At 45.7% G+C, this 144,179-nt stretch overlaps 2 protein-coding genes across 2 annotated transcripts; one reads left to right on the plus strand and one right to left on the minus strand.

Moving 5' to 3' along the window:
- Window positions 1-804: 804 nt before the first annotated feature.
- Window positions 805-47,393, minus strand: RAD17 (RAD17 checkpoint clamp loader component). Its single transcript, XM_073679351.1, has 17 exons — window positions 47,256-47,393; window positions 40,317-40,420; window positions 38,549-38,794; window positions 35,528-35,602; window positions 23,540-23,696; window positions 20,802-20,938; window positions 19,508-19,560; window positions 19,293-19,418; window positions 15,721-15,790; window positions 14,941-15,052; window positions 13,196-13,390; window positions 12,186-12,274; window positions 11,518-11,664; window positions 4,514-4,660; window positions 3,060-3,180; window positions 2,806-2,863; window positions 805-1,404 (listed from the first exon to the last, which is right to left on the minus strand). The coding sequence occupies exons 2-17, from the start codon at window positions 40,356-40,358 to the stop codon at window positions 1,143-1,145; spliced, it is 2,037 nt and encodes a 678-aa protein (XP_073535452.1). The 5' UTR covers window positions 40,359-40,420; window positions 47,256-47,393; the 3' UTR covers window positions 805-1,142.
- Window positions 47,394-47,521: 128 nt separating this feature from the next.
- AK6 (adenylate kinase 6) lies at window positions 47,522-71,862 on the plus strand. The gene is made up of 5 exons (XM_073679364.1): window positions 47,522-47,664; window positions 50,996-51,088; window positions 56,385-56,443; window positions 69,077-69,222; window positions 70,679-71,862. The coding sequence occupies exons 1-5, from the start codon at window positions 47,571-47,573 to the stop codon at window positions 70,866-70,868; spliced, it is 582 nt and encodes a 193-aa protein (XP_073535465.1). The 5' UTR covers window positions 47,522-47,570; the 3' UTR covers window positions 70,869-71,862.
- The last annotated feature ends 72,317 nt before the right edge of the window (window positions 71,863-144,179 follow it).

Raw genomic sequence — 144,179 nt, forward strand, 5'->3', positions numbered from 1 at the left:
CTACTGGAGCCTCCATGCCACTCATGGCTGCTGAAAAGGAGCGCCGTCGACTGGAGCAATAATACAGCAGCAGTTGGATGGATAACTAAGGCAAAGCTCCATTCTCTCTTCTGGCCTTTTATCAGGAAGTGCTCCCTGCAGCCCGCCTCCCAGCTTGAACCCGGAAGTCCGGGTGAGTCACCTGACTGGAGTACTAGTCATTGGGGCCGCCCCCTAACGTGCGCATGCCCAGGGACGACGCCGCGCGTGACGTCGCGGGTCCGCCCCCGGAAGTCCGGTGCACTCGTCATCTGACCTGCCTCCTCCGGCTGGCCAGGCGTGTGCACAGCCCCGGAGACCGGGTGGACGCCCACCACAGCATGGCGCCGCCCGCCGGGTAACTTCACCAAGAGGGACCGACAGCCGCAACCCTGGTGTCTGGAGTCACGGGGCCCGATTCGGCCTACCCTGCGCCCGCACCCAGCAGGTACATTCAAAGGGGAGAAAAAAAAACAAAATCTTCTGGAACCACCGTTCCTGAGGACAGAGAATCAACTGACGTGGGGAGAGGAACCGCCCCTTTTAAGCCTGACGGTTCCCTGTCCTTGGAGGGCGGATCCCTCTCTCGTTGGGTGCTGTCATGGACCACTAATAAAAAGAAGTCTTGTGCACATACACTTCAGTATCTGCATGTGGTCAAGCTGCTGGTATCTAGAAAGGCCAGGCTGCTTAATACTTGTACAGATCCACTTCTCTCTCCACTACTTCACAGTTCAATTCTACATATTTTAATATTTTCTCTTTGGTAAAATTAAATTGAAATAATTTAAAAATGAAAATCAAAAACATTTTATTTACATGAATAGTTTAGCACAGAACTTTACATAAACTACAGTTCACATTCTAGGTATGCTGGCACAAAGGAAACCCGAACCGAGGTTTGTAATGTCACAGCAGAGGCTCAAATAGGAGAAGGTACAATGGAAACGTGACAAGTTTATTCTCTTTTGTAATAGCTTCTGTTTGAGAGAACTATAAAATAAATGCATAGACTATTGGGAAGATTATTTACAAAGCAAATTTGCATGAACATAAATTTTTAAATAAGTCCAGATAGAATACACTAGATAGCAGCCAAATGTAAACCCTATACATGGCGTGTATCAGTCACTGTCAAACTCCTCTATCCTCATCTCTTCATCTTCCATAATGGCCTGAGCAGTCATAGGTTGAGGTTGACTATTTGGAAGATCAGTTTCTCCTCCTTGACTGGAAGACAGTACTGAACTACCTGACCTTTCCTGAGTCTTGGGTCTGATTTCACTTCCCCTTTCTTTTGTAGCTTGTCCATTAGGGGGGTCTTCATCACAGCTATCACCATCTGGTACTCCGGAATCCTTGTCAGTCAGTGCTTCAAGCCTCATCCTAGACCAAAATTATACACAAGTCATGACTGGGATAATATAAAACTTAATATTTACAGATAGCACTGCTACAGAGACATTTAAAGGGTTATTCCCAAAATCACAATGTGGTTGTATAATAATGTACACATATTTTATTAATTTGTGCCAATATAACTCTTTTTTTGCACATATCAGCCCCAGAATGATGCCCCTCCTTGTTCTATTTACCCTCCAGTTACTAAAGGAACCTTCCTGTAGTAATTCCAATGCTCCTTGTTGATCATGTGCAGTGCAGTCTCTATCAGCTGGCCTCCAGCATGGCTCTGCCTCTATCTGACAGAGTGTAATCTACCTTAAGAATACACTTTGCCTCTGTGCACAGCCTACTTCTGTATAGTACCCTGCATGGCCGATTTCATCTTTTGCTAACCACATCAGTATTGCCATCAGCGTGGTTTTATATCATTGTTAGTTGGTTTCTAGCAGAGCTCAACTCTCCTGCACTCCTCCACATCAGGGCTTGTAATAACTACTAGGCAGTGCAGAGCTGTGTTTGTTAACTGCTGCTGACAGATCATTGATGTGAAATTGCAAATGCTGCTATGTTCTTGTAAATGGAAGACGATAATCCTCTGCCATATGCATCAACAGAGCTTTATTTGCAGCTTCACATTACTGATCCTCCTACTTATTATTGGAGGTGTAAGGGAACATAGCTGTCATTCAGGCCAACAAACTCATATCATCTCATTTATTGCAACACTTTTGATAAAACTTGGGACAACCTGATGCACAAATACTCTACACAGCATTCTCTGAAGTCTCTCATGCCCTGTGCCAGGTATGACACAAACTTCACTTTTACTGTGTTTATTTGAGAGTAAGGTCAGATATGGCATTCACAGCAGCCAACATCAATTTAAGCTTACTTCTGGCTTAAAACCCAGCACCTACAAGGGGTTGTTGTTTACTTCCATCTTCACCTGAAAGCTTCTCTTCAAATATAAAAAGTACATTGTTCGTGGCCTAAGTAGCTTAATGGTTAAGAGTTATGATAAAAATCAACCCAATTAAAACTGGGGCCGGGGAGGGACACTGAGCGATAAATAGCAGTAACCCTCTTCACATTTCCGGAAACAATGAGCTTGGCCACATTCACCTGCTTGTGATTTTTGGTGTGGATTCGGCATTGAAAATCTGTTACTACTCATATTACAACATGTGGTTCGGGGTGGTGAGGGGGGGGGGTTTCAAAACAGTCTCAGAAACAATGATTGATATCTGAATCTACTCGATTTATTGAATTACGGAAACTCGGCTTAAGAAAAACTTAAACCAACACTGCCTAATGCCAAAGACAACACACTGGCAGATATTGCACATCAGAAATGCTAATTCAGCATGACAAGCTCTGTGATACCTTCTAAAATTTGTCTTCAATGGAAGCCTGCCAACATCCTGGATATATGCAATTTGTGCTGCAGAAAGAAAAGAAATTACCTACATCAATACCCCAAAATGTAGCCAGGATCACCATTTGCAAGTGTTGATTGACAGGTAACAACAACTTTTAATGCAGAGTATTAATAACCACAAACAAAACGGGGATATGTGTTGAGGACAGGGATGTATAACAGGAAGAGGCAATGGTCGTGGAATAACCTTGTAGTTTACCTTGGTTTCTTAGAGGGTTTGTGAGCTTTGCCAGGTATGGCACCACCTGGGTCTGAAGGCACATTGGTGAGGAACAGAAACTTGAGAAAAGTTCTCTTGCTGCAAGTGTATTTTCCTGATACTGGAAGTGAAATTAAATAGTAAAATGAAGAGAAAGGAATGTGGAGATCCAAGAGATACAGTTTGGTTGAAAGAACAAGTAAAAATATGCTTATACAATAAGTATCAAATTACCCAGAACAGAAATACAACATAGTTGGAAGACAATACTCAAGTTGTTAAACCAGTTTTTAGAAACTGCCTTACTACCTTTATAAAGAATCTTTACTTTCAAGTGTATTTTCAGAATAAGCTGTACATTTACATGAAAAATAATACTATATCTGGCCATTGTAAGTTTTGTATCCTGCATTTTCACCAGTTTTCACCTTTGCAGGTTCTCTCTCTAGTTTACAAGTAACTCTGAGTTGGGGGTAGATTCACTGATATGACTTCTTCTATACACAGCACAGCAAGGAAGACTTTCTGCTCTTCATTCCTTTTTAGCACACACAGATTACACAGCAGTACTGAACAGCTCTATTCTTATTTTTTTTTTAATTTCGCAGGAAAAATTGTAGTTTTCACTAGTATCATTTTTGGGCACATTCAACGTATTATTCACTTTTTATGCAATCATTTTTTTGGCAAGGATGAATAAAATACAATAAATCTGGATGGTTGATATAATTACGATGATAAAGAATTTATATATTTATTTTTATATTTTACTAATTATGTTTGCAAGGGGTTGAAGTTATGTTTTATATAGAAACCATTTTTTATTATTAAGAATGGGATTGACTTTTTTCCCCCCACAATTAGACTTTGATCGCATAGATAATACACTGTACAAATTAAGTTGTATGGTGTGTTATCTAACATGCCAGTGTTGAACTGACAGGTAGCCCATCACATCTCACCCCCATTGGGATCTGATAGTCTGCTGTATGTAGTAGACAGAGGCCATTGCTATTCCTCCAGCTACCATTGCAACCCCTAGGCACCCCCACAATCGCACTATGGGGGTGCCGATGAATTAATAAAGAGAGCGATCTGTCACCGTCAAAGTCTTTTCTTGTGCAGACAGTATGAACACTGCATGTAAAGAGTTAAACAGGGAGGATAGCACATAGATGTGATCTTGGTTGCTGCAGTAGGAACCCAGCTGTATGCAACAGCTGACTCCCGCTGCGAACGACACATGCACAGCCCCTGTGCCTGTTCCATCCCCGTGCCATACATGTATGGCATGGTGCGGCAAGTAACACTTCACCATGACTTATATGTACGGCAAAGTGTGCAAAGAGGTTAAATATGTATGTATGTATGTATGTATGTATGTATGTATGTATGTATGTATGTATGTATGTATGTATGTATGTATGTATGTATAAGAATAAAACACGTTGAACCTTTTTATTTACGAGAAGCCATTGTGGCTTATGTAGAGGTCGGAATCCAACTCCTGATTGACAACTTGCAAAAGCCCTGGAACTGTTGGCATGTATTATACCTCTGCTCGCCACTGAAGAGCCATAAACATTCAGCGTAGATCGAAACTGGAGGGAATAAAAAGATGGAAACAAACATATAAAGATATAACTCACATACAAGATATATGATGAGATATGCGTGACAATTGCAATCCTGAACAAGGACAAAGATATGGAGGTACCTGACAAATTACTACATTTTTTAATCCAACAGCATTATGATGGTATAAAACAAGTCTAGTAGTTATTGGGCGCTTACCACATAGAGAGCCATTCTCACCTGCGTGGTATCTGGTTTTGTAGCTCTGATACACTTACTTCTGTAGCGCTGACGTCCCTGCCCTCTGCTAGGCAGGGACGCTGCTCCCCTCACCGCTCTGCTCCGTGCCCGGCGTCCTCTCCCCGCTCTGCTGTCAGCGCGCGCTCCTTCCCGGCGTCCTCCTCCCGCTCTGCTCTCAGCGCGCACTCCTTCCCGGCCCCTGTGCTTAGGGCGCGCGCGCTCCCCTCCTCTTAAAGGGGCCGCGCGCGCCGTCCTAAGGAGTCCTCGGCCAATGGCCGGAGGACTTCATCATATATAAGGCACCTCCTCCAAAATGGAGGTGCCCGAGCAATGTTGTTTGCACCTGTGTCTCACCTGTGCTTCAGCCCTCAGGTCCCGCTGCCAGTTACCTGCCAGTTTCCTGCCAGTTACCTGCCTGATTCCTGCCTGAATACTTGTTACCTGTCTGCCAGTCTGAGGTCCGACGGTCTGCCTTACTACTCCTGTCAGTCTGTCTAAAGGACCAGCCTGCCCGCTCACCTGGGAGCGCACATCAGCTACCTGCCTGCTTTCCTGAGGTCCGACGGTCTGCCTTACAACTCCGGTCAGTCTGTCTATGGACCAGCTTGCCCGCTCACCTGGGAGCGCTTCTCCGTTACCTGCCTGCTTGCCTACCTGGAGGCTCCGCCGTCACGTGCTGTGACCACCAGCTATTCCAGACTCTTGCCCGCTCACCTGGGAGCGCTTCTCCGTTACCTGCCTGCTTGCCTGCCCAGAGGCTCCGTTGTCACGTGTTGTGACCATCAGCTACTTCAGACTCTTGTCCGCTCACCTGGGAGCGCTTCTCCATTACCTGCCTGCTTGCCAGCCCGGAGGTTCCGCCGTCACGTGCCGTGACCACCTGCTATTCCAGAGACTCTCGCTTGCTCACCTGGGAGCACACATCTACCATCTGCCTGCTAGCCTACCCGGAGGCTCTGCCATCACAGGTCGTACCTACCCTTTACCCAGAGACTGCCCTGATCACTTGCCGTATCTCCCTGTCCGTTCATCCAGAGACTGCCACCCGCTCCCTTACAAGGGCCGCCCCCTTGTATAGTAGCTCAGAGGTTCCGCCTCCCAGACCCGTTACAGTTTGCTCGGGCCATGGAACCCGGTGGCACCCAAGCTCCCTCGCTCTCGGACCTCTGTCTTGAACTGTCCCGTCAGAGGTCCCAACAGGAGGCCATCCTGGGTCACCTGCGGAATGTTAATACTCGCCTGAACACTCTGCCTGATCCACCAACAACCTCCGCCAGTGCCATATCTTGCAATCCGGCAGCTCCGCTGCCCACTAATACCATGGTATCCTACCCCGGACCCCGGCTTTCTGCACCTCCTCGCTTAGGAGGCGACTCCGTCCAGGCTCGGGGCTTCTTAAATCAGTGCACCCTGCATTTTGAACTTTTGTCCTACCAGTTTAACTCCGACCGGGCCAAAATTGCCTTCATCATGTCCCATCTCACCGGGGAGGCCCTGGCCTGGCTAAATCCTCTATGGGAGAGAGGAGACCCCCTGGTGTCCAACTTGCCTGCTTTTCTCACGGCTTTCCGGAAAGTCTTCGACGAACCCGGACGGAAGACCTCATCTGCATCATCGTTGCTACGCCTCCGTCAGGGGAGTCTCACCGTGGGCCAATATGCCATACGGTTCCGTACCCTTGCCTCGGAGCTGACCTGGGATAACGACGCTCTGGTTTCCGTCTTCTGGGAGGGTCTGTCCGGCCGTATTAAAGATGAACTTGCCGGTCGGGACACTCCTACCACTCTCGATGACTTAATAACTCTTGCCACCCGGATTGACCTACGGTTCCAGGAGCGTGCCAGAGAGGTCACCCGTGAGAGGAGGTTACCACGTCTAGCTCCTACTTTTCAGAAACCCGTCACTCCTTCTGTCTCTAACCAGGTACACCCTCCTGAGCCTATGCAGGTCGACCAGACCAAGATGGTCAAGACCCGTCAGGACTTACGCCGTGCCGAGGGGACCTGCTTCTACTGTGGCAGTAAGGAGCACCAGATCCGTGCCTGCCCGGAAAGGTCGGGAAACGCCTGTGTCTAGGTTCGCTCAGAGAGGTCCACCTAGACAAGAATAAATCCTCTCCATCCCTGCTGTTGTCAGTTTCAATCGTCTACGGGGAGAACCGTTATTTCGAACTAGCCCAACTGGACTCTGGAGCAGCCGGGAATCTTATTTCACAGTCCCTGGTAGAGAAATACCGCATCCCCACCAAACCTCTGGCTGTACCCTTGTCTGTGGCTACCGTGGATGGGGGGCTCTTACCACGCCCCATCCAACTCATCACCGAATCCATTACTCTGCAGGTGGGAATGCTGCATTCTGAGAGTATCTCCTTTCATGTTCTGCCTGGACTCTCTCACGCCCTCTTGCTAGGTCTGCCTTGGCTCCAGAGACATGCACCCGTGCTTGACTGGCAAACCGGAGAAGTCCTTCGCTGGGGACAAGACTGTCATAAGACCTGCCTGGTTCCCGTCCATCCCGTCCGTCCCTCTCCTACCCCAGCTAATCTACCTGGACTTCCAATTCCTTATTGGTCTTAAGCTGATGTCTTTAATAAAAAGGAGGCAGAGACATTACCCCCTCATAGACCATACGACTGTCCCATCGACCTGTTACCCGGTACTACTCCTCCCCGTGGGCGTATTTATCCTTTATCCGCTGCTGAGACCCGGTCGATGTCCGAATATATTGAGGAGAATCTGGCCAGGGGATTCATCCGGAAATCTACCTCCCCGGCGGGAGCAGGCTTCTTTTTCGTTAAAAAGAAGGACGGCTCTCTCCGTCCCTGTATAGACTATAGAGGCCTAAACCAGATCACGGTGAAGAATAAGTACCCCCTCCCGCTCATTCCAGAATTATTTGATCGTCTGAGGGGGGCTAGAATCTTCACCAAACTAGACCTCCGTGGGGCGTACAACCTGGTTCGTATCCGTCAAGGGGATGAATGGAAGACGGCATTCAACACCCGGGACGGCCACTATGAATACCTGGTAATGCCCTTTGGTCTCTGTAACGCTCCTGCCGTTTTTCAAGAGTTGGTCAATGACATCTTCCGGGACCTTCTCTACTCCTGCGTAGTGGTGTACCTGGACGACATCTTGGTCTTCTCTCCGGATCTCCAGACTCACCGGAGGGACGTTCGTCAGGTCCTGCTCAGGCTCAGGCAGAATTACCTCTTCACTAAATACGAGAAGTGCCTCTTTGAGCAGACCTCGCTTCCGTTTTTGGGCTACATTATTTCTCAGACCGGCCTACGAATGGATCCAGAGAAACTATCTGCCATCGAGAAATGGCCTCGACCGGAGGGGCTGAAGGCCATTCAGCGGTTCCTGGGCTTCGCCAACTACTACCGCCTCTTCATACCACACTTCTCTTCCCGGACTGCCCCAATTTCCGCGCTCACCCGTAAGGGTACTAATCCCAAAGAGTGGCCGCCCGAAGCAGAAGAAGCCTTTCTTTCCTTAAAACAGGCCTTCTCTGCATCGCCCGGACGGCAACAAGCAGTTCTTCCTGGAAGTGGACGCCTCCTCCTCTGGAGCTGGAGCGGTACTTACTCAAAAATCTTCTTCCGGGAGGATGGTAACTTGCGGCTTCTTCTCTAAACTCTTCTCCTCCTCAGAGCGCAATTATTCCATAGGAGATCGAGAGTTATTGGCCATCAAACTGGCATTGGAGGAGTGGCGTTACCTGCTTGAGGGGGCTCTTCACCCGGTAATAATTTACACTGACCACAAGAACTTGGCTTATCTCCAGCATGCCCAGAGACTTAACCCGCGCCAAGCCCGGTGGTCCTTGTTTTTTGCTCGTTTTGATTTTGTCCTTCATTTTCGCCCGGCTGACAAAAACGTCAAGGCGGACGCCTTGTCTCGATCCTTTCTGGTATCTGATCTCGAGGAAGATCCGAAACACATCATCGATCCCGCCAGAGTAATGCAGGTGGCTCCCGTGAGTCTAAATCTTCTTCCTCCCGGAAAGACGTTCGTATCAGTACCTGATCGGGAGAAGATCCTTCACTGGGGTCACTCGTCTAAACTGGCTGGCCACGCTGGTCAGAAGAAGACCCTCCAGCTTATTTCCCGGCACTACTGGTGGCCTACCCTGCACAAGGATGTAATAGACTTTGTTTCTGCCTGTGTGTCCTGCGCCCGCAACAAGGTTCCGAGACATCTGCCAGCCGGTCGCCTCCTTCCGCTCCCAGTACCTGCTGCCCCCTGGCAGCATATTGCAATGGACTTCATAACTGACCTCCCACTCTCTGCCGGTTGTACGGTCATTTGGGTGGTCGCTGACCGCTTCTCCAAGATGGCTCATTTCGTTCCCCTGCCAGGCCTCCCGTCTGCACCCGAGCTAGCTAGAGACTTTATTCGTCACATCTTCCGTTTTCATGGCCTGCCCCTCCACATCGTGTCGGATCGTGGGGTACAGTTCACCTCACGCTTCTGGAGAGCCACTTGTAAACTACTAGACGTCTCCCTGGACTTCTCTTCCGCTTACCACCCACAGTCCAATGGTCAAGTGGAGCGGATCAATCAGAACCTGACCAGTTACCTCCGGCACTTCGTTAATGCCCACCATTCTGACTGGGTGGATCTCCTACCATGGGCCGAGTTCTCTTACAATAATCACGAGAGCGAATCCTCCTCCAAATCCCCGTTTTTTGTAGTCTTTGGTCAGCATCCTCGGATTCCTTTTCCTGTCTCCACCTCGGTGGACAACCCGGCTGCGGAATCTCTCGTTAGCAAATTTTCCTCCATTTGGGAGAGTACCCGATCCGCACTCCTTCAGTCTTCCGAGCGTATGAAAAGACACGCTGACAAAAAACGTCTGGACCCTCCTCAATTCCGTCCTGGGGATAAAGTCTGGCTCTCGTCCAAATATGTCCGGCTCAAGATCCCTTCCTATAAGTTAGGGCCTCGGTTCATCGGCCCACTGGAGGTCATCAGTCAGATCAACCCGGTGGCCTATAAATTGAAACTCCCGGCCAACTTACGGATCCCTAACTCCTTCCATGTAGCTCTCCTCAAACCTGTGGTACTTAACTCTTTTTCCAAGTCTACAGGTACGCCTCCTGCTCCGGTTTCTGCTGAGGACGAGTTTGAGGTAGAGAACATTCTTGCCACCAAAAGGGTAAGAGGAAAGACCTTTTTTCTGGTAGATTGGAAGGGGTTTGGTCCTGAGGAGAGAACGTGGGAGCCCCGGGAGAACATCCATGCCCCTCTCATCCTAGCTAAATTTCTGTCTGGCCTAAAAAAGGGGGGGCCTAAAGGGGGGGGTACTGTAGCGCTGGCGTCCCTGCCCTCTGCTAGGCAGGGACGCTGCTCCCCTCACCGCTCTGCTCCGTGCCCGGCGTCCTCTCCCCGCTCTGCTGTCAGCGCGCGCTCCTTCCCGGCGTCCTCCTCCCGCTCTGCTCTCAGCGCGCGCTCCTTCCCGGCCCCTGTGCTTAGGGCGCGCGCGCTCCCCTCCTCTTAAAGGGGCCGCGCGCGCCGTCCTAAGGAGTCCCCGGCCAATGGCCGGAGGACTTCATCATATAGAGGGCACCTCCTCCAAAATGGAGGTGCCCGAGCAATGTTGTTTGCACCTGTGTCTCACCTGTGCTTCAGCCCTCAGGTCCCGCTGCCAGTTACCTGCCAGTTTCCTGCCAGTTACCTGCCTGATTCCTGCCTGAATACTTGTTACCTGTCTGCCAGTCTGAGGTCCGACGGTCTGCCTTACTACTCCTGTCAGTCTGTCTAAAGGACCAGCCTGCCCGCTCACCTGGGAGCGCACATCAGCTACCTGCCTGCTTTCCTGAGGTCCGACGGTCTGCCTTACAACTCCGGTCAGTCTGTCTATGGACCAGCTTGCCCGCTCACCTGGGAGCGCTTCTCCGTTACCTGCCTGCTTGCCTACCTGGAGGCTCCGCCGTCACGTGCTGTGACCACCAGCTATTCCAGACTCTTGCCCGCTCACCTGGGAGCGCTTCTCCGTTACCTGCCTGCTTGCCTGCCCGGAGGCTCCGTTGTCACGTGCTGTGACCATCAGCTACTTCAGACTCTTGTCCGCTCACCTGGGAGCGCTTCTCCATTACCTGCCTGCTTGCCAGCCAGGAGGTTCCGCCGTCACGTGCCGTGACCACCTGCTATTCCAGAGACTCTCGCTTGCTCACCTGGGAGCACACATCTACCATCTGCCTGCTAGCCTACCCGGAGGCTCTGCCATCACAGGTCGTACCTACCCTTTACCCAGAGACTGCCCTGATCACTTGCCGTATCTCCCTGTCCGTTCATCCAGAGACTGCCACCCGCTCCCTTACAAGGGCCGCCCCCTTGTATAGTAGCTCAGAGGTTCCGCCTCCCAGACCCGTTACAACTTCAATAGTGTTAATCTGCAAAGCCGGACACAGAGCGCAGGCAAGTATCACAATTGCAAAATCAGACACAGCCCACCCATGTCATTCAAAAGACCCCAGACCACGCCAACATCATGTGCTATTTTGGACTTTCTTATACGGCGAACCTGGTAGTATCCCAGCAAAGATCACTATGGATGTCCCTAAATATGAACAATACGTGTTCAACCAGACAGAACATATGTTATTAGCACAGGTGATGACTGTAACACTCCTTACATTCCAGTCACCAGTGAGACCATCAGCAGCACTGAGATACTCGCTGGCTCGTACAACATCATCAATATCCGAGAAGAAATCTAAGTAGTTTTGGTGAAGGTATAAGTTAAATAATTCACTTCGCATATGTGACTTCTCTACAACGGCCTGTAGGGAAGAAACAAGAAAAACATTAAAGAACTAATAACAAAAACACTAAAAACTAGACTGTCAGCAAGAAAAGAGTAACAGACTTGTGTGATTCAGGGTCCAGGGATGGAGAATGGACAAGGCAAATCACAAAATATTCACCTGCATCTTCATCCTTGTGACCCAGTCCTAAATGGCCCCTCTAAACTGTACCGAAAATCTACCTGCTCTTCACAATACTCCCTAAGTTATTGCAGAAGTCCTTTCAGACAATGCATTTTTATGGTGGTATAACTCATGTAGGTAACAACTGGCCATTGGTAGAATCAGCTCTGACCAGAGTAATGACGATCCATGTACACCACAATGTGGGATGTGTTGGGTTAAGTGAGGAATAGGAAATTAAAGCAAAGTTCTGCTAATCCCCTCTGTAAAACATGAACCATCTTTACCTTTAAACAGAACACAGTCCATAACCATTTTAGTTTACAAAGAGTCATACATAATAGCATCCATACTGATAAAAAAAAATGTCTCACCTCTGGAAGAACCAGCAGCAGGTCTCTGTCATGTTGTGATAAATGTGCAGGCAATTTATAGCAGTCCAAGTCAGATTCTGGAGCCTCCCCTGGAAATACATGTGATAGAGTATATCACCAAATAAAGTCTCCATTCCTAATTCTCTAGTGCTGTGTACAGTTCATGGACTGGGACCATTTATACACGCATGTACTGATGTTACAAACATCATGGTAATGTGTCTATGCAGATGATTTTCCTCCTATATGAAGATATTGCAGCCAAACTATAGAGCTTGTAATGTCCGCTGGGCAAAGGTCTAAAATCCTGACGAGGCCCTCAAGCACATGGGTCCTTTTACAGGACGGATTTTTTTTTTGACTGTCACAAGCACAAATAATGATTGCAAGTAGGGGAAATCGCACATTCGACTATTCGTTGGTTTGTTCTCACTGTTATAATCGGCAGCATATGTGCTTCTGACCAGTGATAACTTTGAGTAGTCAGATGAAAATCAAGCATTTGCTCACTTGTCAGCTGATTGATGGGTTCATTTATATTGGGCAATGATTAAAAAGAACAAACTTTTGTTCTCCTGATCATTGGCCCTTTAAAACAAAGCCTTCAGTCCATAAGGTTACTGAATTTATTACAATATCAGTAAATTAACAATAAAACAACAAAAATAATCTTAATTCGCATGTCACACAATGGACTCACATCTCAGTCCTGGCTTATGTTATTGATATTGCTTATCTATATATCTATCTATCAAACAAAAGAATAGCAGCACAGTCTTCAGTCAGTGGTGAAATCCCTTCCATGAACACAGTTAAGAAGGAGCTCTGGCTATACATAAAAAGATAAGGAAAATAGAGGCAGCGCTCAAGGGGCCCTAGTGAAGAAAACGTGGAGTGTCATTCACCCACCTAGGTGCAAATACAAAATATACACATGAAAAACTAACAAAGTATATTAATTGCAGCATTAGGGAAAGATTTAACAGTAAAATGCCTTGAATAATTCTTACTTTTACAGTGAAGTATTTTCCCCAATGCTCGGAACAAGAAAAGAGAAGCATCTTTGCCTCCGATGGCTTGAATTTCATCAGCTTTGTCTCCAACATTAGACCATTTTTTTTTATTCTGTGATTTGGATGATGTTTTTGACATCTTTGAGGGTTTTCCTTTCTTCTTAGACCAGAATTCACTTGTCAAGGAAGAATCTGTAATCAATGGAGAAATAGGAATAGTAGTTTCAGGCTACGATTACTGGTAACAGGCTTACTCCTGTGTGAGACATGTAATGACAATCTACTCTCCTCACTGATCTCACTGCAGAGCTGTGTGTGATTATAAAATGCAGTCAGTATAGCAGAGCCGAGTGTCATTACCAACACTTCTTCAGCTTTTTTCTCATGACAGCAATTGTGTGAGAGTGGCAGTACAACAGAACAGAGCATTGTTTCATAAACACTTCTAGCAGCTCTTCTCTCAGTGGTGTTAGCTCTGATGTACTGCCCCTCCCCTCACACTGGCTGCTCTGAGAAGAAAGTTGAAGAAGCGTTTGTAATTACACTTACCTCTGCTCTACTCCCAGCACTTTGTAATCACACAGCTCTACAGTGAAATCAATGAGGCGAGAAGGCTGTCTGTCATGACACAGGAGCAAGCCTGTTCGGGGTAACCCTTGACTCTGATCTCTCCTTCAAACCTCATATCCAAGCCCTTTCCACTTCCTGCCGACTCAAACTCAAAAATATCTCCCGGATCCGCACATTCCTCATCCATGAATCTTTAAAAACTCTAGTGCACGCCCTCATCATCTCCCGCCTTGACTACTGCAACCTAATGCTCTGTGGCCTCCCTTCCAATACTCGCACACCCCTCCAATCTATCCTAAACTCTGCTGCCCGACTAATCCACCGGTCCCCTCGCTATGGCCTCTTCTCTCTGTCAATCCCTTCACTGGCATGCAAAGCCATCCACAACCTGTCTCCTCCATATATCTGTGACCTAGTCTCCCGATACTTACCTGCACACAACCTACGATCCTCACAAGATCGCCTTCTCTACTCCCCTCTTATCTCCTCCTCCCACAATCGCATACAAGATTTCTCCCGTGCTTCCCCCCTACTCTTGAATTCTCTACCCCAATATATCAGACTCTCGCCTACCGTGGAAACCTTCAAAAGGAACCTGAAGACCCACCTCTTCCGACAAGCCTACAGACTGCAGTAACCCTCGCTCCACGACCAGCTCTACCCTCACCTACTGTATCCTCACCCATCCCTTGTAGACTGTGAGCCCTCGCAGGCAGGGTCCTCTCTCCTCCTGTACCAGTCGCTGACTCGTTTTTGTTCAAATTATTGTACTTGTTATTTGCCATGTATACCCCTTTTAAACATGTAAAGCGCCATGGAATTAATGGCGCTATAGTAATAAATAATAATATAAATAATAATAATATTGTGGGGGTGTGTTCTCCGCCCCTCCCGCATGACACCTCCTGCTTATGATTGGTCAATTTCATGCAAGGGAAGTAGTACAAGTTCCAATAGTAAGGTGTTAATTTCACATCCACGTCATGGATTAGTTGGTCTTATCATAAGTTATAACCAAAACTTTACAAGGTAATATCTCTGCAACAGAGAGGAGAAATTATAAAACAAAAATTACATTTTATTCAGCTCTGCAGCCACTATTCCAAGATGTTTCCAGTTTAACATGCTCAAACTGGTGAAAGGTCCTCTTTAAGTCACAAGTTCAGTCTTACCTTTAAGTGCTGAGAACTGAAGACTATTAATAGCGCTTCTAATATCCCCCGAACATCCAGAGCACAAGAGCTCCAGAGCTTCCTTATCAGGAATAATGAATTTTCCTCCGCTCTGAAACAGAGGACAGCACGGTGCACATCACAATGCAGCTTTGTAGCGCATATACTTCGAGATCCATGATATTATGAAGCTCCATAAAGACCATTTTATTTAAGATCACACATTTACTAAGAGAAATTTCAAGGATAACAATGTAATATGTTCAATGTAGAGAAAAAAAATCTGTTTTGTTTCCCTCTTCTAAACTGCTGCCACCGCTTTGTTAGCACTCTAAAGAGCTTAATTTCATCCCTGTAGCTGGGAAAAGTCTTTTTGTCTAGCAACATATGCAAATCGGCTTGAGTAGTCCAGTGGGCGGGTCTGGCCCATACTTCACGCCTTTTAAGAGCCAATCAGGCTCCTTTACAACTAATTGATATATAAAGCGGAAGCAGCAAACCGTGGTTGTTGTGTGCGTGCTTTCAGGATTTCAATGAATGTTCAATTAAGCATAGCATTTCACAGGACATTTGTAGGATTATTGTTGTATAGCGAAAGGATTAATTTCCTGTTTCTACTGCTGCAAGAGTTACACGAGATATCAATCTATCCATGCTATCTGTTATGATTTTTAACTATTGCTGATATATTGCTCGTTTATACGTACCTTTTAAAAATTCAATAAAGGTGTGAAATATAAATGGTTTATGAGAAGGTGTCTAAACCATGCACATACTGACCGTAGTAGCTTCAGTAGCTGCAATCCGGCTCAGCACTTTCATCATGCTGGTGGGGGCAACAGGATTGAAGCTGCAAGAGAACAGGAGTACTTAGTACACATGTATTTTATAATAAATTGTATGATTGGTTTTCAGTGAAACCTCTTGGTGACAGAAAATTATCCGATTATTTGGGTGGCTTACTCATAGCAGAGGGCTGGTATACATAATATATAGTGGAACTGAAAATCTGTCACAAAAAAATCTAGTCTGGATAAGGCCCCTTTCAAATTGCATTATTCCCCACTCTCCGTGGTGGGCCTGTCGGTGCTTAAACCCCCCACCCCACCTCCACCCCCATGCGCAAAATGGAATTCTTGCGTATACGCCGACGGGGCTATTGGCTATAAAGGTGTAGACAGGGTCAATGTGTGCTGTGTCGTGCATCATTTTCGGGCATATATACGCCTACTGGAGGCGAACACTCAGACGTACACTGTGTACACTGAGTGTCACCTCCAGTAGGTGTATACACCCAAAAATTATGCAAAACAGAGCTCACTTTCTGACTCCGACAGCACCTTTGTAGTCAAAGGCCCCGTCGGCGCATCCAGTTTTGTGGTGGGATTCAGAAGTAAGCCCCACTGAGATTACGGCGCATGAGGAAGAATGCAATGTGAAAGAGCCCAAGTGGAAAAAAAGACATACATGAGCTTCTCACAAAATTAGAATACAGTATAATCAAATAGTTAATTTATTTCAGTTCTTCAATACAAAAAGTGAAACTCATTATATAGTCATTACAAACAGAGTGATCTATTTCAAGTGTTTATTTCTGTTAATGCTGATGATTATGGCTTACAGCCAATGAAAACACAAAAGTCATTATCTCAGTAAATTAGAATACTTTATAACAACAGCTTGAAAAATGATTTTAAAATCCGAAGTGTTGTCCTACTGAAATGTCTGTTCAGTAAATGCTCTCAATACTTGGTCTGGGGTCCTTCTGCATTAATTACTGCATCAATGCGGTGTGGCATGGGGGTGATCAGCCTGTGGCGCTGCGGAGGTGTTATGGAAGCCCAGGTTGCTTTGATAGCAGCCTTCAGCTCATCTGCATTGTTGGGTCTGGTGTCTCATCTTCCTCTTGAGAATACCCTATAGATTCTCTATGGGGTTAAGGTCAGGCGAGTTTGCTGGCCAATCAAGCACAGTGATACTGTTGTTTATAAACCAGGAATTGGTACTTTTGGCAGTGTGGACAGGTGCAAAGTCCTTCTGGAGAATGAAATTTCCATCTCCAAAAATCTTGTCGACAGAGGGCAGCATGAAGAGGTCTAAAATTTCCTGGTAGATGGCTGATCTGACTTTGGTCTTGATAAAACACAGTGGACCTACACCCGCAGATGACATGGCTCCCCAAACCATTACTGATTGTGGAAACTTCACACTAGACCTCAAGCAGCTTGGATTGTGGCCTCTCCACTCTTCCTCCAGACTCTGGGACCTCGATTTCCAAATGAAATGCAAAATTTACTTTCATCTGAAAACAACACCTTGGACCACTGAGCAACAGTCCAAGACTTTTTCTCCTTGGCCCAGCTATGACGCTTCTGGCTTTGTCTATTGGTCATGAGTGGCTTGACACAAGGAATGTGACACTTGTAGCCCATGTCCTGGATACGTCTGTGTGTGGTGGCTCTTGAAGCAATGTCTCCAGCAGTAATTCACTCATTGTGAATCTCACCCAAATGTTAACAATCCTTTCAAGGCTGCGGTTATCCCGGTTGCTTGTGCACCTTTTTCTACCACACTTTTTCCTTCCACTCAACTTTCCATTAATATGCTTGGATACAGCACTCTGAACAGCCAGCTTCTTTAGCAATGACCTTTTGTGGCTTACCCTCCTTGTGGAGTGGGTCAATGACCACCTTCTGGACATCTGTCAAGTCTGCATTCTTCCCCATGATTGTGGAGCCTACTGAAACAGACTAAGGACCTTTGTAAACGCTTCAAAAGCCTTTGCAGGTGTTTTTTTGTTAATTATTCTAATTAACTGAGATAATGACTTTTGTGTTTTCATTGGCTGTAAGCCATAATCATCAACATTAACAGAAATAAACACTTGAAATAGATCACTCTGTTTGTAAAGACTTTATATACGAGTTTCACTTTTTGTATTGAAGAACTGAAATAAATTAACTTTTTGATGATATTCTAATTTTGTGAAAAGCACCTGTAGGTCTATCCAGTTCAATCTTGATCAATTAAAAATTATTGCTACACTATTAATAATGCCACTAGTTTTAGAAAAGCATCCAGCCCTTTTACAAAAGCTGATATATCGTCCACCATGTTGTGATCGGGCATTCCACAGTCTGACTGCTCCAACTGTAAAGAATCCTTTCCTATTTAGCTGGCGGAATCACCTTTCCTCTACATGTAGTGAATGTTCCCTGGTCTTTTGTAAGGTCCTTGGAAGGAATAAATCATGTGCCTGTCCTTTGTATTAACCACACATATATTTATACATATAAATGGGGTCACCGCTGAGGAATCTTTTTTTCTAAGCTGAATAAGCCCAACTTTTCCAACCAATCGTTTTCCAATCTAGTTGTCCGCTTTGGAACTGACTAACTGCCCAATATCTATTTTAAAATGTGGAGCCTAAAACTGTATCCCATATTCTAGATATGACCTCACAAGTGATTTATAAAAGGGGTGATCATACATTTGTATCACAGGATTTTCTCTTTTTACGCACCCTAAAATCTAGTTTGCTTTTTCAGCTGCTGCCTGACATTGAGTGCTGCTTAGCTTACCAGAAACCTGAATACCCAACATCCTTTTGTTCTGTAATCCAGAGTATATTTCCACTGAATGTATATGCAGCAACAGGATTACCCCAGTCTAGGTGCATTATTCTACATTTATCAACATTAAACCTCATCTGTCATGTGTTTGCCCACGCAGGCATCTTATCTAGATCGTTCTGTAATATTCTATAATCTAGCTCAGTTTTTATCATTCTACATATTGTGTCATTAGCAAATTTAACATTTTATTCTCCATCCCATCCACAATGTCATTAATAAAAAGAATTGGTCATAACACAGATCCTTGTGCCCCCACTGCTAACTAGACAATTTAGAGAACGTATCACTTACAATGACTTTTTTACTGTCCCTTAACAATTTTTTTTTTACTTCTCTGCATATAGTACTCCCTAGTCCTCGCTTCTGACATAAGAGCAGCAGTAAAAGATATCAGACTGACCAGTTGTATCTGACTGCCGCTGATTGGCTGCAGCGGTCACAGCGCATACAGTGGCATGTAAACGTTTCGGCACCCCTGGTATAAATTACTGTTACCGTGCCACTGTTATACATGCCACTGTAGTGTCACATGAGCTCTGAGATATAGTGCCAACATCTCTGGAATGGCACTGGTCCAGGAAATATGTGATTTTTTGGGTTTCTGGGGCCACTTTAGCATTTAAGAAGGGGTTGTCCAGTAGCGGATACACCCCCTTAAAATATGGCAATATTTTGGATTGTGATAAATTGACAGGTCAGAATAAAGAAGGCCTTCACCTTATATTGCAAACACACAAGTCATCCTGGATTTCTTTTGGGAACAGTCTTCTTTGATGGCTGTCACCACTCAGACTGTCTGATATTATGAACACTAGGGGGCAGCGACCAGTCTTTACAAATTTCCTGTAGTGGAATGAGAAAAAAAATGAGTATAACTCAGCAAGGTACATGAACATACAGCAAAAGAGCACACAGTTTATATTCTAACTTACCTGAGAATATCATGTAGACTTGCAGGGTCCCTATAAAATTGGTTGGGCATATCCTGAAACAAAGTGAAAAAAATAAAATGCATTGATATTTGCCTAATTGTATATAATGAATATACATTTGGTGAGTATTACCACTAGAGGACATATATTCACTAATGGACACCATTAACAGAGCATGAGGATTTGTACTTCCATTGCTGGTTTACTTTGGAGTAAAAAAAAAAAAAAAAAAAATGAAAATAAAATAGATGAAATAAGTTTCAATGTACAATTTCAAAATCTTCACTCCCCACTAGTGATGAGCGAGTGTGCTCGTTTAACCCCTTTACCGAGCACGCTCGGGTGCTTCCCGAGTATCTTCGGTGTGCTTGTAGATGTTTCAGTCCCTGCTTCTGCATGATTTACAGCTGTAAGACATCCTAAACACATTCCGGGATTGCCTGTTTGTTAGGGAATCCTCACATGTGTAAAGGCTGTGTCAGCCATAAATCATGCAGAAGAAAGGACTGAAACATAATATACGAGCACGCCGAAGATGCTCGGGAAGCACTCGAGCGTGCTCGGTGAAAGGGTTAAACGAGTATGTTCGCTCATCACTACTCACCACCTAAAATGCAATTTACAAATTGCTCCTGGATTAAGACTTTTCACATGTGGCTGCCAGGAATGCATGCTGGATGTGAGGTTTGCCTTTGTTAGATCTTGTGTAATGGCACAGCTTCATTCCTGTACAGATTTCCTTTTGCACAGGCCTTGAGGGATCTCACCTCTCCAGTTCTGCTTGACACTAATGTCAAAGTGCATGAAACTCCCCTTTCTCTACATAGATACTCATCTTGTGTATTCACAGAAATATTCCCTGCTCACGGACATGTGAATTTCTTGCAATATACAGCCTCCTTGTCCTCCCAAATGCTATCCTTAGCACAGAGAAGGGATAAGGAGAGCAAACAAAGTAGACTTAACCCAGGAGCAGAAAATACGCCACCATCAGATATGTGAAGGAGTCAATTCTGTAGCAGCAAAATGGTCGTAAACTTTAATAAAAACTATTTAAAAAGTTTCTTAATCTTGCAATTATGAATCAAATGGACAATAATAAAATTTACCGAAATTGAGTCCATACCCTTTAAGTTTCTCCAGTATGGTGTTATTTTACTTTTATTTCTAACCTGTATGCAAAGTTTGATTACGTCACTCGCAATTAACAATTTGTAGACAAATTTATTTCCCTTCTATACGTAGGCAAACTTTGGTGATGAGCAGTTTATTTCAACTTTATTTTAGGACTTACATCAACGATGATGAGTTTTCTGTCAGTACAGGGCAACTCTCCCATCATCTGAAGTTTGTTATATTTGTTAGCCCTTAAAAGAAAATCCTGAAAAAGAGCGGACTGTGACTGACTGGTGAACATCTGAAATCCCATATCTAGAGGAGAAAATGGAAACAGACAAACATTTATGTTACAAGCCATACAGGAAATTTGATTAAGGACTATGCAAAAGGAACCTATGGAGGTAAAGGATCTTTAGTAAGTTGGACACAAAATCCTTATTGATGAACAGCATCTGAACATCATAGTATAATAATTTTTTATATCAACCCCATAATTAGAACCCCTAAAAATAGAAAATGATAACTGAAATGTACTGTTAACACTGATGCACTGCTGAACTGGCTGTCAATCTAAGTGATGGAGCATGGTTACAGCCACTGCCCTCAGTATAGTAAGTGATGACTGTAGTCACGCCTACATGACTGAAAGCCGGCGGCTGCTCCCTGGAGAAAAAAAGTTAATTTTCTCCAGGGTTCCGCACTGAGCACTTCGGCACCCGGGAAAAAATGAACTTTTCAGGTGCACATTAAATATATCCACAGGTGCGTATCTTATTAACTCAGATGTTGTCAAAAAAACTATCAGAAGCTTCCAAACACATGACATCATCATATGGGCAGTCCAGAATTGTTTAAAGGCATAGTAATCTTAGTGTATGTAAACTTTTGACTTTGCAATAAGTAATAAAAATGCCTTAAAACATTCTCTCTCTCTCATTATTCTGGGATTTGGCAAATATTAAAAATTATGGTAATCCTAATTGACCTAAAACGGGAAAGGTTTATTCTGATTTCGTGTCAGATATTGAGAAAAACATGGAGATGTGTCTTTTTATATCGTGTATGTAAACTTCTGATTTCAATTGTGTATATACAAATGTCTAAAGTCCATAACTCTAAACAGGCAAGAGAGCAGCTTCCATAAATGTACAGGAAACAGAATACAATAATCTGCAATCAGAAATACAGATTATAAAAAAAAAAATCACAATCTGGCTTCAATTAGTTTAAAAAAATGTATGTGACACATTCCCTTCAAGAAAAATAAATAAAAATATTCCTAAAAAAAAGTATTGGATATTTTAAGAAATGTTTACTAGGTTAGAGTAGAGTAGGGCCCGGCCAAAAGAGTCTCCTTGTAATGGTGGCAGGCTTAAAACAAAATCTTTTGGCCAAAACAAAAGCTGCTGGCTATGTACGTGATATGGTTCGATGGGAACTGTTAATGTGTGACTGGGGAGGACGGGGTACAGAGGTAGAGTTTTTCCAGTGGGCGGCGGGACTGTGGAAAGTTTGAGGGGTGAAGGCGGAGCTGGGGTGGAGCCTCGGCGGAGTCTCAAGGGTTTGCCAGTGTTGGGGCCCCCCGTGTATTCCTGGTCACTGCCCTGTTCACTACTACTGGAGCTCAGCAGCTCTCAGTGCTCATCACTTGATGAACTGAGCCATATACATATGGAAGCTACTGTGTTGAGTACCGTGGTGGATTAGCTGCAGCGCTACAGAATGGCAAATTTATTTGAATGGAATTGAATTCTATTTTACTTTTACAAAAATCCATTTTCTTCAAATACAGATTTTTTGTAATTCGTTCCACGTGAATTCAGCAAACTTGCGTCCAGCTGAGGCTGCCATTTTATTGAACCTTAAAGGGTCATCAAAAAGGCCATTTTACTGTTTGGAGGGCTATGTGGGTGACATTATACTGTATATAAGCAATTATACAGTGAGAATGTTTTTGCAGGGACCATAATACTGTATAGAGGGCTGTGTGGGGGTCACTATGCTGTTTGGAGGGCTAGTGGGCGCCATTATATAGTGTGGATGGTTATGTTTGGGCCATCATACTGAGTGGATGAGCGTGGAGGCCACTATACTGTATGGAGGGCTGTCTGGCGATCACAGTTGGGGCATCATACTGTGTTGGGGTCACCATACTTTGCCAGGGGAGGGTTACAGTAGGGTCATCATACAGTGTGTGTGGAGGGCAATGTGGAAGAATTCACTGTGGAGGCATCATACTGTGTTTCAGGGGGGCACTATAGTTGGAATCATACTATGGGGCAATGAAAGGGCAATCTAGGGGTTTCAATAGGAGGAAGATCACTTTGTAAGGGCTGAAAAGTTGTAAGATATGTTCTTCTGTGACCCCACAGAACATTACGTTTTTTTGGGGGGGACAATTATAACTTTGGCTATGGGGCCCCATGATTTCGGTGTACGCCCCGGCGGACACTCAGACAGCGCACACTAGGTCTGGGTGTCCGCCTCCATTAGGCGTATTTGCCCGAAAATTATGCAACATTATAATCTACGGCTCCATTGGGGCACAAGCCTGAATCCCATTTTGCAGTGGGGTTCGAACGTAAGCCCCGACGGGGCCCCCGAGCGTGTGACAAAATTCAATGTCAAAGCACCCTAATGTGAGACCTAGTGGCCAGTAAGAAAACTGCATAATGTTTTTAATCCAAACCCTGATATGAAAAAATAAACTTAAAAAAAAAAAACTCAACTAGCTATAAGCAGCCTGGCCATGTAACCAATGCGGTGTATAACTAAACCTGGCACAACACTGATTTCGACAGTTTTCACACTATCAGACCCATTTTTCCCTCTATGTGGAGCTGTGATGGCAATATTACAAAAAAATTAATTTCGTATAGTTTTTTTTCTTCTTTTAAATATATCTTTAATTACCTCGGTCAAAAATGACTGGTGGCTCATCCTGTTTAAATTCTTGCATTAAAGGGTTGATCCACTCCTGGACTTGGATGCTCATCTCTTTGGCAAGCACTAGGATGGTTGCAGTCTTTCCGCAACCAGGAGGGCCAGTCAGCAACAAAATAGACCCACCCTGTGAAAACATGCAGACATGTTAGCGATAAAGAAAAGGTGATGAATACACTGGGTACGGAAAGTATTCAGACGCCTTTAAATTTTTCACTCTTTGTTTCATTGCAGCCATTTGGTAAATTCTAAAAAGTTCATTTTTTTTCTCATTAAAGTAGACTGTGAAACCCATCTTGAATGAAAAAAAACAGACATGTAGAAATTTTTGCAAATTTATTAAAAAAAGAAAAACTGAAATATCACATGGTCATAAGTATTCAGACCCTTTGCTCAGACACTCATATTTAAGTCACATGCTGTCCATTTCCTTGTGATCCTCCTTGAGATGGTTCTACTCCTTCATTGGAGTCCAGCTGTGTTTAATTAAACTAATAGGACTTGATTTGGAAAGGCACACACCTGTCTATATAAGACCTCACAGCTCACAGTGCATGTCAGACCAAATGAGAATCATGAGCTCAAAAGGAACTGCCCAAGGAGCTCAGAGACAGAATTGTGGTAAGGCACAGATCTGGTCAAGGTTACAAAAGAATTTCTGTATTACACAAGGTTCTTAAGAGCACAGTGGCCTCCATAATCCTTAAATGGAAGAAGTTTGGGACCACCAGAAGTCTTCCTAGACCTGGCCATCCAGCCAAACTGACCAATCGTGGGAGAAGAGCCTTGGTGAGAGAGGTAAAGAAGAACCCCAAGATCACTGTGGCAGAGCTCCAGAGACAGTTTCTCCCATCTCTAGGGAGATGGGAGAAAGTTCCACAAAGTCAACTACAGTATCACTGCAGCCCTCCACCAGTCGGGCCTTTATGGCAGAGTGGCCCAACAGAAGCCTCTCCTCAGTGCAAGACATATGAAAGACTGCAGAGAGTTTGCTCAAAAACACATGAAGAACTCCCAGACTATGAGAAATAAGATTATCTGGTCTGATGAGACGAAGATAGAACTTTCTGGTAATAATTCTAAGCGGTATGTGTGGAGAAAACCAGGCACTGCTCATCACCTGCCTAATACAATCCCAACAGTGAAACATGGTGGTGGCAGCATCATGCTATGGGGGTGTTTTTCAGCTGCAGGGACAGGACGACTGATTGCAATTGAAGGAAACATGAATGTGGCCAAGTACAGAGATATCCTGGATGAAAACCTCTTCCAGAGTGCTCTGGACCTCAGGACTTGGCCGAAGGTTCACCTTCCAACAAGGCAATGACCCTAAGCACACAGCTAAAATAACAAAGGAGTGGCTTCAGAACAACTCTGTGACCATTCTTGACTGGCCAAGCCAGAGCCCTGACCTAAACCCAATTGAGCATCTCTGGAGAGACCTGAAAATGGCTGTCCACCAACGTTCACCATCCAACCTGACAGAACTGGAAAGGATCTGCAAGGAACAATGGCAGAGGATCCCCAAATCCAGATGTGAAAAACTTGTTGCATCATTCCCAAGAAGACTCATGGCTGTACTAGCTCAAAAGGGTGCTGCTACTCAATACTGAGCAAAGGGTCTGAATACTTATGACCATGTGATATTTCAGTTTTTCTTTTTTAATAAATTTGCAAACATTTCTACATTTCTGGGTTTTTTCAGTCAAGGTGGGGTGCAGAGTGCACTTTAATGTGAAATAAAAATTAACTTTTAAGAATTTACCAAATGGCTGCAATGAAACAAAGTGTGAAAAATTTAAAGGGGTCTGAATACTTTCCGTACCCACTGTATCTGACCTCTGGGGGCTCCAATGATCCCTAGAATGGGGGTCCTGAGCAGTTGTGCTGTGAGGAGGAATTCAAATGGAGGGGCATGACAAATGCTTAACTCCTGCTCCATCCACAGCCCTCCTCAAAGTAGACCCCCATTCTAATGATCTGTAGTGTTGAGCCACCCCCGTAGTGTTCGAGTTCGGTTCGGTTCGTCGAACACCCGTGTGTTCGCCGAACTGTTCGTCGAACTGTTCGTCGAACACCTTCGAACACCGTTAAAACCAATGGCAGGCAAACAAAAACACATAGAAACACATAGAAAACACCTTCAAAAGGTGTCCAAAAGCTGACAAACTGCTCAGAAGACACAACTAACACATGGAAAAGTGACAAGTACATATAGTCATGCGAAAAGAAAAGAGGTGGAGGAGTAAAAGGAGGGGGAGACACAGATATAGGCATGTCATGCCCTTCTAAAATCCAAAAAGTGAGAAGCCGAGACGGCCAGTCCGCTCCTGCCCGTGCCACCTCCGTGTCGCCGGGTTTGTGCCAGAGCCGCGGTGAACCCTGACGGCCAGCCCCCCTCTCCCAATACTGGTGCCTGTCCGCTGGTGGGTCGAGAGAGCCCCCCTGTGGTGGAGGCAGCTCTAAGCTTTTTAATTTAAATTGTCCCTCTAATTTGAATGAATACACTTTAAATCCATTTACAAGGATCTATTGGAGGGCAAGTCTCATGCCAGCAGCCGCGTAATTCCAGCTCCAGTAGCGTCCACTAAAGCTGCTGCAGTTAAAAAGCTTTTATAAGGATCGAGCTCGGCTGTCCACCGCAAGGCATCCTAGTGCCAGTCCCAGCCCCTATGCCTTGGGGTGCCTCCTGATGCTCTTCACTGAGTATCCCGTGGTCCCGAAGCATTTCCTTTGAAAAAATTAAGTGTCCAAACTACAGGTGGTGTAGCTTGCTTAACAGCCGGGATAATCCGCTGACTAGCAGACACTGCTACTAGGCACAAAGTATTTCCTGGGCTAGATGCAGTTAAAAATTTGTAAGTAGATACTCTCGTTGGATGCTGAGAAAGCATTCCATAGAGTCTCCTGGCACGCCATATATGATTATCTTAAAAAGCTTGGGGTAGGGGTCTAGGGGACCCTTTTATAGCCAAAATCACGGCCCTGTATCACAATACGTCACCTAGGCTGAAGATAAATGGAACTGTAGCACCGAGGGCTCGGTTGCTACAGACGTATTGCACCTCACCCAGAGGTGTGATATCTCACTCTCAGATAAGGATGGAGTGTGGATCAGGACCCGACACCTGCATGCATTACACCACATTGCCGTGGGGCAGGGCGACCAATATGCCCCTGAGATGGGCACGACAGTCCCTGTCCCTGGCTGGAGTGGGGGGAGGGAACACTGAGGAAGGGGAACCCTGCAGTGCAGGAGCAGGGAGGAAGCAGTTCCTGGGTGCATTGAGAAGGGAGTATAAAAGGTGGGCACCATCTTAGTTCAGTGCAGAGAAGTCTGAGCAGAAGTGGCAGGGAGCAGGGGCTCTGCATGAGCTCTGCTCCGGAGGCGGGCCTAGTAACAGAGGCCCAGGCCTGCAAGAGGGAGAAGGAAGGAAGAGGAGCGGAGAAGGCTCCAGGAACGAGGAATGAAGGGATCCCAGGGGTGCGGACGGGCGAGTCGCCACCGCACGCCCGAATCCACCTGCGTGGAGGGGTCAGGCCAAAGGGGGAGACTGGTCCCCGAACTAGTGGAGGCAGGAAACGACCCTCAGCTAGAAACCGGAGGCTCTGACATTTTATGTGGCGCAGCCCCTTGCTCCACCCGCTAGGAAGGCACCACATAGGGTCAGGGAAACTGGCGCCAAGTTTACCAAGAGGAGGCCCGAGGCAGCCGGACAGAAGTGTTGGTAAGAAAGGCCAGACAAAGGACACACAAAGGGGGTCCTGTGAAGCACTCCAAAGTTATCTGGGAGTTGTCTGAGCCCCTCACCTGGTGAGCACAGTACGACGTGGGCAGCCGTTACCTGCAGACGTGGTCTGGATAATAAGAACTGTGAGTAAAGGCCCTGAACTGCATCACTGACTCCGTGTCGTTACTGCTGCTGCCCTGCACCATCACCCCCATCCTCCGCATACACTGCCCTGAGGCTATACTCCTCCCGTGGGGAGTTATGCTACGCTCTGCTGCACCCACAACACCAGCCTTAGCGGTCTGCCCTGTAGCGGCGGTTCACTCTGACCGCAATCCACGGGTGGCGTAGTCGGACATTTAAACATCAAAACCACATAAATAGTTCCGCCACTGGTTTGACCGCCCTGAGCCACGGAACCGGATCGCCGCCACGAAGACTACAACCACCAGCATCCACCAAAAAGGGTCCGGCTCCAGGTGTCCCAAGGCCCAGGGGGTGCGTCAGAACATTTTCATCACCTTTCACAATCACCAATGGGACAAGGCAGGGATGTCCTCTGTCCCCTCTCTTATACATCCTAGTGACGGAGCACCTGCTCTCATCAATTCGCCATAACCCCAATATTAGGTGGATTGAGGTGGGAGGCACCGAGTACAAGTGCTCTCTATTTGCTGATGATGTCCTAGTATATATCACTCAATCACATATATCCATCCCTGCTGTTATGGAGGAAATAGATCACTTTGTTACATGGTAAAATTTTAAAATCAATGCAGCGAAGTCTGAGGCCCTCGATGTCTCCCTCCCTAAATCCATATAGGATTCCATCCAGTCCAACTTTCCCTTTGCCTGGCCCTCACAGGGTATCAAATACTTAGGAATTCCTATTCATAGAGACCTCTCCCATCTATGTTATCTTAATTTTGGGCCCTTTATTGAACAATTCCATACAGACCACGGTTGGCAAGTTAGAACTGTAAGATTCACTACGTGAACCACTGGTGTTTTGTGGAAAAGCACATGTACACCGCGTTCCAAATTATTATGCAAAAAGTGTTTAGGAGTGATAAGGGAAGAATTTGTTTGTTTGTCAGTTAAACTCATTGATGGTGGTGTGTGTCAGGGCTCTTTATATCACTGTAAGCAATTGCAGACACCTGTGCTAATTAGTTTGGCAGGTGTGTCCAATGAAAGGCAAGACTACTTAAGAAGGCTCTCTCACATTATTAAGCAGCCTACATTTTCTGCCAAAATGGGAAAGAAAAAGGATGTGTCGGCTGCTGAGAAGCAACAAATTGTGGAGTGTTTAGGTCAAGGCATGACTACAATCAACATTGTGCGATGATCAGGATGAAGTGTCTTGGCAATCAAGAAGTATGTAGCTGATTCACAGTACACACGTGTGCGTGCTGATAAGGGCAAATTGAGGACTCTTTCCTACAGGCAATTACGTCAGGTTGAAAGAGCAGCGGCAAAAAAGCCTTGTCATAGCAGCAGACAAGTTTTTGAAGCTGCTTGTGCCTCCAACGTCCCCCGAACAACAAGATGCAGGGTCCTTCAGAGGTTTGCAGCTGTGCATACGCCATCCTGTCGACCTCCTCTATCCACTTCACACAAGCAGAAACGGCTCCAGTGGGCCAAACATTACATGAAGACTGATTTCAAAACTGTTTTGTTCACGGATGAGTGCCGTGCAGCGCTCGATGGTCCAGATGAATGGAGTGGAGGATGGCTGGTTGATGGACACCCCACGCAAACACGGCTACAGCGCCAACAAGGAGGAGGTGGAGTAATGTTTTGGGCTGGAATCATGGGGAGAGAGATTGTCGGCCCCTTTAGGATCCCTGAAGGCGCTAAAGATGAACTCCATAATGTATGTGGATTTTCTCAAACAGCACTTCCTGCCATGGTTCAAGAAGAAGAACCGTGTATTTCACAGCAAGATCATTTTTCTGCATGATAATGCACCATCTCATGCTGCACATAAAACATCTGCATCTCTGGCTGATATGGGCATAAAAGGGGACAAACTTATGGTGTGACCCCCATGCTCCCCTGACCTCTACCCCATTCAGAACCTTTGGAGCATCATTAAAAGGAGTGTCTATGATGGCGGGAGGCAGTTCACATCTAAGCAACAGCTCTGGGAGGGTATTCTGTCCTCATGCAAAACAATTGAAGCAGAAACCATCCAAAACCTGACAAATTCAATGGACGAGAGAGTTCAGAAGCTCCTTTCGAACAAGGGGTCCTATGTGAAAATGTAACATCACCTAGAATAAAGTTTTGAGTTGAAAACTGTTTGATTTCAGTTTCTAACAACCTGCTAATGCTTATAATTTCAAAAATGACCATTTTTTTGGTCTTTATTAAAATGAAAAGGTTGATCGAAAAGTTTGGGGGATCTAAGAGTGTGGCAGCCCAGTAGTCATGATTACTTCGAATTCTGACAATATGAGGGTCATGCTGCAGGTAGTGCAGCAAGAAGGCACTTATGTGTCTTGCGCATCTCGGAGCCCCAAAATTATTTTCCGGGCTAGATGCAGCTAAAAATTATTTTTAATTTTAAATCTGGTGAAGCTTATTATAGATGGCCTAATAGGATCAGTGCTGCACAATGTTACAAAGCCCAAATTATTTTCCAGTCAAGATACAGATAAACATGATTAGTAATTTGAAAGCTTAAAACGGTTGGTAGGGTGATTTTAACCAATTATCAAGCTTTTACTCTCCCCAGGATGACACAGGGGTAGAAAAGTCGTTTCGGATCCATGATTTGTTCATCTTTATGAACGTGAGTCTGTCTACATTATCAGTGGAGAGCCGCGTGCGCTTATCTGTCAGCACACCACCAGCAGCGCTGAACACACGTTCAGACAGAACGCTGGCTGCGGGGCATGACAAGATCTCCAAGGCGTAAGTGGCTAGCTCCGGCCATTTATCCAGATTGGAAGCACAAAAAGAGCAAGGGTCCAGTGACACAGTCATGGCTTCAATGTTTACTTGGAGATACTCCTGTACCATCGTCTCTAGGCGTTGACTATGTGTCAGACTTCTTGTCTCCTGTGGCCTTGCAAAGGATGGGCTAAAAAAGTGGTGAAATGATTCCGCAAAATTGATGTTACCAGCAGATACTGTGGTTCTGTTACGGTTTGAGTGCTGAACACTTGACGGTCCCACGGTTGGCAAGTTGGAACTGTGAGATTCACTACGTGCACCACTGGTATTTTGTGGAAAAGCACATGTAAGATTCTGCAACAGTCTCTGCTGATACTCCTGCATGCGTGCATCCCTTTCTATGGCAGGAATAATTTCTGCAAATTTACTTTTTTACCGGGGATCTAACAGTGTGGCAACCCAGTAGTCAGGATTATTTCTAATTCTCACAATTCGAGGGTCATGTTGCAGGTAGTGCAGCAAGAAGGCACTCATGTGTGTTGCGCATCCAGGAGCACCAAGTCCCTGTTGTGTTGGTGGCGAGGTAACAATCATGCTTCCTTCCTCTGTCCTCTCCCCCCAACCTCGCACAACAGAAATGTGATCAAGGTCTCCCTCATCTGATGAGTCTTCCATCAGTTCGTCCTCCACTTCTTCCTGGGCTCCTGCACCTTCCTCACTAGTTTGGCTGCTACCATGCGCCCTGGTAAAATCATCTCCCCCACCCTCACATGCCTGCCGCCTTGGTGCTGCCGACCGTCTGGACCTTGCAGATGTTAGCCCTTCCGCATACAACTCCTCCTCCTCTACTTCCTCCACCTCATCTTGTGCCACCACCTGACTCCGAATTCTGTTTAACATGTGCTCCAGCATGTAAATCACCGGAATAGTCATGCGGATAATGGCATCGTCAGCACTAAACATCTTCGTCGCCATTTCAAAACTGTGCAGAAGGGTGCATAGGTCCCTGATCTGAGACCAGTCCTCCAGCGTGATTTGCCCCACCTCTGAATCTCGTTGGCCCAGGCTATACGTCAGAACGTATTGCACCAGGGCTTGTCGGTGCTGCCACAGTCGCTGCAACATGTGCAGAGTTGAATTCCACCGGGTAGGCACATCGCATTTTAGCCGGTGAAGTGGCAGGCCCAACGACTTCTGTAGAGATGTAAGTCGCTGAGCTGCGGGATGCGAACGGCGGAAGTGAGCACACAGCGACCGTGCCCTCTGCAGAAGGCCATCTAGTCTGGGATAGTGGGCTAAAAATTGCTGGACAACCAGGTTCAACACGTGAGCCATACAAGGCACGTGTGTGACATTGCCCCGGCGAAGGGCCGCACCCAGGTTTGCAGCATTGTCGCACACGGCCTTCCCTGGTTTCAGGTCCAGTGGAGACAACCATTCATGAAATTGGTTCTCCAGAGCTGACCACAACTCCTCAGCTGTGTGACTCACATTTCCCAGACATTTCAATGTAAAAACCGCCTGATGACGTTGAGCCCTACTGCCAGCATAGTAAGGAGGTGTGCAGGATCCCTTCTGCGCAGTTAGAAAGCTTGTGGCATGACCAGACAGGCTTTGGGTGCAGGTGGAAGACCGAGAGGAGGTTGAGGAGGCAGAAGCAGTGGAGGAACTTTGACATAAAGAGGATTGACGCACAACTCGTGGGGACGGCAAGACTTGGACAGCAGCCCCTTGTCCTGCTGTCACCATAGTTACCCAGTGCCCAGTCAGCGACATGTAACGCCCCTGTCCATGCCTACTCGTCCAAGTGTCTGTGGTGAAATGCACCCTGTCACACACAGAGTTTCTCAAAGAAGCGGTGATGTTGTGTGCGACATGCTGGTGGAGCGCAGGCACACCTTTCTTTGAGAAGTAGTGCCGACTGGGCATCTGGTACTGGGGCACTGCGACGGACATAAGGTCTCGAAAATCCTCTGTGTCCACCAGGCGGAAAGGCAGCATTTCTGTAGCCAAGAGCTTGCAGATGGTGAAATTCAACCTCTTAGCTTTCTCATGGCTAGGAGGAAATGGTCTTTTACTTGTCCACATCTGAGGGACCGAGGGCTGGCTATTGTGCTTAGACGGGGTTGATAAGGGTGTCCCCGGCAAACTGCCGGTCTGTGAGGAAGATGCAGGCGTACATGTTAGGTTGCCTTGATCCAAAGGTGGTGCTATCGATGTCGGACAGCGCTCAAGACCAGCTGGTGTTACCACCTCCAAAGAAAATGATGACCTGCCAATCACGCTGGCTGTTGCGGGTAAAGAGGTGGCAGGTCTGCGCCCCAAAACAGGTGTGACTGCTGTCCCCCCAGTCACAGAGGATGAAGAGGCCGCGGATGCACAAGATATGGCAGACGGTGGTTGGCCCGGCCGGCTAGGCCGCATTGTAGCACACTGAGCTTCCCACTGCAACTTATGCTTCATGTCCATGTGCCGGTTCATGCATGAAGTACTCAAACTATGTATTTTTTGGCCTCTACTTAGCTTTTGCTGACAAATGTTACAGATAACACGAGTTGGGTCATCTTTATCGATCTGAAAAAATGCCCAGGCTATGCAAGGCTTAGCACCCATGCGACCTGAAGAGCCACCACGACTTGTGGTGAGAGGCAGAGTTGTGTTTGAGGATGCAGTTGTTGACGTGCTTCCAGTACTACGTCTCTGTCCAGGAAGGCGCAACCTGACCTCGTCGTCACTAGCATCTTCCTCCACCTCCTCTGCTGACCTCATCTCTTGGCTGACTGTGGGTTGACAGTAAGTGGGATCTCCGACCTCATCATCATCACCCTGTGCGTTATCACACCCGTCGTCCTCAGAGCCAACCTGTTCCTGCCCTGACAAAAAACTAAAGTTGTCGCTCCAATCAGGTATTTGAGTCTCATCATCGTCTTCCTGATTGTCTCCACCAACAGGAGTTACAGTTTGGGAATGAGGGTCTACATTATGGTCAGAACCTTCTGCGTCTGGTCCTGGATCCGACTCCTAAAGATTCTGGGCATCAGTGCAGATCATTTCCTCGTCTGGATTCACAGAAGCGCTGGAGTCGACCTCTGATTCCCAGGCTATAGTATGAGTAAACAGCTCTGCAGACTCAACCATCTGTTCTACCTCATACTCAGACGGGCAGCTGGAGATTTGGGAGCTGTGAGGAAGCAAGTGCGATTTGGGTGACACCTTTGAGGACTGGAGTATTTGTGATGTTGAAGTTGATGTGGAGGAGAGCCCACTTAAAGGAGCACTTGATATCCGTTGAAGCACCTGCTGTTTTTGTGCCTCATCTGGAATTTGTAGCGATTGGCGTGGCCGTAAGAAAGGGATCTTATCACATTGTCCGCTAAAAGAAGTAGACATTTTAGTTTGGCTGGAAGATGGTCTTTCTTCTGCACCTACCCCACGGACACAACCTTTTTTCCCCTTCCCAACACGCCTATTCCCCTTTCCACCAGCAGCAGGCCTTTTTCCACTCATTTTGGTGGTTAACTAATTCACAACTCTGGAGTTGTTTGCACAAAAAAACAATGGATGGTAACCGAGCAGAGCTGAGTGGCCAAACTGTGGTATTAGGCCAAAACTATTGGCTGGGTTAGATGCAGAAAAAAATATTTTTAATTTGCAACCTGATGGAGGTCAGTATAGATGGACTAATAGACCAAGTCCCACACACCGCTAGAAGCCCAAATATTTTTTCAGAGCTAGATGCAGAAAATTTTTTTATTCAATTTGCAACCTGATGGAGGTCAGTATAGATGGACTAATAGACCAAGTCCCACACACTGCTAGAAGCCCAAATATTTTTTCAGAGCTAGATGCAGAAAATTTTTTTATTCAATTTGCAACCTGATGGAGGTCAGTATAGATGGACTAATAGACCAAGTCCCACACACTGCTAGAAGCCCAAATATTTTTTCAGAGCTAGATGCAGAAAAAAATTATTTTTAATTTGCAACCTGATGGAGGTCAGTATAGATGGACTAATAGAACAAGTCCCACACGCTGCTAGAAGCCCAAATATTTTTTCAGAGATAAATGAAGAAAAAAATTATTTTTAATTTGCAACCTGATGGAGGTCAGTATAGATGGACTAATAGACCAAGTCCCACACACTGCTAGAAGCCCAAATATTTTTTCAGAGCTAGATGCAGAAAAAAATTATATTCAATTTGCAACCTGATGGAGGTCAGTATAGATGGACTAATAGAATGATGCTATGCCCAAAAGATTTTACTTCACTAGGTGCAGTAAAAAAATTGGTATTCTATACACAGGTGGTATATCTTGCAACACAGATAGGCTACTCCACTGACTAACACACTCTGCAATAGGCCAAAAAGGATTAGCTTTGCTAGATTCAGCCAAATGCTGTGAAAAAAACTTGCACAGCACTGGCACAGACCTGCCTGGCAAGAACTGATAGGAACTCATGTAACCTAGTCCTGAAAAGGACTCCAATTACAATTAGTCTTTACTCCCACAATCTATCTACTTAAGAGCACAGACCTGCTTGATAAAAGTCGTAGGAAATGCTGTAACCTAGTCCTTAAAAGGACTGCAATCACAACTATTCCCTACTCCCAAGCTATCTGTATATTTGTGCGAAAATTGGCTTGAAATTAACAAGGTATAGCGCACACAGCAACAGCGGTGCCGTCTAACACGCAGCTGCAGCAGTGAGAAAATGGTGGCGACGGGGAAAATGGCTTGGTCTTATAGGGCAAGGACATGTGACATACACTGCCAATCACACATGCCCTTGCTTGTGTGAAAAAAAGCACTTTGCTCCGTGTGTGCGCTGCTGATAGGCTGACAGACTGCACCTCCCCACTGCAAATGCGGGAAAGAGAAAAAAAAATGGAGATCTTCATTGTTCCTGCAGAGATCCATCCCCTGCCCCTCCCCCCGCCCCGCTGTACACTCAAACTGCGTATTAACATTAATTTTCATCATTACTGAGAAAAAATCCAGTTATGATTTTGGTGCACGAACAGTTATCGAACATAACCTCGAACAGCCGAATTTTTCTCAAATTGTTCGTGTTCGCCGACCGGCTCGAACACCGCCCAAAACAGCTCGAATTTGAGATTGGCGAACAGTTCGAGTAGAACAACGCTCATCTCTAATGATCTGCCATCAGTCATTTATTTCCCCCCTTTTAAACAAGTAATGAATGTCAACTATGGAAAACCAGTTCACGTTAATACAGTTTGGACAAAATGTATGGTTTAAGGAATGAGGATAAGCATAAAGAAAGATTTTTCATCACAAAACAATGTAAAATAAGCAGACTAACTTGTTTTTTGTCAGCGTTCGCTCTTAGCCAAGTTTCAACTTCCTCCACTTTCTTCTTATGTACAGCAAGCTCTGTCTGCAAAAAGTGCAGAGTGCTTTCGTGAAAAACACAGATGTTGCCCATATAATTTAAGAATAGCAGTACTTATTGGGAACATTCTTGAGCATGAAAGGGATTTTCGCCTTTTCGTATGCCTTATTAACCCCTTCACCACCTTGGGTTTACCAGGTTGTTTTTTTGCTCCCCTTCTTCACAGAGCCATAACTTTTTTATTTTTCCGTCAGTACGGCCATGTGAGGGCTTGTTTTTTGAGGGATGAGTTGTACTTTTGAACAACAGCATTGATTTTACCATATAGTGTACTGGAAAACAGGAAAAAAAAATCCAAGTGTGGTGAATTTGCAAAAAAAGTGCTATTCCACTTTTCCAATTCCAATTTTTTTTTACCATGTTCACTATATGCTAAAAGTGACCTGCAGTAATGATTCTCCAGGTCATTACGAGTTTGCAGATATCAAACATGTATAGGTTCTTTTTTATTCAAGTGATGAAAAAAAATTCCAAAGTTTATTAAAAAAAATGGCGCCATTTTCAGGATTTGGGGCCAGCTAAGGGCTTATTTTTTGCAGGCCGAGCGGACGTTTTTATTGATACCTTTTTGGGATAGATATGATGTTTTCATCGCCTGTTATTGCAATATTGCGGTGACAAAAAAAAAATGTAATTCTGGGGTTTTAATTTTTTTCTCGTTACGCCGTTTACCGATCGAATTCTTTTTATATATTGATAGATCGGGCGATTCTGAACACGGATATACAAAATGCGTATTTTGGATTTTTTTAAATTGTTTTATTATGAATGGGGCGAAAGGGGGGTGATTTGAACTTTATTTGTTTTATTTTAATATTTTTAAAAACTTTTTTTTTTTTTTTTACTTTTCATTGAATTCAATAGTCTCCATGGGAGACTAGAAGCTGCGATCATCCGATCGCTTGTGTTACACATAGCAAGGCTTCAGGGCTACAGGGTAGCGCTCTTAGCAGTTTGGCAATGACAACCGCAGGGGTCTCCTGCAGACCCCGGGGTTGTCATGCCAACCCATCGGCGGCCTGCGATCAGGTGACAGGCTCGCCGATGGGCGGGTCTTATGACACGCTTCCGGCACAATTATGTTAAATGCCGCTGTCAGAGATTGACAGCGGCATTTAACATGTTAACAGCCACGAGTGTATCGCAATTCTACCCGTGGCTGTTAAGGGCACATGACAGCTGATTAAATCAGCTGTCGTGTGCCTGAAAAGGTGCGGGCTCAACAATGGAGGTTAAAGGGACTCTGTCAGTCGTTTTTTGCTATGTCATCTGAGAGCAGCATGATGTAGGGACTGAGGCCCTGATCACAGTAATCTGCAACTTATAAAGGCCCCGTCACACATAGCGACGCTACAGCGATCCTGACAACGATACGACCTGTCAGGGATCGTTGCTGCGTCGCTATGTGATCGCTGGTGAGCTGTCAAACAGGCAGGCTCACCAGCGATCAGGGGAGCAGCGACATCGTGGAAAGAATCTTTCCACAATGTCCTGCTCCTGGTTACCAGCCTGCTGAAGCAGGAGCAGGCTGGTAACCATGATAAACAGCGCGTTACTAGGGGCACACGCGCACCTAGTAACCCGTTGTTTATCATGGTTACCACTCTGCTACGGTGAGCGGGAGGTTACCGCTCACCGTAGCAGAGTGGTAACCATGATAAACAGCGGGTTACTAGGTGCGCGTGTGCCCCTAGTAACGCACTGTTTATCATGGTTACCAGCCTGATCGCTGGTCCTGCTGGTCACACACAGCGATGTGTGCTGACCAGCGGGAGGGCAAAGACCAAAAAATTGTCCAGGACATTTTGCAGCGATCAGCGACCTCACAGCAGGGGCCTGATCGCTGCAAAGTGTCACACATAGCGACATCGCTGGTGAGGTCGCTGTTGCGTCACCAAAACCGTGACTCAGCAGCGATCTCGCTATGTGAGACGGGGGCTTTAGGCTGTTTTGCTGATTCAATAAAATCAGTGCTTTAATCAGCAGGAGATTATCACTATAGGACTAGGTGTCTTCTGCCTCCTAGTCAACTGCTCTGTTTTCTGCAGCCCCACCACTGATTGGCAGATCTCTGTGTACACTGGCAGCTTTCTGTTACTATACAATCAGTGGTGTGGGCAGAGTTATAAAGAGCTCAGCATTCGGAGCACGGCTAGATCTGCAGCAGAAAAAACAGGTACTGTATCAAAAAGAAAGCAAGCAGACCAGCAAGTGACACATCAGACTGCTCTTAGATTACATATTAAAAACCTGCTGACGGATTCCCTTTAAAGGTATACACATTGGAGTAGTGGGCTCCATTTGGACCCTCCTGTTAGACTACCGAGCCCTTATAATAACAGCCCATCCATGCATTATATGGCCAGCCATTATTCAAAAAAGCTGCCACTTAATATTAAATAGTGGCCACTGCAAGGAAAATGTTAGGCCAGACATTGAGAAAACAAGTGATCATAAGCAGTTAAAGGGTTATTCCCATCTCCGTCTTTCATGGCTGGTATGGGAACAATTGGTCCTAGGTGTTGGCCACCAACAGCAGGGTTATGGACACACCATAATGTAAGCTACGCTTGTACAGCAGCCCATGAGTTATGCCAACAGTTCACATTGCTATGTTATATCCATAAGCCCCACCTCGGCCATGAAAGACTGAGATGGGAATAACACATTAATGAGAGAGTCCTTAAAACCGCATCAGATGTTATTTAAAATAGCTTGTTTTTATGAGGACAAACCTGTAGTCAATTTTCAGGATTCGGTCAGAACCCTATAATACACATGATTTCCTATTCATTATCAAGCACAGAAATATTATGGGTTAAAACTGGAATTAAAAAGTGAGATCTTTCCAAATAAAAAAAAAGTCACTGCTTGGGATGAGCTCTAAGAAAAACATTACAAAACGGTCTTCATCTTTTCCGAGTGACCTACCTGAACACTGGGCCGGTACTTATCAATCCACGGGTCATTCTGAGACTGGCCTGACGTCGCTGCGACTCCATCTTTACCATGACTGGCAGAGAACGGATTTGCTCTTTTTTTGTTGTGAGATTTGTTCTCTAACGTGGACTCATCATTCTTGCTAACACCTCGCTTAGAGGTCACAAAAACTTGTGAGGTGACTTTATCTGAGCTGCCAAAGAAATCTTCAAAGGACGGTTCTACCCAGTCAGTGATCTGGAAACAAGTCACATCAGAAATGGACGCATGTAATATTACATCATTATATTGTAGTGCTGTCATTTATAGAGATAATTCTACTAAAGGACGGAAGCGCTAAGAAAAATATACCTGGAATATTTCAGGAGGATTCAATCATGTAAATTGCATTCAGCACCTTCGATCACCAGAGACGCACTCAACTGTTTCATTCGTTGTACAGTTTTATCAGATTGTGAGTGGATTTTAAAAAGTGTATGGTATTTCTGTGCAAATCTGAAAATATCAGATATTTCCTCCACTTCACATTGATGACAACACTCCTCTGGTGAGATGATAAGCATCTAACATCCGACGTAACAAATACACGAGTCTCTCCAAAGCCAACTGCGAATATCAGCAGGAAACAGATCAGTATTGCACCGTATAGAACCCAAAATGTTAGGTAGCAAATCTGTCCAATCATACTAATTCTGGGGCTGCTTGGGTTACCAGAGAAGTGGCGTTAGAGGTGAATAGACTTAGGCTACGTGCACACAACGTCTTTTAAACTTTTGCAAACCTGCAAAGTTTTTCAAGCAGAAGCAGCAGGCAACTCTGCCATATTTTTTTTTTTTTGAATAGCCTTTTCTGACATTTTTCGGACGTTTCCTTAAAGAAGTTGTCCACTACTTTGACAACCTCTTGTGATACCCCACGCTTGGCCCTGATAAAATAAAAGAGATTATACTCACCTCCCATGCTGGCGCCGTTCCCGTGGTGTCAGCACTCGCAGTCCCGGGGCTCTTGTGCTGTTTTTGTGATGCGTGACCCCGGCACCCTATCAGCGCTGGCATCACTGGCCCCGTCTCCTATCAAATTGAACATGAAGAGGACGTGACAGCAGCCGCCGCCTGGACTTCCTCTTGATGTTCGATTTGTCCGAAGGCAGACAGTGACACCAGCGCTGATTAGGTGCCAGGGTCACGTGTGACAACAACTGCACGAGAGCCCCGGGACACCGCTACAACGGCGCCAGAACGAGAGGTGAGTATAAGCTTATTTATTTTATCGAAGTCAAAGTTTTGATCAAAAAAGGGTTGTCCTAGTAGTGGGCAACCCAGTTAACCTTTTTTTTTGGTAGTTTTGGCAGCTGGCAGTTAGAAAGCACTAGCGTTTTTGAGCAAAAAACGCCTGGGTGTTTCAAGCTTTCCTATTAACAAGTATAGGGCATAGAATGGTCTGCTCACTTTTAACCAGGTGGTGGTTTTAAAAAACCTGAAGTAGTTAAAAGACATTCAAAAGCCTGAACTTACGCACAGCGGTTCGTTTTTTCACAAAAAAAAATGCATATGGTCATTCTTTTGAGCATTTTATGATAGATGTTTCAGGTGAAATCCGCCTGATGTGCACATACAGAGATTTATGACGGTAACCCCATCTACCTAAGGAGAGGTGAACAGAGCCAATCACAACCGGAGAGAAGTTCAAGGCGCTTGTAAGATACAGAATTTAAATGCAATCTAAAAATTCATATAACATTAGTAAGCAGACGCATTACCTTAGCAGAAGTGACTTTTCTTCTGTAAGATGTCTTTGACATTATAAAGTTGTAAAATTCCCATCAGCTCAGCAATGCATGATATGTGGGGACCAGGTCTTGCACTAAAAAAAAGGAAATTAGAAATTCATGTATAAATATGTTATGCAAAAATAAAAACTATGACATTCATGGGATATATCAGTATAAACAAGTTATCGCCGATGCACTGTATACCTAATAACTGTACGAACGGTGCAACTTAAGTCCATGGGCAAAATCAGATGATTGTGGCGGCATATTATGCATACTCAAGTCTACGACACTAAAGATAGAGCACTATACTGTGCTTGACTCTGTTCAGTGTCAGTTGTGACTGGATTGCATAACCTTGAATATGTTCACGGTCATAGATGTGAATGGATCGGCGGGAAATATGAGTAACTCTCTACTCCACTCATTCCCATTTTGCTGCAGTCTTGCAGCCAGGAGAAAATCAGGGGACAAATGCTCTTTATTATGGCAATTGGGAGGAGTCCAAACACGTGGTCTAGTGATAAGTGATAATGTGTTTAGCCTGGAATATCTCTTATATTTTACAAGAAAGCAAAAACTAAGCTTACAAGAACAGTAACAATGAACACCCTAAATTTAAAAAAATACAAACATTCTTAGAAATTTGTACGGCTTGGAAGTACTATATTGTAAGGTGGTGTGCACACAGTGCGTTTTTTTATGCGTTTTGGATGCGGCAATTCCGTGCAGAATTGGCCTCAAAAACGCATTGCAATCCTTATCCCATGATTTCTAACGAAATTTAGGCAGATCTGTGCACATGATCAGGATTTTTCCCGACTGAATTTCATGCACGTAAAAAGAAGCAGCATGTACATTCTTTTTGCGTTTTTCCTATACAATGCATTGGAAAAAACGCATGGCAAATCCGCAGGCAAAAACGCATGAAAATGCATCGAAAACGTGCAGAATTTCCGCAGTGTTTTTGCTGCCAAGAGGTGCAGAACCTTGCAGAAACGCTGCAGAAATTTCTGCAAGCAATTCCTGATCGTTCGCACATAACCTAAATCTGAACAAGGGGAGACAGACATACAGGTGCATCTCAGTAAATTAGAATATCATCAAAAAGTTAATTTATTTCAGTTCTTCAATACAAAAAGTGAAACTCATTATATAGAGTCATTACAAACAGAGTGATCTATTTCAAGTGTTTATTTCTGTTAATGTTGATAATTATGGTTTACAGCCAATGAAAACACAAAAGTCATTATCTCAGTGAATTAAAATAATTAACAAAAAACACCTGCAAAGACTTCTTAAGTGTTTAAAAAGGTCCCTTAGTCTGTGTCAGTAGGCTCCACAATCATGGGGAAGACTGCTGACTTGACAGATGTCCAGAAGGCAGTCACTGACACACTCCACAAGGTCCCAGAGTTCCAGTTTTCATTTGGAAATCAAGGTCCCAGAGTCTGGAGGAAGAGAGGAGAGGCCACAATCCAAGCTGCTTGAGGTCTAGTGTGAAGTTTCCACAATCAGTGATGGTTTGGGGAGCCATGTCATCTGCTGGTGTAGGTTCACTGTTTTATCAAGACCAAAGTCAGATCAGCCATCTACCAGGAAATTTTAGACCTCTTCATGCTTCCCTCTGTCGACAAGCTTTTTGGAGATGGAAATGTAATTCTCCAGCAGGACTTGGCACCTGTCCACACTGCCAAAAGTACCAATACCTGGTTTAAAAACAACAGTATCACTGTGCTTGATTGGCCAGCAAACTTGCCTGACCTTAACCCCATAGAGAATCTATGGGGTATTGTCAAGAGGAAGATGAGCAACACGAGACCCAACAATGCAGATGAGCTGAAGGCTGCTATCAAAGCAACCTGGGCTTCCATAAGGCTGCGTGCCCACTATGCGTTTTTCAAGCGTTTATGCTGTGGAATTTCCGCAGTGAAATCGCTTAAAGGCTTGGTAATACGTGCTCCATGGTTCCCAATGATAATCCGCATGTGCTGTGGATCCGCTGCTGCGGATTATCATTGCGGAAAAATCCGCAGCATGTCCATTAATTTTGTGGACACGCAGCGTAATTGCCGCCATTGACTTGCATTGAATCGCTTAATATCCGCATGACTACATGTGCACATGCGGATATTAAGCGATTCAATGTGCGGATGGTACCTGGGTCTGGAGAAGAGGAGACTCTCCTCCAGACCCGGGTACCATAGTACCTATAGTTAAAAAAGAATTGAAAATAAAAAAATATACATTATACTCACCTTCCGATGTCCCCCGGTCTCCTCTGTGGTGCGTCCTGGCTCCCCGGTGGCTCGCGATGGTGTAAAAGGACTTTCCATGACGTCATTTAGTCATGTGACAGGTCACGCGACAGCTGACGTCAGCGGTCGCGTGACCTGTCACATAACTAAATGACGTCATGGAAGGTCCTTTTACACCACAGCGAGCCGTACAAGAGACCGGACGCACCGGAGAGAAGACCACGGGCCATCAGAAGGTAAGTATAATGTTTGTTTTTTTACCATTTTTATTCTTTTTTTAACTATTAACTTGGTCACACTATATAAATCCATGCCGGTTGCATGGATTTATATAGTGTGACCAAGTTGTCAAGCACTTTCCAAGTGATGCTAAAAATAGCTTGGAAAAGCGCTTGATAACCCGCATGCAAAAACGCTTGACAAACGCTTGTACCTGGCAGGAAAAACGCATGTGAAATCCGCATGTGATTTTCCTGCCAGGGAGATGCAGAAAAAAATATGCAGCATTCCTTCATCATGGGCACTTAGCCTAACACCTCAGCAGTGCCGCAGGCTGATCGCCTCCATGCCACGCCGCATTGATGCAGTAATTGATGCAAAAGGAGCCCCGACCAAGTATGGAGTGCATTTATTGAACATACATTTCAGTAGGCCAACATTTTGGATTTTAAAAACATTTTTCAAGCTGTTATAAAGTATTCTAGTTTACTGACATAATGACTTTTGTGTTTTCATTGGCTGTAAGCCATAATCATCAACATTAACAGAAATAAACACTTGAAATAGATCACTCTGTTTGTAATGACTTAATAGGAGTTTCACTTTCTGTATTGAAGTGCAATAAATTAACTTTTTGATGATATTCTAATTTAATGAGATGCACCTGTAAATCTGCTTGACGCTGCCCTGTGTGAACCTATTTTCCCAGCTGAGACACTGACTGTTGGTTTGTTAAAACTTTTTGACAGTGAGGGTGATTAATGAGGAGTTCTCCTTCAACTGAAGTCTTCAAACAGAGGCTGGTCAGACATCTGTCTGAGATAGTTTAGAGAATCCTGTATTGAGAAGGTAGTTGGACATGATGATCCTGTAGGTTCCTTCCAACTCTAACATTCTATGTTTCTAGGATAATCAGTATCTGATCAGTGGAAATCCAACTGCTGGGAACTCACAAGGAAGAGGCTTCAACAGTTTTTCCAAAGCACAGTATAGCTGCCTCCTGATGCTGTGCAGAGAATGAGGCCACGTTGTATTTTCTATACATCACCCGATTGTGAGCAGGAACCAAATCCACTTTACCAAAAGCTGTTCTGAAAGCAGCGGTGCCTTATTCTGGGGATTGTTGATGGTTCCAGAAGTCAGAACCTCTTACTGGTCAGATAGAGATTTTATATGCAATCTGTCAGCAAAAACTTAGGGTCCGTTTACAAGAACTGACCTGCGTCACAATACAATCGCCATTTAGTCAACCTTTACTGATTGATGGTCATTTAATAGCCGGTTTGCACAGGCAGACTGAAGTAAATGATGTGCAATTAGCAATCTGTGATAAGTCGTTCAGTGCACGTGAGCTGCCATGATTCTCGGCCGGGCGAGTCCAGATTACACAGGTGGATGCATCGCCGAGAAAGATGATCTTTTGCGCTGGGCAAAAGATAGTTTCATCTGACGAACAAGCATTCATTAGGTGATCGCAGCCTGTTATTAAGGAAATAATATAATAAAAAAAGCGCTTTTATGAACGTTACTTCACGAATATCTGTCAGTGTAAATGCAGCTTTAGGCTGAATTGAGACAAAAAAAGATTCTGCACCTAAAATCTGCTGCTAATTTCACTACGATACTTGTGAACTGAGTTTTAAAACCTCACATTGACACATAGTGGAAATATTCATTCCAAAAGAAAGAGAAGGTGGCAGATTATCATTGTGGATTTCACTCCTTTCATGTAGAATTCATGGAAAATCCGCAGCACAATCCACATGAGAAGTTTGCTATAGAATTGTAGACTTGTGTCAGAAAAATTCTACCACTTCTGGACTTCACCTCAGACATCCATGTTAATTCTCATCCATAAAAAAACGGACTGATTTCCACCAGTGTTTTGGATCAGATTTTCATTAGAGGTTGTAAAAAAGAAAAAAAAAACAAAAAAAACAGATGAAGATTTCTCAAGCCTCTCCTATGAAACAGTCAACGAAAAGCAGACAGCACTAGTCTGGTCACCAGCCAGGATGGCATCCACGCTCTGTGTGAGACCTGCATTTTATAGTTTGATCTGTGACTCCGATCAAAATCGGACAGGTGCTAATTTTTTCTTGTTGCAGACACTCTGTTTGCAAAAATCCACGGACGTGTGATGATGTGAACAGTTCTACAGATTAGAAAAACACAGATAGAACACGTATGTGAAAAACAGACGTCTGAATGAGGCCTTAGATTATTTTTGCACATCTTGGCTTTCTGCAGATGTCCACAGCAGGATGAGCCCCTTTGTCAGTTTTTGTTACGTGGCAGACTTTTTTTTTTTGTGCCACTGTTCACCGCAAAAATTTTCCATGAAACTATCCGTTCCATCCGCCATGTGTGACCGGGCTTTATAACGGCCCTAGACGTCTGTTGACCGATTCCTCTGGTTTCTGCGGCCTCCACGGACAATGTTTGGCTACAGATACGGCAGGTTTCCTCCATAGTCTGCGGAGATTCCATTGTAGCCCATCAGATAGATGATTTCTTCAAGATCAGCAGCACCAGACGTGAATCCTTGATGCTCGCCTCCGCCATGACAATAAGACATGTTCCATGATGCTGAAGTTGGTTTCTTATGCAGCAACTTTTTTTTCCCCCCTCTTTTTTACAGGTTAAACAATGAAAATAAAAAAATCCCAATAATAAAATACAATGCAGCGAGGTTCCCTGATGTGAATACACTTAAAAACAGCTACAAAAATGATAAAACTGGCACAAAAATGGGCATGGAAGGGCATTAAATTACTTTGGGCCACTGAGCTCACACCACCATTACATAGGTAGTGATTAGTGTTAAGCGAGTATGTTCTGTTAACCCTTTCGCAGAGTATGCTCGGGCCGAGCTCCGAGTATTTACAGCTGCTCGGTGATATGTTTGAATCACTCCCGTGTGCATGATTTGCAACTATTTGACAGTTTTATTACATGTGAGGAATGCTTATTTCTTACACCTTCCTCACATGTAATAAAGCTGTCAAACTGTTGCAAATCATGCACACGGGAGCAATTCAAACATATCACCGAGCAGCTGTAAATACTCGGAGCTCTGCCGAGCATACTCGGAACAGAACATACTCGCTCAACACTAGTAGTGATGCCCCATATCAAATTCCAATTACTCCATCCTGGCCCAAATGTGTTCTGGGTAGCAGACCTGGCATAAAAGTGAGAAAATAGCCAATTTTCACAGATTTAAATAAGTAACTGGTGTTTTTTAAAGTGTTAAATGACCTTGGGCCGCTGGTCTTATAACACCAGCACAAAACAGGAAGATCCACATCAATATCAGTTTTCTTTCAGGCTGGCTGTAGTGGTTACTGATCAAAAAAAGCTGGCATCAAAGTTGGCAAATTGCAACTTTGTACTGATGTGAATAAATTATTTGTTTTAAGAGTTAAAGGGGTTGTTCCGTCTTAAGCTAAAAGTCTGCAGTCTCTCTGTGACTGCAGACTTGTGAATCCTTACATTGCACGCACTGCTCATTGTGAGGATTCTCCAGTGCAGACGCCAGGAGCAGCGGGCGTGTAACCGCAAGTATGTGATCTGCATATTTTAAGCCACATTCTGACTAGACGTGTCTGGCCTCGTTCAATTCACTTGCATTGAGTCCTCACAATGAGCAGTGCGTTCGATGTAAGGATTCACAAGTCTGCAGTCACATACATAGAAAGACTGCAGACTTTTAGCTTAAGACGGAACAACCCCTTTAACTCGTAAAACAAATAAGTGACGTGAAACCCCATCCACAATCCATCAATCGGGGAGAGCGCGGCATTGGGTCCCGCCTGCATGAATCCAGAACTTGACTTGACCTCAGCGGATGCCAGAGGAGGCTGCAACCGGAGGTCACATGATGCCTGTGAGCGATAGCGCCGCACATAGGCAACAGTATGTATATACAAAAACACTTGTTTACAAGGGTTAAAGCGACAGGGCAGTATAGTATGCAGTGGACAACCTCTTTAACCCTTTCAATAACGCCCTTCTGTGCCCACTTTGATGCTTATTTTTGTGGCAGTTCTATTATTTTTGTAGCTGTTTTTAACTGTATTCACATCAGGGATATCTCTGCATTGTATTCTATTATTGTGATTTTTTACTTTTGTTTTTAAATCTGTAAAAAAACTGCTGAATAAAAAAGCAGCTCCAGCATCGTCCATGCTCCTAACATGTAATGTCTGCAAGCGGGGCAGCGGTGATGGGGTCACCTCAGGTGTAATCAGTCCCACCAATAACCAGACAGCGCTCTTCTTCTTAGCTCAGTGCATGTGTATGAGGGAGTGATGGGACTTGTAGTTCCACAGGTGTACACCAATATAACTGTTGAGCAGGCAGTGTATATAGGCGTAATGTCACCTCCTCCTCCTCCTCCTCCTCCAGCCCCGGCTGGTACACTGCAGACACAACTCCCGGTACTCACCTCTGAACACAACAACGCCGCCTCCTGCTCAGTGCAGTAGCGGTAAACCGTCAGTAACTGCTCACACCGCGAGCGCCCAACATCAACGTCACCGGCGCAGACAGAGCGCAGCTGATGGTGGTGAAGCCAGCGGCGCCATATTTGATGTGGGCATAAATTTGCATAAATAATTCCTCTGTATAATCCTTATCGTAAATATTGTGATGTGGTAATTATGACGCTAGTGTGTTACTAATATCTTTTTAAGTGTACAGTAATGATATACAGGCTGATGATGCTGGCCTCAGCTGTGACGTCTGTCGCCCCGCCTCCCGTATGTGTGAAGATACAGCGTGCGTTACCGGTGCTACACGTGACCGAGCGAGATCATCGTGTGTGACCATGAGGCGTCCCAATATCCTGCTGACGGGTGAGTGCTGCTGCCAAGAGAGCAGAGTGCACCCATATACTGCCCAGTACCCAACCTACTGCTGCCAGGAGAGCAGAGTGCACCCATATACTGCCCAGTACCCAACCTACTGCTGCCAGGAGAGCAGAGTGCACCCATATACTGCCCAGTACCCAACCTACTGCTGCCAGGAGAGGAGAGCGCACTCATATACTGCCCAGTACCCAACCTACTGCTGCCAGGAGAGCAGAGTGCACCCATATACTGCCCAGTACCCAACCTACTGCTGCCAGGAGAGGAGAGCGCACCCATATACTGCCCAGTACCCAACCTACTGCTGCCAGGAGAGCAGAGTGCACCCATATACTGCCCAGTACCCAACCTACTACTGCCAGGAGAGCAGAGTGCACCCATATACTGCCCAGTACCCAACCTACTGCTGCCAGGAGAGCAGAGTGCACTCATATACTGCCCAGTACCCAACCTACTGCTGCCAGGAGAGCAGAGTGCACCCATATACTGCCCAGTACCCAACCTACTGCTGCCAGGAGAGGAGAGCGCACCCATATACTGCTCAGTACCCAACCTACTGCTGCCAGGAGAGGAGAGCGCACCCATATACTGCCCAGTACCCAACCTACTGCTGCCAGGAGAGCAGAGTGCACCCATATACTGCCCAGTACCCAACCTACTGCCGCCAGGAGAGCAGAGTGCACCCATATACTGCCCAGTACCCAACCTACTGCTGCCAGGAGAGGAGAGCGCACCCATATACTGCCCAGTACCCAACCTACTGCTGCCAGGAGAGGAGAGCGCACCCATATACTGCCCAGTACCCAACCTACTGCTGCCAGGAGAGCAGAGTGCACCCATATACTGCCCAGTACCCAACCTACTGCTGCCAGGAGAGCAGAGTGCACCCATATACTGCCCAGTACCCAACCTACTGCTGCCAGGAGAGCAGAGTGCACCCATATACTGCCCAGTACCCAACCTACTGCTGCCAGGAGAGCAGAGCGCACCCATATACTGCCCAGTACCCAACCTACTGCTGCCAGGAGAGCAGAGTGCACTCATATACTGCCCAGTACCCCAACCTGCTGCTGCCAGGAGACCAGAGTGCACCTATATACTGCCCAGTCCCCAACCTACTGCTGCCAGGAGAGCAGAGTGCACCCATATACTGCCCAGTACCAAACCTACTGCTGCGAGGAGAGCAGAGTGCACCCATATACTGCCCAGTACCCAACCTACTGCTGCCAGGAGAGGAGAGCGCACCCATATACTGCCCAGTACCCAACCTACTGCTGCCAAGAGAGCAGAGTGCACCCATATACTGCTGCCAAGAGAGCAGAGTGCACCCATATACTGCCCAGTACCCAACCTACTGCTGCCAGGAGAGCAGAGTGCACCCATATACTGCCCAGTACCCAACCTACTGCTGCCAGGAGAGGAGAGCGCACCCATATACTGCCCAGTACCCAACCTACTGCTGCCAGGAGAGCAGAGTGCACCCATATACTGCCCAGTACCCAACCTACTGCTGCCAGGAGAGCAGAGTGCACCCATATACTGCCCAGTACCCAACCTACTGCTGCCAAGAGAGCAGAGCGCACCCATATACTGCCCAGTACCCAACCTACTGCTGCCAGGAGAGCAGAGTGCACCCATATACTACCCAGTACCCAACCTACTGCTGCCAGGAGAGCAGAGTGCACCCATATACTGCCCAGTACCCAACCTACTACTGCCAGGAGAGCAGAGTGCACCCATATACTGCCCAGGGCCCAACCTACTGCTGCCAGGAGAGCAGAGTGCACCCATATACTGCCCAGTACCCAACCTACTGCTGCCAGGAGAGCAGAGTGCACCCATATACTGCCCAGTACCCAACCTACTGCTGCCAGGAGAGCAGAGTGCACCCATATACTGCCCAGTACCCAACCTACTGCTGCCAGGAGAGCAGAGTGCACCCATATACTGCCCAGTACCCAACCTACTGCTGCCAGGAGAGCAGAGTGCACCCATATACTGCCCAGTACCCAACCTACTGCTGCCAGGAGAGCAGAGTGCACTCATATACTGCCCAGTACCCAACCTACTGCTGCCAGGAGAGCAGAGTGCACTCATATACTGCCCAGTACCCAACCTACTGCTGCCAGGAGAGCAGAGTGCACTCATATACTGCCCAGTACCCAACCTACTGCTGCCAGGAGAGCAGAGTGCACTCATATACTGCCCAGTACCCAACCTACTGCTGCCAGGAGAGCAGAGTGCACTCATATACTGCCCAGTACCCAACCTACTGCTGCCAGGAGAGCAGAGTGCACTCATATACTGCCCAGTACCCAACCTACTGCTGCCAGGAGGGCAGAGTGCACCCATATACTGCCCAGTACCCAACCTACTGCTGCCAGGAGAGCAGAGTGCACCCATATACTGCCCAGTACCCAACCTACTGCTGCCAGGAGAGCAGAGTGCACTCATATACTGCCCAGTACCCAACCTACTGCTGCCAGGAGAGCAGAGTGCACTCATATACTGCCCAGTACCCAACCTTCTGCTGCGAGGAGAGCAGAGAGCACCCATATACTGCCCAGTACTGAACACTCAAAAGAATGATCATAAGTATTTCTATGTAAAAATGACTTGCTGTTTGCATATCCAGGCTTTTGAATGTCTTTCAATCGCTTCACATTTCCAAAGATGCCAAACAGTTAAAAGAAGTGACATGTCGATTCTTCTGCCGTTTTCTGCTCGGAAGGTGCTCTATGCTTTAAAATACAAGTCAATGGGAATGCTCAAAACATGGGCCCGGAAGACGACCAGATGTATTTTGGAGCATTTTGTCATCATTTTTGCGTAAAGCAATAAATTGATAGCAATTTCTTCATTATTTAATGGAGTGAAAGAAAAAAACCGACTGGAAAACAACAGTGAATAAAATGTTAAAAAACCATGGGAAATCCCCCAACTGCCAAAACCTTTGGGAAAACGGTCGGGAAATGACCGAAAAAAACGACCTAAAAGGCCAAAGGAAAAAAAATATGCCACTTTCCTGAGACGTCTTCTTTAAAATGTTTGGTGGGTTCGTGTCAGTTTAAAAGGTTTCTTGTGCACTTACCATAAAACACTATTCACACTGCAGTCAGAGGCTTCCAGCAGATTTCATGCCCTACATGACATGCATACCTTTTCACATAAAGTGAATATTTGCTATGGATTTTAATGTGGAAAGTTCTCTAAATCTCATCCATTCTCCTGAGACGGCCTTATTATGATGAATAGAACTGTTTTTCAGCTATAATAAAATTCTCACAATGTGAACGTATCCTAACTGTTTTCATTTCAGGTACACCAGGTGTTGGTAAGACCACTCTGGGCAGAGAGCTGGCAGAGCGAACTGGTCTGGAATATGTCAACATTGGAGATTTGGCAAAAGATGGTAAGTTTTATTGTATAGAGGTGGGATTGCAATAATTGATGAAGAGTGTATGGACTTCTAGAGAAAGCCTGTAAGCCTTTCTTCCCCACACACAGTGATCGGCAGCTGTATGAGTTTACAACCAGCTGTCCACTATAAGGCCGGTTTCACACGTCCGTATATTTCTGGTACGATATCTGTGTCCATGTGTGTCACACATGTGGCAACCGTGTGCCACATCAGGATTACACATACCGGCGCTTGTAAATTAGTGTACAGTTAGCACTGTTCCCAAGCGCCGGGGATGAAAGCTGCACTCATCATGCTTCCCTGCCGGCGCTGCGATAAGCACCAGCAGGGACAATGATGAGGGTAGCGGTGTCTGCTCCCGCAGTGTCCACCTGTGAAAATAAGAATAAAATAAAAAATCCTTATGCTATTCATGGGTCCGTGTGATCCGTGCTGTCTTCCAAAAACTGACATGTCAGCGTGTGGAGCACACGGACACATGGTCCATGAAAACACACTGAAATGTACACAGACCCATTCATTTGAATGGGTCTGCATGTGTCATTGTCTCCGGTAGGTTTGTAGACTGTCACTACATGTGCCGGACACACTGACGTGTGAAAGAGCCCTAAGTGTAGGTTTTCACAACAGTATAAAAAAACAAAACCTCAGTTTCATTCAGAAAAGTGGGATGATTTTTTTTTTTTTTGTCACCAATTTTCAATCCGTTTTTTACAGCAGTGGCTTTTAATAATTTACAGGACCATTTACAGTTTCCTATGTTACAGCATTGCAGTGTGTCCATAAATATTGGATGCAATACTGTCAGATTTTTTTTTTTTTTAAACATTTTGGTGGAAGGAAGAAGCAGGACTCAGACTTTCTCCAAGAGTCCTAGCAGCATTAAATAGTTTTGTACATAAAAATAATAAACAAAAAAGACAAACCTCTGAGCTCAGTGCCCAATTAGCCCTATCCTGTGCCATCCTCAGATCTGATAAGAGGACACTTGATGGTCATAGTTAAACGGGCATTTACACTGCAGGATAATCGTGAACAAATGTTGTTAAAAACCCTCTTTTCACGATTATCTTGCCGTGTAAACAAGCTGCCGATCACCCGATGAACGAGCATTTTGAAATGATCTTTTGTGCATCATAAAAGATCATCGTTCTTGGCGATAAGTCGTCCCCTGTAAACCTGACTCGCACTTCGTAGATCTGTGGCAGCCCACATGCATTAAGCGATCTATAGATCGTTCACTGCGCATTGATTCCGTTGGTCTACCTTTGTAAACAGGCATTTAAAGGACCACTAACCAATAATATTTTATCGATCTGAAGTCGTATCTTGCCGCAGGGTGGCCCAGGTAAATGAAATCTACGTTTTGGTGACATCGATAATGATCTGGTTAGTCAAATGCATTTTTACTAGTGATGAGTGAGCACTAAAATGCTCGGGTGCTCGAAGCTCGGGTTGAGCACATTGGAATACTCGGGTGCTCGACCCGAGCAACGAGCCCAATGTAAGTCTATGGGAAACTCGAGCATTTTTCTGGTGGTCCCACCCCCCCCCCCGGCGGGCTGCAGAAGGTCAAAAATTGCCCAAATCGATGGGAACGGTGCTCAATTAAACATCAGGCAGGCAGAATATATAGGCAGACAGGCAGGGTATATAGGAGGGTGCATGAAAAACATAGCAGGGCACTTGGAACACACTAGTGCCCTCCGATTTTCATGCACCCGTCTCTTTAAAAAAGCCGGCCGGCAATTCATCAGCAGCATACACTGGTACCAGACAATTTAGAACAGAAAGAATAGAGCATCACACATAGATTAGATAGATAGAAACATATCAGTCACATATATAATAAGTACAGTGATAGTGTTGATTACTGTACTTGTCATTTAGTGTTAAAATAAAGGATTTATTAAAAAAAAAACTTAGGCGTTGGGTTCCCCGTAATTTTAGTCTCTAGCGGAGGTTAAGCAGACGGCTGGGGCAGATGTTTGAAGCCTGGGAAGGGGGTAATACCCACGGAGCTTCCCAGGCTACTAATATCAGCCCCCTGCTGAATACCTAGCCTTTACCAGCTATTAAAATGCAGGACCCCAAAAAAATATGACGTCTGGTCCCCCCTATTTTAATAGCTAGCAAAGGCTAGGCAGACAGCTGGGGGCTGATATTAATAGCCCAGGAAGGGTGCTATGAATATTGGCCCCCTCCCAGGCTAGAAATACCAGCCGTCAGCCGCCACAGAAATGGCGCATCCATAGGATGCGCCAATTCTGGCACTTAGCCTCGCTCTTCCCACTGCCCTGTAGCAGTGGCAGTGGGGTAATAGGGCTGGGGTTGATGTCAGCTTATAATGCCAGCTGACATCAAGCCCAGGTTAGTAATGGAGAGGCGCCTATAAGACACCCCCATTACTAACCCCATAGTCAAAGTTAAAAAAAAAACACAAACACCCAGAATAAAGTCCTTTTAATCGAAATAAACACACAATTCTTTAATGTTCTAAATTAAACCATACTTACCATCACGCCCATTCCAGCTGAAGCCAACGATCTCCTGCAATAAAAATAAAATAATAAACCAACCTCATCCTTACCTTTCCATGGTTCCCAGGACGACTCCAGCTCTGCTACATTCACATGACAGGCTGGATCGTAGCCGAAAGCTGCCATCCAGCTTGCCATGCCGCAGACACTGAGAAGCGCAGGCATGCTTGCGCTTCTCAGTGTCTGGCTGTGACGGCATCCAGATGAGCCGAGTTCATGTCCAATGAACTCAGCTCACCTCATGCACGTCACTGACAGCGTGGGAAAATTCTCCTGCGCTTGCAGTGAGCGCAGGAGAATTCTCACGCTCGCCGCATGAGATTTTTCCCACGCTGTCAGTGACGTGCATGAGTTGAGCTGAGTTCATTGGACATGAACTCGGCTCATCTGGATCCCGTCACAGCGAGACACTGAGGAGCGCAAGCATGCCTGTGCTTCTCAGTGTGTGCGGCATGGCAAGCTGGATGGCAGCTTTCGGCTGCGATCCAGCCTGTCATGTGAATGCAGCAGAGCTGAAGCTGTCCTGGGAACCATGGAAAGGTAAGGATGAGGTTGGTTTATTTTATTTTTATTGCAGGAGATCGTTGGCTTCAGCTGGAATGGGCGTGACGGTAAGTATGGTTTAATTTAGAACATTAAAGAATTGTGTGTTTATTTCAATTAAAGGACTTTATTCTGGGTGTTTGTGGGTATTTTTTAACTTTGACTATGGGGTTAGTAATGGGGGTGTCTTATAGACGCCTCTCCATTACTAACCTGGGCTTGATGTCAGCTGGCATTATAAGCTGACATCAACCCCAGCCCTATTACCCCACTGCCACCGCTACAGGGCAGTGGGAAGAGCGAGGCTAAGTGCCAGAATTGTCGCATCCTGTGGATGCGCCATTTCTGGGGCTACTGACGGCTGGTGTTTCTAGCCTGGGAGGGGGCCAATATTCATGGCACACTTCCTGGGCTATTAATATCAGCCCCCAGCTGTCTGCCTAGCCTTTGCTAGCTATCAAAATAGGGGGGACCCCACCTCATATTTTTTTTGGGGGGTCCCCCATTTTAATAGCTGGTAAAGGCTAGGTATTCAGCAGGGGGCTGATATTAGCCTGGGAAGCTCCGTGGGTATTACCCCCTTCTCAGGCTTCAAACATCTGCTTAACCTCCAATAGAGACTAAAATTGCGGGGAGCCCTACGCCAGTTTTTTTTTTTTTTTAATAAATCCTTTATTTTAACAGTACAGTAACCAACACTGTCACTGTACTTCTTATATATGTGACTGACATGTTTCTATCTAATCTATGTGTGATGCTCTATTCTTTCTGTTCTAAATTGTCGGGTACCGGTGTATGCCGTTGCTGAATTGCCGGCTTTTCATGTTTCACTGTGAGCACTGTTCCCATCGATTTGGGCAATCACTGTAATGCCACAACCACCATGACTGTGGCATTACAGTGAGTGGCAGACAATCCCTGCATGATTGGTGCTCTAAATAGTGCCAAACATGCAGGACGGGGACCCGAGTACCGAGCAGTGGCGAGCATGCTCGCTCATCACTAATTTTTACTCTTTTAAATCCGTCATTTTTGGTATTTTATGAATGAAGATCTATTATCCGATAGAAGTTGCTGTCTATTTGGTTTATTGTGCACTGTGTGTATATCAGAAGATAAAGGGTGAGGGGCTTTTCAGTCTCATTAGGAGTCCAGTGTCCTCCTTCCATGAATGGTGTTGGATAAAAAGCTGCCGAGAATCGTAATTACGAGACGGCTCCACCAAAAACTGAAAAAGCCGGGTGAGGATGAGAAAATGCTAACATACTAGTAAATTCCAGTCTTTTGTGTCTGTGTATAATTAGTCAGGGGCTGGGTGTTATCCTTTTAATTATACAGTTTATCTCAGCACTTTTACACTGTAGAGTTATAATAAGTAAATAAATTCACCAATCAGCCATTACATTAAAACTACTGGCAGGTGATGGGAAAAACATCGTTCTTTTTGTACAATGGCTGTTATCAATGTGCTTGATAAAGTCAGCAGCAAATGACCAAGTCCGTGTAATTTCCCAGTTAGACAGGCCGATAAAGGGGTTTTCCCACAAACAAAGTACATTTTAATCAATAGATCTTTGAATAATAATAACTTCCACAATTGGATGTGTTTAAATAAAATGTTCCTGTGCTGAGATCTTATACATGTTCCCCTGCTGTGTACTGTGTAATGGCTGTGTCTGACCGTACAGGAACATGGTCTGATCATACCACATCTCCTGGGCAGAGGAGGAAGCATAAGAGGATCTGGCGGCGTCATATAAAAGTCAGAACTGAGCCGAACAGCATGGCTGTGTGAATAGGATATGAGCTGCAGTACCCAGGAATTAATGAACACGACATGGTTATCCGCAGTGCTTTTCATATCCTAAATAATGGAAATTTTGCAAAGCAAACTATTAATCTAATTAAAAAAAACAGTGATAGATAAGATTATTTACTAGTGTCTGAAAGTTAGGGTAAGCTATATGATAAATCCGGAACATATTGTTAGAAATGTTATATACTTTTCTTTTTCTTATGCTATTTCTTAGCTGGTTTACTTTTATATCAATATTTTACATCAGAATAATAAAGCACGCCATTAATAATAATCGACTGCATTTTATGGCACTTCCAGCCACGATCCCAAGTCTAAAAGTGTCATGTACATCACTACTTCAGTGCGTTTTACTTAGTAAATTTCACTTATTTTGTCTTTTTTGTAGGCAACTTGTATGAAGGGTTCGATGAAGAGTATGAGTGTCCTGTTCTTGATGAAGACAGAGTAAGTTGTACTATTTTTTTCTTGTACAGAATGAAGTTCATTTGTATATGTGAAAAAAAACTTGTTTTGTTTTAGCCATAGACCTGGTCTAAATTGTTGGTCCCCTTAAGTTCATGTAAGAAAATCCCACAATGGTCACTGAAATAACTTGAAACTAGCAAAAGTGATTTTCAATTTAAATTTACTGAATATCAACTAATGAAAATCAGACATTGCTTCTGAATTGTGGTTTAACAGAGAAAAGAAACCTAATAAAAAAGGCAAACCTCGAAAAGATTGAAAATAATTTGACCATTGGGACATGTTAAACTAAGGCGTGTCCTGTAATTAGCATCACAGGTGTCTACAAACTTGTAACACAAACAGTCTGCATATTTTAAGGGTGAAAAGTAGTCATAGTGCTGTGTGATGAACCTGTAGCCGCCATCTTGGTAATGATAAATCATATCCAGGGATGGCCACACTTCAGCAGCCCCCACCCTTGGGACCTTCTGTTAAAACGTCAACTAGATAGTTTCCCCCCATCCAGGCTCCTGTAAGATAAGAAGCCTACTTAACACTTGAATGCTAGGAGCTTCAAAGACTTCGAGAGGAAACACAGCCAGCAGGGGGGGGTGCTTCGTCTATCTGTACCTGACCATTTGTCCCATAGGACTAGTTTCTTTGTCTGTCACAAGCATGGAGGCATAAGATATAGAAACATGAATAGTACACGCATGTTGCGTGGGATGGGCCAATAAAAAAATATCACGGCGTCCCGGAGCCATTGCGCACACAAGCCTCCGCGGTAGACGTTTGTACGTGCTCTGGAAGCCAAGATATAGCGCGGAGCCATTCCTGAGGACCGTATGGTATCATAATTGATATCAAAAGGTCGGTTACGGCGGCCCGAATCCATGGGAACCCCTGGGGGTATCATGAGACCATCCCAGAAGAAGTTATTGGGTTCCATAGAATTTGGGCTTCTGATCGAAGTTAGACCTGAGGGTGGAGACTGAGCCAGCTGACCTCACCAGCAGTGGGCGGGACGGGGCAGGTAAGATAGCAGGACAGACAAGAGACAAGTCAGTCTTGACCCAAGAGTGGGGTGCTGAACATCTGAGCACCAGCTGAGGCCACCAAGGGGAGGAGCAGTTTGACCATGCGGTGGTAGGCCTCAGCCTGTAACAAAGAACCGTGCCTGCGACCGCAGAATCCTCTCCCTGCGTCACAAGAAAATCAAGAAACCGGTAACTGATATGCTGTGGTGATTCTGTGTGTTGTATTCCATTGTTGTATAGTTTAGCCTGACCTTATACCTGTGTATATTTAGTTGTATATCGTGTATCTAGTGTATTATTATAATCAATTACCTCAAGTAATTGTGGGCCTGCCTTTTATTCTGCATAACGAACGCACGTCCGTGTGAGCTCGGCTCAAGCCAAAAACGCTACCCAGGGTTGGTTCCTGACCCGATATAGGCCCATTCACGGACTGGGCGTATATCTAAAATAGGGACTGGTGGCAGCATACCAACTGGGGATTGGGGAAGGCTGGTAGTGACGGTCGGAGGTTCAGATATATATATTCCTGGCGCGGCCAAGGAAGATATATATACCGCCCTCACTACAGAGGGCCCCGATACCCAGTAGGTTACAGGACAGTCTCTCTGGCGACCGCTTATCCTAGGTGCAGTTCCTTGACTGACCTGAGGCTAAGAGGGCGCTAGCGAGTTGTGCTGTGTAGTGACGTTGAAGGGATAACACACTACCGTGTTCCCTGCGCTGGTTGCAGCTACCTGGCACTACTTTCTCTAGGTGCAGTACCTTGACTGACCTGAGAGGTAAGGGGGCGCCAGAGAGCTGCACCCACCGGCCGGCTTTCCTCACATTGGTGGCAGCGGTGGGATTGCAGAATAATAGTGTTGTGGGACCCCTACTCCCAGGCACTAAAGACTGCCAGTGGTAACTTCCACTGCTGGAGTCTTAAGGTCAGCCCAACGTTAGACGGTCAGGCTAAAAGTATAACAAGGTGTGTGCAAACTCAGGGTTGCAGCGGTGTCGGTTACCAAGATGGCAGACGGCACCAGGAGCAAGACCCTGCAGGAGGCTAATGCTACGGTCCGGGTGGCAGGAGGGGAGGACATTGTTACTCATGGCGAGGAGGAGTCCAGCCCGGGCACCTCAGGGAGCCAGTCCCCAGTATACGGTCCCGCAGTGGGCTGCCCACCACCTACCCAGCCCAGCCTGTCCAGATCACAAGCCCTTTTACAAGCGGCTATGGCAAGTCTCCAGTCTCATGGCGATGCCGTCTACAAAACCCTCCTGGCAGCATCAGAGAAGGCAGCGGAGGAGGAGCGCGAAGCTGCGGAGCGCCGGGAGGCTGCGGAGCGTGCAGAGCGGGCTGCAGAGCGCCGGGAGGCTGCGGAGCGTGCAGAGCGGGCTGCAGAGCGCCGGGAGGCTGCGGAGCGTGCAGAGCGGGCTGCAGAGCGCCGGGAGGCTGCAGAGCGTGCAGAGCGGGCTGCAGAGCGCCGGGAGGCTGCAGAGCGTGCAGAGCGGGCTGCAGAGCGCCGGGAGGCTGCGGAGCGTGCAGAGCGGGCTGCGGAGCGCCAGCACCAACTGGACCTGGCCCAGCGGGGGCTTCCGCTAGAGCAACCAACCCATCAGGAGACCAAGTCGTCCAAAGTCCGAGCTGAGGACTTCCCTCTACTGGAGAAGGATGGGGACCTGGACTCCTTTCTGGTGGCATTTGAACGGACCTGTCTTCAGCACCATCTGGCCCGGGATCAGTGGGCCAGATACCTGACCCCCCGTTTGAGGGGTAAGTCCCTGGATGCCTTGGGGGACTTACCTGCCGGGGAGGTACAGAACTACGACTGCATCAAGCGGGCCCTGATCCGGCAGTACAACCTCACTCCCGAGTCGTACCGCCAGAAGTTCCGGAGCCTGCTGCGTGGCCCCAAGGACACCTGGACCGATCATATGCGGGCGCTGTTGAGAGCCGCAGAGCACTGGACCTCGGGTCTAGCGCTTACTACCCGCCAGGAGGTCCAGGAACTGTTCGTCACGGAGCAGTTCTTGTGGAACTGCCCAGAGGACCTCCGACAGTTCCTCCGTGACCGAAAACCAACAGGGGCTTCTGCTACAGCCGCCCTGGCAGACGAGTATGCCAATAACAGGGCGCCTGAGCTGAAGAAGTCTGCCAGCAGCACCTGGAGAGGGGGTAAGCCCAGTCATGCCCCTGTTTCCCCGGCCCCTAGAACACAAGGGGTGTATCCCCCTGTTGCCCTCTCCAGGCAAGGACCAGACGTAAGACGTTGTCATCTATGCAACAAACCAGGACACTTTAGGGCTGAGTGTCCCCAGCGCCAAAAGACCCCATCCCAGTCCCAGAGAGCGCCCAATGTTTTGTGTGTGGGAGGGGGTGGTGGTGGGTCCCTGGACAACATCCAACCCGTCACCATAGGCCGTTCTGCGGTCATGGGACTGCGGGACACGGGCGCTGAACGAACACTGGTACGGCCTGAGGTGGTGTCCCCCCAGGACTTGGTACCAGGAAAGACTCTTTCCGTCTCCGGGGTTGGAGGCGTGGAGCCGGCACTTCCCGTTGCCATGGTGTATTTGGACTGGGGTGCCGGAAGGGGGATGCGGGAGGTGGGAGTAACGCCAAATATTCCCGCAAATGTTTTATTAGGGACCGACTTGGGGCGTCTAGTATCGCAGTATGTACCCTCTGAACCCCCAAGTTCGGCCCCCCAAGAGTGTATTGATTTGTCTGCTGCTAATGCCAACCATGTTGTATGTAGTGTGTGTCCTGCTGAGGAGGAGGGAGTGAAACCTGAGGGTAACACCTGCACAGACACAACACAAACAGGGTTAGTGAAAGCAGGTGGGGAGTGTGGGGATGCCCGCAGAGGTGCTCAGCCGGCGTGCCGTGACCTCTTGTCCTCCGGTGAGGGAGGGGGCGGGCAGGATTCTGTAGAGGGAAGCTCAGGGATGGAGAGGGGGGCAGCTACCGGCAGTGTAGGGCTCCCAGGGGTATCCAGGCTGCTGAGTATAGGCCCACTGCAGGGGGAGGAACAGGCCATGGGAGGTGGGGGTGTCCCAAGAGAGGAGCCGCCAGGTAAGACCCCAGGGCAGGAGTTCCCCACATCCGAGATGTCCAAAGGCCTAGGAAGCCTGCCTGATCGGGCGGCTTGGTCAGAAACAGAGGGGAAGCAGGCACTACCCACGGTCACAGCGGTCATAGCCGCTGTCACCAGGAGTGGGAGCGCCGGAGCCCAAGGAGCCTTGCAGAGGTCCGACGGCTTCCCCACTTCTGACCAAGTGTCTGCCGGGTCAGACAGCGGCCAGGTGACATGCCCGGAGGGGCTGACGGAGGATGTGGCAGTTTCGTCGATTCTGGCCACATCAAGTCAGGAATTTCAGGCTGCGTTGGAAGCAGACGACAGCCTGAAAGCTCTCAAGGAACAGGCGGCACAGCCTCCCATGGAGTCAGACTGCGAGCGTGTGGTCTGGGACCAGGGACGGCTGTACCGGGTAACGGTCCAGCAGGGTTCACCGGAGGCGTGGCCCAGGGACCGACAGTTAGTGGTACCCTATCCGTTCAGGGCGGAATTGTTGCGGATCGCACACGAGATTCCGATGGCCGGACACCTAGGGATCGCTAAAACCAAGGCCAGGATAGCTCAGCATTTCTACTGGCCTGGGATGGGAGCCGCGGTGGGTGCCTACTGCCGTTCGTGTGACACCTGTCAGAGGGTGGGGAAGGCGGGGCCGCGCCCCAAAGCCCCACTGGTAACTCTGCCAATCATCGAAGAGCCTTTCTCGAGGGTCGCTGTGGATCTTATTGGACCTCTGTCCACTCCCAGCCACTCCGGGAAATGCTTCATACTCACGGTAGTGGACTATGCCACCCGGTACCCGGAAGCGGTAGCTTTGTCGTCCATTCGGGCCGACAAGGTGGCTACCGCCTTACTGGAGATCTTCTCCAGAGTGGGTTTCCCCCAAGAAATGCTCACCGACCGAGGGACCCAGTTCATGTCGCGGCTGATGGAGTCCCTCTGTAAGCAAATGCAGGTGCAACATCTGGTGGCCAGCCCGTATCACCCACAGACTAATGGCCTGTGTGAGCGGTTCAATGGCACCTTAAAGCAGATGCTTAAGATGTTGGTCGACTCCCACGGGAGAGACTGGGAGCGTTACCTCCCACACCTCCTATTTGCTTACCGGGAGGTTCCGCAGGCCTCAACGGGGTTCTCCCCCTTTGAGCTCCTGTACGGGCGACGGGTACGGGGCCCCCTGGCTCTGGTGAAGGAAGCATGGGAAGGGGATTTGGCCACCCCCGAGGTGTCGGTCATCGAGTATGTCGTGCGCCACCGGGACAGGATGATGGCCTTGGCAAAGCTGGTGCAGGACAATATGGCCCAGGCCCAGGCCGACCAGAAGCGGTGGTACGACCAGAATGCTTGTGAGAGGACCTACCAGGTGGGTCAAAAGGTGTGGGTACTGGTCCCCGTACCACAGAACAAGCTTCAGGCAGCCTGGGAAGGTCCCTACTTCGTGCACCAGAAACTCAATGCCGTCACCTATCTGGTCACCCTGGATCACGCCCGTGGAAGGAGGAAGGCCTTCCACGTGAACATGATGAAGGCTCATCATGAGCGGGAAGCGACTGCCCACCCAGTGTGCAACCTTCCCGAGGAAGGAGAGGTAGAAACCCTCCTGGATCTGCTCACCCAAGCCAAGGCGGGTGGGTCCATCGAGGATGTGGGGGTTGGCCACCAGCTCACGGAGGACCAACGGTCCCAGCTGGGGACCACCCTGCACCCCTTCCGGGGGCTGTTCAGCAGCCTGCCCGGAAGGACTGAGATGGCTGTCCACGACGTGGACACTGGCGATCACCCGCCGATCCGGCGTTCAGCATATCGGGTCTCTTTCGAGGTGCAGGGAAACATGCGCCAAGAGATAGACGAGATGCTGAAGCTGGGGGTGATCCAGGCATCCAGCAGCGCGTGGGCCTCGCCTGTAGTCCTCGTACCAAAGAAGGACCGAACTACACGGTTCTGCGTGGACTACCGGGGGCTCAACGCTGTAACGGCCACCGATGCGTTCCCCATACCACGCATCGATGACCTGCTCGATCGGATGGCCGGGGCTAAGTACCTGACCATCATGGATCTGAGCCGGGGGTACTGGCAGATTCCTCTGACCCCCGCGGCAAGGGAACGCTCTGCCTTTATCACCCCTTTTGGACTGTACGAGTCCACAGTGATGCCATTCGGCATGAAGAATGCCCCTGCCACTTTTCAGCGGATGGTCAATACGCTGCTTGAGGGACTTGAAGGGTACGCGGCTGCGTACTTGGACGATATTGCAGTCTTCAGTCCCACTTGGGAGGATCACCTAGAGCACCTGCGGCAGGTGCTCGGTCGGATCCACCGGGCAGGCTTGACCATCAAGCCGGAAAAGTGCCAGCTGGGCATGAGTGAGGTCCTCTACCTGGGTCACCGGGTAGGCGGGGGGGTTCTGAAGCCAGAACCGGGGAAAGTGGATGCCATCGCATCCTGGCCCACTCCTAGGACCAAAAAGCAGGTGATGTCCTTCTTGGGGACCGCCGGGTACTATAGGAGGTTCGTCCCACACTATAGCACCCTGGCCAAGCCCCTGACGGACCTCACCAAGAAGAAGCTGCCCGTCGCAGTCGACTGGACAGTCGCCTGCGAGACAGCTTTCGGGGCACTCAAGGCCGCCCTAAGTAGCTCCCCTGTACTGCAAGCTGCCGACTTCGACCGGCCGTTTGTGGTACAGACCGACGCCAGTGACTTTGGCCTCGGTGCTGTGCTAAGTCAGGTCAACACGACAGGCCAGGAACATCCTGTCTTGTACCTGAGCAGGAAGCTACTGCCCCGGGAGGTGGCTTACTCCACGGTGGAAAAAGAATGCCTGGCAATTGTATGGGCCCTGCAGCGTCTGCAGCCCTACTTGTACGGGAGCCATTTCACCGTGGAGACGGACCACAACCCCCTCAGCTGGTTACACACGGTCTCTGGGTCGAATGGCAGGTTGCTACGCTGGAGCCTCGCTCTCCAGCAGTACCACTTCTCCATTCGCCACAGAAGAGGCCGTGACCACGGTAACGCTGACGGGTTATCCCGGCAAGGGGAGGGTGCAGAAGGACGCACGGGGGAACACAGGAATGTGCTACCCCCTCGCGCCCTCGTATAGGGGGAGGTGTGATGAACCTGTAGCCGCCATCTTGGTAATGATAAATCATATCCAGGGATGGCCACACTTCAGCAGCCCCCACCCTTGGGACCTTCTGTTAAAACGTCAACTAGATAGTTTCCCCCCATCCAGGCTCCTGTAAGATAAGAAGCCTACTTAACACTTGAATGCTAGGAGCTTCAAAGACTTCGAGAGGAAACACAGCCAGCAGGGGGGGGTGCTTCGTCTATCTGTACCTGACCATTTGTCCCATAGGACTAGTTTCTTTGTCTGTCACAAGCATGGAGGCATAAGATATAGAAACATGAATAGTACACGCATGTTGCGTGGGATGGGCCAATAAAAAAATATCACGGCGTCCCGGAGCCATTGCGCACACAAGCCTCCGCGGTAGACGTTTGTACGTGCTCTGGAAGCCAAGATATAGCGCGGAGCCATTCCTGAGGACCGTATGGTATCATAATTGATATCAAAAGGTCGGTTACGGCGGCCCGAATCCATGGGAACCCCTGGGGGTATCATGAGACCATCCCAGAAGAAGTTATTGGGTTCCATAGAATTTGGGCTTCTGATCGAAGTTAGACCTGAGGGTGGAGACTGAGCCAGCTGACCTCACCAGCAGTGGGCGGGACGGGGCAGGTAAGATAGCAGGACAGACAAGAGACAAGTCAGTCTTGACCCAAGAGTGGGGTGCTGAACATCTGAGCACCAGCTGAGGCCACCAAGGGGAGGAGCAGTTTGACCATGCGGTGGTAGGCCTCAGCCTGTAACAAAGAACCGTGCCTGCGACCGCAGAATCCTCTCCCTGCGTCACAAGAAAATCAAGAAACCGGTAACTGATATGCTGTGGTGATTCTGTGTGTTGTATTCCATTGTTGTATAGTTTAGCCTGACCTTATACCTGTGTATATTTAGTTGTATATCGTGTATCTAGTGTATTATTATAATCAATTACCTCAAGTAATTGTGGGCCTGCCTTTTATTCTGCATAACGAACGCACGTCCGTGTGAGCTCGGCTCAAGCCAAAAACGCTACCCAGGGTTGGTTCCTGACCCGATATAGGCCCATTCACGGACTGGGCGTATATCTAAAATAGGGACTGGTGGCAGCATACCAACTGGGGATTGGGGAAGGCTGGTAGTGACGGTCGGAGGTTCAGATATATATATTCCTGGCGCGGCCAAGGAAGATATATATACCGCCCTCTCTACAGAGGGCCCCGATACCCAGTAGGTTACAGGACAGTCTCCCTGGCGACCGCTTATCCTAGGTGCAGTTCCTTGACTGACCTGAGGCTAAGAGGGCGCTAGCGAGTTGTGCTGTGTAGTGACGTTACGGTTTAGTGACGTTGAAGGGATAACACACTACCGTGTTCCCTGCGCTGGTTGCAGCTTCCTGGCACTACTTTCTCTAGGTGCAGTACCTTGACTGACCTGAGAGGTAAGGGGGCGCCAGAGAGCTGCACCCACCGGCCGGCTTTCATCACATGCTGTTTGGTGTCATGGTGCGCATCACACTGAACATGGACCGAAAAAAGCGAAGAAAAGAGTTGGCATAGAAGGTTAGAAAGAAAATTCTAGACGAACATTTACAGGCCATAAGACAATCCCCAAACAGCTTTATGTACCTGTTACTACAGTTGCATGTATTATTTAGACGTGTAAGGTCTATGGGACAGTAGGCAACCTCCCTAGGCATGGCCACAAGATGAAAATTGATGACAAATTAAAGCTAGAGAATACGAATGGTAACTAAAGAGATTAGAGGTGAACTCCAAGATGCATAGTGTCAGATCACACCATCCATTGCTGTCTTGGCCAAACTGGATTCCCTAGCGTTTCACAAGCGTTTACGCTGCGGAAATTCCGCAGCATAAACGCTTGAAAAACACTACGTGGGCACGCAGCCTAACAGGAGCTCTGTGGAACGCTCACGCCGTCTGCAACAAACTTTCCTACATCCATGACCTTTCATTACTAACAAACTTTTCTTCCTCGCCATCAGCGGCAAACATGGTGGAGGCGTAGGTTTTCTCCTGTCAGATACCTGCACCTTCACCCAAATCCCAGTACTGCCCTCCGTCAATCTCCCCTCTTTTGAGGTGCACTGTGTGCGCATATACTCCCCCTCCAACTGGCTGTCATTTACCGACCCCCAGGGCCAGCCACCACTTTCTTCGACCACTTCACCACCTGGCTGCCTCACTTCCTTTCCACTGACATTCCCACTATTATCATGGGTGACTTCAACATCCCCATTGACACATCCCCTCCATCTGTCTCTAAGCTTCTATCCCTCACTTCCTCCTTTGGCCTTGCTCAATGGTCTTCAGCACCCTTCAACAAAGATGGCCACACACTGGACCTTATCTTCACCTGCCTTTGTTCCCTATCTAACCTCTCTAACTCTCCTCTCCCTCTCTCTGACCATAACATACTTACATTCTCTCCCCTCTCCTCTCCAGTCCCACAATCCCCACTTCACAAACTTGCACACCCTCGCAGAAACCTCAAACACCTTGACCTATACTCACTCTCTGAATCCCTCCTCCCTCTTACAGACATAAATTCCTTACATGACGCAGATGTTGCTGCTGCTTTATATAACACCACAACAGCTGCAGCTCTCGATTCGGACGCCCCTCTCACACATTCCAAAGCTCGCACATTCAATAGGCAACCCTGGCACACCAACCTGGCTAAAGAACTGGGACTGGCCTCCAGGGTTGCTGAGCCGAGATGGAAAAGGTCCCACTCCAAGGCGCACTTCATCGCGTTCAAACAATCCCTCACTATTTTCAAGTCCACACTCACAGCAGCAAAACAAACCTTCTTATCATCTCTCACATCCTCCCTGTCTCACAACCCCTAAACAACTATTCAACACTTTCAATTCTCTCCTCCGTCCCCCAGTGCCTCCTCTCTCTCCTCTCATCTCAGCTGAAGTGTTTGCCTGATTCTTCAAGCAGAAGATTGACAACATCAGACAAAGCTTTTGCCCAGAGTCCCCACAGCCCCTCCTTATATCTACTCAACCCTCCTCCTCCAAACCCAACTTCTCCACTATTACAGAAGATCAAGTCTTGTCTTTTCTCTCCAAATCACACCTCTCCATCTGCGAACTTCACCCAATCCCGTCCCACCTCATCCCTAACCTTACCACAGTCTTCATCCCAACCCTAACCCAACCTGTCACTAACAATCGGTGTCTTCCCCTCATGTTTCAAACACTACTTAATCACACCCATCCTCAAAAAGCCCTCCTATGACCCATCCTCTCTGACTAGCTATCGCCCCATATCACTTCTCCCCTATGCCTTAAAACTACTGGAACACGTCCACCTTGAACTGTCCTCCCACCTCTCCTCCTGTTCCCTCTTCGACCGCCTACAATCTGGCTTCCGACCGCATCACTTGACTGAAACTGCTCTGACTAAAATCACCAACGACCTACTAACTGCCACATCCAAGCGACACTACTCCGTTCTCCTCCTCCTGGACCTGTCATCTGCCTTCGACACAGTGGACCATTTCCACTTACTATAGACTCTCTCATCTCTTGGCATCACAGACTTGGCCCTATGTTGGATCTCCTCATACCTAACAGACCAGACATTCAGCGTCTCCCACTCACATATCGCCTCCTCATCTCACCTCCTATCTGTCGGCATGCCCCCAAGGCTCAGTCCTAGGATCCCTGCTCTTCTCCATCTACACCTTTGGCCTGGGACAGCTCATAGTCTCATGGCTTTCAATACTACCTCTATGCTGATGACACACAGATCTACCTCTCTGGACCCAATATCAACTCCTTACTAACCAGAATCCCACAATGTCTGTCCGCTATTTCATCCTTTTTCTGATAGATTTCTTAAACTTAACATGGAAAAAACTGAATTCATCATCTTTCCCCCATCTGACCTATCCATTCAGTTAATGGCTGCCCACTCTCCCCAGTCCCACAAGCTCGCTGCCTCGGGGTAACCCTGGACTCTGATCTCTCCTTCAAACCACATATCCAAGCCCTTTCCACTTCCTGCCGACTCCAACTCAAAAATATCTCCCAGATCCGCACATTCCTCAGCCAAGACTGTGCAAAAACACTAGTGCATGCCCTCATCATCTCCCGCCTCAACTACTGCAACCTTCTGCTGTGTGGCCTCCCTTCTAACACTCTCGCCCCCCTCCAGTCTATCCTAAACTCTGCTGCCCGACTAATCCACCTGTCCCCCACGCTATTCCCTGGCCTCTTTCCTCTGTCAATCCCTTCACTGGCTCCCCATTGCCCAGAGACTCCAGTTCAGACCCTAACCCTGGCATACAAAGTCATCCACAACCTGTCTCACGGTACTTACCTGCACGGAACTTCCTATCCTCACAAGATCTTTCTCTACTCCCCTCTTATCTCCTCTTCCCACAATCGCATACAAGATTTCTCCTGTGCATCCCCCCCCCCTACTCTGGAACGCTCTACCTCAACATATCAGACCCTCGTCTACCGTGGAAACCTTCAAAAGAAACCTGAAGACCCACCTCTTCTGACAAGCCTACAACCTGCAGTAACCGCTCCACCATAACGCTGCACGACCAGCTCTACCCTCAGCTACTTTATCCTCACCCATCCCTTGTAGACTGTGAGCCCCCGCGGGCAGGGTCCTCTCTCCTCCTGTACCAGTCGCTGACTCGTTCTGTTAAGATTATTGTGTTTGTTTGCTATGTATACCCCCTTTTTCACATGTAAAGCGCCATGGAATAAATGGCGATATAATAATAACAAGGCATTCTAGAGCGAAATGTGCTTCCCAGTGTCAGAAAGCTTGGTATGAGTCGTGGGTCTTCCATTAGGATAATGACACAACACACAGCTAAAAACATTCAAGAATGGCTAAGAGCAAATCATTGGCTCGTCTGAAGTGTCTTCTATGAGCCCAGATCTAAATCATATTGAACATCTGTGGAACGAGCTGAAACCTTCAGTCTGGAGAAGGCACATTCACACCTGAGACAGCAGGAGCTGGTTGCTCACAAGGAATGGGCCAAAATACCTGTGGACAGGTGCAGATGTCTTATTGAGAGTTACAGAAATAGTTTGTTTGCAGTAATTGCCTCAAAAGATTATGCAGAAAAGTATCAAGTTAAGGGTGCCATAATTTTTGTCCCGGACATTTTCATTAGTTTTTTTTTTTATTAATATTTCTGATGAGCCACAATTCAAAAGCAATGTCTGATTTTTATTGGATATTCAGTACATTTAAATTGAAAAATACTTGTCAGTTTTTAAAGCTATTTCAGTGACCATTGTGGGTTTCTCTTACTTTAACAGAAGGGTAACAACAATTTTGTCCACGTCTGTATATTCTCACAAAGTCCATTTAATCCTAATTCATTTTGGTAGGAATCATGGTTTCAGTTGTTTCCTTTCTTGCAGGTGATCGATGAGCTGGAGGACAGAATGAGTGAAGGCGGTATCATCGTAGACTATCACGGCTGTGATTTTTTTCCAGAAAGATGGTTCCAAATAGTATTTGTGCTGCGAACAGACAATTCCTTGTTATATGATAGACTGGAAAGCAGGTAAGTGCTGAAAAATGTTAAACTAAACTGATAAAATACATTAAAGGGGTATTTCCATCAAACCATCATCAGAAAATGGACTATTGTTTAAATCAGGATTTTGTGTTCAGTGTGTGTGTGTCTTTGTGTGTCTGTATGTACCGTATTTTTCAGACTATAAGACACACTTTTTTTCCTCCAAAACTTTGGAGGAAAGTGGAAGGTGCGTCTTATAGTCTGGATATACGTCTCTGGATGGTGAGGGTCACAGAGGCAGGAGCCTCCCGCTGCAGCTCACACTGTGCCCGCTGCTAAAGAAAATTAATATTCGCTGCCCCCCACAGCCATAGTCCCTCCCACCCCTATGCACTGAATCTGGAGGTGGGAGGGACTATTCATGCTCTTTAAAGGGAATCTGTCACCACTTTGGAGTTATCAGACCTCTACTATGGGCATACAGGGTATAGAAAAGTAAATCTATACATACCTGAATAGCCCATAGTAGAGGTCTGAATGCAAAGAAATGTAGTTTCATCTCCTTGGTTTTTCACAGGCTTGGCGTCCCCCGGACGCACAGGGAGGGTGGGGAAATAAGGTAAACGTGCACATAGGTGGGGATTTGGTGCAACAATAAGCAGATAGGCGGGGATAGCTTGGCGTCCGGGAAACGCCAAGCCTGTGAAAAACCAAGAAGATAAAACTACACTTCTCTGCATTCAGACCTCTACTATGGGCCATACAGGTATGTATAGATTTACTTTTCTATACCCTGTATGCCTATAGTAGAGGTCTGTTAACTTCAAAGTGGTGACAGATTCCCTTTAATAGCGGGCACAGTAGCAACCACTGCTCCTGCAGCTGCTCGGCGATCTAGTGTGCCTGCTACTAAAGAGCATGAATATTCACTGTTCTCCACTCCCACTCCAATATAGTATGTTAACAGGATAATTGGTTGATAAGTGTGACCCATAGACTTATATGGGTGCACATGGTCCGAATATCGGAGCCACTCACAACATGTTACGATTGTTTTCTCATGCCGATTGTCATGAGAAAAAAATTGCTGATCTGCACTGCCCCATAGAATAACCTTGGGCCAAGTGCTATCTGATAAAACGTTGAATAGCACTCGGCCGTGTTATATGGCAGTGTGAGTGAACCCTTAGAGGGATGGTCCTACAAATTACTCCATTCTGTTCCTGCTTACATACATCTGCTGTCATTGGAAACAAGGATGAAACTCCCAGAAAAGGGGGCTAACTTTGGAGTCTCAAACTGGTGCTTGCTGACAGCTGGACATTTGGAGGAGTTTAAAAAATAAAAATAAAGTATTTTGATTTATAATCTGGCCCGACAACCCCTTTATATACAGTTTGATATTGGAAGATAATTCATAACAATGCAAATGACTAGAAGAAGGCTTCTCTCTATCAATTTTGGTGGTTGAAATTTTTTATACATTTATTTTGTTTTTCAGGGGATACAAGCAGAAGAAACTGCAAGACAACGTTCAGTGTGAGATTTTCCAAACCATTTATGAAGAGGCTGTGGAGTCTTATCGACAGGACATAGTTCACCAGCTTTCCAGTAACACACCAGAAGACCTGGAGCAAAACCTGGAACAGATTTCCCAGTGGATCCAGCAGTGGATGAAGGATAATAACTGAATTGTGACAGCTGACTGCTTTTACCTGTGTGATTCCTGTGCTTTAGAACATAACATGCACTCCTGTGTGTTTCAGCATTCACTGCTATAGCTGAAGACATATGAATTGGACCCAATGTACATACTGTAAATTGTTATAATTATTACAGGTATCCAAAGGTTAGGGTTTGTAGGTATAGACTGAACCCGTTACTATAGACTTGTATAGTATTCCTCTTTCTATTTTTTTCCTTTCTACACCAATTGATGGCAGTAGGCTGTGTTTTTTTGTATGATAAAGAAATAATCTCTAATATTTTAATTCACTAGTTAACTCAACAATTTCCCCAAATAAGGAAGTTTTAAGTAGAAAGATTTGCAGGACACTGTCCCAGCAGCAATGTCAGTCATCTGTTTCGGCCAGCCCATAGGACTGTGAACATCTCACCTGCGGCATTCCAGTCTTGCATATTCTGATTGGCAGACGCCTCCAATGTTATCCATGCGTTGCAATCTACTGGCCGATGTTGCATCTAGACCAAGGTCCTAAGACTCCTTAATTTCTTCCTTCCTTAACTCTAGTAAATTGGTGTAAATGCACCCAACATGAGAGAGAATCAGAAGATGGTGAAATAGCAGAAGTTGTATCAATTTCTTGGAGCCTAACATAAAAAACAGACTTAAAACGTAATTTCTAATAAAAAAAAAAATAATTAAAAAAATATATATATATTGCATGAGAAATTCTAATTTTTAAAGGGCAGGATCCGGTACGTTTAGCCAAAGACTATTATTTCAGTGTAGTTTAAGCTCCAGTAAAGGCTTTACAACATTATGTATGGGGTGAAAACGGTTGCAAATTTTAAACATGAATTCAAGTGGCAAGAAAAAGACCAATGCTTAGTGGGAGAGACCTGGCCAGTCGCCATCCAACAGATTTACTATCATTTACACCAGTAATTACCATATAATATTGTCAAAATTCATTTGCTGTGATAGTAGGAAAATATTTAGAATTCTGGCACACAGATGTGTCAAATTTTAAGAGGCGTGAACCTTTTACAAAATTTGTCTCCATACGCTCCCTTTATCATTATCCCTTTTCCATCAAACTTTACATTTGGCACAGTGCAATCAATCAGGCAAAGGGGGTTCTGGAATTTGCCAAACCCAGACTCATCCATTAGATGCTATATATTGAAGCATTATTCATCACTGCACAGACCACGTTTCCACTGCCTCAAAGTCCAATGGCATCATGCATTACACCATTCCGACAGACACTTGGCACTGTGCTTGGTGATGTAAGGCTTTCATGCTGCTTCTAGTACACAGAAACCCATACCGTGAAACTTTTGTGCTGTACCCATGCCGTGATGTTTTTGTGCTGATGATAAAGAGCTTGTTTTGACAGCAAAATATTTTTTTTAGGCATGGATTGATTAAAAATAATAAACAGAGGTGTATTCACCTTCCAGCGCCCCTCTGCGGAGCCAGTGCAGACCCTCCGGATGACTGCCCCGTCTCTGGAAGTGGTGTCTACCCCGCTAGGAAGCGGCATTACCAATGCAGCCTGTAATTAACTGCATCAGTTAGATGACGAGCAGAGCGCATAGTCGCATGTTTTGGGATAGGGCCCTGGCTCTTATAGTTACACTCCTGCTGTTAATCCATCATTTAAATACGTTTCTTTATGATGAGGCACAAATAGGGAGTGAAATTCTAGAAAGGTAAATGTATGATGCATTTATTAAGAATCCTTTTTACAAATAAACATTTGTATAAAAAAAAAAAAGTGCCAATTGAAGGCTTTTAAGTGTGAAAAAAAAAAAGCGTTTATATGTGACAGTAATTGTCTTATTTTATCTGAATTTTGGTGAATATAAGGATTTTATTCTTATTCTTAGACATGGACACTGTAGGAGCAGACTACTACTCCGAACATTGTCCCTTGCTCTTGCTGATCACAGTGTGAGGAAGGGACAATGATGAGGGCAGCATTCAGCACAGTGCTTGGGAACAGTGCTAACTGTACACTGATTCCCAGGCACCGGTACGTGTCACACTGATAACACATGGATGTCATCTGTGTGTGTTCAGCGTGAGACATTTTGCTGAAACACACTGACATGTGCGCAGACCCATAGATTTGAATGTATCTGCGTGTGTCAGTGTCTCCAGTACGCGTGGAAACAGTCACCACACGTACCGGACATACTGACGTGTCAAAGAGCCCTTAGAAGTATTAGGAGTTGGTTCTGGAGATCCACCAAGTTGTTAGTCAATATTAAATGGCACAGACCATGGCCATTTAACCCCTTATATGATGCTGTCAATAATGACTACTGCATCTAGATGGTTAACAGAGTGGGAGTTCTCTCTTTAACCCTATTGGCATTCTGAAATCATGATTGTGTGGTCCTGATGGTTGCCAAGGAAATTCACAGCCAAATAACGGCCTTAGAGTCTACCAGATATAGTGAACTGTTCAGAAGTTAGCAACATTTAGATATAAAAATAAGTTTTTTTGTTAATTTCCTTGAAAAAAATGAAAAATTGGTGCTTTAATTTTTAAACCTTCTATCATCCTAACAAAATAGAAGAACATTTTACAAATGGTGGTGATGTGAAGCTGACATGAGGTACATGTTATTTGTGTGGTTTGACTATCTGGATTAAAGTGATAATCATTCAAAGTAAGAAAATTGCATTTTTTTTTTAAATTTGTCAAATTTCAGATTATAATAATTTTATAAATAAACGCAAAACGTATTAACCTTAATTTACCAGTAACATAAAGTAGAATGTGACACGAAAAACCATCTCAAAATGACTGGATATGTTGAAATATTCCAGAGTTATTGCCACAAAGTGACATGTCAGATTTGAAAAATTTGGCCTGGTCACTAAGAGGTTTAAAAAAAGACGTTATTGAGACACACACACATAATGTCCCAATACGTTTTCCAAGATATAGAAAGTGTGAACACTGCACTCCTGTGTTCAGTGCCCAAGTAGGATCATATCCCCTAAATAATCGTAGATAAAACTTGGCGTTTTTTAATAACGTGCTGTGGTGGAACTGGGTAATTACATAACACTTTCTTATTATTTCTGGTGTCTCATTTGATTTTTTTTGCTTTGTGTAGTAGTTGTCTCATTTATGCTTGCATTTAATATTCTGGTCTCTTTTTGATTCTCTACCTTCATTTCTACATAGATGTGCTTCTACATATATGCCTTTATGTAATTATCAAATACACTGGGTTTTCGTTTGTATATTTACATTGTATTGTTTGGTTATTTTTCATATATATATTTTATTTTTAATTTCTTATGTGCAGCATTACTGATGAAGGTCATGTGTTGACCTAAACTTCTACATTTATATTGTGGATTGCTTGCACTTAATAAATTGCATCAATACAGAATTTTGAGTTTTATCTACAGTTTTCTAAGATATGGCATAAGTGGACAAATTCTCCTCATACGGTTGATGCTCATTCTTAGTATGTGGATTATTTGGCAGAATCGTATATCTTTTTATTTTTTCTTGCAAGAGTGACTGGGGAGGAACTGATTGCTTCTAACCTAAAACTTTCTCCTTTAATATACACGCGTGGTCAAAATTGTTGGTACCTCTTGTTTAATGAAAGAGAAACCCACAATGGTCATAGAAATAACTTGAATCTGACAAAAGTAATAAATTAAAAATCTATGAAAATGAACAAATGAAAATCAGACATTGCTTTTCAACCCTGCTTCCACTGAATTTAAAAAAAATTAAACTCATGAAATAGGCCTGGGCAGAAATGATGGTACTCTTCTTAGCTTAATATTTTGTTGAACAACTTTTTGAGGCAATCGCTGCAATGAAGCGATTCCTGTAACTGTCAATGAGACTTCTGCACCTCTCGACAGGTATTTTGGCCCACTCCTCATGAGCAAACTGCTCCAGGTGTCTCGTGTTTGAAGGTTGCCTTTTCCAGGTGGCATGTTTCAGCTCTTTCCAAAGATGCTTAGGTCAGGGCTCATAGAAGGCCACTTCAGAATAGTCCAATGTTTTCCTCTTAGCCATTCTTGGGTGTTTTTAGCTGTGTGTTTTGGGTCATTATCCTGTTGCAGTTGCAAGACCCATGACCTGCGACTGAGACCAAGCTTTCTGACACTGGGCAGCCCATTTCTCTCTAGAATCCCTTGATAGTCTTGAGATTTCATTATACCCTGCACAGATTCATGACACCCTGTGCCAGATGCAGCAAAGCAGCCCCAGAACATAATAGGGCCTCCTCCATGTTTCACAGTAGGGACAGTGTTCTTTTCTTGATATTCTTCATTTTACCGTCTGTGAACATAGAGCTGATGTGCCTTGCCAAAAACTTCCATTTTTGTCTCATCTCATCTGTCCATAGGACATTCTCCCAGGAGCTTTGTAGCTTGTCAACATGTAGTTTGGCAAATTCCAGTCTGACATTTTTATGATTTTTTTTTTTCAACAATGATAACATCTATGTGACAGTGTGGCAAATCAGGGATGTTCATGGGCGGAGCCGATTTTTTGGCACGAACAAGCCGCAACCCCGAATTTGAAATGAAAAAAAAACAAGTAAAAATAAACTATGCTTTTTCATCATAATGCCAAACAAAAAGTGGAATAACACGCGATCAAAAAGACTAATGTAAATAAAAATGATACCGCTGAAAACAAAATTTTTCCCGCAAAAACAAGCCACCATGCAGCTCCATCAGTGGGAAAAAAAAAGTTTTATAGCTCTCAGAATAAAGCGATGCAAAAATAATTATTTTTCCCATAATAGTTTTTATTGTTTTAAAAGCGCCAAAGCATAAAAAAAAATGATATAACTGTGGTATTGCTGTGATCGTACTGACCCGAAGAATAAAGCTGCCTTACAAATTTTACCACACGGTGAATGGCATAAAAAAAAAAATCCTGAATTGCTGGTCTTTGTTCATTCTGCCTCCCAAAAATCGGAATCAAAAACAATCAAAAAATGTCATGTGCCCGAAAATGGTAGCAATAAAAAGGTCAACTCATCCTGCAAAAAACAAGCCCTCATATGGCTTTGTCGGCAGAAATATGGAAAAATTATAGCTCTCAAAATATGGCGATGCAAAAACTTTTTTGCAAAAAAGAAGCGTTTATAAGTGTGTGACAGCAGCCAAACATAAGAAAACTATATAAATCTGGTATCGCTGTAATCGCACCGACCCAAAGAATAAAGTCGTCTAATCACTTATACTGCATAAGGAACAGCGTTAAAAATAAATAAAACCAATTCTTCCCCTACTCTTGATTCGTTCACTCTGCCTCCCAAAGAACACAGTATGGCTCCACTCACATTTATCCTGCAGTCTGCGCTGAGTGCTTCCACCGGGATTTCCGTGTAAATCTCTGAAATACGTGATTCAGACAGAACTCCCGGTGGAAGGTTCCCTATAATGAGGCAGATGGCGGCACTGTGGACACAGTCTGGCCTATGATCTGGCAGTGTCCGTCTTTTAGGCGTGTATAAAAGTGTGGTTGGCCACAGTTTTATGTCCTTCTGAAAAGGACACCACTGAAAAGAGGCCAGATGGAGTCCAGAGTAACTCTGATGCCTCATTACAGTGAATGGATCCCTTGGGGATTTCACCTGAATCGCGTCATTCGGAGATTTAGAAGGCAGCCCCAATATAAGTGCTCAGCGTAGAGCATCGGATAAATGTGATCCCAAACGTTATGTAGAATGTTCCTAATAAAAGCTTCAACTCAATCCACAAAAAAGCAAGTCCCCAATCAGATCCATCATCTCTTAACGGAAATATAGGGGGCTTCCACGTTACTGGTAGTACAAAGGCTCTGGAAAAGCACTATGGCTCCTCGCCCCCCAAAAGAAATCCAGGAAATTCTGCACTCCCAAATCCAAATGCCCACCTCCCTTCTGAGCCCCACAGTGTGTTTAAATCACATTTAACATCCACGTTTGGCATTTCTGTAGCGATGAGAACCCACTTAATTTACGGGTGCATGTCTCCAGAAACACGAGCTGGGCATAACGCACTGGGCACTACAACGTTCAGACACTACGATAGCAGATTTGCAATCTTCACTCAGCAACATCCAGTGATGCTTGTTTCTGGAAAACACCCATGGAGTCAAAATCATTGCTACACTTGTAGATAAATTCCCAAAAGGGTATAATTTCCAAATTGGGGTCACCCGAGGGGAGTATTCTGCTCTTCTAGCACTTAGGGACTCTGTATATGGAGTCTGAAAACTGCACACCATCTTGGACGTATTATTCATATGCAAAAGGTAAATGATGTATTAGTATTAGGCTCAACCAAGTGATTGCAGAAATAGAGATGGTGTTACTAAAGTTTATCTTATTGCACTAATAGGCATCAAGTCATTCAACAGATGCTATTAACTACATATTCTAAATGCAGGGCTGGTAAATTGTCAACTATTATAATAAACAGTATATAAAGTGTAGTACAGGAGGCGGCAAAGGACTTGACTAATACCCCTAAATATTAATAACAGTATGAAAAATGATTACAGGCTGCAATTACCCACCATGTTTTTTTAAATGATTAAATCAACTTTTTATTGCTGCTGTAAATTTGAAATAACAGTGACAGCTATGATGACATCACAATGCACATGACATCATAGACATCATATGACATCACAATTGGAGTAGATGTATAAAGTTCTGCACCGGCGCCATCTTATGTCACTAGGACCTGACAGCTGGAAGGGAGAATGTCCTATGGACTGATGAGATGAGACAAAAATGGAAGCTCTATGTTCACAGACGGTAAAAAGAAGCATAGCAAGAAACCAGGGATTGAAGCTTGAAGAGGACAATTTGCATATTCCAGGTGCCTTCTGGGAAAAGCGAAGAGTCTCCTTCAGCTAGAAGATCGTTGGGTACAGCCGGGACCAGCTGCTTGGAAAGCATCGCCAAACCAGGGATTGAAGCTTGAAGAGGACAATTTGCATATTCCAGGTGCCTTCTGGGAAAAGCGAAGAGTCTCCTTCAGCTAGAAGATCGTTGGGTACAGCCGGGTCCAGCTGCTTGGAAAGCATCGTCAAACCAGGGATTAAGCTTGAAGAGGACAATTTGCATATTCCAGGTGCCTTCTGGGAAAAGCGAAGAGTCTCCTTCAGCTAGAAGATCGTTGGGTACAGCCGGGACCAGCTGCTTGGAAAGCATCGCCAAACCAGGGATTGAAGCTTGAAGAGGACAATTTGCATATTCCAGGTGCCTTCTGGGAAAAGCGAAGAGTCTCCTTCAGCTAGAAGATCGTTGGGTACAGCCGGGGCCAGCTGCTTGGAAAGCATCGCCAAACCAGGGATTGAAGCTTGAAGAGGACAATTTGCATATTCCAGGTGCCTTCTGGGAAAAGTGAAGAGTCTCCTTCAGCTTGAAGATCGTTGGGTACAGCCGGGACCAGCTGCTTGGAAAGCATCGCCAAACCAGGGATTGAAGCTTGAAGAGGACAATTTGCATATTCCAGGTGCCTTCTGGGAAAAGCGAAGAGTCTCCTTCAGCTAGAAGATCGTTGGGTACAGCCGGGACCAGCTGCTTGGAAAGCATCGCCAAACCAGGGATTGAAGAGGACAATTTGCATATTCCAGGTGCCTTCTGGGAAAAGCGAAGAGTCTCCTTCAGCTAGAAGATCGTTGGGTACAGCCTGGACCAGCTGCTTGGAAAGCATTGCCAAACCAGGGATTGAAGCTTGAAGAGGACAATTTGCATATTCCAGGTGCCTTCTGGGAAAAGCGAAGAGTCTCCTTCAGCTAGAAGATCGTTGGGTACAGCCGGGACCAGCTGCTTGGAAAGCATCGCCAAATTTGTTTAATTTGTTTATCCTAGGGCATCACAAGAAAGAAGACAGACATCAAGTCAGCAGGGACAAGGAGCAGCATGGCAGATGTGACAACCTACATGGTGAGCTGCAACATGTGCTACATGTTCACAGATCGACCAGAAGCTGAAACCAACTTCACCTGCCAGAAGTGTAGACTACTGGCTCTTTTAGAAGAAAAGGTGCGGGGACTGGAAGAAAGAATTGCAACATTAAAACTCATCAAGGAAAATGAAGACTTCCTGGACAGAACAGAAGCGTCACTACTGGTCACGGAAAGTCAAGGAAGCATCAGAGAACCTCCAGAGGCAGACAAGTGGAGGCAAGTGACCAAAAGAAGCAAGAAGACCATGGAGACACCACCAACCACACAACTGAGAAACAGATTCCAAGGACTTGTGGAGGACGAAGATGGCACACCTAAGGATGAGGAACTACCAGCAAGCAAAAAAGAAAAGAGCACCCAGAAGCGACAAGAAAAAGGACAGCCAAGAAGGGAAGAAGAGTGGTGGTGGTGGGAGACTCACTACTGAGAGAAACAGAAGCAGCTATCTGCAGACCGGACTTAACCGCAAGAGAAGTATGCTGCCTCCCAGGGGCGAAGATCAAGGATGTTACCGATAGGATACCGAAGCTCATCAGTTCCAAGGATGTCCACCCATTTCTTCTGATACATGTTGGCACCAATGACACGGCAAAGAAGGACCTACCGACAATCTGCAAGGACTTTGAAGCATTGGGGAAGAAAGTAAAAGAACTGGATGCGCAGGTAGTTTTTTCTTCTATCCTTCCAGTAGACGGGCATGGCGTCAGGAGATGGAACAGGATCCTTGATGTGAACAACTGGCTGAGACGATGGTGCAGACAACAAGGATTTGGATTCCTGGACCACGGTGTGAATTACCTCTATGACGGACTCCTTGCCAGAGACTGACTACACCTCAACAAACCCGGGAAACACACATTCGCCAGGAGACTCGCAACACTCATCAGGAGGGTGTTAAACTAGAAGAAGAGGGGATGGGAAGAAAAACGCCGGACACGAACATGCAACCAGAGAACATACTAATGAAAGATATGAAGTGCGACAAAGAAGGTCCAAGACAAGATACTTGGAAGGGAGGTAAGAAAATTTCTAATACAATCCACAGGGAGAAGATTGGAACAAAACAAAATCGTGTAAACTGCGTGCTAGCAAATGCCAGGAGCCTGACAAACAAGATGGATGAACTGGAAGCAGAAATATCTACAGGTAACTATGACATAGTGGGAATAACCGAGACATGGTTAGATGAAAGCTATGACTGGGCAGTTAACTTACAGGGTTACAGTCTGTTTAGAAGGGATCGAAGAAGTCAGAAAGGGGGTGGAGTCTGTCTATATGTAAAGACGTGTCTAAAGCCTACAATACGGGAGGATGTATGGGAGGGAAATGAGGAGGTTGAGTCCTTATGGGTGGAGATACATGGGGCAAAAAACAATAATAAAATTATCATAGGAGTCTGTTATAAACCACCAAATATAGCAGAAGCCACGGAAAGTCTATTAATGAGACAAATAGACGAAGTAGCAAAAAATAACGAGGTGATTATTATGGGGGACTTCAACTACCCGGATATAGACTGGGAAACCGAAAGCTGTAGATCTCAGAAAGGAAACAGGTTTCTGTCAATTATCAAAGACAATTATTTGTCACAACTTGTGCAGGAACCAACTAGAGGGACGGCCCTTTTATACTTAATATTAACTAACAGGCCAGACAGAATAACTGAGGTGCAGGTCGGGGGGCACCTGGGAAATAGTGACCACAACATTATACAATTCCACATGTGCTTCAGTAGGGTGCCCAGCAAGGGAGTCACAAAAACACTGAACTTCAGGAGGGCAAAGTTTGATCAGCTAAGAGATGCCCTTCACCTTATAGACTGGGATAGTATCTTCAGTAATAGGAGCACGGATAGAAAATGGGAAATTTTCAAAACAGTCCTTACATAGTCACTGTAGAAGGTACATACCTTATGGGAATAAAAGGGCTAGGAATAGGAGGAAGCCAATGTGGCTAAATAAGGAAGTCAAGAGGGCAATGAAAAACAAAAAAAGGGCTTTCGGTAAACTTAAACAAGAAGGCAGCGAGGAAGCGCTAATATCTTATAGGGAAAAAAACAAAATCTGTAAGAAACAAATAAGAATAGCAAAAGAGGAGACAGAGAGACTAATGGCCAAGGAAAGTAAAACGAATCCCAAACTGTTCTTTAACTATATAAACAGTAAAAGGATTAAAACTGATGGCGTTGGCCCATTGAAAAATAACCTGGGTAAAATCATAGAGGGCGATTAGGGTAAAGCAAACCTACTCAATAGCTTCTTCTCCACTGTTTTCACAAAAGAAAACAATTTATCGGAGGAAATGCAGAGTGATAAAGTAAACCCTCTGCTAAATATCACCCACCTAACCCAGGAGGAAGTTCAGAAACGCCTAAATAATATCAAAATAGACAAGTCACCAGGCCCAGATGGCATACACCCCCGGGTACTAAAAGAATTAAGTAATGTGATAGACAGGCCGCTGAATCTTATATTCAAGCACTCTTTATGGACAGGGACTGTCCCACTAGACTGGCGCCAAGCAAATGTGGTACCAATATTCAAAAAGGGGTCTAAAAGTGACCCTGGGAACTATAGACCAGTCAGCTTAACGTCTGTTGTGGGTAAATTGTTTGAAGGATTTCTTAGAGATGCTATTGTAGAATATCTTAATCATAATAACTGTCTAACTCCATATCAACATGGATTCATGAGGGATCGCTCCTGCCAAACAAGCCTGATCGCCTTCTACGAGGAGGTGAGCTCACAGCTGGACCGGGGAGAGTCAGTGGATGTTGTATACCTTGACTTCTCCAAAGCGTTTGATACTGTGCCACACAAAAGGTTGGTATATAAAATGAGAATGCTTGGTCTGGGGGATAATGTGTGCAAGTGGGTAAATAGCTGGCTGAGTGATAGAAAGCAGAGGGTGGTTATCAATGGAGTAAGCTCAGGGTGTGTCAGGGTTACTAGCGGGGTGCCTCAAGGGTCTGTCTTGGGCCCTATATTATTTAATATATTTATTAATGATCTAGTGGAAGGGTTGCATAGTAAAATAGCAATATTTGCAGATGATACTAAACTTTGTAAAGTAGTTAATACAGAGGAGGATAGGGCACAGCTACAGGAGGATTTAGATAAATTGGGGAGTTGGGCCAAAAAATGGCAAATGGGGTTCAATGCCGATAAATGTAAGGTCATGCACATGGGAAAGAAAAACAGCAGTCACCCATACATATTAAATGGGAAACCGTTGGGGAAATCTGACATGGAGAAGGACCTGGGCGTCTTGGTTAATAGCAAATTAAATTGGAGTGCCCAGTGTCAGGCAGCAGCTGCGAAGGCAAATAGAGTCATGGCATGTATCAGAAGAGGAATAGGGGCATATGATGAGAACATTGTTCTTCCTCTGTATAAAGCGCTGGTAAGGCCGCACTTAGAATATTGTGCACAGTTCTGGGCTCCGGTGCTCAGGAAAGACATATTGGAGCTAGAGAGGGTACAAAGGAGGGCGACTAAGGTAATAAAGGGAATGGAGGGACTAGAATACCCAGAGAGGTTGTCAAAATTAGGCCTATTTACATTGGAAAAGAGAAGGCTTAGGGGAGACCTCATAAACATGTATAAATACATCAGTGGGCAGTACAGAGATCTCTCCCATGACCTGTTTATACCAAGGATGGTGACAAAGACGAGGGGGCACACTATGCGTCTGGAGGAAAGGAGGTTCCTGCACCAGCATAGAAAGGGATTCTTTACGGTCAGAGCCGTGAGACTCTGGAACTCTCTGGGAGAGGAAGTGGTGATGTCCAACTCACTTAATGAGTTCAAGAGAGGCCTGGACACCTTTCTTGAGAACAATAAAATTACATCTTATGCTTAGTTAATTAATCCAGGGATTTAATCTGACTGCCAGATTGGTGTCGGGAAGTGAATTTTTCCTCAATGATGTAAATTGGCCTATACCGCATGGTATAGGAATAGCGGAATAGCTGCAGTGCACAAGAAATAGGCTGAACTGGATGGACGCTTGTCTTTTTTCGGCCTTATAAACTATGTAAGAAAAGAACACTGTCCCTACTGTGAAACATGGAGGATGCTGTTATGTTCTGGGGCTGCTTTGCTGCATCTGGCACAGGGTGTCATGAATATGTGCAGGGTATAATGAAATCTCAAGACTATCAAGGGATTCTAGAGAGAAATGGGCTGCCCAGTGTCAGAAAGCTTGGTCTCAGTCGCAGGTCATGGGTCTTGCAACTGCAACAGGATAATGACCCAAAACACACAGCTAAAAACACCCAAGAATGGCTAAGAGGAAAACATTGGACTATTCTGAAGTGGCCTTCTATGAGCCCTGACCTAAGCATCTATGGAAAGAGCTGAAACATGCCGCCTGGAAAAGGCAACCTTCAAACACGAGACAATTGGAGCAGTTTGCTCATGAGGAGTGGGCCAAAATACCTGTCGAGAGGTGCAGAAGTCTCATTGACAGTTACAGGAATCGTTTGATTGCAGTGATTGCCTCAAAAAGTTGTTCAACATGTAGGGAGTGACGAAGTTCTCTTTGCAATTTAGATTACTTTTTTCTTCAGAGCACCCGAATAGACCAGTGAGCGACCCCTCTTTTTTCTATTAATCATTTTTGGGATCCCGCTCCTGGGACATTGCAGCAGGTACGTGTTCACACTATTAGAAGTTTTCTGACCATGCGTTCCTCCCACTAATTCCTTCCATTCATTCACAGGTGGTTTTAACTAGCTCTACCAGCCCATACATTGTAGATTTAAAGCCCAAGCAGAGACATATTGTCCATACAGGCTTACAGCCCAAGAGTGGCATATCCAGTGGTAGCGTAGCGTAGTTACCCATCATATGAAGGTAACCTTGTCGTGGTTGATGGGCGCACATAAATTGGCCAAATTATGCGCAAAAACCCCTTCATTTTGTAAAGTGACATCAGTCTAGATATAATATTTCTTATATATTCATGTATGGAGTGCCGAAGTTCTCTTTGCAATTTAGATTGCTTTTTTCTTCAGAGCATCCGAATAGACCAGTGAGCGACCCCTCTTTTTTCTATTATGTATATTGGATTGACATGATTAGGATGGACAAGGGTGCAATGTCTGGATAAAATGTGTTGCATGAATTTATTTTTTATATTGGATATATGTTTAATATATTGTGAAGGTTCAGTGGTTCTTCCTACATATTGTTTCTGACAGCAGCAGGTTATTAAATACATTACATATTGGCAGGGGCTTGCTGGCCAATTTTGGCCTGGGGGGCAAGCACACAGCAGTGGCATATTATCAGCGGCCCATCCTAATTGTGTTTACATCTGGCTGATTCATAAAGGGAATAGAGGTTACTTACAAGAATTTAAAAAGATAAAGCCGGAATAATGATTGGATAGTTGTGGTCAAATGCCGACTAGATTCTCATCCACATCTATCAGTGAGCTACTCAGAGAGGTGTTTGACACTAGTCAGCACGTGACCATAACTATGCAAATTCATACCTGCGATCACTACGCTGGCAATACAGAGGAATTTATCATGGATTGCCAGGAACACTCTGTAATACGACATTTTCAGGACCACCTCTTCCCTAAACGAGGAGTTTCTGATGATCAGTTGATAATAACTGGTATGGCAGCTAAAACCTCTAGCGATTAGCTGCTATATTGCTGGGGAAGTAGCGACCCCTACAGGACACCTATAGTAGGAGGATGACAATGTAATAATACATGTTTGTTGGGAGTCTTCCAGCTCTTTGCACTGGCTCTCCACTATGGAAGTCTTCAATGGAGCTCGCCCTCCATGCCATCCCTATGCTTTAGTAAGGCATGTAGATAGGGGGTGGTGAAGTTGGGACATTTTTATATGGCTCAATTTTTGGGTAGTTTTGCCATTTACGTGGACAAAATATAGCAGAAAATTGTAACAGAAATCTAGTTGCTAGTGTTGAGCGAACATGCTCGACACTGCTCAGTACTCACCCGAGCATCACGCTACATCACGGGATGTTCGGCGAGCACCGAGCATTTCCGGGTTACTCGGGCAGGAGCTCGGGTCTCCGCCCTGCATGTTTGACGCTCTTTACAGAGCCAATGAACATGCAGGGATTGCCAGCCAGTCACTGTAATGCTGCAGCCATGTTGGTTGTGGGCATTACAGTGATTGGCTGGCCGCACAGCGTCACCTCGAGTATTTAAAACCGGGCGCCGCCATCTTGGACACAGTCGCTCCGGATTAGACAGTGTAGGGACAGCGCTGCTGATTTAGGGAGAGATATAAACTGCGAAATTGTTAGTGTAGGGTCTGTAAAGGCTGCCAGAACAAACAAACAGTCCTTTTCAGGACTAATATCCATCCCAGATACCAGGCAGGCAGGCTGTATAGGAGACACAGTGGTTATACCAGCAAACGCTGCATTACAGTCCTGTGTGCTCCTGTTGCTGAAATTGCTGGACTTAGCACCAGGTGTCGGGGGCCAGGAAAAATCCTTTTTTTTCATCTAAATCCTCCTTTTTTTTCCCTCCTTCACACTGTACAAATACCCGTCTTATTAACCTTTTGGTGTTCCCCCACCCCCAAAAAAAAAGCATGTCTCTGATTTTTCAGACACAAATATAACTGTTGAAAATAGTCTGGTGTAGGCTAGAGAAACAGAAGTGTTGTTTTGCACTTCCACGGTTCAAACCTCTGTATTATCCATTCTGGGCCATTTGTATCTAAAAAAAAAAACCAGTTTGAGTATGTCGCTCACTGTTCAGCCGCAAATCTATATATTTAAAAAAGTCTGGTATACCCCAGTAAACAATAACTGTGGTTTTGCCATCCCACGGTAAAAAATATCTATTATTCAGGTTTTGGTATATTTTCCGTAAAGAAAAACAGTAGTGTCTCCTGACTGTTGTGACACAAAAATATATCTGTTGAAAATAGTCTTGAGTAGGCCCGACATCCCAGTGTGGTTTTGCAGTTCCACGGGTCAAATCGCTGTACTATCCAGTTTTGGGCCTTTGGTATCTAAAAAAAAAAAGCAGTTTGAGTGTGTCGCTCACTGTTCAGCCGCAAATATCTCTATTTAAAAAAGTGTGGTATACCCAGTAAACAATAACTGTGGTTTTGCCATCCCACGGTAAAAAATCTCTATTATTCAGCTTTTGGTAGTTTTTTCTGTAAAGAAAAACAGTAGTGTCTCCTGACTGTTGTGACACAAAAATATATCTGTTGAAAATAGTCTTGTGTAGGCCCGACATCCCACTGTGGTTTCGCAGTTCCATGGGTCAAATCGCTGTACTATCCAGTTTGGGCCTTTGGTATCTAAAAAAAAAGCAGTTTGAGTGTGTCGCTCACTGTTCAGCCGCAAATATCTCTATTTAAAAAAGTGTGGTATACCCCAGTAAACAATAACTCTGGTTTTGCCATCCCACGGTAAAAAATCTCTATTATTCAGCTTTTGGTAGTTTTTTCCGTAAAGAAAAACAGTAGTGTCTCCTGACTGTTGTGACACAAAAATATATCTGTTGAAAATAGTCTTGTGTAGGCCCGACATCCCAGTGTGGTTTCGCAGTTCCATGGGTCAAATTGCTGTACTATCCAGTTTTGGGCCTTTGGTATCTAAAAAAAAGCAGTTTGAGTGTGTCGCTCACTGTTCAGCCGCAAATATCTCTATTTAAAAAAGTGTGGTATACCCCAGTAAACAATAACTCTGGTTTTGCCATCCCACGGTAAAAAATCTCTATTATTCAGCTTTTGGTAGTTTTTTCCGTAAAGAAAAACAGTAGTGTCTCCTGACTGTTGTGACACAAAAATATATCTGTTGAAAATAGTCTTGAGTAGGCCCGACATCCCAGTGTGGTTTCGCAGTTCCACGGGTCAAATCGCTGTACTATCCAGTTTTGGGCCTTTGGTATCTAAAAAAAAAGCAGTTTGAGTGTGTCGCTCACTGTTCAGCCGCAAATATCTCTATTTAAAAAGTGTGGTATACCCCAGTAAACAATAACTGTGGTTTTCCTCTTCCACAGTTCTAATCTACTCTTTATTACCCTTTTTCCATTGATAGTGCAAGTGTAAGCTATTTTACTTCATTTACAATGGGCAAGGCGCGTGGCAAGGGACGTGGAAGTGGACGTTCTGGTGATGGTTCGTGCAGAGGACGGGGCCGTGGCCAAGGTGAAAATGTGCCACAACCAACAGCCACATCTTCTCGCTCCCACTTCTTGACCGAATTACTAGGGAAGCACAGAACAACACCAGTATTGAGAACTGATCAGTGTGAACAGGTTATTAATTGGATAGCAGATAATACTTCCAGTTACCTGGGCACCACCACCTCCGGTCTGTCTTCCACACGGTCAACTCTTAGTAGCCGTGAGTCTCGACCGCATACTCCTCCTCACCCTGATGCTCCTTCCTCCCACCATGCGGAGTGTCGTCAGACAGCAAGTGATCCCACACTTGGACACTCTGAAGAGCTGTTCACTGGTCCATTTCCATATTTGGGCCCCTCGCCTGATACGCTTGAAGTGGTGGAAGAGGAGATCCCATGTAGCGATGCCCAAATATTTGAACAGCCACGGCCACAGGAAGTCGACGTTGGCAATCAGTCACAAGAGGTGGACGATGACGAGACACAATTGCCAGGAAGTGAGGAGGAGGATCGTGGTGCGCAAGTGGAAGAGGAGGAGGTGGTGTATGATCTAGTAACTGACCCAACGTGGAAGGAGGACATGCAGAGTGAGGCCAGCAGCACACAGGGGGAGGGAGGCAGAGTACCCCAACAGGCAGGAAGAAGCAGTGTGGTGGCCGCAGACAGAAGGCAGGCAACCGTTCCCCGTAACACCAACACGAGGGACGTTGCCAGTACAAGCGGTAGATCTTCCAGAGTCTGGAATTTTTTTAAAGACTCTGCTGATAACCCCAAAAAGGCCATATGTTCCACCTGCCATGCCAGCAACAGCAGGGGTGACAAAACTACCAGCCTGACCACCACCAGCATGATCAGGCACATGGCAGCAAAGCACCCGACTTTGTGGGGCGAAACCCAGGGTCCACGACCAGTGTCAGCGGGTGTCACCACTGCTTCTTCCACTGTTGTGCGTGCAATAGAACCCCCTGTTGTGTGTGCAAGGCAATCCCCTGTCCATACTGCATGTAAAGATGCCCCCTCCTCTCAGTCTTCACTTGTTATGGCAGTTTCTCAAGAAACAGCATCAACGTCCACGTCCACGTCCCACCGCAGCGTTCAATTGTCCATATCCCAGACCTTTGAATGAAAGCGGAAATTCGCAGCTAACGCCCCACAGGCCACAGTCCTAAATTCACACATTTCATGACTGCTTGCGTTGGAAATGCTGCCTTTTAGGCTGGTGGAGACGGAATCCTTCCGCAATCTTATGGCGGTGGCCGTCCCTCGGTACTCGGTCCCCAGCCGACACTATTTTGCCCGGTGTGCCATCCCCGCACTACACAAGCACGTGTCCCAAAGCATCTGCCGTGCCCTCAACAACGCAGTTACTGGGAGAGTCCACCTGACAACGGACACGTGGACAAGTGCTTGTGGCCAGGGACAGTACATCTCTCTGACGGCACACTGGGTAAACATAGTGGAAGCCGGGACTCAGTCGGACCTTGGGACGGAACACATCCTCCCCACACCGAGGATTGCGGGCCCTATGTCAGTCAGAGTTGCCCCCACAGTGTACAGCTCCTGCGCATCCTCCTCCTCCTCCTCCTCCTCATGTTCAGCCTCCATCTCAGATATCACCACATCAGTTACAAGCTGGAAGCATTGCAGTACTGCCTCCGCCAAGTGGCAACAGGCTGTGCTGAAACTCATAAGCTTAGGTGATAAACCTCACACTGCTTGTGAGTTGTGGACAGCTGTGAAAGAGCAGGCAGATCTGTGGCTGAGACCGCTGAACCTACATCCCGGCATGGTCGTGTGTGACAATGGCCGTAACCTGGTTTGCGGCTCTGAGGCGAGGTGAGATCACACACGTACCATGCCTGGCTCATGTGCTTAACCTCGTGGTTCAGCGGTTTCTTAAATCGTACCCAGAGTTGCCAGATCTGCTCGTGAAAGTACGCCACCTGTCAGCTCATTTTCGCAAGTCGGCTACAGCTTCCGCCGCCCTTGCTGTGTTGCAGCAGCGTTTGCAGCTTCCGGCACACCGACTGGTGTGTGATGTCCCCACACGTTGGAAACAAGCAACAAGGCCGTCGATATTCAGGTCAGACTCCACACATAAGACCTCAGGAGTGGACCTGGATGTCTGACATATGTACCATCCTGACAAACTTTGAGGAGGCCACCAAGATGGTGAGTGGCGATGACGCCATCATTAGTGTCAGCATCCCACTTGTCTGTCTTTTGCAACGCTCTCTGCAGAGAATTAAAGAGGAGGCATTGCAGCCAGAGTATGATGAGATGGATCAAGAAGCCGTAGCGGGCGATTACACACAGCCCAGCCTCATCTCATCCCAACGTGCATTGGGGGACAATGAGGGAGAGGAGGAGGAAGAACAGGAGCTGCTATCATGCGTTGTAGACGGTAGTACCTGTACAAGTGTCATACCGTCGGTTCAGCATGGGTGGCCTGAGGACAGGGGGGAGGAGGAAGAGGAGGAGGAGGAGAGCATGGTCAGTCGTCATCTTGGTGAGGACACGAAAATCTTGCCCGTTACCAGTCTGGCACGCATGGCTGACTTTATGTTACGCTGCCTTAACCGTGACCCTCGCGTTGTCGAAATGTTGGGTGACAGTCATTACTGGTTGGTGACACTTGTAGACCCCCGCTACAACGAGAACTTTCACTCTCTTATTCCTGAGGTGGAGAGGTCTACAAAAATGGGGCAGTACCAGAAGGCCCTTGCTGCAGAACTCTTAAAAAAATTCCCATCTGAACACGCTAGCAGCAGAGGTCACAGTTCGTTGCCCAACCAAGGCGTACAGGTGAGAGAGATGCAACTCCAATCCAGCAGAGGCAGGGGAACACTGTCAACGTTCTGGGACAGTTTTCTGAGACCCGCCCAGCTTACAGGCCCTGAGGCGCGGGGTACTCTCACAAGGAGTGGAAAGTTTCAAAAGATGGTGAGGGAGTACCTTGCCGACCGTACCAGCGTCCTCCGTGATTCCTCTGTGCCTTTTAATTATTGGGTATCCAAGCTGGACACTTGGAATGAACTCGCTTTGTACGCCTTGGAGGTCCTGGCCTGCCTGCCGCTAGCGTGTTATCGGAGCGTGTTTTTAGTGCCGCTGGGGGAATTATAACTGATAAGTGCACTCGCCTGTCAACTGACAATGCTGACAAGCTGACCCTTATCAAAATGAAGAAGGGCTGGATTGGGCCAGACTTCTCATCACCACAAAATGACAGCAGAGTAACATAAACTCAAATCCACTGTGTTATTTCGGGAGGTGTATTCACATGCACCGCTTCACACCCACACATGGGTATACGCTTCCTCTTTTCGGCTGTTTTATCTTCTTCTCCTTATCCTCAGCCTCCACCACCACTATACCACCAGGGTGCCAGCATTGCAAGTTCCTCCGTCCTTATTTTTGGCAGCTTTTGCTTGCAAGGCATAAGCAAATACTATGGGACACCCACTCCCCAATAATGGGACTTATGTTTGTAATATGCTGTACTGCATGGCTCTTGTAAGGGGCATTGCAAGTTGCTCCATCCTAATTTTTGGCAGCATTTGCTTGGAAAGCATAAGCAAATACTATGGGACACCCACTCCCCAATAATGGGACTTATGTTTGTAATATGCTGTACTGCATGGCTCTTGTAAGGGGCATTGCAAGTTGCTCCGTCCTAATTTTTGGCAGCTTTTGCTTGCAAGGCATAAGCAAATACTATGGGAGACCCACTCCCCAATAATGGGACTTATGTTTGTAATATGCTGTACTGCATGGCTCTTGTAAGGGGCATTGCAAGTTGCTTCGTCCTAATTTTTGGCAGCTTTTGCTTGCAAGGTATAAGCAAATACTATGGGAGACCCACTCCCCAATAATGGGACTTATGTTTGTAATATGCTGTACTGCATGGCTCTTGTAAGGGGCATTGCAAGTTGCTCCGTCCTAATTTTTGGCAGCTTTTGCTTGCAAGGCATAAGCAAATACTATGGGACACCCACTCCCCAATAATGGGACTTATGTTTGTAATATGCTGTACTGCATGGCTCTTGTAAGGGGCATTGCAATTTGCTCCGTCCTAATTTTTGGCAGCATTTGCTTGCAAGGCATAAGCAAATACTATGGGAGACCCACTCCCCAATAATGGGACTTATGTTTGTAATATGCTGTACTGCATGGCTCTTGTAAGGGGCATTGCAAGTTGCTCAGTCCTAATTTTTGGCAGCTTTTGCTTGCAAGGCGTAATCAAATACTATGGGAGACCCACTCCCCAATAATGGGACTTATGTTTGTAATATGCTGTACTGCATAGCTCTTGTAAGGGGCATTGCAAGTTGCTCCGTCCTAATTTTTGGCAGCTTTTGCTTGCAAGGCATAAGCAAATACTATGGGACACCCACTCCCCAATAATGGGACTTATGTTTGTAATATGCTGTACTGCATGGCTCTTGTAAGGGGCATTGCTAGTTGCTCCATCCTAATTTTTGGCAGCTTTTGCTTGCAAGGCATAAGCAAATACTATGGGACACCCACTCACCAATAATGGGACTTATGTTTGTAATATGCTATACTGCATGGCTCTTGTAAGGGGCATTGCTAGTTGCTCCGTCCTAATTTTTGGCAGCTTTTGCTTGCAAGGCATAAGCAAATACTATGGGACACCCACTCCCCAATAATGGGACTTATGTTTGTAATATGCTGTACTGCATGTGACGCGCCCCCTGGGCCGTGTGTACATGTGTGTGGGATACCTGGTGCCGGGTCTCTGGGGTCTGTAGTCTCCGTGGCGGTGACCCGGTCCCGTGGCTCAGGCTGGTCAAACCAGTGGCAGTCTTTCTTAGGTTTTGAGGTTAATTGTCCGACTGCGCCACCCGTGGATTGCGGTCAGGGAGTACCGCCGCTGCGAGGCAGACCGCTGAGGCTGGTGTTGTGTGTGCAGCAGAGAATGGGATAACTCCCCATGGGAGGAGTATAGCCTCAGGGCAGTGAGTGTGGATGATGGGGGTGATGGTGCACGAGCGCAGCAGGAATGACTCAGAGTCTTTGCAGTGCGGTTCAGGGTCTTTACTGATGATTATAAGGTAGACCCTCCCGGGAGTACTGGCTAGCATAAGAGGCCTGGTCTATCTGTGAGCAAGCAGGAGTTTCCCTGGCCAGGTGAAGTTGTAGGCCTCCCCGTCTGTCTGCACTCTTCCTGGCTACCTTGCTGTAAGCGGGTAGAAGTAGCCCACGTCCCTGAGTGTACCGTGTAGTGCTCACCCGTATGGCTGGTGACTTGGGGCCTTCTGTTAGCCTCCGTTCCACGACGGCGGTGCTGGTCCCTTGCTTGTGACTGAGCCTCCGGGCTTCTATGGCCAGAGAACCTGAAATCCCCTGCCGGCTGGTTTCTGCTGCTGGATATATAAGTCCTCACAGCTTCGGACTCCTGTGTCCGGTTCTTATTGTCTTCTGCCAGGGCGAGCTCTGCTCAGCTTCCAGCCCCTGGTCTTTAGCTTCTAGCTCCTGCAGAGCTCCTTGCTGTTACTTTCCCTTGCTCTCACTCTGACTCTGACTGTTCTCTGTTCTCTGACTCACTCAACCCCGCCCCAGATCCAGTTTATAAGGGCAGAGGGAATTTTTCCTCAGGTGAAGATTGGCCAAATCATTTGGGGTTTTTGCCCTCCTCTGGATCAACTTTAGCAATTACAGAACTAACAGGTCGAACTTGATGGACGCAAGTCTTTATTCGGCTTTACAAACTATGTTAGAATTCTCCCCTCCCAGGACTGGGGCAGGAGGATGTTGCATGTTTAAGGGATCCTGACCAGGAAACCTCCCACTTGCTCTCCAACGTAATATCTCTATTACTGTGGTGACCAGACCCCTGGGGTGCCACTCATGGCTCTTGTAAGGGGCATTGCAGTTCCTCATAATTTTTGGAAAGCCTTCCATTCATTGCTTAGGCCAACAGTGCACAGGAGACCCAGTTGCTATAAATGGAAAAAAAGGTTTAGTTAACGCCCTCTGACCTCCATGTCATTTCCAAGGGGCATTGGAGTGCCTCGAAATTTTTGGTAGGCATTGCACTCACTGTATGCCCTATAACTGTGTAGCCGAACCGCTCCTTTTGTTACAGAAACATATCCTACAAGACATATCTGGTTGACTGGCCTGATATTGATGTGAATGGTCCCTGTTCCTCCTGCTCTTTCTCCTTTGCCACTACCTCATCCATCATTTATCACCTGAAGCTTTGTTTTAACGGGAGTCATAGAGCTTGGATAGTAGCAGGAAAACATCCAGCAATCCTCGGAGGAGGTAGGATATGCGCCAAAACGCTGACCACCTCAGGCCTAGCCGCTACTACATACATGCGCTTTCATTACAACAAAACAAAGCAGATGCTAGCTTCTATCATCCTCATCATGCTCCTCACCTTGGCACTCTCAACTCCCCTGATGGAGAAGCCAGGGCCCACCGGAGGAGTCTGATAGTCCGGTGGGCTCGGCCAATGCTGCCCTAAAGCAGGCCAGGCTAAGAAAAGTGTGGGAAAGTTTACGGGGACAAATAGGGGTGGCTGGGGACCGAGTATGGAAACCCGGCCACCCCCTGGAGGCTGGGGAGCAAGCGGGGACACCCGGCCACCAGGCGGCTGGGGACTGAGTATGGATACCAGGCCGCCGACACAGCCATGGCGTGGTGGCCAGATTCCGCCTCCACATGCCTAAAAGGCCCAATTTAAAGTGCAAGCAAGCAAGCAGTATGGTATTGCAGCCTGGGGGTGGGTGGGTGGCAGGCTGCATACTTGCGCTTGCATTGCAAGGAATGGGAGAGGTACAATTGAACACTGCCCTGGGACAAGGACTTGAATGGGGATAGTTGCAAGTCTGCAACGACAGGTGCAAGGTGGGAGGCATCTTCGCATGTACCATGAACAGGGGTTTGGCATGCACACACTACAGCGGAATAGGCTCTCCTTCCCACTAAATGCACTGGGGAGGGCACAGGTAATGTTTTGGTATACGTGCTTAATCTTATGTATAAGGCACACCAGGACAAATAGGGGCGGCTGGGGACTGAGTATGGATACCTCGCTGCCGAAGCAGCCATGAGGTAGTGGCCAGCTTCGGCCTCCTCCAAACTAAAAGGCCCCATTTCAAGTGCAAGCTAGCAGTATGGAATTGCAGTCTGGGGGTGGGTGGGTGGCAGGCTGCACACTTACACTTGCATTAAAAGAAAACATAGCAGATGCTAACTTCTGTCATCATCATCATACTCCTCACCTTGGCACTCTCAACTCCACCGATGGAGAAGTCAGGGCCCACCGGAGGAGTCTGGTTCTCTGGTGGGCTCGTCCAATGCTGCCTAAAGCAGGCCGGGCTAAGAAAAGTGTGTGGGGGGATGTTCCAAGGAGAAATAGTGACGGCTGGGGACCGTTTATGGACACCCGGCTGCCCCCAGGCGGCTGGGGACCGTGTGTGGACATCCGGCCGCGGGGCGGCTGGGGACTGAGTATGGACACCCGGCCGCCGGGCGGCTGGGGACTGAGTATGGACTCCAGGCCGCCAACACAGCCATGACGTGGTGGCCAGACTCCGCCTCCACATGCCTAAAAGGCCCAATTTCAAGTTCAAGCAAGCAAGCAGTATGGTATTGCAGCCTGGGGGTGGGTGGGTGGCAGGCTGCCTACTTGCGCTTGTATTGCAAGGAATGGGGGAGGTACAATTGAACACTGCCCTGGGACTAGAACTTGCATGGGGATAGTTGCAAGTCTGCATCTTCTGATGCGGCAAGGATCACTTATGATGGGCACACTTTTAGACAGTGACCTGGGAGTCAGAGATGCTTCCAGGGGTCTTCCCCATGCTGTTCCCATGTCTTTTCAGCACTTTATGCATGTGTCACACAGCACATGGCCAGATAAGGTTGTAAAATGTTAAAATGACATTTCCCAGTGAATGCATTTGTCATAGTTGAAAGCAATACAAAAGTGCAAAAACGCATAAAAAATGCTACTTGTGAACATAGCCGAAGGTGTGGAGGAGTATTTTTGTTTTTGGTCATTTATATTAACTTATACACAAGTCTTTTCCCTGGAAAGGATGTTCCTTAACATATTTCACAGGAAAAAAGTTTCACTTTCGTTTTTGAACGTTTTATTGTGAGCCCGTAAAAGTGGCTTAATACCTCTGACCACGTTGTTGACAGCAGTGACCTGGGGGTCAAAAATGCTTCCTGGGGCGATCCCCATGCAGTCCCCATGTCATTTGAGCACTGTCACTATCGTTTTGGGCACTTGTTAGGCTTTTAAAAGACTGCCGGGGGTGCCACCGCAAAAATGCTCGAGTCTCCCATAGACTAACATTGGGCTCGTTGCTCGGGTCGAGCACCCGAGTATCACGGCGAGCTCGGTCCGAACTTCGAGCAACCGAGCATTTTAGTGCTCGCGCAACACTACTAGTTGCAAATGCTATCATTCTGTGTTGTCAGCTCTTTTGTTCCTGTTGTATTAGGAGGTGATATCGGAGTTGTAGTTTATTGCAGTCAGGAATGGCAGTATGGAGTCCTGTGACTTCTTTTAGTACATCAAACAGTAAGTAATATAGATAAAAGGGGTAATTTAAATGTGCGTCTTATAATTAGAAAATGAGGTAGGGTTTTTTACCTTTTTATTAAATTAATTTTTTGTTGCTGATGTAAACTGGATCCATAAAAATGCACTGACAGTTCTGATGACGTCACAGGGCACTGCAGAGGAATTTTCTTATTGAGAGTTTAAAATTTGTGTTGGAAAAAGATATATCTTTGTACCGTGTTAGCCAGTAGATAGAAAAATATTAAGATTTGAGTGTCCTCAGTGGTTGATACCTTTTTATGAATAACTGAAAAGATGGTAACAAATTGCAAGCTTTCGAGATTACTCAGGCCTCTTCATCAGGCATAGAATAACACAAAATCTGAAGAGTCACATATTTATACACAACTGGGCAAAAGAATAATGCAATAGATGAGACAAGTGATGTGAATACATTGGTGGAGGACGGAGCCGCCAGCTACTACTTCCACCAATCAGCGTGTGCGACTGATGCAATGGAGTGACATTATCACGTCTGGTGTATCTGCTGTGCAGAGACTCAATGCACTCAATGCACCGGAGACCGGAGTAGAGTACTGGGAGTGAGATGAGTGTGTTTATTTTTTTTTATATATATATGTGTATGGGATGTGTGCCTATATATAGGGGCTATGTGAGGACTCATACTGTATATAGAGGGCTATGTGGGGCTCATACTGTGTATAGAGAGGCTATATGAGGGCTCATAATGAATATAGGGGGATATGTGGGGGCTCACACTGCATATAAGAGGCTATGTATCAGCTCATACTGTACATAGAGAGGTATTGTGGAGGTTCAAACTGTCTAGGTGGGGGCTAATACTTTACATAGGAGGCTATGTGGGGGTTCATACTGTATATAGGGGCTATGTGAAGGCACGTACTGTATATAGGGGGCTCATACTGTATATAGAGAGGCTATGTGATGGCTCATAATAAATATATGGAGACATGTGAGGGCTCACACAGTATATAGGAGGCTATGTGGCGGCTCAAACTGTACATAGAGAGGTTATGTGGAGGCTCATACTGCATATGGGCGGCTGTGTGTGGACTCATACTGTATATAGGTGAGATATCAGCATCCTTAAATGGAACCTGTTTTTCTCATATAACCTACGATCACCACCTTTCGGCCCCATGTGACAGCATTCTGGAATGTTGTATACAGTGCTGGCCAAAAGTATTGGCACCCCTGCAATTCTGTCAGATAATACTCAGTTTCTTCCTGAAAATTATTTAAATCACAAACTCTTTGGTATTATCTTCATTTAATTTGCTTACAAGGAAAAAACACAGAAGAGAATGAAGCAAAAATCAAATCATTGATCATTTCACATAAAACTCCAAAAAAGGGCCGGACAAAAGTATTGGCACCCTCAGCCTAATACTTGGTTGCACAACCTTTAGCCAAAATAACTGCGAACAACCGCTTCCAGTAACCATCAATGAGTTTCTTACAATGCTCTGCTGGAATTGTAGACTATTCTTCTTTGGCAAATTGCTCCAGGTCCCTGATATTTCAAGGGTGCCTTCTCCAAACTGCCATTTTGAGATCTCTCCACAGGTGTTCTATGGGATTCAGGTCTGGACTCATTGCTGACCACCTTAGAAGTTTCCAGTGATTTTTCTCAAACCATTTTATAGTGCTTTTGGAAGTGTGTTTTTGGTGATTGTCCTGCTGGAAGACCCATGACCTCTGAGGGAGACCCAGCTTTCTCACACTGGGCCCTACGTTATGCTGCAAAATTTGTTGGTAGTCTTCAGACTTCATAATGCCATGCACACGGTCAAGCAGTCCAGTGCCAGAGGCAGCAAAGCAACCCCAAAACATCAGGGAACCTGCGCCATGTTTGACTGTAGGGACCGTGTTCTTTTCTTTGAATGCCTCTTTTTTTTCCCTGTACCCTCTATGTTGATGCTTTTTCCCAAAAAGCTCTACTTTTGTCTCATCTGACCAGAGAACGTTCTTCCAAAACGTTTTAGGCTTTCTCAGGTAAGTTTTGGCAAACTCCAGCCTATTTTTTTTATGTCTCGGGGTAAGAAGTGGGGTCTTCCTGGGTATCCTACCATACAGTCCCTTTTCATTTAGACGCCGACGGATAGTACGGGTTGACACTGTTGTACCCTCGGACTGCAGGGCAGCTTGAACTTGTTTGGATGTTAGTCGAGGTTCTTTATCCACCATCCGCACAATCTTGCGTTGAAATCTCTCGTCAATTTTTTTTTCCGTCCACATCTAGGGAGGTTAGCCACAGTGCCATGGGCTTTAAACTTCTTGATGACACTGCGCACGGAAGACACAGGAACATTCAGGTCTTTGGAGATGGACTTGTAGCCTTGAGATTGCTCATGCTTCCTCACAATTTGGTTTCTCAAGTCCTCAGACAGTTCTTTGGTCTTCTTTCTTTTCTCCATGCTCAATGTGGTACACACAAGGACACAGGACAGAGGTTGAGTCAACTTTAATCCATGTTAACTGGCTGCTAGTGTGATTTAGTTATTGCCAACACATGTTAGGTGCCACAGGTAAGTTACAGGTGCTGTTAATTACACGAATTAGAGAAGCATCACATGATTTTTCAAAGGGTGCCAATACTTTTGTCCACCCCCCTTTTTTAGGTTTGGTGTGGAATTATATCCAATTTGGCTTTAGGACAATTCTTTTTGTGTTTTTTTCATTGAAGACAAATTAAATGAAGAGAATAATACCAAAGAATTTGTGATTGCAATCATTTTCAGGAAGAAACTGAGTATTATCTGACAGAATTGCAGGGGTGCCAATACTTTTGACCAGCACTGTATATGATGCCCTGTAAGGCAAAAAAAAATATTTTATTATAATCACTTACGTCACTGGTCTTGATCCAGCGCCTCCTCTCTTCTTGTGATGCCATCCTCCTCTGCTTCGTGTGGATGACGCATCCTATGTCATCCACACAGTGTCCCCCATTGCTCTCCTGCGCAGGTGCACTTCTCTGTGTCCTGCCGAGGGCAGAGCACAGTACTGTAATGTGCATGCGGCGGGGTTCTTTGGCCTTTCCCCAGCACATGCGCAGAACAGTACTTTGCTCTACCCTCAGCAGGACTGAGAGAAATGCACCTGCGCAATGGAGGACACTTTGTGGATTACGTAGGATGCATCATCCACACGAAGCAGTTCCCCCACATGTCCTTTAATATAATATATCATTTTTATTTTATTATCTATACAGTGCCTACAAGTAGTATTCAACCCCCTGCAGATTTAGCTGGTTGACACATGCGGAATTAACTTGGCATTGTGACATTTGTACTGTAGATCAGCCTGGAAGTAGGAAATGCACTGCAGCAAATTTTGTTTTTGTTTTTTTTTGTTTTTTTTTTAAAAAACGTTAAAAGTTAATTCAGAGTGTCATTTATTATTCAACCCCTCAAACCACAAGAATTCTGTTTGGTCCCCCTAAAGTATTAAGAAGTAGTTCAGGCACCAAGAATAATGAGCTTCACATGTGTGGATTAAAGATCTCTTTTGCCAGCCTTTTCTGTCTATTTAAGACCCTCCCCAAACTTGTGAACAGCACTCAGACATGGTCAACATGGGAAAGACAAAGGAGCATTCCAAGGCCATCAGAGACAAGATCGTGGAGGGTCACAAGGCTGGCAAGTGGTACAAAACCCTTTCCAAGGAGTTGGGCCTACCTGTCTCCACTGTTGGGAGCATCATCCGTAAGTGGAAGGCTTATGGAACTACTGTTAGCCTTCCACGGCCTGGACAGCCTTTGAAAGTGTCCTCCCGTGCCGAGGCCAGGCTTGTCCGAAGAGTCAAGGCTAACCCAAGGACAACAAGGAAGGAGCTCCGGGAAGATCTCATGGCAGTGGGGACATTGGTTTCAGTCAATACCATAAGTAACGTACTCCACCGCAATGGTCTCCGTTCCAGACGAGCCCGTAAGGTACCTTTACTTTCAAAGCGTCATGTCAAGGCTCGTCTACAGTTTGCTCATGATCACTTGGAGGACTCTGAGACAGACTGGTTCAAGGTTCTATGGTCTGATGAGACCAAGATCGAGATCTTTGGTGCCAACCACACACGTGACGTTTGGAGACTGGATGGCACTGCATATGACCCCAAGAATACCATCCCTACAGTCAAGCATGGTGATGGCAGCATCATGCTCTGGGGCTGTTTATCAGCCAAGGGGCCTGGCCATCTGGTCCTCATCCATGGGAAGATGGATAGCACGGCCTACCTGGAGATTTTGGCCAAGAACCTCCGCTCCTCCATCAAGGATCTTAAGATGGGTCGTAATTTCATCTTCCAACAAGACAACGACCCAAAGCACACAGCCAAGAAAACCAAGGCCTGGTTCAAGAGGGAAAAAGTCAAGGTGTTGGAGTGGCCTAGTCAGTCTCCTGACCTTAACCCAATTGAAAACTTGTGGAAGGAGCTCAAGAATAAAGTCCACATGAGACACCCAAAGAACCTAGATAACTTGGAGAAGATCTGCATGGAGGAGTGGGCCAAGATAACTCCACAGATCTGTGCCGGCCTGATCAGGTCTTATAAAAGACGATTATTAGCTGTAATTGCAAACAAGGGTTATTCCACAAAATATTAAACATAGGGGTTGAATAATAATTGACCCACACTTTTATGTTTAAAATTTAATAAAATTCAACTGAGCAACATAACTTTTTGGTTTGCAAGATTTTTGCTTCTGTTCATAAAACCTACTCTCGTTTGCAGTTTGAAGGCTCTAACTTATTTGCATCTTATCAAACCAGCTAAATCTGCAGGGGGTTGAATACTACTTGTAGGCACTGTATATATAATCGTCTTATCCCGTCTGTCTGTCTGTCTGTCTGTCCAGGAAATCCCGCGTCGCTCATTGGTCCAGCAGCGGCCAATCAGCGCTGCGGGATTTCTGAAAAAAGATGGCGGCCGTTAGCGGCTCATCTGCGGGACGGAGCTGAGTGGCGATGCAGCCGCTCATCTCCCGGCCGGTACCAGCAGAAGGACCTCGACCTCCGGACCCATCTGCGGGACAGAGATGCAGCTTGGAGATGACCGGCGCGAGGCGCTCATCTCCCGGCCGGTAGCAGCGTAAGGACCGCCGGCGTCGCTGACCTCCATGCGGAAGAGAGGACCGGGGAGCGCCGCTGCGGGTCGGGATACTTCTGCCGCGAGCGCCCGCTCATGTCCCGGGTTCTCGCAGCGGAAGTACCCGCACAGGCAGCGCCGCTCCCCAGTGCTCACCAAGACGATTCGATGATTGGTCGCGGTCTTCGGACCCGACCAATCACTGATCTTAGCGCAAAAGTTAAACACCGCTGTGCTGCCCGCGACCAATCACCGTTTTGGGCGCCACATTTAAATATCGGCCGCGACCAATCAGCACAGCGGTGTTTAAATGTGGAGCCAAGATCGGTGATTGGTCGCGGCCGATATTTAAATTTGGCGCCCAAATCGGTGATTGGTCGCGGGCAGCACAGCGGTGTTTAACTTTGCGCTAAGATCAGTGATTGGTCGGGTCCGAAGACCGCGACCAATCATCGAATCGTCTTGGTGAGCACTGGGGAGCGGCGCTGCCTGTGCGGGTACTTCCGCTGCGAGAACCCGGGACATGAGCGGGCGCTCGCGGCAGAAGTATCCCGACCCGCAGCGGCGCTCCCCGGTCAGTAGTGTTTAACTTTGGCAGCAAGATCAGTGATTGGTCGCGGGCCAAGACGGCGACCAATCACCGATTTGTGCGGCACATTTAAATAGCGGCCGCGACCAATTGGATGTCAGCGCCGCTCCCCGGTCCTCCCTTCACACCCTAGCCGCAAGGATGTCAGCGGCGCTGCCTGTGCGGATAGTTCTGCTGCGAGAACCCGGGACATGAGCGGGCGTTCGCAGCAGAGATATCCCGACCCGCAGCGCCGCTCCCCGGTCCTCGCTTCACACCCTAGCCGCTGATGTCCCCACAGTATCCGCATGGTGTTACAAAGGTCCGGACATTTGTGTTAAAAATCGCTGATTGGTCGCTGGCGCTGCCCGCGACCAATCACCGATTTGGGCGCCAAATTTAAATATCGGCCGCGACCAATCACCGATCTTGGCTCCAAATTAAACACCGCTGTACTAATTGGTCGCGGACCCTATTTAAATGTGGCGCCAAAATCTGTGATTGGTCGCGCCCAGCGTCGGCGACCAATCAGCACAGCGGTGTTTAAATGTGGAGCCAAGCTCGGTGATTGGTCGCGGCCGATATTTTAATTTGTCGCCCAAATCGGTGATTGGTCGCGGGCAGCGCCAGCGACCAATCAGCGATTTTTAACACAAATGTCCGGACCTTTGTAACACCATGCAGATACTGTGGGGACATCAGCGGCTAGGGTGTGAAGGGAGGACCGGGGAGCGGCGCTGCGGGTCGGGATACTTCTGCTGCGAGCAGTCGCTCATGTCCCGGCTTCTCGCAGCGGAAGTAGCGGTACAGGCAGAGGCGCTCCCCGGTCCTCACTAATACGATTCCGCTCCCCGCTCCTCACCAATACGATTCGCTGATTGGTCGCGCTCTCCGCACGCGACCAATCAGTGATCTTGGCGCTAAAGTTAAACACCGCTCTGCTGATTGGTCGCGGCCGCTGCCCGCGACCAATCACTGATTTGGGCGCCACATTTAAATAGCGGCCGCGACCAATCACCAATTTTGATGCCACATTTAAACACTGCTGTGCTAATTGGTCGCGGACGCCAGCCGCGACCAATCAGCGAGCTTGGCGCCAAATTTAAACAACGCTCTGCTGATTGGTCGCGGACGCCAGACGCGTCCAATCTGCGAGATTGGCGGCAAATTTAAACAACGTTCTGCTGATTGGTCGCGGCCGGCCACCGCGACTAATCAGCGAGATGGCCGGCAAATTTAAACGCCGCTCTGCTGATTGGTCGCGGTGGCTGGCCGCGACCAATCAGCGAGATGGGCGGCAAATTTAAACGCCGCTCTGCTGATTGAGCATAATTAATTTCAGCCTATCGGTTTGGCTTCCATGACAGTCATGGTCTGTCATGTGGCCCCTCTGAAAAATTATTCGCCCATACTGTGTACACAGACATCAGACAGTATATACAGGATAATACATGACTGGTGTAATATCTGATGTCTGTAGTCATAGTATAGTGTACAACAGTCATATTATCCTGTATATGATATCGAGTGTCTGTAGTCAGTATATCAGTCGTATATTATTATCCTATATAATTTATGTGCTGTACTATGCACAGACATCTGATCTACTATATAATTGTCTTATCCCGTCTGTCTGTCTGTCTGTCCTGGAAATCCCGGGTCGCTGATTGTTCTGGCTGCGGCCAATCAGCGACGCGGCATTTCAGAAAAACATGGCGGCCATTAGCGGCTCATGTGCGGCACGGAGGTCAGCGGCGATGCAGCCGGGAGATGCAGCCGGCTGCTCGCAGCATAAGTCCCCCGACCGCAGGCGCCGCTGACCTATATGCGGCTATCGTCGGAAGATCAGCGGCTACGTCATACTTACCCCTCCCCTCCCCTCCTCTCCTCTCCCCTCCCCTCCCTTCTCCTCTCCTCCCGTCACTCCCCCCGCTCGATCAGGACCCCGGCACCCGGTGTCATACTTACCCCTCCCCGTGCCTGCGCAGCAGCTCCTGTGTCTTCTGCTGCAGCTCTGTGATGTCTCAGGTCAGAAGGCGCGGTGACGTCTTTACACCACTCTCTCTCCTGACCGGTCACAGCGCACAGCGTGAAGATGCCGGCTACGCTAGAGTCCAGAGCAGCAGCTGAGAAGTGAGGTGAGTATTGGATTTTTTTTTTTTTGTATGGGGCCATAGGGGACCTGCATGGGGCACTATGGGGGGATGGGACATCCTGCATGGGGTATTATATAGGGGGGATGTGACAGCCTGCATGGGGCATTATATGGGGGGAGAGGTGACATCCTGCATGGGCCATTATATGGGGGGAAAGGTGACATCCTACATGGGGCATTATATGGGGGAGAGGTGACATCCTGCATGGGACATTATATAGGGGGGATGTGACATCCTGCATGGGGCACTATAGTGGGATGTGACTTCCTGCATGGGGAATTTTATAGGGGGGATGTGACATCCTGCATGGGGTATTATATATGGGGGATGTGACATCCTGCATGGGATATTATATGCATGGAGTATTATATACGGGGCATGTGACTTCCTGCATGGGGCATTATAAAGGAGGATCGGGAGACATATGCTAGAATACCCGATGCGTTAGAATCGGGCCACCATCTAGTAATATATAACTGGTGTAATATCTGATGTCTGTACACATAGTATATCACATACCAGTCACATATTGTCCTGTATACTTTATGTAATATACTATCTACATAGATGTCAGATGTTATATACAGGATAATATGTGACTGGCATAATATCTGATGTCTGTAGTCATAGTATATTATATAACAGTCACATATTCTCCAGTACATACCATCTGATGTCTGCAGTCAGTATATCATATACCAGTCACATTTTCTCCGGTATACTGAATGTAATATACTGTGTACAGACTTCTGATGTTATACACAGATGATATGTCCCTTATGTATCATATACCAGTCACATATTATCCGGTCTCCATATTTCCAAATGTAACCAGATCTACTACACAGAAAGGATATAACTGTATGTCAATTTTATTCTGCTTTAAAGAATCCTCCCATTAACGTTTCCCCTAATTCTGTGTAGATGTTAGTGTCGGTGGGTTAATATACGGCACTCACCTAGCGCTGTCTTCTCCGGTATCCAGCACCACTCTGCTTCTCCTCTGAGTGACGTCATCACTCTTCAGACTCTGGATCACTCTTTGTTTTATGTGACCTGGAAGTCTCTTTACAGTGTAAGCCTATGGATCCTCATTTTGAGCCTCGTTCTCATGCTCCATAGACTTATATTGTAAAAGCCACTTAAGGGTCTCATAAAGCACAGCATGACCCGGAGAATAGCCGTCAGGTGACTTAGAAGAGGAATCGCGCTGGATACTGGAGAAAACAATTAAATCAACTTTTTATTGCTGCTGTAAATTTGAAATAACAGTGACAGCTATGATGACATCACAATGCACATGACATCATAGACATCATATGACATCACAATTGGAGTAGATGTATAAAGTTCTGGACCGGCGCCATCTTATGTCACTAGGACCTGACAGCTGGAAGGGGACGAGTCCAGGTAGGTAGCTCTTTACTTTTAAGATTTGGTATACTTATAGCACATCCACTGGATTTATCATGGATTGCCAGGAACACATTTTCAGGACCACCTCTTCCCTAAACGAGGAGTTTCTGATGATCAGTTGATATTAACTGGTATGGCAGCTAAAACCACTAGCGATTAGCTGCTATATTGCTGGGGAAGTAGCGACCCCTACATGACACCTATAGTAGGAGGATGACAATGTAATAATACATGTTTGTTGGGAGTCTTCCAGCTCTTTGCACTGGCTCTCCACTATGGAAGTCTTCAATGGAGCTCGCCCTCCATGCCATCCCTATGCTTTAGTAAGGCATGTAGATAGGGGGTGGTCAAGTTGGGACATTTTTATATGGCTCAATTTTTGGGTAGTTTTGCCATTTACGTGGACAAATTATAGCAGAAAATTGTAGCAGAAATCTAGTTGCAAATGCTATCATTCTCTGTTGTCAGCTCTTTTGTTCCTGTTGCAATAGGAGGTGATATCGGAGTTGTAGTTTATTGCAGTCAGGAATGGCAGTATGGAGTCCTGTGACTTCTTTTAGTACATCAAAAAGTAAGTAATATAGATAAAAGGGGTCATTTAAATGTGCGTCTTATAATTAGAAAATGAGGTAGGGTTTTTTGCCTTTTTGTTAAATAAATTTTTTGCTGCTGATGTAAACTGGATCCATAAAAATGCACTGACAGTTCTGATGACGTCACAGGGCACTGCAGAGGAATTTTCTTATTGAGAGTTTAAAATTTGTGTTGGAAAAAGATATATCTTTGTACCGTGTTAGCCAGTAGATAGAAAAATATTAAGATTTGAGTGTCCTCAGTGGTTGATACCTTTTTATGAATAACTGAAAAGATGGTAACAAATTGCAAGCTTTCGAGACGACTCAGGCCTCTTCATCAGGCATAGAATAACACAAAATCTGAAGAGTCACATATTTATACACAACTGGGCAAAAGAATAATGCAATAGATGAGACAAGTGATGTGAATACATTGGTGGAGGACGGAGCCGCCAGCTACTACTTCCACCAATCAGCGTGTGCGACTGATGCAATGAAGTGACATTATCATGTCTGGTGTATCTGCTGTGCAGAGACTCAATGCACTCAATGCACCGGAGACCGGAGTAGAGTACTGGGAGTGAGATGAGTGTGTTTATTTATTTTTTTATATATGTGTATGGGATGTGTGCCTATATATAGGGGCTATGTGAGGACTCATACTGTATATAGAGGGCTATGTGGGGCTCATACTGTGTATAGAGAGGCTATGTGAGGGCTCATAATGAATATAGGGGGATATGTGGGGGCTCACACTGCATATAAGAGGCTATGTATCAGCTCATACTGTACATAGAGAGGTATTGTGGAGGCTCAAACTGTCTAGGTGGGGAATAATACTTTACATAGGAGGCTATGTGGGGGTTCATACTGTATATAGGGGCTATGTGAGAGGGCAAGTACTGTATATAGGGGGCTCATACTGTATATAATGACTACGGGGCTCATACTGTATATAGAGAGGCTATGTGATGGCTCATAATAAATATAGGGAGACATGTGAGGGCTCACACAGTATATAGGAGGCTATGTGGGGGCTCGTACTGAATATAGGGGAACATATGGGGGCTCACACTGATTATAAGGGGCTATGTGGCGGCTCAAACTGTACATAGAGAGGTTATGTGGAGGCTCATACTGCATAAGGGGGGCTGTGTGTGGACTCATACTGCATATAGGTGAGATATCAGCATCCTTAAATGGAACCTGTTTTTCTCATATAACCTACGATCACCACCTTTCGGCCCCATGTGACAGCATTCTGGAATGCTGTATATATGATGCCCTGTAAGGCAAAAAAAAATGTTTTATTATAATCACTTACGTCACTGGTCTTGATCCAGCGCCTTCTCTCTTCTTGTGATGCCATCCTCCTCCTCTGCTTCGTGTGGATGACGCATTCTATGTCATCCACACAGTGTCCCCCATTGCTCTCCTGCGCAGGTGCACTTCTCTGTGTCCTGCCGAGGGCAGAGCACAGTACTGTAATGTGCATGCGGCGGGGCTCTTTGGCCTTTTTCCTGCACATGCGCAGAACAGTACTTTGCTCTACCCTCAGCAGGACAGAGAGAAATGCACCTGCGCAATGGAGGACACTGTGTGGATTACGTAGGAAGCATCATCCACACGAAGCAGTTCCCTCACATGTCCTTTAATATAATATATAATTATTTTATTATTAATTATAATTAATTTGTTAATAATAATATTGAGCATAATTATTTTCAGCCTATTGGTTTGGCCTCCATGACAGTCATGGTCTGTCATGTGGCCCGTCTGAAAAATTATTCGCCCATACTGTGTACACAGACATCAGACAGTATATACAGGATAATACGTGACGGGTGTAATATCTGATGTCTGTAGCCATAGTATAGTGTACAACAGTCATATATTATCCTGTATATGATATTGGGTGTCTGTAGTCAGTATACCGGTCGTATATTATTATCCTATATAATTTATGTGCTGTACTATGCACAGACATCTGATAATATATAGCTGGTGTAATATCTGATGTCTGTACACATAGTATATCACATGCCAGTCACTTTTTGTCCTGTATACTTTATGTAATATACTGTCTACACAGATATCAGATGTTATATACAGGATAATATGTGACTGGCATAATATCTGTAGTCATAGTATATTATATAACAGTCACATATTCTCCAGTACATACCATCTGATGTCTGCAGTCAGTATATCATAAACCAGTCACATTTTCTCTGGTATATTGGATGTAATACACTGTGTACAGACTTCTGATGTTATACACAGATGATATGTCCCTTATGTATCATATACCAGTCACATATTATCCTGTCTCCATATTTCCAAATGTAACCAGATCTACTACAGAGAAAGGATATAACTGTATGTCAAATTTATTCTGCTTTAAAGAATCCTCCCATTAACTTTTCCCCTAATTCAGTGTAGATGTTAGTGTCGGTGGGTTAATATACGGCACTCACCTAGCGCTGTCTTCTCCGGTATCCAGCACCACTCTGCTTCTCCTCTGAGTGACGTCATCACTCTTCAGACTCCGGATCACTCTTTGCTTTATGTGACCTGGAAGTCTCTTTACAGTGTAAGCCTATGGATCCTCATTTTGAGCCTTGTTCTCACGCTCCATAGACTTATATTGTAAAAGCCACTTCAGGGTCACATAGAGCACAGCATGACCCGGAGAAAAGCCGTCAGGTGACTTAGAAGAGGAATGGCGCTGGATACTGGAGAAGACTGCGATCAGTGAGTATACGTATTACCACACTGACGCTACAGTAAACTAACCTTTACACATGAAATGAGAAAAAAAAAGTTAATGGCAGCTTCTTTAGGGGGACTGTTTTGTCTATTTTACAATGCAGACGAGTATATATGAATCAGTTCTATGAGGGCAACAAGCAATTTCCAAGCCACACAGTTTTTTTCCAACACTGTTTTCCGAGCTCTAGACAAATTTCTGCAGTCACTCTGTGAGATGGCAGGTCACTGAATCGTGATCGAGCGCTGTGAACACACGATTCCTCTGTATTGCCAGCGTAGTGATCGCAGGTATGAATTTGCATAGTTATGGACTCGTGTCGACTAGTGTGAGACACCTCTCTGAGTAGCTCACTGATAGATGTGGATGAGAATCTAGTCGGCATTTGACCACAACTATCCAATCATTATTCCAGCTTTATCTTTTTAAAGGCTTGTAAGTAACCTCTATTCCCTTTATGAATCAGCCAGATGTAAACACAATAAGGATGGGCTGCTGATAATATGCCACTGCTGTGTGCTTGCCCCCCAGGCCAAAATTGACCAGCAAGCCCCTGCCAATATGTAATGTATTTAATAACCTGCTGCTGTCAGAAACAATATGTAGGAAGAACCACTGAACCTACACAATATATTAAACATATATCCAATATAAAAAATAAATTCATGCAACACATTTTATCCAGACATTACACCCTTGTCCATCCTAATCATGTGAATCCAATATACATAATAGAAAAAAGAGGGGTCACTCACTGGTCTATTCGGATGCTCTGAAGAAAAAAGTAATCTAAATTGCAAAGAGAACTTCGGCACTCCATACATGAATATATAAGAAATATTATATCTAGACTGATGTCACTTTACAAAATGAAGTTTTTTTGCGAATAATTTGGCCAATTTATGTGTGCCCATCAACCACGACAAGGTTACCTTCATATGATGGGTAACTACGCTACACTACCACTGGATATGCCACTCTTGGGCTGTAAGCCTGTATGGACAATATGTCTCTGCTTGGGCTTTAAATCTACAATGTATGGGCTGGTAGAGCTAGTTAAAACCACCTGTGAATGAATGGAAGGAATTAGTGGGAGGGACGCATGGTCAGAAAACTTCTAATAGTGTGAACACGTACCTGCTGCAATGTCCCAGGAGCGGGATCCCAAAAATGATTAATAGAAAAAAGAGGGGTCGCTCACTGGTCTATTCGGGTGCTCTGAAGAAAAAAGTAATCTAAATTGCAAAGAGAACTTCGTCACTCCCTACATGTTGAACAACTTTTTGAGGCAATCACTGCAATCAAACGATTCCTGTAACTGTCAATGAGACTTCTGCACCTCTCGACAGGTATTTTGGCCCACTCCTCATGAGCAAACTGCTCCATTTGTCTCATGTTTGAAGGTTGCCTTTTCCAGGCGGCATGTTTCAGCTCTTTCCAAAGATGCTTAGGTCAGGGCTCATAGAAGGCCACTTCAGAATTGTCCAATGTTTTCCTCTTAGCCATTCTTGGGTGTTTTTAGCTGTGTGTTTTGGGTCATTATCCTGTTGTAAGACCCATGACCTGCGACTGAGACCAAGCTTTCTGACACTGGGCAGCCCATTTCTCTCTAGAATTCCTTGATAGTCTTGAGATTTCATTATACCCTGCACATATTCATGACACCCTGTGCCAGATGCAGCAAAGCAGCCCCAGAACATAACAGCATCCTCCATGTTTCACAGTAGGGACAGTGTTCTTTTCTTGATATGCTTCATTTTACCTTCTGTGAACATAGAGCTGATGTGCCTTGCCAAAAACTTCCATTTTTGTCTCATCTCATCTGTCCATAGGACATTCTCCCGCAAGCTTTGTAGCTTGTCAACATGTAGTTTGGCAAATTCCAATCTGACTTTTTTATGATTTTTTTTTTCAAGAATGATAACATCTATGTGACAGTGTGGCAAATCAGGGATGTTCATGGGCGGAGCCGATTTTTTGGCGCGAACAAGCCGGAACCCCGAATTTGAAATGAAAAAAAAACAAGTAAAAAAAAACTATGCTTTTTCATCATAATGCCAAACAAAAAGTGGAATAACACGCGATCAAAAAGACTAATGTAAATAAAAATGATACTGCTGAAAACATAATTTTGTCCCGCAAAAACAAGCCACCATGCAGCTCCATCAGTGGAAAAAAAAGTTATAGCTCTCAGAATAAAGCGAAGCAAATATAATTATTTTTCCCATAAAATTGTTTTCATTGTGTAAAAGTGCCAAAACATAAAAAAAATTGATATAACTGTGGTATTGCTGTCATCGTACGGACTTGAAGAATAAAGCTGCCTTACACATTTTACCACACAGTGAATGACATAAAAAAAATTCCTGAATTGCTGGTCTTTGTTCATTCTGCCTCCCAAAAATCGGAATCAAAAACAATCAAAAAATGTCATGTGCCCGAAAATGGTAGCAATAAAAACGTCAACTCATCCTGCAAAAAACAAGCCCTCATATGGCTCTGTCGGCAGAAATATGGAAAAATTATAGCTCTCAAAATATGGCGATGCAAAAACTTCTTTTTGCAAAAAAGAAGCGTTTATAAGTGTGTGACAGCAGCCAAACATAAGAAAACTATATAAATCTGGTATCTCTGAAATCGCACCGACCCAAAGAATAAAGTCGTCTAATCACTTATACTGCATAAGGAACAGCGTTAAAAATAAATAAAACCAATTCTTCCCCTGCTCTTGATTCGTTCACTCTGCCTCCCAAAGAACACAGTATGGCTCCACTCACATTTATCCTGCAGTCTGCGCTGAGTGTTTCCACTGGGATTTCCGTGTAAATCTCTGAAATACGTGATTCAGAAAGTACTCCCGGTGGAAGGTTCCCTATAATGAGGCAGATGGAGGCACTGTGGACACAGTCTGGCCTATGATCTGGCAGTGTCCGTCTTTTAGGCGTGTATAAAAGTGTGGTCGGCCACAGTTTTATGTCCTTCTGAAAAGGACACCACTGAAAAGAGGCCAGACAAAGTCCAGAGTAACTCTGATGCCTCATTACAGTGAATGGATCCCTTGGGGATTTCACCTGAATCACGTCATTGGGAGATTTAGAAGGCAGCCCCAATATAAGTGCTCAGCGTAGAGCACCGGATAAATGTGATCCCAAACGTTATGTAGAATGTTCCTAATAAAAGCTTCAACTCAATCCACAAAAAAGCAAGTCCCCAATCAGATCCATCATCTCTTAACGGAAATATAGGTGGCTTCCACATTACTGGTAGTACAAAGGCTCTGGAAAAGCGCACTATGGCTCCTCGACCCCCAAAAGAAATCCAGCAAAGTCTGCACTCCCAAATCCAAATGCCCACCTCCCTTCTGAGCTCCACAGTGTGTTTAAATCACATTTAACATCCACGTTTGGCATTTCTGTAGTGATGAGAACCCACTTAATTTACGGGTGCATGTCTCCAGAAACACGAGCTGGGCATAACGCACTGGGCACTACAACGTTCAGACACTACGATAGCAGATTTGCAATCTTCACTCAGCAACATCCAGTGATGCTTGTTTCTGGAAAACACCCATGGAGTCAAAATCATTGCTACACTTGTAGATAAATTCCCAAAAGGGTATAATTTCCAAATTGGGGTCACTTGAGGGGAGTATTCTGCTCTTCTAGCACTTAGGGACTCTGTATATGGAGTCTGAAAACTGCACACCATCTTGGACGTATTATTCATCTGCAAAAGGTAAATGATGTATTAGTATTAGGCTCAACCAATATCTTATTGCACTAATAGGCATCAAGTCATTCAACAGATGCTATTACAGTAACTACATATTCTAAATGCAGGGCTTGTAAATTGTAAATTATTATAATAAACAGTATATAAAGTGTAGTAAAAGAGGCGGCGAAGGACTTGACTAATACCCCTAAATATTAATAACAGTATGAAAAATGATCACAGGCTGCAATTACCCACCATGTTTTTTTAAACAATTAAATCAACTTTTTATTGCTGCTGTAAATTTGAAATAACAGTGACAGCTATGATGACATCACAATGCACATGACATCATAGACATCATATGACATCACAATTGGAGTAGATGTATAAAGTTCTGCACCGGCGCCATCTTATGTCACTAGGACCTGACAGCTGGAAGGGGACGAGTCCTGGTAGGTAGCTCTTTACTTTTAAGATTTGGTATACTTATAGCACATCCACTGGATTTATCCTGGATTGCCAGGAACACTCTGTAATAAGACATTTTCAGGACCACCTCTTCCCTAAACGAGGAGTTTCTGATGATCAGTTGATAATAACTGGTATGGCAGCTAAAACCACTAGCGATTAGCTGCTATATTGCTGGGGAAGTATCGACCCCTACAGGACACCTATAGTAGGAGGATGACAATGTAATAATACATGTTTGTTGGGAGTCTTCCAGCTCTTTGCACTGGCTCTCCACTATGGAAGTCTTCAATGGAGCTCGCCCTCCATGCCATCCCTATGCTTTAGTAAGGCATGTAGATAGGGGGTGGTCAAGTTGGGACATTTTTATATGGCTCAATTTTTGGGTAGTTTTGCCATTTACGTGGACAAATTATAGCAGAAAATTGTAACAGAAATCTAGTTGCAAATGCTATCATTCTCTGTTGTCAGCTCTTTTGTTCCTGCTGCATTAGGAGGTGATATCGGAGTTGTAGTTTATTGCAGTCAGGAATGGCAGTATGGAGTCCTGTGACTTCTTTTAGTACATCAAACAGTAAGTAATATAGATAAAAGGGGTCATTTAAATGTGCATCTTATAATTAGAAAATGAGGTAGGGTTTTTTGCCTTTTTATTAAATTAATATTTTGTTGCTGATGTAAACTGGATCCATAAAAATGCACTGACAGTTCTGATGACGTCACAGGGCACTGCAGAGGAATTTTCTTATTGAGAGATAAAAATTTGTGTTGGAAAAAGATATATCTTTGTACCGTGTTAGCCAGTAGATAGAAAAATATTAAGATTTGAGTGTCCTCAGTGGTTGATACCTTTTTATGAATAACTGAAAAGATGGTAACAAATTGCAAGCTTTCGAGACTACTCAGGCCTCTTCATCAGGCATAGAATAACACAAAATCTGAAGAGTCACATATTTATACACAACTGGGCAAAAGAATAATGCAATAGATGAGACAAGTGATGTGAATACATTGGTGGAGGACGGAGCCGCCAGCTACTACTTCCACCAATCAGCGTGTGCGACTGATGCAATGAAGTGACGTTATCATGTCTGGTGTATCTGCTGTGCAGAGACTCAATGCACTCAATGCACCGGAGACCGGAGTAGAGTACTGGGAGTGAGATGAGTGTGTTTATTTATTTTTTTATATATGTGTATGGGATGTGTGCCTATATATAGGGGCTATGTGAGGACTCATACTGTATATAGAGGGCTATGTGGGGCTCATACTGTGTATAGAGAGGCTATGTGAGGGCTCATAATGAATATAGGGGGATATGTGGGGGCTCACACTGCATATAAGAGGCTATGTATCAGCTCATACTGTACATAGAGAGGTATTGTGGAGGCTCAAACTGTCCAGGTGGGGGCTAATACTTTACATAGGAGGCTATGTGGGGGTTCATACTGTATATAGGGGGCTCATACTGTATATAGAGAGGCTATGTGATGGTTCATAATAAATATAGGGAGACATGTGAGGGCTCACACAGTATATAGGAGGCTATGTGGGGGCTCGTATTGAATATAGGGGAACATGTGGCGGCTCACACTGAATATAAGGGGCTATGTGGCTGCTCAAACTGAACATAGAGAGGTTATGTGGAGGCTCATACTGCATATAGGGGGCTGTGTGTGGACTCATACTGTATATAGGTGAGATATCAGCATCCTTAAATGGAACCTGTTTTTCTCATATAACCTACGATCACCACCTTTCGGCCCCATGTGACAGCATTCTGGAATGCTGTATACTGTGTTCCAAATTATTATGCAAATAATATTTTCTCAGATTTTCCCAAATTACCTATATGAATTGCAGTCATTGTAATTTTCCAGTCAAATAACTATTAGAGTACAATTGAAAGGTTTTTGTACAAACTGCCTATAATAACAGTATATTTTTAAAAAAATAAAAAACTCAAACTGCACTCAAAATGCATGTTCCAAATTATTATGCACAGCAGAGTTTTCAACCTTTTCATTTTAATAAAGAACAAAAAAATGGTCATTTTTGAAATTATAAGCATTAGCAGGTTATTACAAACTGAAATCAAACAGTTTTCAAGTCAAAACTTTATTCTAAGTGATGTTACATTTGCACATAGGACCGCTTGTTCGAAAGGAGCTTCTGAACTCTCTCGTCCATTGAATTTGTCAGGTTTGGATGGTTTCTGCTTCAATTGTTTTGCATGAGGACAGAATACCCTCCCAGAGCTGTTGCTTAGATGTGAACTGCCTCCCGCCATCATAGACACTCCTTTTGATGATGCTCCAGATGTTCTCAATGGGGTTAAGGTCAGGAGAGCATGGGGGCCACACCATAAGTTTGTCCCCTTTTATGTCCATAGCACCCAGAGATGCAGATGTGTTATGTGCAGCATGAGATGGGACATTATCATGCATGAAATGATCTCGATGGTCCAGATGGATGGAGTGGAGGATGGCTGGTTCATGGACACCCCATGCAAACACGGCTACGGCGCTAACAAGGAGGAGGTGGAGTAATGTTTTGGGCTGGAATCATGGGGAGAGAGATTGTCGGCCCTTTTAGGATCCCTGAAGGGGTAAAGATGAACTCCATAATTTATGTTGAGTTTCTCAAACAGCACTTCCTTCCATGGTTCAAAAAGAAGAACCGTGCATTCCGCAGCAAGATCATTTTCATGCATGATAATGCCCCGTCTCAGGCATACTGTTATCAGGCATACTGTTATCATAGGCAGTTTGTACAAAAACCTTTCAATTGTACTCTAATAGTTATTTGACTGGAAAATTACAATGACTGCAATTCATATAGGTAATTTGGGAAAATCTGAGAAAATATTATTTGAATAATAATTTGGAACACAGTGTATATATGATGCCCTGTAAGGCAAAAAGAGGTGTTTTATTATAATCACTTACGTCACTGGTCTTGATCCAGCTCCTCCTCTCTTCTTGTGATGCCATCCTCCTCCTCTGCTTCGTGTGGATGACGCATCCTATGTCATCCACACAGTGTCCCCCATTGCTCTCCTGCGCAAGTGCAGTTCTCTGTGTCCTGCCGAGGGCAGAGCACAGTACTGTAATGTCCATGCGGCGGGGCTCTTTGGCCTTTCTCCCGCACATGCGCAGAACAGTACTTTGCTCTACCCTCAGCAGGACAGAGAGAAATGCACCTGCGCAATGGAGGACACTGTGTGTATTACGTAGGAAGCATCATCCACACGAAGCAGTTCCCGCACATGTCCTTTAATATAATATATAATTTTTATTTTATTATTAATTATAATTAATATGTTAATAATAATATTGTGCATAATTAATTTCAGCCTATTGGTTTGGCCTCCATGACAGTCATGGTCTGTCATGTGGCCCCTCTGAAAAATTATTCGCCCATACTGTGTACACAGACATCAGACAGTATATACAGGATAATAGTAACATAGTTTGTAAAGCCGAATAAAGACTTGCGTCCATCAAGTTTGACCTGTTAGTTCTGTAATTGCTAAAGTTGATCCAGAGGAGGGCAAAAACCCCAAATGATTTAGCCAATCTTCACCTGAGGAAAAATTCCCTCCCGACTCTGAAACCAGCAGTCAGAATAAATCTCTGTATCAACATACTATTTTATTCTATTTTTAAGTATATGATGAAATCTGCCTGGTATCTAGAAATGCATACAGTCCCCGCTTGAACTGGTTTAGTGAATCCGACATTACCGTCTCCTCACTCAGTGAATTCCATATTCTCACTGCTCTTACTGTAAAGAACCCCTTCCTATGCTGGTGCTGAAACCTTTTCTCTTTTAGTCTTAGTGAATGCCCTCTTGTTACCGTAATATCCCTCCTTTTGAACAAATCCCTGGCAAGGTCTCTATACTGTCCCCTAACATATTTGTACACATTTATTATGTCCCCCCTCAACCTTCTCTTTTCCAGGCTGAATAGTCCTAGTTTTGCCAACCTTTCTGGGTATTGCAGTCCCTCCATTCCCTTTATTAATTTTGTTGCCCTTCTTTGTACCTTTTCAAGCTCATTTATATCCTTTCTATATATTGGGGCCCATAACTGAGCACAGTATTCCAAGTGTGGTCTGACCAGTGCTTTGTACAGTGGAAGAACAATGTTCTCATCCTTTGCAGCTATACCTCTTCTGATACATCCCATTACCCTGTTTGCCCTTACAGCAGCGGCCTGACTTTGGGCACTCCAATTTAGTTTGCTGTCAATTAAGATGCCCAAGTCCTTCTCCATCTCTGAATTCCCCAATGATTTCCCATTCAGTGACTTCCATTTTTCCTTCCCATATGTATGACCTTACATTTTTCCTCATTAAACCTCATTTGCCATTTAATGCTCCACCTACCCAGCTTATCCAAATCCCTCTGTAGGTCTGCACTATCCTCTTTTGTATTAATTGTTTTACATAACTTTGTGTCATCTGCAAATATTGATATTTTACTATTTAACCCGTTGACTATGCCGTTAATAAAGATATTAAATAATATTGGGCCTAGTACAGACCCCTGTGGTACCCCACTAGTGACGCTTACCCAATCTGAGTATATTCCATTTATAACTACCCTCTGCCTTCTATCCTTTAGCCAGTTAGCTACCCACTTGCAGCCATTTTCCCCCAGCCCCATCATTCTCATTTTGTATACCAACCTATTATGTGGCACACTATCGAACACTTTTGAGAAGTCGAGATACACGACATCCACTGGTTCCCCCTGATCTAATCGAGAGCTAACCTCCTCGTAGAAGTCAATCAGGTTTGTTTGGCAGGAGCGATTCCTCATGAATCCATGTTGGTTCGGGGTTAATAGATTATTAGCATCAAGATGCTCCGTAATTGCCTCTTTAATGAAACTCTCAAAAATTTTGCCCATCACGGACGTCAGACTCACCGGCCGATAGTTTCCGGCGTCACTTTTTGCTCCCTTTTTGAAGAGGTACAGACCCAGTCTCAACAGAGTCCTTAAATATAAGATATAACGGTCTGTCTATCACATTACTTAGTTCCCTTAGTACCCGTGGGTGTACGCCATCAGGTCCTGGTGATTTGTTTATTTTAATGTTTATTTTAATGTTACTGAGGCGTTTCTGTACCCCAACTTGGGTTAGATTTGTCATACTTAGTGGAGGATTAAGTTTGTCACTTCTCATTTCGCCTGTTAGTTCTATTTCCTTTGTGAAAGTTGTCGAAAAAAAATTATTTAATAGATTAGCTTTATCCTCATCTTTCTCTATGATTTTGCCTTCATCACTTTTTATCGGTCCAATATTATCCGGTTTAATCCTTTTACTATTTATATACGTAAAGAACAGTTTGGGATTTGATCTACTTTCCCTAGCAATACGTCTCTCTGTTTCCTCCTTCGCTATTTTTATTTGTTTTTTGCAAGTTCTCGTTTTTTCCTTGTAACACATTAGTGCCTCCTTACTGTTTTCCTGTTTTAATCTCTTGAATGCTTCTTTTTTGCTATTTAACGCCCCTTTTACGTTCTTGTTCAACCATATTGGTTTCCTCTTATTTCTGGCCCTTTTATTCCCATACGGTATATACCTCTCGCACTGAGTATTCAGAATTCTTTTGAAGGTTTCCCATTTACTATTCGTATTCCTTTGATTAAGAACTTTGTCCCAGTCTATAAGTTGAAGGTTTTCTTTGAGCTGATCAAACTTCGCCCTCCTAAAGTCTAATGTTTTTGTTGTTCCCTTATTGATAACCCTACTGAAGGGCATTTCGAAATTGATAATATTATGATCGCTATTACCTAGATGCCCCCCTATCTGTACCTCAGTTATTCTATCAGGCCTATTAGTCAATATTAAGTCCAACACGGCCTTCCCTCTCGTTAGTTCCTGCACTAGTTGGGAGAGATAATTATCCTTAATATTTGTCAAGAACCTTTTTCCTTTTTGAGATCTACAGGTTTCTGTTTCCCAGTCAATATCCGGGTAGTTGAAGTCCCCCATAACAATCACTTCATTATGTTTTGCTACTTTGTCTAATTGTCCTAATAGCAGATTCTCATTCTCCTCTGTTATATTGGGTGGCTTATAGCAGACCCCTAGTAATATTTTATTATTATTTTTTGCCCCCTCTATCTCTACCCACATGGACTCGACCCCCTCTTCTCCCTCTCCTATTTCTTCCCTTAGTCTGGGCTTTAGATATGACTTTACATATAAGCAGACTCCTCCGCCTTTCCCCTGTTTCCGGTCCCTTCTAAATAAACTATAATCTAATAAATTTACCGCCCAGTCGTAGCTATCGTCTAGCCAAGTCTCTGTTATACCTACGATGTCATACCTCTCCTCCGATATAAGCGCCCGCAGCTCATCCGCCTTATTGGTCAGGCTTCTTGCGTTGGTCAGCATGCAAGATAAAATTTTGGGGTTATTTACCATCCTATTCTTCTCTAACGATCTAACTGTACTATCCCCACCCCCCTCTCCACCCTCATTATATTCACTTCTCCCCGTCCCCCTTGCTTGCCTCACATCCCACCTATTTCCTTGGTTTCCCCCCCGTCTCTAGTTTAAATACTCCTCCAACCAATTAGCCATCTTCTTCCCCAGCACCGCTGCACCCTCCCCTACGGTAGAGCCTGTAGCCGACCGCGAAGTCGGCCAAGTTCTCCATGAGCCCAAACCCTTCTGCCTTGCACCAACTCTTTAGCCACTTATTCACCTCCCTAACTTCCCGTTGGCGCTCCTGTGTGGCTCGCGGGATTGGTAGTATTTCTGAGAAAACTACCTTGGAGGTCCTTGCCCTAAGCTTCCTACCTAGATCCCTGAAATCATTTTTGAGGACCCTTCATCTACCACTCACTTTGTCATTGGTGCCAATGTGGACCATGACCGCTGGGTCTTCGCCAGCCCCTCCCAGTAACCTGTCAACCCGATCCGCGATGTGCCGGACTCGAGCGCCAGGGAGGCAGCACACCGTTCGGCGATCCCGGTCTTTGTGACAGATTGCCCTATCTGTCCCCCTAATAATAGAGTCACCCACTACCAAGACCAGTCTAGCCAGCCCTACACTTCCCCCCTCCCCCTCATTACTGGAGCATACACTCCCCCGGCGGTCAAAGGACCTGTCGTGCTCCAATAATGCCGGTTCTGAACCAGCCTTCCTATACTTCTTCCCTCTAGCCCTCCTAACTGTTATCCAGCTCCCTGCCTGTTCAGCCTGCACTTCCCCACTATGCTCCACCCCCAGTGTTGACCCATTGAGTGTCTGCTCGGTGAGCAGCAAACTCCGTTCCATGTTGTCGATGCTCCTCAGTATCGCTATCTGAGCACTTAGATCCAGGATTTGGGCTTCCAAGTGCACGATATGCTCACATCTCTCGCAGCAGTATGGATCCTTGAGCGGTAGCTCACGGAATGCATACATAGCGCAAGATGTACACTGCACGGCTCCGGCCAACATGGACGCCATTCTAAATATGGGGATGTACAAAACACAATTATTTATATATAGGTGTATGGACGGGGATCAATTAGGGATGTGCAAGTGTATCGATTAGATATCGGCGCGGGATCAGTTAAGTATGGACGGGGGATCAATTAAGTATCAATTAAGTAAGGACGGGGGAATCAGCTGAGTGGGTCAGGTGGATTAATTAAGTATGGACGGTGTGTCAATTAACTATGGACTGAGGAAATAATTATGGACTGGGGAATCAATCAATTAATTATGGACAGGGGGTTAATTAAATATGGATGGGGATAAGGCAAATAAATAGGTATGGACGTGTGTCAATTAACTATGGACTGGGGATCAATAAATATGGACTGGGGAAATAATTAATTGTGGACTGGGGAATCAATCAATTAGTTATGGACAGGGGGTTAAATAAATATGGATGGGGGATACGGCAAATAAATAGGGACTGGGGATCAGTAAAAGTGGACAGGGGGAATCTATTAAATAGGACAAGGGGGATCAATTGATTATGGGCTGGGGGGGTCAATCAGTTAAATGTGGTCAGGGGGATCACTTTAATATGGACGGGGGGTGGTCGGGGATCAATTAAATGTAGACGGAGGGTCAAATTAAATGTGGTCAGGGGGATCAGTTAAATATGGACGGGGGTGATCAGGGGGATCAATTAAAATATGGACGGGGGGGTGATCTATTAAATATGGATGGGGGGTGATCAATTAAATTAAATATGGACTTGGGGGATACAAATGCAATTACAATACAAATACAAATACAATACAGTACAGTACACACTCGGGTTCAGTATGGCCGCTTATCGCGGCCTCCTGCCCCTCACTCACCTCCTCTAGGGACGCTGCACGCTATCACAGCGCGCTCGTCCCTCCGGTCGCCTCTTACCGGTCCTCCTGGTCACCTCCTGGTCACCACCACCTGGCGCCCTCCGCCGGCCGCTATCACAGCGCTCTCTTGCGCTCGTCCCTCCGGTCGCCTCCTACCGGTCCTCCCGGTCCACTCGGTCACCTCCGCCTGGCTTCCTTGCCGGAGGGCCGCGAGCCGAGTCGGACCACGCCGCACGCCTACGCCGCTCACCACAGCCACACCACGCGCGCTCTCTCACTTCCGGTCACGCGCTCTCTCACTTCCGGTCGCGCGCCCAAGAAGTACAGCAGTACAGCGCTCACAGTGAGGTCGAAAAAGATGGTCCCAGGAGTTCCTCCCTGCCCTCTACTGACTGGTGTAATATCTGATGTCTGTAGTCATAGTATAGTGTACAACAGTCATATATTATCCTGTATATGATATTGGGTGTCTGTAGTCAGTATACCGGTCGTATATTATTATCCTATATAATTTATGTGCTGTACTATGCACAGACATCTAATAATATATAACTGGTGTAATATCTGATGTCTGTACACATAGTATATCAGATACCAGTCACATATTGTACTGTATACTTTATGTAATATACTGTCTACACAGATATCAGATGTTATATACAGGATAATATGTGACTGGTGTAATATCTGATGTCTGTAGTCATAGTATATTATATAACAGTCAGATATTCTCCAGTACATACCATCTGATGTCTGCAGTCAGTATATCATATACCAGTCACATTTTCTCCGGTATACTGAATGTAATATACTGTGTACAGACTTCTGATGTTATACACAGATGATATGTCCCTTATGTATCATATACCAGTCACATATTATCCGGTCTCCATATTTCTAAATGTAACCAGATCTACTACACAGAAAGGATATAACTGTATGTGAATGTTATTCTGCTTTAAAGAATCCTCCCATTAACTTTTCCCCTAATTCAGTGTAGATGTTAGTGTCGGTGGGTTAATATACGGCACTCACCTAGCGCTGTCTTCTCCGGTATCCAGCACCACTCTGCTTCTCCTCTGAGTGACGTCATCACTCTTCAAACTCCGGATCACTCTTTGCTTTATGTGACCTGGAAGTCTCTTTACAGTGTAAGCCTATGGATCCTCATTTTGAGCCTTGTTCTCACGCTCCATAGACTTATATTGTAAAAGCCACTTCAGGGTCACTTAGAGCACAGCATGACCCGGAGAATAGCCGTCAGGTGACTTAGAAGAGGAATGGCGCTGGATACTGGAGAAGACTGCGATCAGTGAGTATACGTATTACCACACTGACGCTACAGTAAACTAACCTTTACACATGAAATGAGAAAAAAAAAGTTAATGGCAGCTTCTTTAGGGGGACTGTTTTGTCTATTTTACAATGCAGACGAGTATATATGAATCAGTTCTATGAGGGCAACAAGCAATTTCCAAGCCACACATTTTTTTTCCAACACTGTTTTCCGAGCTCTAGACAAATTTCTGCAGTCACTCTGTGAGATGGCAGGTCACTGAATCGTGATCGAGCGCTGTGAACACACGATTCCTCTGTATTGCCAGCGTAGTGATCGCAGGTATGAATTTGCATAGTTATGGACTCGTGTCGACTAGTGTGAGACACCTCTCTGAGTAGCTCACTGATAGATGTGGATGAGAATCTAGTCGGCATTTGACCACAACTATCCAATCATTATTCCAGCTTTATCTTTTTAAAGGCTTGTAAGTAACCTCTATTCCCTTTATGAATCAGCCAGATGTAAACACAATAAGGATGGGCTGCTGATAATATGCCACTGCTGTGTGCTTGCCCCCCAGGCCAAAATTGGCCAGCCAGCCCCTGCCAATATGTAATGTATTTAATAACATGCTGCTGTCAGAAACAATATATAGGAAGAACCACTGAACCTACACAATATATTAAACATATATCCAATATAAAAAATAAATTCATGCAACACATTTTATCCAGACATTGCACCCTTGTCCATCCTAATCATGTCAATCCAATATACATAATAGAAAAAAGAGGGGTCACTCACTGGTCTATTCGGAAGCTCTGAAGAAAAAAGTAATCTAAATTGCAAAGAGAACTTCGGCACTCCATATGTAAGGTGCACCAGCGAGGTAGTCGTGGGCGAGCTGTAGCCCCCTCTCGCTATGACACCCTACAGACAATACGTGTCCTCCCTCTGAAGTGTGGCTGTGTATGTGGTGCTCTTCACTTACTTCAAGCCATCCGATCGCGGCTGTCTCCAGGCATTTTTCTTCTGGGGCCAGGGCAGCAATAATTTCAGAGGACACGAGGTTCTTAACCAGAACTTGGACTTTACTTGGGGAAGGGGAATATTTACAGGCAGATATAATGGATAAGGCCTGACAGGTTATCATCTCTCTCACAGGTGCTGGCAACATCTTCAGCCCCGGTTCCCTCTTTAAACAGTGGCCTGGATCAAATGTCTCCCCCACGTCTTAGCCTGGAGTCCTATTTAACTTCTTCTGCTTCCTACAGACTAGAAGTGCCCCGGGTCCTCAATACTTCTCTGTTGAGTTTCTCCGGCCAGCTAACAGGACTCTTGCGTAAGGGAGCTTTCACACTGAGATCCCACTGTCTGAGGGTAGGGAGCTCCCGTCTACCCTAGCAGCCACATATATATTCAGGCTGCCTGTAATCAACAACGTTCTATATCTTAATGGCCTCTGGACACTAAAACAGAGGCTTTTTGCTAATGTGCCCACCCTCTGTGAGCTGTCATCACAGAACTTTAACCCATCACTGTCTATAACTCTGCTGGCAGACTCAACCTGACATCTGCACCCAGAACAGTGGCATCTTGTGGCTGTTTTCAGGTACTACAGCCCAGAAGGAATTATACCAGGAACAAGCTCTATATCTCTCAAGGCTTGATCAGGGCACTAAGTTCCCCCTCTACTCTACTGACTGGACCACTGAAGCTAACCCCTTAGCTTGGCCTACCACAGTTCAGAGAGGATTAACTAAGGGAACATTTTCCTTAACTACTTCAGTGCCTAGGGAAGGCTACATCCTTCCCCACTATTACATTCCCCAACACTTTAATGTTGGTCGTCCCCGACCACACTAAACAATCAACACAAATCAGCAGCTATGACATCATATCACATTACTATAGTTACTAAAACACTTTAGCATACGACTGGTCCTGAAGTCGTCTTCTTAGATGGGAGACCGGCCCTTCTCGGTTAAGGGCCCTGGAACAGCAATTTAGGACAGTCCATTATCAACTTTTCAAAACTTTCTCAGGAGTACCGGTCCTTCTCGGTAAGGACCCTGGAAACACAGTGTCCATGTCCATATTTTTAAGACATGCCAACACCTCAATAGCCCCCAATCTCCTTCAAGGGCTGCATTCTGAGGCACACAGTCACAGGTAACACCCTGTGAGTCTCTTTCTTCTTGGCCCTAGCGGGGTTCACCGGTTCTTCCCGCTAGGCCGCAAGTCTCTTAGATTTGGAGGATATCCATCCTCAATGTGTGCCTCAGCATTTTAAATTCCAGCAGAAAAAGGCGCAGCAAGCGAAAAATAAAAAGTAAAAACAAAAAGAGCAGCTCTCCTGGGCACACAACTTTGGTGCTGCTTAAGGCCTTCCTGGCCTGGGAGGTAGGGAAACAGTCCTCCATTTTTCTCTTTAACCTAATTCAACATGGGGCACTCCGCCCCCATTGGGAACCAGTCCCAGAATCAGGACCACAGCTGGTGGGTCCTAGTAGAAGAAAAGGTGAAAGGTCAACAGACCTTTTAGCCAGCTCACTTCTTCCGGGCCTCCTTCCGTTCCTTCCTGAAGGCGGCCCATGCTGCAGAGGAAGGTGGCTTCTTCCACCTCCAAGGCTGATCGGGGTACTTAGTAGGCCCAGGGTCCTCGTCCAAGGATGTAGCACTGCCACAGCCGACCTGGGTAGGGCCGTAGCTGGTCACTGTAAAGCTGTGGACGACATTACTGGTGCCAGCTTGAATTTCCCCGACCGCTCTCTCAGCCCCTCCTGGGTATTGTGGCACTGACTCCTCCTCTGGCACCTCACTAGGGAAATCAGCTTCCTTGCCACTTGCGAGATCTTCTTCTTCCTCGCTCACAATCTCCCCCCACTGCCGCCTCATAGGCTCCTCTGCTGGCGGAGCACTGGCCTTAGGTGGGGGCAGAAAGCCTTTAGGGGCTTCCTTAGCCCAGCGCTGCTTAGCCTCCCTCTTGGCCCTCCTTCTGAAGACCTCTTCGTCCTTTTCCAGGACATCTTTCCATTCATACGGTCGGGTGAGCGCAGCCGCGTACCACCCTCCGGAACACTCGCACTTAACTCGCACTTAACGAAGTGCACTATGTCCCCCACACGCAGATTGTGAAGGCGATCAGGCAGATAATCTCGCTTAATTACCTCGCGAGTAACGAACACCTCGTGCCCGGTCCACTCTTCCTCCAGGAATCCGTACCCCTCACGGATGTGTAACTCAAGGACTCGTCCCCGAGTCTGGGACGCCTCCACCGACTCTCTCCGCGCCGCATTGGACCCTTCCAGCCAGCCTCTGAGGAAGGTGTCGGTCCATCGCCGCTGCTCTCTTGGCGTCATCGGGGGGTTGCGGGGGTTGCGGGTAGTCCACTTCAGACTCCCGAGCTCGGCGTAACACTTCGCCGAGGGGGTGTTGATGGCCTCCACTGCCAGCTGCCAAAAACTCTCTTGCGGGGCCCTCTTCCTGGGAGGCCTCACCTCCGCCTCTGCACCATCCCCTTCAGGCCTAGGGACCCCTGTTGCCGTGGAAGCTGTCGCGGCAGGCACCGCAGGCGAAACCGGCCGCTGGGGTATAGGCTGCTCACCTCCGTCAGGCTCCGCTGCAGCTGTTGCTCCGGCCCCACCAGAATGTTCTCCACCCTCGGCCGAGGGGGACGGATCTTCCGGCATCCGGTTCCAGTACCACATGCGGAACCCATGGATAAGCAGGCCCAGCTCCGGATCGGGCCTAGTGGACCACTGGACAGCCACTGGGGGTAAAGACTCACGGGCGGCATCCGCGAGCGAGCGACTCTCGCTTGCAGCCCCTAGGGTACTCAGCTCTAGCATCCCCTCCTCAGCGCGCATTCCGGACAGGTCATCCGATCCTCCGGTTGCCATCTTCGCAGAGCATCCACCGCAGCACCTCCTTCCTCTCGTGTGCTGGACTGAAAATGGCGCTGGTCGCTTACCAGTGACGCGCGTCCTGCGCGTCCAACTCCTCCTCTTCCTGGGCCGGCTTTCTGACGCGACCGCCGCGTCACTCGTCACTCTCGGCAGCTCCGCCTTCAGCCGCGCCCCTTCTCTGTGCGAACTGATACTCACGGGGCCGGACTTCACTTTACGCCGCGCCCTCTTCCTCACTGGACGTCCCATCCTGGGACGCATCTTCACTGCTGGGCCCTTCCTTCTTCGGGCCGGAACTCGTAGTGGCTGGACATCTTTTCGCGCTCTCCAGCGCCGTCCACTCCCACAATGGGTGGTTCTTCTCCCAGATTTTACCGCCGTCGTCACCATCTTGGAATCCATGGGTAACTACACTACGCTACCACTGGATATGCCACTCTTGGGCAGTAAGCCTGTATGGACAATATGTCTCTGCTTGGGCTTTAAAACTACAATGTATGGGCTGGTAGAGCTAGTTAAAACCACCTGTGAATGAATAGAAGGAATTAGTGGGAGGGACGCATGATCAGAAAACTTCTAATAGTGTGAACACGTACCTGCTGCAATGTCCCAGGAGCGGGATCCCAAAAATGATTAATAGAAAAAAGAGGGGTCGCTCACTGGTCTATTCGGGTGCTCTGAAGAAAAAAGTAATCTAAATTGCAAAGAGAACTTCGGCACTCCATACATGTTGAACAACTTTTTGAGGCAATCACTGCAATCAAACGATTCCTGTAACTGTCAATGAGACTTCTGCACCTCTCGACAGGTATTTTGGCCCACTCCTCATAAGCAAACTGCTCCAGTTGTCTCGTGTTTGAAGGTTGCCTTTTCCAGGCAGCATGTTTCAGCTCTTTCCAAAGATGCTTAGGTCAGGGCTCATAGAAGGCCACTTCAGAATAGTCCAATGTTTTCCTCTTAGCCATTCTTGGGTGTTTTTAGCTGTGTGTTTTGGGTCATTATCCTGTTGCAAGACCCATGACCTGCGACTGAGACCAAGCTTTCTGACACTGGGCAGCCCATTTCTCTCTAGAATCCCTTGATAGTCTTGAGATTTCATTGTACCCTGCACAAATTCATGACACCCTGTGCCAGATGCAGCAAAGCAGCCCCAGAACATAATAGAGTCCCCTCCATGTTTCACAGTAGGGACAGTGTTCTTTTCTTGATTTGCTTCATTTTACCATCTGTGAGCATAGAGCTGATGTGCCTTGCCAAACACTTCCATTTTTGCCTCATCTCATCTGTCCATAGGACATTCTCCCGCAAGCTTTGTAGCTTGTCAACATGTAGTTTGGCAAATTCCAGTCTGACGTTTTTATGATTTTTTTTTCAAGAATGATAACATCTATGTGACAGTGTGGCAAATCAGGGATGTTCATGGGCGGAGCCGATTTTTTGCCGCAAACAAGCCGGAACCCCGAATTTGAAATGAAAAAAAAACAAGTAAAAAAAAATATGCTTTTTCATCATAATGCTAAACAAAAAGTAGAATAACACGCGATCAAAAAGACTAATGTAAATAAAAATGATACTGCTGAAAACATAATTTTGTCCCGCAAAAACAAGCCACCATGCAGCTCCATCAGTGGAAAAAAAAAGTTATAGCTCTCAGAATAAAGCTATGCAAAAATAATTATTTTTCCCATAAAATAGTTTTTATTGTGTAAAAGTGCCAAAACATGAAAAAAAAATTGATATAACTGTGGTATTGCTGTCATCGTACTGACTTGAAGAATAAAGCTGCCTTACACATTTTACCACACAGTGAATGACAAAAAAAAAATCCTGAATTGCTGGTCTTTGTTCATTCTGCCTCCCAAAAATCGGAATCAAAAACAATCAAAAAATGTCATGTGCCCGAAAATGGTACCAATAAAAACGTCAACTCATCCTGCAAAAAACAAGCCCTCACATGGTTCTGTCGGCAGAAATATGGAAAAATTATAGCTCTCAAAATAAGAAGCGTTTATAAGTGTGTAACAGCAGCCAAACATAAGAAAACTATATAAATCTGGTATCTCTATAATCGCACCGACCCAAAGAATAAAGTCACCTAATCACTTATACTGCATAAGGAACAGCGTTAAAAATAAATAAAACCAATTCTTCCCCTGCTCTTGATTCGTTCACTCTGCCTCCCAAAGAACACAGTATGGCTCCACTCACATTTATCCTGCAGTCTGCGCTGAGTGTTTCCACTGGGATTTCCGTTTAAATCTCTGAAATACGTGATTCAGACAGTACTCCTGGTGGAAGGTTCCCTATAATGAGGCAGATGGAGGCACTGTGGACACAGTCTGGCCTATGATCTGGCAGTGTCCGTCTTTTAGGCGTGTATAAAAGTGTGGTCGGCCACAGTTTTATGTCCTTCTGAAAAGGACACCACTGAAAAGAGGCCAGACAGAGTCCAGAGTAACTCTGATGCCTCATTACAGTGAATGGATCCCTTGGGGATTTCACCTGAATCACGTCATTGGGAGATTTAGAAGGCAGCCCCGATATAAGTGCTCAGCGTAGAGCACCGGATAAATGTGATCCCAAACGTTATGTAGAATGTTCCTAATAAAAGCTTCAACTCAATCCACAAAAAAGCAAGTCCCCAATCAGATCCATCATCTCTTAACGGAAATATAGAGGGCTTCCACGTTACTGGTAGTACAAAGGCTCTGGAAAAGCGCACTATGGCTCCTCGACCCCCAAAAGAAATCCAGCAAAGTCTGCACTCCCAAATCCAAATGCCCACCTCCCTTCTGAGCTCCACAGTGTGTTTAAATCACATTTAACATCCACGTTTGGCATTTCTGTAGCGATGAGAACCCACTTAATTTATGGGTGCATGTCTCCAGAAACACGAGCTGGGCATAACGCACTGGGCACTACAACGTTCAGACACTACGATAGCAGATTTGCAATCTTCACTCAGCAACATCCAGTGATGCTTGTTTCTGGAAAACACCCATGGAGTCAAAATCATTGCTACACTTGTAGATAAATTCCCAAAAGGGTATAATTTCCAAATTGGGGTCACTTGAGGGGAGTATTCTGCTCTTCTAGCACTTAGGGACTCTGTATATGGAGTCTGAAAACTGCACACCATCTTGGACTTATTATTCATCTGCAAAAGGTAAATGATGTATTAGTATTAGGCTCCACCAAGTGATTGCAGAAATAGAGATGGTGTTACTAAAGTTTATCTTATTGCACTAATAGGCATCAAGTCATTCAACAGATGCTATTACAGTAACTACATATTCTAAATGCAGGGTTTGTAAATAGTCAATTATTATAATAAACAGTATATAAAGTGTAGTAAAGGAGGCGGCAAAGGACTTGACTAATACCCCTAAATATTAATAACAGTATGAAAAATGATCACAGGCTGCAATTACCCACCATGTTTTTTTAAACAATTAAATCAACTTTTTATTGCTGCTGTAAATTTGAAATAACAGTGACAGCTATGATGACATCACAATGCACATGACATCATAGACATCATATGACATCACAATTGGAGTAGATGTATAAAGTTCTGCACCGGCGCCATCTTATGTCACTAGGACCTGACAGCTGGAAGGGGACGAGTCCAGGTAGGTAGCTCTTTACTTTTAAGATTTGGTATACTTATAGCACATCCACTGGATTTATCATGGATTGCCAGGAACACTCTGTAATAAGACATTTTCAGGACCACCTCTTCCCTAAATGAGGAGTTTCTGATGATCAGTTGATAATAACTGGTATGGCAGCTAAAACCACTAGCGATTAGCTGCTATATTGCTGGGGAAGTAGCGACCCTACAGGATACCTATAGTAGGAGGATGACAATGTAATAATACATGTTTGTTGGGAGTCTTCCAACTCTTTGCACTGGCTCTCCACTATGGAAGTCTTCAATGGAGCTCGCCCTCCATGCCATCCCTATGCTTTAGTAAGGCATGTTGATAGGGGGTGGTCAAGTTGGGACATTTTTATGTGGCTCAATTTTTGGGTAGTTTTGCCATTTACGTGGACAAATTATAGCAGAAAATTGTAACAGAAACCTAGTTGCAAATGCTATCATTCTCTGTTGTCAGCTCTTTTGTTCCTGCTGCATTAGGAGGTGATATCGGAGTTGTAGTTTATTGCAGTCAGGAATGGCAGTATGGAGTCCTGTGACTTCTTTTAGTACATCAAACAGTAAGTAATATAGATAAAAGGGGTCATTTAAATGTGCGTCTTATAATTAGAAAATGAGGTAGGGTTTTTTGCCTTTTTATTAAATTAATATTTTGTTGCTGATGTAAACTGGATCCATAAAAATGCACTGACAGTTCTGATGACGTCACAGGGCACTGCAGAGGAATTTTCTTATTGAGAGTTTAAAATTAGTGTTGGAAAAAGATATATCTTTGTACCGTGTTAGCCAGTAGATAGAAAAATATTAAGATTTGAGTGTCCTCAGTGGTTGATACCTTTTTATGAATAACTGAAAAGATGGTAACAAATTGCAAGCTTTCGAGACTACTCAGGCCTCTTCATCAGGCATAGAATAACACAAAATCTGAAGAGTCACATATTTATACACAACTGGGCAAAAGAATAATGCAATAGATGAGACAAGTGATGTGAATACATTGGTGGAGGACGGAGCCGCCAGCTACTACTTCCACCAATCAGCGTGTGCGACTGATGCAATGGAGTGACATTATCACGTCTGGTGTATCTGCTGTGCAGAGACTCAATGCACTCAATGCACCGGAGACCGGAGTAGAGTACTGGGAGTGAGATGAGTGTGTTTATTTATTTTTTTATATATGTGTATGGGATGTGTGCCTATATATAGGGGCTATGTGAGGACTCATACTGTATATAGAGGGCTATGTGGGGCTCATACTGTGTATAGAGAGGCTATGTGAGGGCTCATAATGAATATAGGGGGATATGTGGGGGCTCACACTGCATATAAGAGGCTATGTATCAGCTCATACTGTACATAGAGAGGTATTGTGGAGGCTCAAACTGTCTAGGTGGGGGCTAATACTTTACATAGGAGGCTATGTGGGGGTTCATACTGTATATAGGGGGCTCATACTGTATATAATGACTACGGGGCTCATACTGTATATAGAGAGGCTATGTGATGGCTCATTATAAATATAGGGAGACATGTGAGGGCTCACACAGTATATAGGAGGCTTTGTGGGGGCTCGTACTGAATATAGGGGAACATGTGGGGGCTCACACTGAATATAAGGGGCTATGTGGCCGCTCAAACTGTACATAGAGAGGTTATGTGGAGGCTCATACTGCATATGGGGGGCTGTGTGTGGACTCATACTGTATATAGGTGGGATATCAGCATCTTTAAATGGAACCTGTTTTCCTCATATAACCTACGATCACCACCTTTCGGCCCCATGTGACAGCATTCTGGAATACTGTATATATGATGCCCTGCAAGGTAAAAAAAAGGTGTTTTATTATAATCACTTACGTCACTGGTCTTGATCCAGCGCCTCCTCTCTTCTTGTGATGCCATCCTCCTTCTCTGCTTCGTGTGGATGACGCATCCTATTTCATCCACACAGTGTCCCCCATTGCTCTCCTGCGCAGGTGCACTTCTCTGTGTCCTGACGAGGGCAGAGCACAGTACTGTAATGTGCATGCGGCGGGGCTCTTTGGCCTTTCTCCCGCACATGCGCAGAACAGTACTTTGCTCTACCCTCAGCAGGACAGAGAGAAATGCACCTGCGCAATGGAGGACACTGTGTGGATTACGTAGGAAGCATCATCCACACGAAGCAGTTCCCGCACATGTCCTTTAATATAATATATAATTTTTATTTTATTATTAATTATAATTAATATGTTAATAATAATATTGAGCATAATTAATTTCAGCCTATTGGTTTGGCCTCCATGACAGTCATGGTCTGTCATGTGGCCCCTCTGAAAAATTATTTGCCCATACTGTGTACACAGACATCAGACAGTATATACAGGATAATACATGACTGGTGTAATATCTGATGTCTGTAGTCATAGTATAGTGTACAACAGTCATGTATTATCCTGTATATGATATTGTGTGTCTGTAGTCAGTATATCGGTCGTATATTATTATCCTATATGATTTATGTGCTGTACTATGCACAGACATCTGATAATATATAACTGGTGTAATATCTGATGTCTGTACACATAGTATATCACATACCAGTCACATATTGTCCTGTATACTTTATGTAATATACTGTCTACACAGATATCAGATGTTATATACAGGATAATATGTGACTGGTATAATATCTGATGTCTGTAGTCATAGTATATTATATAACAGTCAGATATTCTCCAGTACATACCATCTGATGTCTGCAGTCAGTATATCATATACCAGTCACATATTATTCTGTCTCCATATTTCTAAATGTAACCAGATCTATTACACAGAAAGGATATAACTGTATGTGAATCTTATTCTGCTTTAAAGAATCCTCCCATTAACTTTTCCCCTAATTCTGTGTAGATGTTAGTGTCGGTGGGTTAATATACGGCACTCACCTAGCGCTGTCTTCTCCGGTATCCAGCACCACTCTGCTTCTCCTCTGAGTGACGTCATCACTCTTCAGACTCCGGATCACTCTTTGCTTTATGTGACCTGGAAGTCTCTTTACAGTGTAAGCCTATGGATCCTCATTTTGAACCTCGTTCTGACGCTCCATAGACTTATATTGTAAAAGCCACTTCAGGGTCACTTAGAGCACAGCATGACCCGGAGAATAGCCGTCAGGTGACTTAGAAGAGAAATGGCGCTGGATACTGGAGAAGACTGCGATCAGTGAGTATACGTATTACCACACTGACGCTACAGTAAACTAACCTTTACACATGAAATGAGAAAAAAAAGTTAATGGCAGCTTCTTTAGGGGGACTGTTTTGTCTATTTTACAATGCAGACGAGTATATATGAATCAGTTCTATGAGGGCAACAAGCAATTTCCAAGCCACACAGTTTTTTTTTCCAACACTGTTTTCCGAGCTCTAGACAAATTTCTGCAGTCACTCTGTGAGATGGCAGGTCACTGAATCGTGATCGAGCGCTGTGAACACACGATTCCTCTGTATTGCCAGCGTAGTGATCGCAGGTATGAATTTGCATAGTTACGGTCACGTGCTGACTAGTCTCAGACACCTCTCTGAGTAGCTCACTGATAGATGTGGATGAGAATCTAGTTGGCATTTGACCACAGCTATCCCATCATTATTCCAGCTTTATCTTTTTAAAGCTTGTAAGTAACCTCTATTCCCTTTATGAATCAGCCATATGTAAACACAATAAGGATGGGCTGCTGATAATATGCCACTGCTGTGTGCTTGCCCCCCATGCCAAAATTGGCCCCTATATGAAATATATTTAATAACATGCTGCTGTCAGAAATAATATATAGGAAGAACCACTGAACCTATGTATCGTCGGCGTCCCTGCCTCCTGGTAGGCAGGGACGCCGTTCCCTTCACCTCTCCACTCCGTGCCCGGCGCCTTACTCCCGCTCTGCTGGCCGCGCGCGCTGCTTCCCGGCCTCTGTGCTTAGGGAGGGGGAGCGCGCGCGCGCCGTCCTAAGGAGTCCCCGGCCAATGGCTGGAGGACCTCACCATATATAAGGCACCTCCTCCAAAATGGAGGGGCCCGAGCAATGTTGTTGCAAATCCTTTCAACTCTGCTTCAGCCCTCAGGTCCCGTTACCAGATACCTGCCAGTTACCTGCCAGATCTCTGCTTGATACCTACCTGATTCCTGTCTATCTGCTTGCATTCCTGCGGTCCGACAGTCTGCCTTCCAGCTCCTGTCAGTCTGTCTATGGATCTGCCCGCCCGCTCACCTGGGAGCGCTCACCTGCTACCTGCCTGCTAGCCTACCTGGAGGCTCTGCCGTCACTTGCCGTGACCACCTGCCTGTCCAGAGACTCTTGCCCGCTCACCTGGGAGCGCTCACCTGCTACCTGCCTGCTAGCCTACCTGGAGGCTCTGCCGTCACTTGCCGTGACCACCTGCCTGTCCAGAGACTCTTGCCCGCTCACCTGGGAGCGCTCACCTGCTACCTGCCTGCTAGCCTATCTAGAGACTCTTTCCCTGCTGTCACTTGCCGTGACCACCTGCCCGTCTAGAGACTCTTTCCCTGCTGTCACTTGCCGTGACCACCTGCCCGTCTAGAGACTCTTACCCTGCTGTCACTTGCCCAGACCACCTGCCCGTCTAGAGACTCTTATCCTGCTGTCACTTGCCGTGACCACCTTCCCGTCTAGAGACTCTTATCCTGCTGTCACTTGCCGTGACCACCTGCCTGTCTAGAGACTCTTACCCTGCTGTCACTTGCCGTGACCATCCGCCTGTCAAGAGACTGTCCCCGTCACTTGCCGTGACCTCCTGCCCTTCTACCCAGAGACTGTCCCTGTCACTTGCCGTGACTACCTGCCCGCCTTCCCTGGGAGCCACCCGCTTCCTTACAAGGACTGCCCCTTTGTATAGTTGCTCAGAGGTTCCACCTCACAGACCCGTTACAACCTACACAATATATTAAACATAGATCCAATCAGGGGCGGACACAGACTGTAGTGGGCCCCTGTGCAAGAAATTTTTGGGGGCCCCCCCCTGCGCTTCATAAGGCAACAAAGTTATGTAAACATAACCCCCCCATGTGCATCTCTCGCCCCCCCCATGTGCAGCTCACCCCCCCGTGCATCTCCCACCCCCCCGTGCATCTCCCATCCCCCCCCATGTGCATCTCTCATCCCCCCCATGTGCATCTCTCACCCCCCCATGTGCATCTCTCACCCCCCCATGTGCATCTCTCATCCCCCCCACTCCTAGTTAATTAATTGTATTTAAAACAAATAAAACTTGTTATACTTACCCCCATGCGATCCCTGCAGAATCCTGGCGCTCGTCCACGTCGCTGCCACCAGGCTCTCCTGACGTTCGGCCATGTGACGGTGCCACATACATAGCCATCAGCTTTTGTTTTGGCCAAAAGATTTTTAAAGCCGCCACCACGATAAGGTAGACTCTTCTGGCCGGGCCCTACTCTAACCTATTAAAATTTTCTTAAAATATCCAATACTCTTTTTAGATATATTTTTATTTAGTTTTCTCTAAGGGAATGTGTCATATACATTTTTTTTTTAAAATGACCAATAATACCACATACAAGGAATACCGCCACACCATGACCAGACCACATATTACCACAACATAGTGACCGAATAATACCACACAGAAGGGGGAAAAACTGCCACACCATGACCAGACCACATATTACCACCACATTACTAATATTACCACCACATTACTAATATTACCATAAGTGTCATTATACACGGGAGCTCTATACATGGTATGTATAATGTAAGTGTCCAGGTAATCTAGTGATCACCAGTGACATTATACACAGGAGCTCTGTATATAGTGTCAGTGTACAGGTAATACAGTGATCACCAGTGACATTATACACAGGAGCCCGGTACATAGTATATAGTGTAAGTGTACATGTAATACACTGACTCACTGGTGACGTCTCTAGGTGAAGTCCTTCAGCTACGCTTTTCTCCTTCATCCAGCACAGACCGCCATCACGTCTTCCAGCCAGGACTCGTCTCTGCATAAAATAACACAGTTATCTAGAGCACATTCCCCAACTTCTACATTACACAGCTGAATACAGACGTGCATCCACCATCAATATATGGTTAGTTATTATGCAACCTACCATTCCAAATATAAATTGTAATCCACCACGGTGCCCCCATTAACTGTAAATAGGCACTTAATATATAATTTAATTAGAACCTCTACTCTTTCCGCCAATTTGTTACCAGTTACACTCCTGCATCCGCAACGCCCCCTACTCTATACTTCCTGCTCCCCGCATTCATTATTTACATGCACCCCCTGCCCCAATTCATTATATCATGTCCGTGCTCTCCCCACCCCATCATCAATTATCATTTACTGTCCCCCACCCCACATTCATTATGTGCAGCTCGTTATCCCCCTACTCCCAATTCCCCCATGTGCAGCTCATTTTCTCCCAATTCCCCCATGTGCAGCTCTCATCCCCCCATGTGCAGCACTCACCCCTCCATGTGCACATCTCTCATCCCCCTCCCCCACATGTGCCCCTCTCTCATCCCCCCCATGTGCACATCTCTCATCCCCCTCCCCCACATGTGCACATCTCTCATCCCCCTCCCCCACATGTGCACATCTCTCATCCCCCTCCCCCTCATGTGCACCTCTCTCATCCCCCTTCCCCACATGTGCACCTCTCTCATCCCCCTCCCCCACATGTGCACCTCTCTCATCCCCCTCCCCCACATGTGCGCCTCTCCCATCCCCCTCCCCCACATGTGCACCTCTCTCATCCCCCTCCCCCACATGTGCACCTCTCTCATTCCCCTCCCCCACATGTGCACCTCTCTCATCCCCCTCCACCACATGTGCACCTCTCTCATCCCCCTCCACCACACGTGCACCTCTCTCATCCCCCTCCACCACATGTGCACCTCTCTCATCCCCCTCCACCACATGTGCACCTCTCTCATCCCCCTCCACCACATGTGCCCCTCTCTCATCCCCCCCATGTGCACCTCTCTCATCCCCCTCCACCACATGTGCACCTCTCTCATCCCCCTCCACCACATGTGCCCCTCTCTCATCCCCCCCATGTGCCCCTCTCTCATCCCCCCCATGTGCAACTCTCATCCCCCTTCCCCACATGTGCACCTCTCTCATCCCCCTCCCCCACATGTGCACCTCTCTCATCCCCCTCCACCACATGTGCATCTCCCATTCCCCCCACTCCTAGTAAATTGTATTTAAAAAAAAAAAAAAACTTGTTATACTTCCCCCCATGCGATCCCTGCAGAATCCTGGCGCTCGTCCAAATCGCTGACACCAGGTTCTCCTGACTTCCGGTCATGTGACGGCGCCGTCACATGACCGGAAGTCAGGGGAATCATGAAAGCACTGCCGCAGCAGCGCAGCGCTGAGATGTCCCGGACCCGGCTCTTAGCATGGGGCCGGGGGCCCCATGAGGAGAGAGACGCACAAGAGGGGGGCCCCCAAGGGGGCCCCTACCGGCTGGGCCCCATACTGGAGTCAGGGCAGTCATGCCCTGATGGCGGCCCTGCTGGAGGGGCCCCCTCTCCCTCGGGGCCCCCGTTCAATGAACCGGCTGCACGGGCGGTAGTTCCGCCCCTGGATCCAATATAAAAAATAAATTCATGCAACACATTTTTATCCAGACATTGCACCCTTGTCCATCCTAATCATGTCAATCCAATATACATAACACCCATAGATCACATACTGAAACATACACAGAACAGATTAAACTTACTCAATAGAAAATACATTTTCTGGATGTACAAATTGCAAACCATTCAGTTCAACAGCAACAGACTTCAAAAGACTTCCCAAGATAGTTACATTTGCTACATTTGTTTCTTCTTAATCCTGTCACAACAGTGTTACTGAGTCCTGCAAGGACAACTCTGGCTGAACAGTGAATTGTAACTTATTTACCGTATTTTTCGGAGTATAAGACACACCGGAACATAAGACGCACCTAGGTTTTAGAGGAAGAAAATAGAAGAAAAAATGTAAGCAAAAAATGTGGTCATGATACACTGTTATGGGGGAGGGGGTCTGCTGCTGACTCTGTTATAGGGATAATGTCCCCCAATTCTGTACTAATATCCCCCATCCTGGTATATATATGCTCCCATCCAGGTATATATATCCCCCTTCCTGTTATACATGGCCCCTATCCCCTTCCTGTTATACATGGCCCTCATACCCATCCTGGTATACATGGCCCCCATCCCCATCCTGATATGCATGGCACCGCCATCCTGATATGCATGGCACCCCCATCCGGGTATGCATGGCACCCCCATCCCCATCCTGGTGTACATGTCACACCCATCCAGGTATGCATGGCACCCCCATCCTGGAATGCATGACTTTGATCCTAAATAAAAGGTACTTATTTTAATTACCGCATCCTCAATTACATCATTGGCAGTGCACCAACATAACCTTAACCCTTTCGCAACCTTGGGTTTTGCCGTTTTTGCTTTTTCGTTTTTTGCTCCCCTTGTTCCCAGAGCCATAGCGTTTTTATTGTTTGGTCAATATGGCCATGTGAGGGCTTATTTTTTGCAGGACGAGTTGTACTTTTCAACTCCATTACTAGTTTTACCATATCATGTACGGGAAAACAGGAAAAAAATTCCAAGTGCGGTAAAATTGCAAAAGAAGTGCAATACCACAGTTGTTTTTTATTTATTTTTTTTACCACGTTCACTGAATGCTAAAACTGACCTGCCATTCTTATTCTACAGGTCATTACGAGTTCATAGACACCAAACATGTATAGGTTCTTTTATATTTAAGTGGTGAAAAAAAATTCCAAAATTTGGTAAAAAAAAAAAAATAGCGCCATTTTCCGAGACCTGTAGCGTTTCCATTTTTTGTGATCTGGGGCTGGGTGAGGGCTTATTTTTTGCGTTCCGGGCTGACGTTTTTATTGATAACATTTTGGGGTAGATCCGATGTTTTGATCGCCCGTTATTGCATTTTATTGCAATTTTGCGGCGACCAAAAAACGTAATTCTGGCGTTTAGAATTTTTTACTCGTTACGCTGTTTACCGATCGGATTAATTCTTTTTTTATATTGATAGATCGGGCGATTCTGAACGCGGCGATATCAAATATGTGTATGTGGGGTTTATTTTTTATTATTTTATTTTGAATGGGGCAAAAGGGGGGTGATTTAAACTTTTATATTTTTTTAATTTTTTTTATTTTTTTAAAAACTTTTTTTTTTCACTTACTGCATGCTTCAATAGTCTCCATAGGAGAATAGAAGCAGCAGTTGCCTGATCCACCCTGCTACATACAGGGGACCAGCAGGTCCCCTGTATGCAGCAGAAATGGTCCTGTGCTATGAGCGCCGACCACTAGGTGGCGCTCATAGCGACCAGATCATGACAACCACAGGCGTCTGCTGCAGACCCTGGGTTGTCATGCACGCCCATCGGCGACCCGCGATCACGTGACGGGGTCGCCGGTGGGCGGGGCTTAGGACTCGCTTCCAGGAAGCGCGCGTTAAATGCCGCTGTCGGAGATTGACAGCGGCATTTAACAGGTTAACAGCCGCGGGTGGATCGCGATTCCACCCGCGGCTGTTGCGGGCACATGTCAGCTGTAAGAATCAGCTGACATGTGCTCGGTTCAGTGAGGGTTCAGCGCAGCAGCCCTCACTGAACGGGCAGTACGCAAATGTGCGTACTAAGACGTCATGGGCTCTAAAGGGGTTAATATATATTTTTATCACAAGGCACGTGACATCATCGACATTCCATGACATCACAATTGGAATAGAATGCACAAATTTCTAAACCTGAATCATTTTGTGTCTTTAGATCCTGGCAACTTGAAGGAGACTGGTCCAGGAAGCATCTCTTCAAACAATTTCGGGGGCCTGATCACACATCATATAGCTGGGGGTGTTTGTGGTGAACACTTTTCTCCTCACCAATGCAAATCTGGATGTTGGTAATGCGGCTGATGTGATTTATCTGGGCTTTGCAAAGGCATTTGATACTGTACCACATAACAGCCATACACTGAAACTACAGAAGCAAGGACTTGGGGGAACTATATGTAGATGGGTAAGGAATTGGCTAAATGACAGGAAACAAAGAGTTATCATAAATGGTAAGTTCTCTAAATGGGATATAGTCAACAGTGGGAACCGCATGGATCTGTGGTAGGACTGATTCTTTTTTACCTCTTTATTAATGACCTTGTGGATGGGATTGAGAGTAAAGTGTCAGTTTTTGCTGACGACACAAACTATGTAGGATATTAAAATCTGATCTTGACATTACAATATTGCAGAATGATCTGGATAAGATGACTGAATGGGCAAACACCTGGCAGATGAGGTTCAATGTAGATAAATGTAGAGTAATTCACGTAGGATGGAGTAATCCTATTGCTGCATATACATTAAATGCGAGTATACTCAGGAATATATAACAGGAGGGGGACTTGGGTATTCTGGTTACGAGTAAGTTGAGCAGCAGTACTCAATGTCAAGCAGCAGCTGCAAAAGCTAACAAGATTTTATGATGAAAAGAGAAATAAAATCCCGCAATCCAAATGTACTGTTGCACCTTTATAAATCACTGGTGAGGCCACATCTGGAATATGGGATCCAGTTTTGGGCTCCGCATTTTAAAAAGGATATTCAGAAGTTAGTCAGTTCAAAGGCGGCAACTAGATTATTACAAGGGATGGAAGGTCTCTCATATGATGAGAGGTTAAAAAAGTTGAGTCTGTTTAGCTTAGCTTGGTTATGTATGGCTGTCCTGAGGAAGGAGTCGGTGGACTCTGAAACGCATAGACAATAAACCTACATTTTTATTCACACTAATGGTTTGTCGTGATTCCTGAGAGCGCAGAAACAACTTCCTTTCCCAGCATCTATCTCTGACATATCCATAGGAAGCTGCAGTATTTGGAGTCCAGGCTGTACAGGTGTTGTATCCCACACAACCCTACTAGGTGAACAGTTTTTAATACTTATGTAACATTTTAAGACCCTATTGCGCTCTTGCATTTTTCCATAGCTTAGAAAAAAGACACTTCAGAGGGGATCTCATTTACATGTATAAATATATGTGTGGTCTGTACAAAGCACTAGCACATGACTTATTCCTTCCTAAGACCATACTAAGGACCAGGGGGCACTAATTACGGGTGGAAGAAAGGCGATTCCGGCACCTAAATAGGAAAGGTTTCTTTACAGTAAGAGCAGTTGGACTGTGGAATTCCCAACCAGAAGAGGTAGTGATGGCAGACACTATAACAGCTTTCAAAAAAGGGCTGGACGATTTCCTCCATACAAATAACATTGTGGGTTACAGTTAAATTATACAAAATATTACACCTATAGTAGTAAATTTAATACAATAATAGTAATTACATAACTAGTATCATAATTAGGTTTGATCCAGGGTTCTAGGACTGATCGCCTTTTCTCGGGGTCAAGAAGGAATTTTTCCCCGTGATACAAATTGGCTGAATGTGCCCTGGGGTTTTTGCCTTCTTCTGGATCAACAGATTTAGGCATAGGGATTTTAATAATACCATTATTAGAATCACAAGAGTAATACAAAATATAAAACTGATTAAAAAATTATAAACGGGTACATTTTTAATTGTAATAGTGCAGCAATAATAAAAATGGTAATAATACATTTGTGAGACCAAGTCCCAGTAAGTTAGTATGTTAGTGTAGGGAGTACAATTGGGGGAGAAAGGTTGAACTGGATGGACCCAGATCTCTATTCAACCTACGTTACTATGACAGCACCTGAGAGACGACGACCAAGGAATCCTCTAATAGGGAGGGATCACCCGTGTAAGGCCACGGCCCCACTATCAGTATTTGGTCAGTATTTTTTCTCAGGAGTGGGAGCCAAAACCAGGAGTGGCTGATAAAAGCAGAATTGGTGACTTGTTTCTATTATACCTTTTCTCTGATTGTTCTTCACCTGGTTTTGGCTTCCAATCCTGAGAAAAAATACTGACCGAATACTGACCAAATACTGATAGTGGGGCCTTGGCCTAAGATCTTAACCCGAAGTTGGATCCTAAGAATATCCTAGTTCAATGGATAATGCTTAAGGAAGGTAGATTGTGAAAGTTTTAAGTATCATTCAGTCAAGATAAAGTCTATCTATTTGGAGCTCCAACAGAAAAGCACCAACAAGAGTAAAAAAGGAATTATTTTACCGGTTACAACAACTTTTTTTTTCCCAGAAAGGGTCTATATTTATATGCATGTCTCAGTTTGTCCTCTTGGTAGGAGGTGTACATGGAGGCATTAATCAGAATGAAACCATTGTAACAAGTCCGGTGTCGGGAGTCTCAGAATGGTCGACTTATTACTTAGTAAAATATCTACGTTCCAGTTATCCTTATAGTTGAAGTTGGTCATGGTTGTGATAAGCCAAATTATATAATTCCAGTATGGAGTTCTATAATAATAATAATAATAATAATAATCATTTTTATTTCTATGGTGCCAACATATTCTGCAGCATTTTACATTTTAGAGGGGACTTGTACAGACAATAAAAGAAATGACAGAAATACAATAATCGCATAAATCAACAGATACCAGGAGGAGAGAGGGCCCTGCTCGCAAGCTTACAATCTATGACGAAATAAGGGAGACACGAAAGGTGGATGGTAACAATTGCTTATATTGTACGGTCAACCATCAATGTAATAACTAGAGTAATGACTAATGCTAAATGAACCAGTCACCAACCCGTACGTGAGCAAGTACAGACACAGAAGTCTATTAAGTACATGGGGGTGTGTGAACAGATGATATGAGGGACCTGGTTTGGAAGGAAATTTTGTATGGGGGAAAAAAAAGGGATAGTTAGATAAGGGAGGTGGGGCGATAGGCCAGTCTGAAGAAATGCGTTTTTAGGGCACGCTTAAAACTGTGGGTATTGGGGTTAAGCGAAGAGTCCTGGGTAGTGTGTTCCAAAGAATTGGAGCAGCACGTGAGAAGTTTTGGAGATGGGAGTGGAAGGTTCGGATCATAGGGGTGGTGTATAAGCAGAAAAGGAGGGTGCCTAGGACCGATCCTTGAGGAACCCCAACAGAAGGGGAAAAGGGGAGGAAGTGGAGTCAGCAAAAGGTACAGTGAAGGAGCGGTCAGATAGGCAGGAGGAGAACCAGGATAGAACAGTGTCCTTGAGCCTGATAGAGCAGATCATCGTGAGGAGTTGCTGGTGATCCACAGTGTTGAATGCTGCAGAGAGATGCAGGAGAGTCATTAGGAAGTAGTGACCATTAGATTTAGCTGTTAGTAGATCATTAGAGACTTTAGTGAGGGCAGTTTCAGTGGAGTGTAAAGAGCGGAAGCCAGATTGTAGAGGGTCAAGAAGAGAGTTATCTGAGAGATAGCGGATGAGACGGGAGTAGACCAATCGTTCCAATAGTTTAGAGATGAAAGGAAGATTAGACACAGGTCTGTAGTTAGCAGCACAGTTTTGGTTGACGGATGGTTTTTTAGTAATGGATATATGCTGGAGTGTTTAAATGAGGAGGGAAAGATACCGGATGAGAGAGATTAAATATTTTAGTTAGGTGAGTGCTTACAGCCAGGGAAAGGGACTGAAGGAGTAGTGGGGGAATAGGGTCACTGGTGCAGGTAGTAGGGTGAGAAGATGCAAGGAGCCTGATCACTTCTTCCTCCGTCATTGGTTCAAAGACAGAGAGTGAGCTAGATGCAATGGGAGAGGGAGGACCGTACATGGTATTAGGGGATTGGGAGAAAATTTCCTGTCTGATATGGTCAATAATTTCTTTATAATAATTAGCCAGATTGTTAGCGCTTGGTAGACGGGGCTTTCACTCTTGGATGGAGGAGGGAATGAAAAGTGTCAAAGAGGCATTTAGGATTTTTGGAAAGTGAGCTGATGAGGGTATTGAAATAGGTTTGTTTGGAGAGGTGAAGGGCAGAATTGTATGTTTTAAGCATAAACTTATAATGGATGAAATCTTCGGCCAGATCGGATTTTCTCCACAGACGTTAAGTGCACCTGGAGCACCGCTGGAGGAAACGTATTTGTAGTCTGTGCCAGGGTTGTCGGCGTCTGTGCCGAGTTGTTCTGTGTGTATGAGATGCAGCTTTATCCAGGGCACTCTGCAATGTATCGTTATAAAGTTTCAGTGCAGAGTCAGGACATGGGATGGAGGAGATCGGGGCCAATGATGACTGCAATTTCTTTGTAAGTTTCCGGGTGTTAATGGCACGTATATTTCTATAAGTGTGGTAAATGGTGGTGTCCTGAGCGGAGCGACAGTTACTGACAGAGAATGACAGAAGGTTGTGGTCAGACAGCGGGAGAGGGGAGTTAGTAAAATCATGCACTGAGTAGAGTCGGGAGAAGATCAGGTCCAGCATTTTTCTGTCTTTGTGAGTAGGAGAGTTAGTAAGCTGTGATAGGCCGAAGGAGGAGGTTAGAGATAAAAGGTGGGACGCAGATGGGGAGAGTGGATTACTGATGGGGATGTTGAAGTTTCCCATGATGAGGGTGGGGATGTTGCTGGATAGAAAGTGAGGAAGCCAGGTGGCAAAGTGATCCAAGAACTGACGGGAGGGGCCCGGAGGGTGATGCACAACCGCCACTCACAGGGAGAAGAGCAGGTAAAGTCTGACAGTGTGGACCTCAAAAGAAGG

This window comes from Phyllobates terribilis, unplaced genomic scaffold (assembly GCF_046119375.1).
Source record: "Phyllobates terribilis strain yellow unplaced genomic scaffold, ASM4611937v1 Scaffold_1__5_contigs__length_1240528914, whole genome shotgun sequence".
Classification (NCBI taxonomy): domain Eukaryota; kingdom Metazoa; phylum Chordata; class Amphibia; order Anura; family Dendrobatidae; genus Phyllobates; species Phyllobates terribilis.

What these genes read in the sequence shown, in the direction of transcription:
- AK6 (XM_073679364.1), top strand. Translation starts at nt 47,571, where the DNA reads ATGTGTGAAGATACAGCGTGCGTTACCGGTGCTACACGTGACCGAGCG. An exon ending in TCCCAATATCCTGCTGACGG is followed by an intron (nt 47,665 to 50,995) that starts GTGAGTGCTGCT and finishes TTTTCATTTCAG; the next exon opens with GTACACCAGGTGTTGGTAAG. An exon ending in TGGAGATTTGGCAAAAGATG is followed by an intron (nt 51,089 to 56,384) that starts GTAAGTTTTATT and finishes TCTTTTTTGTAG; the next exon opens with GCAACTTGTATGAAGGGTTC.
- RAD17 (XM_073679351.1), bottom strand. Translation starts at nt 40,358, where the DNA reads ATGTCAAAGACATCTTACAGAAGAAAAGTCACTTCTGCTAAG. An exon ending in ACCAGTCATTTTTGACCGAG is followed by an intron (nt 20,939 to 23,539) that starts GTAATTAAAGAT and finishes TTTCTCCTCTAG; the next exon opens with ATATGGGATTTCAGATGTTC. An exon ending in TCAGTTCTCAGCACTTAAAG is followed by an intron (nt 13,391 to 14,940) that starts GTAAGACTGAAC and finishes CATTGATTACAG; the next exon opens with ATTCTTCCTTGACAAGTGAA.